This window comes from Colius striatus, chromosome 8, assembly GCF_028858725.1.
Source record: "Colius striatus isolate bColStr4 chromosome 8, bColStr4.1.hap1, whole genome shotgun sequence".
Lineage (NCBI taxonomy): Eukaryota > Metazoa > Chordata > Aves > Coliiformes > Coliidae > Colius > Colius striatus.
The window spans coordinates 8,405,475-8,520,235 of NC_084766.1; the positions used below are offsets into that span (position 1 = coordinate 8,405,475).

At 38.4% G+C, this 114,761-nt stretch overlaps 2 protein-coding genes across 4 annotated transcripts; one reads left to right on the forward strand and one right to left on the reverse strand.

Annotated features, from left to right (window-relative positions):
* The first annotated feature begins 3,743 nt into the window (after window positions 1-3,743).
* MMRN2 (multimerin 2) lies at window positions 3,744-25,855 on the forward strand. Of its 2 annotated transcripts, XM_010204786.2 has the most exons (7): window positions 3,744-4,275; window positions 15,166-15,288; window positions 16,472-16,578; window positions 18,074-18,142; window positions 19,073-19,246; window positions 20,077-21,984; window positions 23,001-25,855. In XM_010204786.2, the coding sequence occupies exons 1-7, from the start codon at window positions 3,992-3,994 to the stop codon at window positions 23,387-23,389; spliced, it is 3,054 nt and encodes a 1,017-aa protein (XP_010203088.2). In that variant the 5' UTR covers window positions 3,744-3,991; the 3' UTR covers window positions 23,390-25,855. The 2 variants fall into 2 exon arrangements, with proteins under 2 accessions (XP_010203088.2, XP_061857207.1); XM_062001223.1 differs by lacking the exon at window positions 19,073-19,246.
* Window positions 25,856-30,645: 4,790 nt separating this feature from the next.
* Window positions 30,646-111,055, reverse strand: BMPR1A (bone morphogenetic protein receptor type 1A). 2 transcript variants are annotated; one of them, XM_062001231.1, is made up of 13 exons: window positions 110,911-111,055; window positions 72,564-72,685; window positions 52,786-52,993; window positions 43,017-43,179; window positions 41,038-41,140; window positions 39,470-39,569; window positions 38,274-38,373; window positions 37,260-37,404; window positions 36,364-36,556; window positions 35,722-36,019; window positions 34,842-35,017; window positions 33,953-34,083; window positions 30,646-32,926 (listed from the first exon to the last, which is right to left on the reverse strand). In XM_062001231.1, the coding sequence occupies exons 3-13, from the start codon at window positions 52,850-52,852 to the stop codon at window positions 32,801-32,803; spliced, it is 1,602 nt and encodes a 533-aa protein (XP_061857215.1). In that variant the 5' UTR covers window positions 52,853-52,993; window positions 72,564-72,685; window positions 110,911-111,055; the 3' UTR covers window positions 30,646-32,800. The 2 variants fall into 2 exon arrangements, with proteins under 2 accessions (XP_061857215.1, XP_061857216.1); XM_062001232.1 differs by lacking the exon at window positions 72,564-72,685.
* Window positions 111,056-114,761: the final 3,706 nt, after the last annotated feature.

The window sequence follows — 114,761 nt, forward strand, 5'->3', positions numbered from 1 at the left end:
CCAGTAGAGTGCTGACAGTACAGTGGTCTTTCAGGACTGATCTCTGCTGATAGCTCAATAGCTTTTGAGCAAGCGAACAAAAATATAGTCAACAAGAATTCATCTTCTTGCTCTGAAGGACAGATCACTGCCTGGCCCAGCAGCCCTCCTGACACTCCTCTCCCCATGCTCCCCTTCCCTTGAGCTGCTGCACACCCACGTGAGTGCATCAGCAGCAGGCAGGGAATGAGACAGCATTTTCCAGATCTAAAACCCAATGCCTAATGAGAAGTTATGCCCTTGCTGCACAGCTGTCAACAAAACCGTCCTATTCATCTTCCCAGACGTCAAATCCTATCAGTTATTTGGTCTGCTTCAAAGACTTGGAGCTGGGATGCATGAATCTAAAGCAACACATACTTATTAAAATAATTCCATCTTTTCTTGGCTTTTTAAACAGTTTTCCAAGGCTTTTTTTTTTTTTTCCTTTTAAATACACAGATTCTGAATTTAAGTCTGTAATTAAGTGCATTATGGAGCAGACAGTGAATCTGGGAACATGCAAAAGAAACAAACAAACAAGAAATCTGAATCTAATAATTGAAAATTTAACTTCTAAGGGCTCTTTCTCCAGAGAGAGATTGCCTGGAACAGCCAGACTGTTTGCTTTCCAAGTATGTACAAGCCATCTATCAAGGATATTGTTTGGCACTGTTTACTGTGTGGTCACCCACCTCCTGCCCAGCTGAAGCTGCTCTGACTCTGAACAAACAGCAAGGGGCCAAGATGAGATTTTACATCTTATGCTTCTTATCCAGAAGACGATGTTGGTATTTGACAACTTGATTATGGAATTGCAAACAAGGCATTGAATTCCTGAGGCAGACAACATTGGTGGGGGTTAAGAGCTGTGTTTAATGGTTGTAATTACCAGACAAGGCAAAAGTACTCCTGACAGTTATCTGACAAATCTAGTGTAAGTGGTAATATCAGCTCTTTCAAGACTAGTTTGAAGTCTGAAGACTAGTTTCAATAGTTTGAAGAAGTATTTCTCAGAAATACTTAGGGAGAAAGTATTTTAATAAATAAGGGCACAGGGAAAAAAAGCCACTAATGACTGCAGAGCAAGGGTGGAGGAACAATACCTGTCACTTGTCAAATTTAGTTGCCAAAATAAAGAGTGAATGGGCTGGGGTTTTAGCTAGGTTTTCTGAGAACCGCTAGAAACTTCTGAGAAGTATCATAGCAGCTCCAAACATCTCCGCACAGCTATTATCACATCACCTACTGATAGGGTTTCAAGTATGCTTTTGGAGTACTACCTATTTCTAAACCATTTCCTGACCTATGTTTGAGTTTATCTCACCCATTTCTTCCATTCTGGCAGTGGCACCCATCTCCAGAGGGTACACCAAACCTAAATTAGGAGACTGAAAAGTGCACAGGTATTTCATGACGTTAGCTGGTGCACAGTTGCTTTTCTGATCCAGAAGGTGCCTAGGAGAGATTGACTTCAGAAAGCAATGAGGAAATTGTTACAGCAAATAGCCTTGTATGTCTGCTTTCTCTGGTTCCATGCTGACCAAAAAAAGAAGGCAAAATGGTGGTGTATCTTGTTGCTAAATAGGAACACTCCCCATGGTTACTCCTCTCCAGATGTTAAAGCCCAAAAATTTACAGCTCAATCTGCTATTAAATGTTATGAATCAGCAGTATAACCTGAATATGTTACTCAGACACCCCAAAATAGTTATTACACAGAAACTTTAGCTAGTGTTGAGTAAGGAAGGTCCTTTGATTAAGTCATTCCTTCCATGTGTTCATGACAGCATCTTACGTTGCGCCCATCACAAGGAAAGAGATACCAGTCCCTGTTGTGCTCAATATTTTAACATCTTTCATAACTGCTACCAAAAAGTCATGCTAAATTATTAACTTGCAAATGGCTGAGCAATCTGTGCCTCCCAATTGCTGCACTCACAGGCAGCATCGTTACACAGGCACAGAGAATGGGTTCTTGCACCTGAAGGGGCAGCAGATGTTCCGAGCCAGGAAGACGGCAGAGAAACATTGTCCCACCCCTTGGGAGGTATCACATGTATGAAGAAAAAAGACTTTATATATGAGTTAAGACAACAGTGGAAAGGTATATATTGCAAGACAAGTCCAAAGAGTTTGGAAGCAGATCACAAGTGGGACAACTTCAACATCTGGAGCACACAATCACTTTTCTGCAAGCCATGATCACACAGCAGTTCAGGTTACAAGCCTGTTGTTTGTTTTGTCTCATGTTTGTTTCAGTTCCTTCTCCATAATGGGTCTCATTAAGTACACAAACATAATGCTTAGGTCATATCCAGCTACTTGTAAGACAGGCACACTTGTATGTGAGACACAGCACATAAAATATTCACACTTTAACATATATTCTAGCAGGATGCACACAATTCTGAAATCAGAGCAGCAGGAAGGAACAGAGGGAAGTTCCTTATTTCTTTCAGTCTTCAGTCCAGAACCTGTGATTTCATCTCCCTAGAGAAGTGACAACAAGAGCAAGGAACAGCTTTTTTCCTTAAAACTATCACAACCTCTACCTTGCCCCACAGGCCATGTCAATCCCAGGTCAACAAGGCTACTTCTGCATTTTTCTAGGTTCTTTCATGAGAGGGATAATCAGGAGAAAGGTGCTGACCCAACCAGTGACAAAGTGATGCAAACTCACAGCCTTAATAACAAGGCCTTCCAAAATCCTAGAGAGATTTTATCCTCTTTTTTTTTTTTTCTTTCCCCAGCTGGCATTGAAATGACTCCAGGAAAGCTCTACATTTAATGCTGTGCAGGACGTACCCAACTTTGGGCTGCGCATCTCATCATTCAAACAGACAGGATCTAGCTTTCCTGCACCAGCATTCCTACCTGTTTTGTCAGTGCAGCATCATCCTCCCTCATTTTATTCTTAAAGATACCACTGTGATCATCCGATAAGACTGAGAAATGTTTATGATAGAAACAAAACTAAAAGCAGCAGCAGCATTGAGTAAAGCAAAACCAGTGAGAAAGCCACATCCAACCTCCATAGCCTTTTTTAATTTGTTACTAGGATGTGGTGACGGAGGCAGCTCTTTATGAAGGCTCTTGGCAAGTGGGGTGTTTTGGTAACACTAATTAAAAATACACCAAAAAATTAAGCATGACATCCAGAGAGGACAATCCAAACAGAAATTCTTAAAAGTGGTCAATAATCCTGACCTCTCTGAAGGACTACTTCATGGAAATCTTCCCTTCATAGAATCATAGAATGGTAGGGGTTGGAAGGGACCTTTAGAGATCATCTAGTCCAATGGGAACAGAGTATGATTCACAAAGTTACTTTGCAAAGGCCACGTGAAAATGGCTGTCTGTAAGCTCTTTGCTTTGCACTTACTCTGCATCCCTTAATGCCAATAATTTGTCGTACACATCATGAATATTCTGCTGCTAAGGGCCAGGGTATTTCAGCCTTTAAACTGTAGAATTAAAATGATGTGCAGACACTGGAGCAAACAGGTCTGTGACATTTTCTGGCACTATAATGAGAGTCTGTTACAGCACTCAATATTTTCTTTCCTTTCTTTTCTCTTCCTTTTCTTTAAGCTAACATCCTTTTCCTGTGCCTGAGGGAGAAGGCAGTTGATAAAAGCCAAGTTCCTGTTCACAGATAAGTTTAGACGGCGGGCAAGCTCAGAAGTTCCTTGAATAAGCTATATTCCTACCACCTTTTTTTCCCCCCCCTCTGTCAGAGACGACTGAGCCCCACACAGGAACCAGACTCACATTGTTCACCAGCCACGGACGTTTCCACAGTAGCTGGGAGGGTCGAAAGCTTTTTCCGCTCTTTGTTTCAATTTTTTTTTCCTTCCTTCTTCCAACTTTCCAGTTAAAGAATATTGTCAGGGCATTCCTGAATTAAAGCAGGCTGAGCTTCAGAGAAGAGAACAAGAGACAGGTGTAACCGGGTGGGAAAAAACCCACAATGCTAGTGAAGCTTTTACTCATCTGTAATACAATAGGATTGGCAAAGCTGGTCACACACTCAGACCATCGTGGAGATGATGAGGGTTTGGTGCGCGGCCCAAAGCCACACGTTGATGAGACCTCTGCGTACCCACAGAGGACTCCTCTGGCACACAGGCGAGAAGGTTATTGGGAGCTGGAAGGACTCCGGGAGGATACTCAAGGTTATCCTTCAAGTGTAATCTCCCCACATCAGGAAGAGAGAGAGGATTTTGAAGCTGCGAGCCCAGAGTCCCGAAATGGGTAAGTACCCCAATGTCCGTGTCTCATGTAATGATAGTGCGATCTTGTCTGATACCTCTATATCTTGTTGACAAAGGACCATTTCCCACAGAAATTTCTCATTCAAATATATTAGATTTTAGGGATCAATTCATATCCACACAGGAGTGGTTTAAATGTTGTAGCTATAGAAACAGAAAGCTGAATTGCTTGTGGAGGATGAAGCAGAATGCTGGAGCAGAATGGGGCTAGGGATCTGGACACACCTGGCAGATGTGAAGCCTTCCACTTCTGCTGCAGCACCATAAAAAAAATCTCTGATATTTCTGGCAAAGCAGAACAACTAGAGGAAATTAATTTGCTGCCTTTTTCTCATCACAAACCCATGTAGATTATTTTTGCTGATGATGGCAACCTTTGCCCATCATCAAGGTGTGCCTGGCTGTAGGCTTGGGCCTTGGAAGTGGAAAGAGAACAGCAGAATGTTAGCAAAACAAAAATAGCCAGGAGTAAATATAACAAAGTAAGGAATAATAAATAAGCATGTAAATGACTACAAATTCACCTCCCTCTAAAGGTTTTCATGACAGTGAGATGCTTCTCACGGTAATTTACAGCAGAAAAGCAGCCACCTTGAGTAGAAAAGGCATGTACTGCACTAGAAAGGTTTCCAAACACTATGCCTTTTTGTAAGTTTTACAGGGCACGTAAGTAGGTCTCTAAATGTTTAAAATAGATGAAAACCAAGTAGGACAGTGAATGAATCTTTTATAGCCCTGATGGATGGGTGCTGTAGAGCCCTGTTTGGGAGAGCTGAAACAGCAGCACAGGGAGTGCTGTCCACACACAGCTTGGTGCTTTAGGATGCCCTGGTATTTTTCCCTTTAAATGCTCTTGAGGAGATGAAAAAAAGGGGAGCTTGGAAGAGACTATAAAACCTTGCTCATGACCTGTTTCTTTCATGCAATCTAAAGTATGCAACCTTGTTTCTAACCTCATCTATGTGTAAAATTACGGCCTTCCTTCTGCATGTACCATGGTGAATGTATTAAAACCCTCTTGTCCTTCATACTACATCTTCCCAGAAATCTGTACCTACCACCATTAACATCAAGTCATCTTCAAAAGCCTGTAAGCATTGCTTTCCACTGTCCTGATGGGTAGTGTTTGATAATGACATGCACTGTTAATTCACCGACTCCTGGTTAATGCATTTCAGACATTGCCAGAGGAAGGAAAACAAAGCCTAAATGGTACTCTGGACTTCCACATTATATTGCAAGGTGGTAATCATTTGATTGCTGGTTCAAATGTCAAAAGCATTCTGAAAACTCTTAAGTAGTATGAAAATTCAACAGTGTAAAAAGGTGCAAGATGCTGCAATATACTATCCTAACAGGGGTTTCTTCCTTTGCTATCTAACTTTGTTCAGCATCAGCTATTATTCATTATAATTTCCTGCCAAGAAGTGAAAGGCTTCTTCCTTTTATGGAGATGGTGACATAGTAAGTCAAATCATAACATTCTTCCCAATTATAAAGCTATGTTGATGACTACAGGCAATCAAAATCTAGCCTGGCAGTAGCTTAAAGGTAGAGCTATCACAAGCCCAGGAAGCTGGTACATCTATGAAAGAAATTCAAAACTTTTAGAGGAATTATGTCCAAAAGTGAGGGGAGACAGTGCAAATAAGAAGAGTCAGCACACCTCCCCTTGTAACTGCACTCCAAATTCTAAAATACATTGCAAATGGTTGAAGCAATGTATCTCCAGAGCCTGAAGTCCTCAGGTGCGTGTCATGCTCATGGCGGGAGTACCCTGCCATGCAGACAAGAAGTCATCGTGAATCTGGTATTTTCCAGCTGTGTGACATGTATCCTGGAAAAAACATTGAGTAGCTGGGCTTACATTTCTGAAGGGGAGAGCAAGAAGAAAAGCACTAGGAATTAATCAGGAATTAAGAAAGACTGGGAGATAAAGACATGTCATAAGAAAAGCCTGGGGTGGTGGGAAATAGTTTTCTACCAAAACTGCGTCTCACTTCTAGTTTGCTTTCAAAATAAGAAAATACTGTGTTTCAAAACTAGGAAACAAAACACACAAACAAAATCTATGGTAACCTTGTCTCTGACATGAAGTTTTGACTCTAATCACTTTCTAATAAAAGTTATGTGGTTTATTCCAACTTACTGCTATTTTCCCTATGTATCAGGAATAGTGGTTGTTATAAAATATTCATAGATATAAAAATATAGGATTCTTTTTCTCATTGCAGTTATTTGAATAACTGAAACCACCAGGAGTAATTATGTGGAGTAATTAATGTCCAAGGTAATTAGTCAAACAGAATCCTCTGGTTTCTTTCATAAAGTGAAATGAGATACCAGTCAAATGCTTGGATATGTTGTTATACTAATGAATTACTCTCTGAATAACAAGATTATTCTGATAAGAGTTTTAAGATAAGAAAATAAGTAAGAAGTCACTGGTTTTTAGGTGACAATTTTAAAAAGAGGTATGTGTGGGTCACTCATAGCTTCTTTGTCATGGGCTTATCCATGGCCACATGCTCTGAGGTGCTCCAGCATGAAGCATCAATGGCTGTGCATGAGGTCAAGGCATACCTGCTGCAGCATGGACTTTTCCACAGCCACAGATGCTTCGAGGTGTACCTTTTCCAGTGTGGATTTATGCTTGGGCCACGATCCCTTCAGCAGCATACCTGCTGGAGCACAGATAATCATGGCTGCAGATGCTTTGAGATCTACCTGCTGTGGTGGGGGCTTATCCATGGCCATGGACACTTTGGGGCATCCTGCTCCCAGTAGACTCATCCACAAGTCACAGACTCTTTCACTCAAGTTCACATCACAGAAACAGCAGGGATGCCCTGGCCATCTGGCAGCCCAGGCACACAGCCATAGCTATTATCAAAATGTTCCCAGGCAGAGCAGAGTAAGATGAGAAGCAGTGCAACAGCACAGCAGGCAGCAAAAACAAAAAGTACCCAGTAATGAGCACTAGACTCTAATATACAGTAAGGGAAGCACAGAAGCCTGCCAATTAATATCTAAACAGCAATAACAGCTATTAATTCAATCTATATCAGCATCCCCAGGAAAGCTTGACTCCAGCAGCTTAATGGGGACTTGGGAAAGAAATGCCATCACTACAGACATCCGTCCCCCTGCCTCCTTCCCTCAGCTGGATATGCTGAGAATGATGTCATATGGTCTGTGATATCCCCTGGGTCAGCTGAGATCAGCTGTCCCGGTTGTGTCAACTCACAACTTCTTGTGCCCCCCAGACTATTTGCTGGCAGGGCAGGGTGAGAAGCAGAAAAGGCCTTGACTCTGTGCAAGCCTGCTCAGCAATTACCAAAACACCCCTGTGTTATCAACATGTTTCCAGTACAAATCTAAAACATAGTCCCATGCTAGCTACTATGAAGAAAACTATTCCAGATAAAATCAGCAGAAGCATCTAAAAGGTGCAATGCCATCATATGCCAGCTTTGATAGCAAAGCCCAAAGCTGCTTGTACCCTCAGTTGGCCTGATCTGTCATATAACACTGTAAACCAGATCACTTCAGATTATTTTTAACCTGGAACGCTTAGGAGAAAAAGTAGAGGCTATTTTTAACTTTCCCCCTTAGTAATCACACTGACAGAGTTGGTCCCCAAAAGGATGGCTCATCCAGTAAGGGAGAAATGGAGAGTGATGATGATATGGGAAGGAGGAGAGCAACCAAAGCTGCTTTCCCTGTCTATGACAAAGTCTCACAGAACTTCTCTGTCTTTCCAAAAGTGTAATCACTGCCAAGTTGTCCTTGTTTTGGATTTGCCCTGAAGTTGGGTAGGTGGTTTAGTTTTCCTTCTTCCTCTTTAATCCACAAACACACACTCAGACTGCTGCCATCTATTGGGATTTTTCTTACAATTAATGTCTGCAAAAAACAGAAAAAACCTCACCCTGAACTGTAAATAGGAAAGGCAAGAAAATTACCATAAGTAAATCCTTAATTGTATTGACATATTTTGAGGTCTGGACACCTGATTCTGTGAAGTCACGCTTGGTTAGAAGAAGACTTCTTGATGTCAACCAAGTGGGTTTTTATCTCACTGAAACACACGCCTCTTTCTCTTTAATTTGGCACAGAGACAGCCATAAAGATCTCTTGGTGATTGCCCAGGGTGTCACTATACAGAACACCTATCCTCTGAAGTGTAGACAAGCAGAGAAAACCCAAGTCAATCTTAATCTAAGGAAAACCAGAAAAATGCTCACTCATCTCTGTCCACTTTTACAGGAAAACATCCATTGATTTAATTAAGACCAGTTTCACACTGACTCATCTATTTCTTCACATCTAGATAGACAGGGGCTTTCTTAAGAAGCTTATGGGATACTGAAATTTCCCAACAAAGGGACATAGAACATAAAATAAAACAAGTTTGGAAATGTGGCTAAATGTGATCTGCAGCCCCTGACATCCTGCAAACTAGTGGGATGGCCATAAAATTCTCAACAATAGTTTTCACAGTGCCAAATTCATTAACAGCAGCAATGGCTTCCAATCAAAGTTAGGTACTTGGCTCCTTTCAGGACTTTAGGAAATTGTCTGATATTTGGCTCTTGTTGAGCTGCAAGTGGAATGGATCTATCAGCATGTTTGACGTAACAGACACAGCTTCACGTGATACAGGAGTTACTGAACTCTGTGTCCAAAGGGTTGTTTTATCTCACAGGCTCATTAGTGTAAGTTGCCACAATTCATTCTCTCAGCAGATAGTGAAGGATCTCATTTCAGGATAGTCACACTACCATCATCAGTACTATTTCCACATGGATCCAGCACCTTCCTATTTTGTGTAGGTGAATACCCCTTGAACGGATGGCCAACCTTGAACAAAATTACACCCATGCTCAAACATGACCATCCATGTCTATGACCAGGACAGACCTTGGTGCACACTGCTTGCACCCTGAGCACACACCCTTTAGGAAGCTTGCCTCCCTGAGCATTGTTGACTCGCTGGCATCAGCCCAGCTGATGTGGCCAGCTCAAGTGGCCACTGGCTGAGATTCCTGCTTCAAGACAAGGTCTGGCAAAGAAGTGAGTGTGTCACGCTAGGAGTAAACTTTAGTCACCAAAAGATGTAACCCAAGAGCAAGCTGCTCTCTGAATAGGCTGTATATCGTCTATTCTGGTGAGGATAACATAAATGAGGTTATAGTTGTGGATGCTCTGTGAAGAGGAAAAACCTCTTGCATTTATTTCTCTGAAGTAACTTACATAACTTATAAAAGATGGATTTGGCTCAAAACTAACTCCCAGCCAAGCCTGCTTTCTCCTGAGCTCCTGCTCCCAGTGAAGCTCCAGGTTCAGGACCGGATTTGCTCAGAAAGCCAAAGCCTCATTCTTTTTTTCTGCTTCAACTGCTGTAAATCAGGAATCATTCTGTACAAGTCAACAGAAGATTGCTTATTTAAATTCAAGAACAGTTCTTTATAGTCATCCTGTAGCAGTTTAAGTAGCCATAATTGCTTAACTGGTGCCTTTTGCACTGTACAGAAAAGGAAAGTGTTATGAAAAGTAACAGACACAGGAATGGCTGGACAGAGTTTTCAAACTAATTATAGAAATTGGCTTCCTTGAGAATAGAAATCTGGGGAAACTGATATAAAGGGTAACTCAGTTGTACTAGTACAGCCAAAGGAATAACAGAAGTTATGGAAAAACAATGTCCTGAAACTTTTGTTCAGGCAAAAATTCCACTGACCTAGGAAGTGTCTAAAATTATGCATTGCAGTACCAATCATGAGAACAACAAAACAGGTAAGTATGTGGCTCAGCTGAGGGGCACTACTCCCACTCATTACCATGATGCAATTGTTGCTGTAGCAGCACATGAAAAAAAGTGACTCCCCATATTCATCTGAACAGAGTGACAAGTACTGCAGACCAGCCATCTCACTTCATCTTCTGGTTCTGTGGGTTCTGTTTTGTTTGCTATAATATAAGGTGGGTCAGCCCAATCCTAGATTCAGAGATACAACAGTCTGCAATTTGCTGTGCTTCAGTAAAAGCAGATTATCCAACATAAGAGAAAAAAAAAGTTAAGATCAGGTTTTAGGTTAAAGACCTTAAAGGTTTAAATAAAAGTAGCTTGAGCTAGCCTAAATTTGCTGAAACTTATTTAAACACAGAATATCATGTACTTAACCTCAGACTGAAGAATACACTCAAAATAAGGCAAATGTGGATAGATGCATGTGAAGACTGTATTCAATAAGCAGATTAGAACAAAGACTACAAAAAAAATCCACCTAGTCTAGCAAAGAAAATTATTCTGATACTTTTTTCCTGGCTTAAAAAAATTAGACAGTTTGCTTGGAATGTAAAACAGGAAAGGCAACTGAACAAATGAAACATCTGTAGCTCTGAATTTGCCAGGGTTCCCTCAAGTGTTGCACTAACTTGCAGTATTGTGATAAACTTTAGCATTCACCAAGCTGGAGAGAAAGCTCTCTTGCTCTCTTCACATGAGCAACTTCTTTCTGCTCCTCTCAATCCTTGGCAGCAGAAGCCTGAATCAAAAGCAAACTGTACTAAAGAGAATAAAAGCAGAGGGTGTTAAGTTGGTTATATATTCAGTGAATGAAGCGACACAATTACAAAGAGGGGAAAAAAACACAGAACACCACAAAGCTGCTGTGTTCCAGAAACCAGCTGAATAAAGAAAGTGTTTTTGGTGAAAAAGCAGAGCTCTTTGAAACTTCATAGCCTGATTCAGAATCCACTGGTGCCAGCAGAACTCCTGCTCACCTCACTGAACTTTAGATCAAGCCATTCTCAGTCTTCAAATTGTTCCACTTAACATTAAAGAATGGCATATTCTCCCTCAAGGTTAATACAGTTAAGGAGTATTTTTAGGTACAGATAAAGTTTCCTTAAAGGAAGCATTTGACAAGATGTACAAAAACCACTGTAATAAAAGTTTCATCTTTAGGCACATGTATCTATATTGTAACTTATTACTGATGGAAAAGATAGGCCTCATTTCCTTATTTGAGGAAAGAATACATTTATACCTTCGTGGAACCTGAAACCACCACAAGTTTTTGTGATTAAAACCAAAACATGAATGATATTATGTCACCTCTCAGCTCCACAAATAAGCTTTTCAAATCAAGTGCAGGACCTGTAAGCTGACACTGAAGAGCAACAGACATAAAGAAATGTGACCTTCATTAAAGGCAGTTTTTATTGAGAGTCTACCAAGCTCTCCTTTCTTCATGCTATTCACTCTGCATAATGCTAACAATTGTCAATAACTGGGATAAGCCATTGATTCCATTTCTGATGCAACATAACCCCTCTCTACGTGTGGGAAGCCCACCAGCTGCCTCCAACGCATTAGAGGTTTTGAAAAGGAATCCTTATATTCTCTATTAAATGCGTGTGCACATTTACATGTGCAATACAGCAAAAGTACTCACAGTCACATGATGCCACATTCCTGCTCACATACGTGTTGACACATGTAAACATTTGGTTTAGATTTGTATGGCTTACATGAACTTGTTTGGGAGCTGTGCATGGTGAGAAAAACAAATCACCCAAGATGATGGATGATTCAGGACGAGTGGATTGTTTTCATTTGGAAAGAACAAAACAGTCAAGCCAAAGAATCTTATTTTAAAAGGTCTCCACATTGAATGCAGACTCCTGCCTGGATGTGGAAAGCATCCCATGAGCAGACCCAAGACACTGCACCTAGCAACGATGGCAGTGAGCTCCAGCGGCACACTGCCTGGTCACTTTATTTTTATCTCCCCTCCAAGAATGCAGAAAGGATTTGAGGGGGAAAAGCCACTCCCAGCTATAGCTTGCTGGGCATGTGAGAGCCTTTGTTTCAGTTTCTTAAACCAACCACTGAAAAACAATGCAGTCTCATAAAGCCTGCTGGACTTAGGCACACCTCAGAGGCAGAACTCAGCCAGGACACGTGTGTTGGACTGATGGCTTTAACTGAATCACCCAGTGACACAAGCAGAGGGTTTGACTCTTGAAGAGTAATGACTTAACAAAAACTTGACTATTTGTCTTCTGGTTCAGTACCATAGGATACAAGATTCCCATTGACAACAGGCACAAAAAGTCTCCCACTCATTTGCCAAGGCCTTAAAACTACAGCTCATCGTAACATCTGTTTTGGCTTGAAATCACAACAAAGGCTTCAGCAGCCTGCTGTCCTATTCAGTGTTCCCAACAGCGCTGCAGGCTCTGCCCAATTCCTGCTCTTGCTTCTAAGAGATGAAGAGTTTTGCTTGCATAAATGTTTGCTGAAATAGCAATCATATTTTCCTTAAGAAACGGGAGAAAAAAGGCTATGTCCCAGCAAGCCTGGTGAACTGTTCCAAGCTAGCCCAGGCTGTTTGTCCTTTCCTTCTGATGTTTCCAGCTTCCTTGCCGCTTCCTCCACTTCTCCTGGCTACTCAGCTGCTGTGGCCACAGCTTCTGCTTTTGTGTGGGACTCAGTTCCCCATTGTTTTTGCAGCTTTCTCAGAGGGGCAAACTTTTCCCATATAAGCTGATGATCAGAGCTCTTTACTTCCTGTGTTCCCATTTTAAAACACACTGCCTAAAGTTCTTTGTAAGACACAGCATTCTCTTCCCCTCACAACACTGCATTGTAACGCAAGCTCTGACAACCTCATGGAGTGCAAAACCCTTCTGATGTCCCCAAATACATCAACTGACAGGATCAGTACTGTGTAAGGTTTGATATCACTTTTGTTCTGAGAAACTAGTGTTGATTTCTTTTATGTAAGGAATTCAATAATATACATAAAAGCATAAAAGTTCTAAATCTTCTCCAGGCTTTGTTTCAGTAGATACCCTGTACATACTGACACCAGCAAGCTCATCAGATTTACTCTTTCACATTCAAACTTTACAGTGACAAATTTTGGAGTACTACCTTACCAGCAACAGTATCACAAAGAACAATGTTAAAAAGCCCCATGCCATAATGACCAGTTCTTGCCACCACTAATATACCTGTCACATGGACAAGTACCATAACAGAGAAGCTCAGTTTCTGAGATTCAAGTGGTCTTCAACCAGGACAGCTAATTTCATGACAATTAGAGAGTTGTTTCCTCTGCAGTTGCTTTACCATGAGGGAGTGATAAGGGCCTCAAACCCCTTTTGCAACTGATTTCATGTCAATCTTCCCACCTGGAAAATGGGACCGTGATTTAAACTGCGGAGATGGGTGTTTTGGTTCAGAATAGTGAACAGCTCCAACCCACTGAGCATCAAAGGATGTTTGGAGGAGCCACAAGTTCTGCTGCAAAGGGAACAGCTGAATTTCATGGATTACTGAGGAAGATGGAACCCTTTGTATCCTGACTGATGACGAGGTGGCATGGGCTGTGGAAGGTCACTGCTTCAGAGCCTACCATAGAGGCAGAGCTGCCAGAGATGGTGTGTTGCTGTAACCACCTCATCCCCTCAAAAGAATCCATCTTTATTTGAAGAGTGGAAACAAATCCAGTCCTTGCTTCTTTTTCCCAGAACAGGAACCAGCCAGGTTAAGCTGTGTTAACCTGGCAGCCTGATTGGATCCATCTACATGGAAACTTTGTAAAGTTAAGATGCATTAGCTGTAACAGTGAGGGTAGTACCTATTTTCTCATTTCTCTCTCCCCTGCTCAACCCAATCTTTTCCTTAAGGAAAATAACTAGCACATTTTAACAGTAGTATGTTGAGTTGTATTCACAACTTCCTAAAGGCCCTGTGTGCATACAGGTTTAGAAATAACCATTGTAGGTGCTCTCAGGCAGGACATGTTGTCAAACTTGTGTGAAACACAAAGCCTCAGATTGTCTTTAAGAGAGGTCATCTATAAAATAGAATCGCTGGTTCAGTGACTCCTCCTCTGTAGGATTTGTAGCCAGAGTTAAACAGCGAGAGAGCAGGGATTCTGTCTCACTAGAGCTTCTTTGTCCACGCAAAGCTGTTGCATCCCGTCTCTACTCTACAGAATGGTAGACTCCCTTGGTCTTTAATTGGTGAACTTCTGTAAATACACTATCTGAAATAATGTGATGAACACATTCATAGTTTATCAACAGTAACTGCAATTACTAATTCATAAGATGTCAATAATAAGGTGTGTCTTTCTTTGTTTTCATTTCCCACTACAATTACTACCCCTGACTTTTGATCTTGGATTTTAACCATCAAACTTTGCCCCACTTTCATGTCTTGACTTCAAACTATTGAAAAGGAGGAGGCTCACCTGCACTCTAGGGTTTATAGATACTTATATAATTCTTACTTTGAAAACATCAGACTAGTAAAAAACTAATGTTGTGAAAAATTATTTCAAAGCTAGTCTAATTAATAAAGCCCAATCAGTTACTATATTATCTTAGAGAAGTAATACTTAGGAAGACACTGATGATTAACAGTTTATATTGGATTAAGTTTTGAGAAGCAGTCTGCCTCAATGTGAGTCAGTCATCAGGCATCTGAAATGGCAACGTGCCGAGAAAGGCAATTCCACATTTAAAGTGACATTAACCTGCAGGTTACCATGGGCTGGAAACTTCTCCTGCTAAATGAAAGGACTGGAAATGGAACTAATGCATCAAAGTTCAGAAAATCAACACTTTTTGTAACAAACTCAGATAAGCATCCCAAATGAAAACAAATGAACTGGGAGTGGAGGGAGAAGCTAGCAAATGTTTTCCGCTTTCCTCATCGCTCAGCTGGGATAATACTAAAGAATAATATAGAAAGCCTTTCTGCATTTCACTCTTTCCTGGCACTGTCACAAGTAAAGACATAAAAAGTCCTACTTCAAATTCCTTTCCTATGTCTTTCTTCCACTAGGAACTGGTGTTCCTTCATGCAGTCCCGACTGGTAACATACATAGAAGCCTGCATGAAGGAGAAGTACATTGTCAACTCCCAGCAACCCTGTCTAAATGGAGCACCAGACTGCCAGAAGATCATGTAAGTATCCTAAGTAAAATCACCAAAGAAACAGAATTGTCTCTAAATGATAAAAGTATTTAATGACACATTTTAAAAAGAATTAAAGCATCCACTCAGTTTAATATTGAAGTGATGGTGATCAGGCATTTAAGCAACCTGGGAGAACAATTGCTTTTTCACAACATCAAGTATGGGACCACAAGGTGATGAACTGATTTTACAGGTCTTCCCAGATGTTTCCTCAGAAGAAAACCAAGGCCATACCTTTTCCATGATTTTCAGGTAATAATACACATGAATAGCTTAAAAAAATCTCTGCCTGTGGCCATCAGTGGGACCATTTACATAGCAGGAGTTAGAGATATGCCATGGCCTAAGTACTTACTCTTCTTTCAGAAGGACTGGCTGCTCAAAGAGTACTGGTGAAAGCCAACAGTGTACCATAAGGCACCAGGGCTGACACATTTTTAAAGCTGGGAGACATTGACTCACAACATACTTTTAAGAGGAATAATATTCAATACTCAGCTATATATTTTCACATCTAGGTAGTTGATTGCAAAAATGCTTTTGCTTTTTGTTAATAAAATTAATTTCTCTCTGAATAAAGAGAAGTTTCAGGATTAGTTCTGGTGGAGTTTTTAACAAACTTGTAGCTTCCTTGGTACCAGTGACGTTTTGAAATATTTGTTTAAAAACAAAACTGTCTCTACAACTCATCAGAATATTACAGAAGTTCAAGCTCAGTCCAAACTTGATTGCAAAGGACTCCATTACGATAAATATTACAATTGTGTTTCTGATAGTTACATAAATTTGCTATCTGTAATCTTTCTCAGACTTGTGTCAGATCAGTGCCAATATGTCTGGAAAAAACTCTCTACTGAACAACAATAAAGCATGAGGCAGACCACTGGAGCCCAGCTCACCAAATATTCTGTCTGCATGAGAGAATGTGCACATGCCTTGTGTTGCAGACACTAACCCTGAATCCTGCTTTGTGTAAGGGAAAGAAAATGTTGTGGACAGCCTAAATGTTTTGCTAAGCAGCAATAATACAGTTTATGAAAAATGTCTTCACTGCATTCTGCATTAGTCACCTAGGACATGCTTGGCATCACACTGTTGCTAGTCAATGAATTTACCCTGAGTGACACCAGCTAATAACTTGCAATCTAATGCCCAGACTCTTACTCCCCAGGTATAGGACAGCTCTGAAACCAGTCTATCAAGTGAAACAGAAGGTTTTGAAGTCTTTGCAGTGGAAATGCTGCCCTGGATTTATTGGCAAGGACTGTGAACAGCATGGTAAGGAAAGCTGGAGAGTAAGTATGAGAATTAATGATTAAATGCCAGTCATGGTGAGAAGAAATAACTTTGCCTATTTGTTTTCCCTTTCTTTGAGAATCGATGCCTTGTTTATTTTGGTCTGGTGTGCCCCAAATCACTGATATCTTGAAACAAAGAGTAGTTGTAAATAGTAGGTAACAGTATTAGCTACTTATTCTTCTGTTAGGAGCATCTTTATAACCTTCACTCATAGACAAAGGTGTTCATTTGCCAGGGGGCTTGTCAGATGTATGAGCCCATCTAGGAATGCCTAATTCCAGGTAGAAACCGATGGCATCAGAAAGCAACGCTAGTATATGACATACCACTACAGTAAAGTTTAGAGGATGAACTCTTTTGGCTGAGGAAATCACAATGTATCTAAGCTCAAACAAAACAGACAGCATTCACTCTCCAGCTTGCACTGCTGCCTTCTCTCTGCTTTCCCTGGCTGCACTGATACTGGCTCTCCTAGGAGTGGGTAGAAACTCTACCTACAACATAAGAACAGAGCCCAGGCTTCTATGGAAGGTCTAGTAGTAGCCTTTACATACAATGAATGACTACAACTCTTTGTATTGTTGAATAACAATGTGTACAGCTGCTAAGTTAAAAGACATGGAAGACAGTATGGTTTACAACTGGAGTGCTTCATGGTATTGACAAGGATAGCAAATCATGCTCCAAAAGCAGAAAAATAATTACAACAACACTTAATCCTCTCTAGTATTTAAGGCAACTTTAACAACTTAATCCTCTCTAGTAATTAAGGAAACTGTAACAAAAAAAGGGAAACATCTGTGTGAAAGTTTTGACAGAATCTGTGTCTAACTCACCTAGAGACTCCACAGACAAAATAGGAGTGCCTGTTTTTATCTCCAGGTTTAGCTTGTCTTCACACATAGCTTTTATTCATAGATTTACTTCTAGGTGATGTCCCAACCTGACGTTCATTTATAATGTTGGAAAGCTATTAGCAAATACAGTGCTTCCAGTGCTTAGTTTCTCCTTCATTACACTCATTGTCTAAAACCAGCTGCTCCATATTTATCTTCTCATCTGTACAGCATTACTCACTGTAGCTGGTGCAACCAGAATGCTCAGACAACTGTGGAACAAGGAAGAGGAATGTGGAGATCTTTTGACAGGACTTCCTTCCCCCTAGAAACCCAAACCCCAACATCTATGTCCCACAGACTTATTTCTTAGGAGCAGTAACTCAGCATGAGTTAAAAACATGCACTCTGCTGCAGAGTATAATTATTTATACAGTGTTCTGTGCCAGTGGTATACTGCAGGCGAAATCAATTCTCCAGACATCATAGGGATGTTCTTTCCCTAAGAAACCTGTAAGACAGAAGCCTCTCTCCACATCAGTTAAACTACATATGAAATTGTCCTGCGTTGCCTTGCTAAACCATAGTAGTTTCTGCATCTAAAACATTTTCTCAGATGTATTGCATCTCAATTGCAGATCCAAATTTTATTCTCGTGCCAGGAAATCAAACTGAAGGACGGGAAGAAGAGGAGTTCTCAAACCACAGTATGTGCTTACGTTATTTTGCTTGCCATTCTTTAACCTCTCAGTCACTGATCAGAAAAAAGTATGGACTTTTTCTAGCCACAATTTTAACATGATAAGCTGTGGACAATCTCTCTAGTGAAAGCATTATTTGGGAAAGCTTTTACACAACTGCATTTGCTGGCATAAATGAGCGCTTTTGTTATAGCACTACATGAATGCTCTAGACAAAGCATTCACAAGTTTCAAAGTTGTATGCTGGCTGTCATCAGCAATGCCAAGTGAGAATGCCAGCTGGTATCAGCTGCTACAGAGCATTATTTTCAGTGACATGGACGTTTAACCCCTTGGTCTGCTGGATTCACAAGAAAGCACATCAGGTTCAGAAGTTTACCAGAAAAACAAGTTATTCAAAACATTACTTTATAGCAGCTATCCAGTAGCTCTGTGACTGTTAGTATGAGGTACCATAGATTTGTATTATATTTACAGAATAACATCACTTTAAATGCTCCTCAGTGAGAGTCAACTATGACATTTACAACCTATGCTTCCAATTCATTAGTGAAATATCTCAATTGCTCTTTCATCCTCCTTTATTCTGGGTTCTTAAACCTTGCTATTCCTTTCAGTCAAATGCTTGAAAAAGGGTTATTATTCCAGAAGACTTTTATGGCATGGAGAGATTTTAAATGAAGAGCATTTTACTGCCATCATGGCTAGCATTGCTGAAGTTCTCCTGTTAATATTGAAATCAATCAGATTTTCATTACCACTATTTGTAAAGAAACCATGAGTTAAGGTGCTATAAATCAACACCCTTCCCTAAATGTCAGTGCAAAATTCTCTGACCAAAATGTACACACAGGTGAACAGAGGTCTTGCAGGAATACCTGTTGCCTGGTTGGTGCACTCCGTTGCATGACTTTGTTTTTTCAATCTTGTGATTAGTGCCAACATCAGTGGATGCAAGAGAAATGTTGGAAGTCATTCAAAATCATGAGGCTTTACTGGATGATCTTCAAAGTGATATTCATCAAGCAGTCAGCAACTTAGGTGACTTACAGAGAATATTTGAAAACAACGGTACGAGCATGGTGTTAGAAGTGAACCAGAGCAATTCAGGTGAGAGGTGTGCTGCAGAATTATCAGCCTGGCAACAGGTCCTGGAAATTAATCGTGAAGATCAGAAAGCAAGCTTAAAACCACCCTGATTTTCCTTGGTCTGCTCATTGCTTCTAAAGACAGAAAAAAAAGGGTGCAATCCCAGTTCAAATGAATGAACCAAATTCAAGAGCAACTTCAAGTAGAAAATGAGATGAAAGGCAAATTGCTTTGTACTTTCTCTGGAATTTCAGAATAAAGAGGCTTACACTTAAAATTTGTTAGCTTACTATTCTGCTTCTGTGACTTCTCTTCCATGAGGATGCAGAGCTTAGATTTGTGTTTTGGATTTTTATCACACTCATGCTATATTCTCTGGTGTGCAGAATATCAGACTGGTGTACATAAACTGTAACATTCAACCCTTGTCTGCAACACTATTCCTACCAAATACAGGAGTGGGGAAAGAAATGAGTAACCACATTTGACCTAGTCATGTGAGCCACTGGCTCACAGAAACACTACTGTCTTCAAGGATCTTCAAGACAATCAATCAAGCCCTAGTATAATTCACATCTATTTTTATGACTTAAATGGAGCAGTCAATACATATCTAAGTTACTGTCTGTGGACTCAAAGATGCAATGTGCTTCACAGTAATTTTGACTTAAAACTAGGCTATTATTGCAATTGTCAAAATGTATAATGTTGGGTCAGATTTTGGGGAGTAAGATGTCAGTTACTATAGAAAAATACATACTCGAGTTACTCTGGCTAGATTAAGATGTGTTCCAAAAGTACAATTTAAATTGAATTACATGTTTGTTTGGGGGTTTTTTCTGTGTTAACAGATCTACAGGAAAGGCTTCTGCAGCAAGTTTTGTTTCCCCATGTGGAGAATTTTCTAAAGAAACATTTTAACCCAATGTGGGCAAGCTTCAACAGAAGCTTACAGAACCTCTCGAGCATGGTAAGAAACCTGTCCTATGATGTGGAAGCCAACAAGAAAAGCATAGAAAGATTCCAAGAGAGCACTGTGCCCAAGAAAGAATTCCAGGAGCTGGGAACAAAGTTTGAATCAAAAGTCCAAGAAAATGTAATGAAAGTTGATCAGGTAAAAAGAGATATAGAGAACCAACTGCAAATGCAGCAGGCTAATATTCACTATAATCTCACCATGGTCAAGGCAGACACTGACACAAAGCTCAAGAAGTTTCATAAGATACAGCAGTCTCACTTCTTAGCTTTCAACAACAGCATAACAAACATGAAACAAGAGCAAAACAATCTTGAAAGGAAATTTGAGACTTTGAAAAAAAATTTAACAGAACTGCCATCACACCGTGGTCCCAAAGATGAAAATAGCCAGTTAACCCTCAGACAGGTGAATGACGTTCTGGCAGGGCACGCAAAGCAGCTGAAAGAACTCTACATGGAGTCGGATGTGGCCTTTCAGAATATTGCAGTTTTAGAGAGGTGGTTTAAAGAGTTGAAAAAAAATATCTCAAAGCATAGCCCAGAAGACCTTACAATAACTTTAATGGAGAAATCTCTTATTATGGAAGAAAACAAAGCAGCAATGGAACAGCAGATAGCAGAGCTCAACTACACACTCTCAAGTCTTCGGGAAAACTATTCCGATCTGTTGAGGTACATGGAGGAATGTAATTGCCAGGGAGTAACTTCCGATATTGATGTACTGGAGGAAGATTTAAAGAATACCACTTATTCTCTTGAAGGCAACCAATCAAACTTAAAGGATATGAAGCATTTAGAGTCAGTTTTTAGAGAGCTCTTGAGGACTGAAATTGAAGAGCTCTCCTCAGCTTTTCCATCTATCCATCAGTCCCTTAATCTCCGTCAAGAAGAAAACAGACAACTTCAATCACAAGTTCTGGCTTTTTCAGAAGACATAGGCTTCTTGAAGAAGAAAGATGAAGAAATTCACCGACACATCAAGTATCTCAACAGTTCTTTTGGCTCTCTTTTGGAAGATGCCATGCGGCATGAAGCAGCACTAGAGGCTTTACTGGGAGAAGAATTTATGGAAGTCTTGTTTGAGGAAGATCCTACTATCCTAATATCATCGGTATCTCAGATGCAAGAATCTCTCAGACATCTCTCAGATAAACTCCAAGAACAAAATGTAACTTTAGAATCTCTTATAAGGAGATTTCATCTTTTGGAGAGAGGTCAACAGAATAATCACAATGCTCATAGATCTAAACACTCCAAAGAAGAAACACAAACATCCTCTACTTTAGATGAAGGCAGTAGTCAACATAGCACTGTAGAACACATGGAGCCTAACTATGAGGCTGCCAAAGATGACTCCTTGGATAGCTCAGCTTATAACGATATCATGACTCTGAAGAATGATATCAAACACCTGAGCCAGGCAATCAAGAGGCATGAATCCAGAAGTAACATGAATCTCTGCTGCAATCATACAATAGGAAATGCAATTGAGCCACTCAATATTTCTGTGGAAATTGTCTCAGCAGATCTAGCAACCATCACGCAGAAGCTAGAGGAACATCTGCTGATATTTAAAAAGCTATTTGGAAGCAATGAAGAATTAGTTGCCTCAAATGTAAGCCTGGATGTTACAAAGATTCAGTCAATGCTGACCAGAAAAGTGAGAAGGCAAGAGAAAGGTCAAGACAAGCAAAGAGATAAGAAAAAGCCCGGGAAGCACAGAGAAAACATGCAAATTATCAGTGGAAGAAATACAGTGCAGACAGAACTTTTGGAAAAAGGTGGGTTCTTTCTTTTACTTGCTCATGTAGAGGTCTAGCTTCTTTCTGGGCCTTGCTGTAAGTTACATATGCACAGCATGTTAGTTTTCATACCTGTCAGATATCTTGTGTGATGCTGGAGGAAGAAATTCTGACATTATTTACATCTTCTCCTTCCATCAAAATAAGCAGTTTAAATAAGAATCAATTTGATACACTGCTGCACTTGGCTCAAGGCCAATGAAATTACACTCATTATAGCTGCTGGGAAATTGGCCTTGAACTAATTCAACTTTAGATGTTTAGAACACGGATTTTGTTTGCAGATGCTCATGTAATGGCAGTTTTCTCTTTTGAAGCACATAGGTGGGGTCTTCCTGGCCATGCCACTTTTTCCTCCATTATTTGAGTCTGGAAGGAGTATATTCACAAAGCACTGAATCCTTCCTAACAAGAACACAAGAATTAAATAAACTGCTATAATTTGCATAAGTGGAACAAAAAGGACTGACCAGAGAGTGCACTCTCTTATGGCTAAGCTTCAGAGACAAATTTTCTCCTTATACTTCAATAAGGCCATCCAGTTCCCTTTCCTTGTAAACACATGGCCATAAGCACCTTGTAATTAACAACCATCACAACTTTAGCACCGGCCTTTATAACTGTAGCCTTTGTTATGGACACATAGAGTAAAAATCAGCCCCTGAAGGCATCTGTGCTGCAACACTGAACTAAAGATTAAGGATGGAGTAAGCAGAGAATGTATTTCAAACTAAACTGTTTTTAGGAGAGCAAAAAAGTGTTGCCCTTTTCCTCTCTGAGTGATCTCAACCTGATACATTTCCAGGACTAGTGGTTCAGATGTTTCCAGGGAATCAATAGATCTAACCCCAGACACATACCCATTTCAAGCATTTAGCTCTACAAAGAGCATGCAGAAATCAGGCCTGGCAGGGCTTCACTCTGTCTCCCACCCTGATAATCCTGGAGACAGAAGAGCGCTCACTGCTAAAACCCTGTTCCTTTTTCATTTTCAGACTCACCAGTGGCATTCCACGTGGGATTCTCAGAAGGAAAGGAGAAAGGGAAAACTCTGAAGTTTAATGAAACTTACCTCAATTACGGAAACAGCTACTTCCCTGAACATGGCTACTTCAAATCACCGCATAAAGGTGTCTACCTGTTTGTCATCTCTGTGGAATTCAATTCAGGACCAGCATTAGGACAACTCTCCTTTAGCCGTGGGTACAAAAGAACTCTCTCAAGTAGTCAGAGGAAAACGACAAATGGAAATACCATGACTACTTTTGCTATGGCAGAAATGGAGAAGGGGGAGAAAGTATGCTTTGAATTGCTACAGGGCTCTGTAGTGAAACGGAGTCCACCTGGGACAACAATGGCTGGATTCCTAATATTTAAAACTTGAATACTGACATTTTGTTTTGCTGATACCTTTCCATAGATGCAATGGACCGATCCACTAGTGCTTCATCTGTGATGTATTCAACCTTACAGCATGTGTTTAAACATAGCACTACCCTAGTCTTCATGCTTCTTTTCTGAAGTGTTTGGCTTTTGATTAGTTGCTTATGAGCAGCAATGGGGTTTTCTTTCAAGTGATAATGGTGTGGACTCCAAATGTATCAGCACAGACACTCCCAAATCCTTTCAACTGTGACAATTGCACCTAATTAGAAAAAATGTTTTGTGTGACTTTTTTACTTAAAACACACAAAAATCCTCCTTTTCCCAGGCAAGAGAGTATCCTCCCCTGACAAATATCTGGCAAGAAAAAGATTTTAGGAAGGACTTTGTGTATCCACTCTTGTATTTTGTGAATTGCAGTTTAAAACCAAGCCAAGCCAATTTTACCTTTTAGATCTCTGTGGACCATAGGCAATCACAAAAAATCTCTGCAACTCACTCCAGTTCAATGCTTCAGTCTGTGCACAACGTGAACACGAGAAGATATTGATCAAACCCAGTAAGATGCATCCTCTGCTAGTATTTGTAAGCGAGGATCTTAGAAATGGCCCAATCTTTTTGCTTCCAGGCCTGTGTTGTATTTCAACTACAGTGCAAAAATTTAATGGTGATATAATATTAAGAATTACATCTACATTTAGACATCAGGACATGTCAACAATACTAAAAAAAATACTGGTGAAAATGCCGTTTATTTCTAAAGATAATCCTGAAGAATATAACTATTTCAGCCCAGAATTTAGTATTTAGTAAGTAGTTCAAAATCAAGCAAGTAAGCAAATAAGACCAACTGTAAAAAGATAAGCTCATTGATTCGCTGTCAGTGTTGATTGTAAAATAACGTTATAATCAAAATGAACTGAAGAAGTTTCAATCTGTGGAGATTTTTAGAATTTAAAAAAAATGTCAAGATGACCATGTCTGGTCATGCCCTAAACTTTTCTCTGTCACAGAAAATATCTCAAAGGCTTTAACTTTAAAGAAATGCAATGACTGTGGTATTTTTCCTTGTCTATCCTAATGTCTTACAAAACAATATTAAACCAATTAAATTTGCCAAAATGAAATGCATTCAGAAATTCCCAGTATTTCTGATGAAAGAGGTAAATTCTTGTTATGTGTTTTATGTCTTTTTAACATAGCATTTTCTAACAGAAACCTATTGTGCTTTTAAAAGGTTTTCTCCCCATCTACTTGTATTCCAAGCAACACTGAACTAGAAAATTACTATTTAGCCATATCTGTACCAATACACATTGCACTTAAGACAACAGTCTGACAGGTAGACAATATACAACTTTTAAAATAAAAACTACAAAGCAGTTACATCTACTGACTTGCTGAGAAAACTGCTGTTACTGCATCCTGAAAAATTCAACAAGATGAACTATGATAAGGGATCTCTCATCTACTCCTAGCCAACACTGACTTTCACATGAGATTAATGGGTCATGTCTCCCCATTTATCAAGCACAGACACATCTTGCACTGCTCTGTGGTTGGCAGCACAAAGTGCCCACAGTGCTCAGTGTCATCTTCTGTCCCACATACATTGCTCAAGTATCAGGTGACAGGAAGAGAAGAAAAATTTGCAGAGGTGAAACATCAAAAACGAAGAAAAGCATAAAATTGTAAGATTGGGTTCTTTCAGTACAAAACTACTATACTGGGCTGACCCAGAATGATTCACCTCTGGACCCTACAACTATGAGCTTTTGTGGTGGCAGAGTGACAAGCCAAGTATGCTGCCTAGGTCAGGGCAGCTCAAGTAACACACCATCTTCAGTGTACATCAATTCTGCAGTTACTAGCTAAGCTCCACAATTAAATACAGCCAGGAGACACATACATAATTCAAAACATTTTGTTTTTAAAGCTTTGACAGAATGCTTCAACTAGAACCAAAATCATGTTGCTACTTGGAAAAGGACATGGTAGGTAGTAAATAGGACAGCACTTCATCCAGACAGGACTTTAGAAGGTTTGGTATCCTTGTGCTTACCAGTTACTTTTGTTGAAAAATAAGCCAGGCAGGTTCAGAGATCTTCAACTCCAGAGTGAACACAAGGTTAATACAAAGATGTTTTCATATTTGTATTCCTCAAATATGTGCTTAAGGTAGCCACCTGCATACACAAAGACAACATACTTGACTTGAAGACTCTTCTTTTCAGGCTATGAGACAAAAATTAACAAGATATAATGGGTTAAAACATTCTATTGTCTGTATAAGCCCAAGAGCATGACTTCCTTCTCAAGTAACAAGATGATTAAACTACCAGGTTGTAGTTGTGCCTTTTTAAAAAATGGATACATGAGCTTTTTAATAACTTGTATCTAAACTCCCACTCAAATACAAGCAAACTATTTGACTACTGGCATAAATGTCTTTCATAGCCCTCACAAACATTTGTTTTGTTTTTTTGTGGGGTGGGTTTTTTTGAGGAGGGTGGGTGGAGAGTATATTTCAATTATTTGTGTTGGGTTTTTTTTGTAAGAGTAATACAGTCACATCACCATGACCTGCATTTTCAGGCTACAAACTAGAGAAAATCATTTTAATGAAGAGACAGCAAACTACAGATTAGGACCTAGAGGAAGGAAAAAAACTGCAACAAAACCAGCAAGAGGACAAGGATGATTCATTATTTAAAACATACTATTAGTTGTCCAAGAACAAACATAATAAACTGAAGCTGATCACAGGTGTTAGGAAGAGAGCTGTCTGCAAGAACAGACAAGTTGCTTTAGTTTCTGTCACAGCAGACCTACTCAGACAGGCATGCCTGATGGCAGTTTCACACAAGAACCAATAGACAGCAGCATGTATTCTCACTCCAAGACACAGATCTATGTATCATCCATTGGAGTCTCATATTTTTTTTTTTTTTAAAAAAAAGCTCCCAAATTCTCTCAGTACTTCCCAAAAATCTCCCAGAGAACACTACCAATAGTCCAGGTTTCTGGATTTCCAGATCAAACCTCTAAGCTTTATAAAGAGATTTTTAAAAGCCATGCATCTTAATGGCCTCATTTAATTATTTTCTCACTGAAAATTGTGCTGCTTTATGAATGTCAGTACCTTACAGTACTTTGCATTTTAAAATTCAAGTCTCCTAATAGTTTTTCCTTTTCCATTACTAGGATGATCTCCTCACTTTACTCAAAATGCAAATACCCATTTGCACATATACAATATTGCTTCTATAGATCCATCAGTGCCTGAATTCTGTAGCCAGATTCATTTGAACTCATTTCAGATACCCACATCAAGTCAGTCTCTGAAGTCCATGGTGGTAACCCTTCATAAACAAGATTTGTGAGCTCATCAACCCAGAGTAGTGGTCCTCTCATGACTCAGATTCACAGCTGGTACTGACTTCCTACATTAACATCAATGAGAAAGACTAAAGTGGTGTTTTGGGGAGGCGAAAATAAAAGCTGAAAAAAGGATTAATGATGTTAATGGAACTAAGTCTGATCTTTTTTGAAACTAGTGATACTTCTGCAATTTATTCAAAAGCTTCTGATTTAATTCACCAATTACTCAGTATGCTTTTGAGTCTGCACACAAAATATACACGTGGGGTTTTTAGATGTGTCACTGGACACAGCCATTTGAGTTCCTAGATGTCGATGCAAGCTCATCACTAAAACATTTTTATATAGAAGTAAGAAATAATAATACGTAAGTAACATTTTGATAGCTATTATTAGCAGGCAGTGGAACTTATTTTCACTTATCACCCCCCTCAAGCATCTTAAAAATATTTTCCTATCTTTAGGATATAGCCCCATCCTGTGGTCATTTCAAGAAGTAACATTAGGAGACAGAAAAGTGCTTACCAAAAGAAAGACTGGTTTACAGAAGTTTAAGTTTTCCACAGTATTTTCATTATGTTCTTCTGCAATGCTAATATAAGGAATCTCAGTTTTCAATGCAATCATGCTCAGTGTAATAAGTGAAGACATTCCACAAACTATACAATAGCCAAAACCCTAAAAAAAACTTTACTTTGCCAGGATACTTTGTGCAGTAATAACTTCCTGGTATTACAGAACTTGTATTTATCTATATTACCTCTATAATCTACTGTTAACAGATTATATGCTCAGATACCAAAATTTTCTAGCTACTGTAAAAAACTACCTTTAAAGTTTATTCCCGATCAAAGGTAAAAAGAGAACAGAAATGGATCTTACTTCTTCCTGCTTGCAAACTAAAAATGAACTCCACAGAGAAAAGAAATTCTGAGACTTTATAGAATTTTATACTCACAGATGAGATATTCCCTTGGCTGGTCTTCATTTGCCTGAATCATAAAAAAACGTGAATTTTGCAGGCTATACAGAAACATCTGCCTAATTTCGTGCCTAGCAGCATACACGTATATTAGGTGAAATATCTTAATTTAGATACCACTACAACAAAAATATGCTGTATACAGAGGGAACAAAAGCCAATTACAGAATCCTTTGTCTCTTTATTTTTCTCTTTTTACTCGATGATCTTGAGGCCAATTTATATGAATAAACCCAACATTTTGTGAACTTGCATTTTTTCAAATAAAAGAATTATTCAATTTTTACTTGCTTCTGGGATAAAAACCAGGAGAAGGAATCACTGGGTTTACTGTTGTGACCAAATTTACTCCAAGGAATACAGAGCTTGAACTTAGAGCATCAAATAATTCTGAACACCATTTATGTTAATGTGATTATTAACAACTTATTCAAAGACTGTGAAGGGAAAGAAACCCCAAACCCATAAACCAGGTACTAAAAAGGTGGGAATTATTTAGTTATGGTAATAGGATTAGGATTTCCAAGTCATTACATTTTTAAGGCAAATCTTACAAGTAACAAAACACATTACTAATGTGTACTAAAATAAGGTTATTTACTTAAAAATGATACATTGGACATAATCTGTGTACAGAACAAGCAATTCATGGTAAACTCAATAAGGCACCTTCTAAAGCAGATGCTGTACAAAATACATTAGTGTGTTACATTTTTGAAGGAGTATTCTATGTTTCTGGCATATAACACACACAAGAGTGTGACCATTTGTCTTGTTCCACTCTTCTTTCATATTTTATTTACATCTTCTCTAGGTTAACTACAATGTTATTTATTCTTCTTGTATACAATATAATACATTTCATTTGGGGCATGGCGTGTCAGAGCACAAACGTCACTACATGGTGTGGGCTTCTATATTTGCACTCAACAGTAAAATATTATGAAGCAACAATTACATGAGATTGGTTCAAAAATTAGAAGTAATGTGCACTCCGCTTCTGCTATACCAACCAAGGCTAATACACCATGGCTTCATAAAGCACTGCATAGTGCAATACTGCCAGATACTTTTAGACATCACGCCTATTTGGAATAAAGATTGGGTGCAGGACAAAGACTTTTGACATCAGAGGCACTGTCAGAGAATGAGGAAACGCTAAATCATTTTAAACTTTGACAGAAGATGAGCATATAACTTCCCTTTAAAAACATTCACAATAGCGAAAGACTGTTCTTTAACTTAATACCTTTCCTTTTGAAACACTTTAGACTGTTAAAATACAGTCTGTAAAGACAGATTAAATGCTTCTAAATGATTTGTTTTATAAACACATTCAAATAGTCATTTAGATCGAGAGTCAAAATTTGATTGTAGACTCCAATGGAGGCAACTTAAAATATGAATTTTTGATTTTATTCAATACTTCAAAATAGATTAAGAAAAGAATTGGGCAAAAGTAAGGGATATTCGTAAAACTGTCAGTTCCTAGACTAAAACTCGGGGAAAATTCCAAATTTTACTCCATGTCATAAACTCCAAATGTAAGCCTTCAGTTTTCTACAGGAATATCATGTTTCTCATGGAATTTACAAGTCAGCGAGGAACACAAAATCTCTCCTTCCAGTTGCTGTAACAATAAAAATTATATAAGTGACTCAGATTGTTTTTCACCTAACTGAAATCCCAGTGAAATCCCATGGAGCAGGTTAAACACAAAAACAACTTTCCATATGTGAGTGTTTAAGAACTTTAAAGTTACAGTCTTGATACTCCTCAAGGCATTTTGCACATTTTCTATTTTCAAATATAAAAAAAAGAAACTATATTTGCCAGATTTGAGGCATATTTTTTGGATAGCAAATACTTAGAATTTTGACCAACAAAATCAGATTCATCAAATTCCAACAGAAGAATCCTGTTACCCTCCCTGACCTTACAGGCTTTTGAACTCAACAGTACTGCATAAAGCGAAAACTTAGCTTTAGAGTCTGCACTAAGTATGCTTAATTGCATAAAAACTAATGGGCTAGCTTTGACCTAGCCACATGACTGTTACAGTATCAGTATAGGCATACAAAGTTCAAATAGTCAATGACTTTGAATGAAATTTAGATACGTGTTCAAGTGCTTTAAGCAGTTAGATCCTGTAGTGATAACATTTTTGGGAATCTCAGGGAAACAAGGAATGCTGAAGACCCAGTAGCTTCTGTTCAGGACAATGAAAATTGCAAATCCATGACATGTTTGTGTATGAACCTAATAACTGAAGGGTTGAAAAATTAAGGTTAAGCTTAAGGAGAAAAGACTTTTTTCCTCTCAAAGAGATCAACTTTGCAGATGTCAGCTCTGTGTAAAAAAATAAAGGTGTAAATAACTCAGGTCTTAAGATGTATACCAAAGACCACCATCCTATTGCCTTGTAAATGCCTAAACAATGGAGAAGACTGAATTACAAATTACCAAAAGTCACACTTGTAGCAAGGCTTCCTGAAGACTTGGGCAAAATGAATTAAAAAACTTATTGATAAAAATCCTAGAGGAAAAAAAAAAGAAAAAAAGCTTATCCCTTACTTTTTTAGGCTCACACCAAATATTTTTCAACTATCCATGCAAAAATTCTGTGCAAAGACGTGATTAACTATTTCCAGCTCACCATGGATTTCTTGGCAATGGACGGAGAAATACCTTTTTTTAAAAAGCCCTTTATCACGAGGATTGTGGCACAATATCATATATCTCTTGCTGTTTTCAAATAAGTTAAAACCATAGTTGACACACTTATGAACTTCTCAGCCAGAATACATATTAATACTTAAAGGCATTACTGAACAAAAGTAATGACTTTATTAAAAAAAAAAACAACCAAAAAGAAATGTCCCTCAAAATAGCTAAATTTTCTATAAAATATGTAGAATTGTTAAATAAAGTCTGTACATCACAATAGAAAATAAAAATACTGCAATCTTTTACCTGACCATTTACATTAAGTGAACTACAGAATTAAAACAAAAAACCCCCACATTAGAAGGTTGTAATTTTTCACAAGTGACATTAGTTCTGCATTACATTGTTTCCTATCAGTTGTATTTTCAAGGGAAACTGAAACGTATATGAAAACAATCTCCATGTACATATTTTAAGACAACAAATCATTTGGCATAAATCAATCTGAAGTTTTAACATTTTTAATCAATTATAATATTATTCCTAACATTTTTTCTTCAAATCTCAACTATGGCATGTGTGTTTGTGCATGTATGTAACTGGACACATGTACCTAGGACTAGGTGGTTTGGTTTTTTCTTTACTAAAGCACAAAACACAGCATATAAATAACTTCCCTTTTTAAAGTTATCTTGAATAAGATTTACAGTACAAAGTTATAGGCACTTAAATTATCAAATAGGTTCAATGGTTCCAATACTGTCTGTTCATTTTTCAGATGATTCATGCATTTCAAACTTCAACTTGAGTTATGGTACAATTTTCTAACTTCAAAGTAGAAGTGCCAAAGGACTTATAAATCAATAATCCTGCCTTACAGTAAGTAACCTCATGGAGGGGTTCTGGCTTTTAACCCACTTGTCTGGATTGGTGAAGAAAAGGAGGGAATCAGAGTCTCCTGTGCATGTCAGTTGGCGCAATGACAATGAACTTTTTGATTGTGTTGATCTTATCTTCATGAGCTATCTTTCAATGCCATTCCTCTCAAACGTTCTTATTTAGAACTTAAAACACTCACTGATTTATCTTTTCTTAAATCTTGAATTTTCTAACTGTACCCTAAGTGGCTCACAGATGTGGCCTCCTGTGTTTAGACCAGGACAACCCAGTTCAAAATCTTCTGCATGTTGTGGATCTTACCTTCAACAGTTCACACATTTTGTTCTCCTGATCTTGACCTTTACTGTGTTTTCTAATCTGCTGAGTGCCAGGCCTGTGCTTCCTGTCTTCCCTCTTTTTTGTCTGTAAATTAGATTTGCTCTCAAGCCTTTCAGAACTTTTCTTGTGCCTAGTTTTGTCAAATGATGAAAAAGCATGCTCCTATAGCTGTCTTGATTCCCTCCTGTATAGAAAAAAGTCCAGAGCATGACAGGCACCTACCAGTGAGTTCCAATAAGGCAGAAGGACATAACACATCATCTATGGTCCTTCTGTTAAGATGGCAAGTATTCTACAGCAAAAACACTGGCTGCATGTGGCATTGTGAAAAATAAGACAAACTTCACAGGCATCAAATTACAGAGCCCACTAGATTTTAAGTGAGATGACCAAAGCAGTCTGTACCCCCAGAGACTATGTCAAGCTGTTTACAGACTTAAGTTGACATTCCTTAATTTACCAATGGTTCACATTTTTGTAGTTCTTGTGACCAAGACAAGAATAGAAACAAAATTTAACCGGACATTCCAGAAGATAATTTAATGGCAAAGAGTAAATCTCTGATTGTAGAGTCAGAAAATGTATGGAGCCCTGACCATAAAACTTTGTTCATTTAAATGGTTTCTTACCTATTCCAAATGACAGCGAAATAATCCTGGCACACACATAAAGGCATAAAGAGCTGTTAAACTGAGTAGCATCACAAACAGATTCATAACCTACAGGCTATTTCACAAAAATGGTATGGATTGACTAGGTTTCATCAGGTAGAAGGCAAAAAAAAAAAAAAAGCTTATATTCTCCATCTCTGTTGAATCCATATAGCTTGTTAGGCTTTCACAGAAAGCACCATAATCTGAACATTCAATTCAGTACCCAGAGTTTTACTGGAGACTCACTAAGTATGACTGAAGTCTCAATGCAGCTCAAACAAAACCAAAATGTGTATTTTATCAAGGCTGTCCATATACGTAGCATGTAGTGTACAGAGGCTCTCAGTATCACAGTCTATGAAGTACTGAAAGATTTGATTAGCAGCCTGTAGAAGTGTGCTGAGAAAATATCCTGAATCTCAGTTATTTCCTCCTTCCACATAGGTCTCACCCACGTTCGAGTGAAACGATCGAAGAGTCCAGCTTTGCTCTCCAATGTCAATTTACTACATCAAATCTTTACGTCTTGTGATTCCACCATCTTGGCAAGTGTCTTCTTGATCCTCAAGGCAGTGAGCCTCGAGGCAGGATTATGAGCCCAGCACTCAGACATTAATTTCAATATTGCTCTTAAACACTGTAAAACAAAAAAAAACAAAGGTACAGTATTTTAACAACTGAAAGAGCTGAGGTGTATAATTCTGGTTTGCTGCCAAGCCCAAGTTATAACTCTCAAGTCCAAGTGTGCAACTTCTACATCTTCTGCAAAATTGCTGATAGAGAACGATTATAAACACATCTTTTAAAAAAATCCCAACATACATGTCCCAATCCTTCTTTATCCTCCCTTTCACTGCTTAGTAGCTAGAACTAACTGAAGTGTTTTTCAGTTTCACAGAGATCTATTACCATTACAACTCAAAAACAGTGGTAAAAAAATAGTAGCAAGAAGCAGAAAAATCTCAATATATATAGGGCAGAAAAACTGTAGAGAACTGTTTTGCTGAAAATAAAATTGTTACAAAAGCTCTTATAGCAGCCAAAAGCCAATACAGTGAAAAATGGGAATTCCTAAAAGAAATCGAGCATTTGGCGAAGAAATGGTGTGACATCTCTAGCTTGCTGTGTGAAACAGTTACAACTTATTGTCTGTATTTAAGCTGTGGCCCTTTAAAATCACATTTAAATTTACTATTTTGGTTATATCATGGTTTGCCCTGAAATGTACCAGTAAAAAAAGCGAAAACAAAAAAGGTGGGGGGGAAATTACTTCATGTTCCATGAAATACTTTGTGCCATAAACCAAGATGCTGTATCCATAAAAACTAATAAAAATGATTTAAAACTCATTTCAGTTTGAGCTCCAAAATATTGTAGCTCTGAAAAATATTCCTCTGAGGTCAAAGAAGACCTCAGAGCACTCTTCATAGACTTGAGTATCTTCCCCTGAGAACCCTAAAGAGACACATAAAAATTACAGTATTTTAAATCCTATATTTGCAATAGATTTCAAACATATCTTTCTCCTTTTATTGCTGTGAGGTTTTCCAAATATCAGAATATCTGAATGCAGTCCCTGTTTTACAATATTTAAATATTTAACTAAAATATCCTTTCATATTAATGAACAAACTGAATTGATTTTTCCTGTCAGCATACTCACTTCATCACTGTTCCATCTATTCGATACTACTGGGCGTAGGCGTTTGACACACACCACTTCTCTCATGTCCTCATAGGATGGATCATTTGGCACCATGTCATAATATGGCAACTGATACTCTTCAACAATACCTGGAGAGAATTATGAAAGATCAAGAGCCATTAAAAAAAAAAAAAAAAAAAAAAAGATCTACACATCCAATCTCAGATTTCCTTAGCCAGGAGCAGAAATTAACTCAATTTTGTGCCAAAGCAAACCCACCACATTGTTTTCCTGTGATAAAAATCTGAACGTTTCACTACAACAATCAGATATTTACTATAAAAGCTCCAATATTATGAATATTAAGTTTAATAGCTACAATAACTCCTTGCAATCCCTTTGATAACCAATGTAGAATTTGACATGTAATTCACTACATGCTACAAGAAACGGGAAAAAGCATAAGATGGAAGAGGAGAATATGAATAAAGGTCTATAAGTTTACAAAAGAAGAATGAAAGAAAAGGAAGGATGACTCACAAAAAATGTTTAAGGAGAAAACTGAGTGAAACCAGAAATGTAAATATAACAAAAAAATAACATAGAGGATCAAGTACATTTTTTTAAGTTTCAGTAGTAGTAGAGGGTTGAAATCATTTGCATCCCACTACTTCTCCCAAACCAGGCACTCTGCTTTTTGAGCAAGAAAACTGCCTGATATCTTGAATTTTAACAATCAAAAAGGTTTATAGTTCAATGATTTTCAAGCCGTACTCTGGACAGACTGTTTACTGCTTTTAAAGAAGGCAAGCCTGTTGATACAGCAGGCTTGTTCTGTTATTTCCTAGAGAAATACTGAGTGAGACAAGGGCCTGGTAGATTTTATAGAGAATATTTGAAAGTTTACCTCCTGTGACGCAGCGCCGAGCCATTTCCCAAATGATCAGTCCAAAACTGTAGATGTCAGCCATGATGTATGGCTGGAAATGGTTTTTGTTCAGGCTTTCATCTAGAACCTCTGGGGCCATGTAACGTTTTGTTCCCACTCTAGTATTCAAGGGAACATCAACTTCGTTTGTGTCACTGTATGAAGACATAAGGAAGTCAGTGAATTGTGGACCACTGCAGACATGGTATGAAATCCTGTGTGATGCAACCACTACACTGCAAAGCTCTCGTTTACAAAAATTCCTTCTTTCATCTCCCTCTCAATACTACACTTAAAATATATTGTACCTCCCTGAAAAAGATCATCTAGAAAAATGATAGTGAACATGCAAGTTGACTGTTTGCTGCTTCTGCAAGACGTTGGAAATACGTATGAAAACACTGAATTAAAAACCACTACAAAGATGAGTATACTTGGTAACAACTCAGAAAACTATTTCCAAAGGCTTCTGCTTTCTTTCATGCACTACTGTAGCAGAAGAGTTATCAGGCAGCATTGAACTTAAAAGTATTCAACAATACTTCTTCAATTAGATTTCAACTCCCTTTACACTGTTTATAATGAAACTACATGATAGCAATTGCTATGAAAGGCTAGTTTTGAATAACAGATGAATCTCTTCTTCCTTTTCTCTACAAAACTACTTTTAATTTTCCACAGGAAGAGTCCCTCATTGTTTTCTTAACAATCTATTCTCATCTTGATGCTTACCAGCATGCAAAGGAAGCAGTATTTTAACCTCAAAACTGAAAATATGTGAATGCATGCAACAAATTCATTCCATCTTCCTTTAAAGTTGGGTACCTGGTGCATTAAAAAAAAGGATTTGTTCATCTACCTGTTAAACTTGACTGCAAGACCCAAATCAGCAATGCAGCAGGTTCCATTTTTCTTTATCAGAATGTTTTTACTCTTCAGGTCCCTGTGTGCAATCGCAGGCTTGCCCTGTGTCCCATAAATTTCCGTGTGTAAATGGCACAGACCACATGCAGCAGAATACGCCAGTTTGAGGAGAGCCCTGTTGTCTAGCGTAGTGCATTTCAGAAAGTCATACAATGATCCATTTTCATGATAATCTGTAATCAAGTAAAGCTGTGTCCAGGAGCCAGTGCCTTTAATATCTGCAGCTATGAAACCTATGAAATACAAAGTTCCATTTTATTGGTACATAAATTTTTAATGCAACAGATTTAGTAAGAATTCCTAAAGCTATATTATCTTGGATTGTATCAAGAGATGCCAGTTCCCCTTAGATACACATGAGATTACCATTCCAGCCTTCCAGCAAAGAGACTGCAGACATGTTTCCAACGAAGAGAAGCAAGAGTCCACCTTCCAGCATTTTATTAGCACACATCACTTGACACCCATCTGGTTATTCCATACAAGCTGCCATACATGCCCCCTCAAAGGTGCCCACTAACAACTCCTCCTTCACCCTCAAGTCCTCCAGCAGCCATACAATGTATTAGTTCCTTACCAAGGATGTTTTCATGACGCATTAAAACAGTTTGGTAAATCTCAGTTTCTCGGAACCAACTGGCTTCTTCTGTGGTGAAAAACACTTTCACTGCGACTTTTTCACCCCTCCATTTCCCCATCCACACTTCACCATATCGTCCTTTTCCAACTTGCCTCACCATCTGAATTTGTTTGGCAATAGTACGCTGAACCTAGGAAAGAAAATGAAACAAAAAAATGGAAGGAGGAGGAACGAAACACAGATATCAAGCTGATTCTCAAGCTTGGACTGCTTTAAATTTTGATCCCATTGTAAAATCTGCTCTGTATTATTTTCCACTGTTCCAATTTCCAACCCATTACTGTACAACAAACTCAAAAAGATTAAATAAGCTCAACTTATTATTTAATTCAGTTACACTCTCTTGCATACTGTTTGGCTTTATTTTAGAAATACTTCCAGTCATCTGTGTATCCCTCACTAATTTTTATGCAGCTACTACACAGGATGGTGAATTGAAAGTTATTAAACAACTGTCAGCCAATGAAAAGTAAATCTATTTTACTGGACAGTAAGGAAAAAATATCTTTGAGTTTGTTTAATTCAATACTTGTGTTATCCATTCATTACATGTTTATCTTAATGTCTGTAGGCTGCATTTTTTCTGAAAAATGTTGCTGATGCCAGCAGATTTCCTAAAAATTGAGCTAATTTTGCACTTCATTTCAGTTAATTATGTGAAGGTGAGCTTTTGTATATGTTTAGTTTTTATTGTATCTTTCACAGTAATTGCATATAAAATAATTAACATGCTGTATGGATAAACTGCTTTGTTCTAGGATTCAGGTGAAAACTGAACTTGGTATTCGATGGAGAGAAGTTCAGTAAAGAAAAAACCTTAGTTTATGATTTACCAACAACGGTAGTCCTGATCCACTCCCAGAACTCTGTGACTGGTCAATAAGGTCTTTTAATGACTCCCCAGCTGGAATAAATGCCTCATCTTGTTCCAGGTCACGATTATAACAGTGCCTCTTTGACATAGACTTACAATAATGCCTGCAACAGTAACAAACAAAAACACTCTTCAAAATATGTAGTAAACTGAGCTAGGGAAGATGCTATTTAAATGTACAAGTTTTCTTAAAAGGAAAAAAGAATCAGATTTGACAGTACCATTTTTGTCATAAATATAACAAGTATTTTTGTAAGAAGTTGTTCTAACGCATATAGAGGCATGTCAGTTTATACTACAAGTGAGGGAGAAAATCAGAATTTTTAATACTCGGCTCACAGCCAGTGTAAACAGCATGAAACCACTAGTTTTGGTTTAAACTAAAAGACCGAACCTTGAACCATAGGAGATGAAGCTGACAACACACATTTCTGCTGGAACGGCTAGAACAGTCATCACCTTCTCTACAGGGCTGAAGCTGACAGAAGCACGCACAGCCTCTTAAGCTGTACCTGCATGAAATGCTACAGTTCAGTTGGTCAATTATTTAGTTTTGAAAAAATTGCAGAAAGGAAAAGTTATAAAACACATCTCTGTTGCTTTAGGTTTGCAAAAGCACTTTACAAAGGTAAATCTCTCAAAAGAGACTGACAATCCAAACCCATAAAAAGCTTTAAGACATTTTACTGGATGCTACAGCATCAAAGTTATGTATAGCTTAGAGATCTGTAAACATTTTGTAGCCAGAGAAAAAGACCAAATTAGCTTATATTCTATGCTGTGAACATCTCATGTTATATATCAATGCAAAGCGCTATAAACAGAAACACAACATTAAATTACAACAGTTTCAATCTATTTTTGTCAGATATAAATATGATAAACTGACTAAATTTACAAAGCATCTATTCTGTTTACAATCATGTGGGAAATTTAAAATGTTGCCAAGAAAGCAAGAAAGCGTTTTCCTTACTTGTAACAAAAGCAGCTAAATAAGATGATCATGACAATTATGCAGACTGCCATAGAAATCAACACTGCCATCCAACGAATGCTGCCATCAAAAAGTCCATCTATTGAGGAAAAGGAAAACCAAAAGGGAAAGTTTCCAAAGTCTATTAATGAAACATCTATTGTAAACAGTTTAGTTAGGTATATTTTCATACACTGTGTATACAAATGCGCACAGACTGAAACACGGGAGCTTTTGTCTGAACATCAGGAAATAGTTCTTTACTGTGAGAGTGATCCAAGTATTGACACAGGTTGCTCAAGGAGATATTGAGAAGGTGTCTGGACATGGTCTCATGTAAGCTTGAACAGGGAGGTTAGACCAGATGATCTCTAGAGGTTCTGTCCAGTCCTCAGCCAGACTGTGACTGACACAGGATGTGAAGCATCTTGCAAAATGTCAGAGAGGAGCAAGACAACTGATATACGTATCAGTTCAACCAAAATTACATACAATTTATAGTGTTTAAATATCAAAGTAACTATCTACACCAGAAAAGCACAGATAACTGTATTTGGATGACCAAAAAAAAAAGTATTTAACTTGAGATTTTGGAGTTTTTGTCTTTGGTTGACTCTTGTTAGGTTGTTCTAATAACAGACACGAAGGATTTACAGCAATACGATTCTGAGAAGGAACAGTTAAATCAGTGTGACTTGTCTACCAATGAATGAGTAAATGCATGGAAATCTAAACTATTTTCACTAGGAACAACAGAAAGAAGAGAATTAATTTACAGTATTTACAGTAGTTTACAGTTAATGTCAGAAAACTTTTTTTGAGAGATATTTGTCATGGCAAAAGCACAGCAGAGGACAAGAAAAACATTTTTAAAAGAAAATGGAATAGACTGTGGAAACAGGATAAAAACACATCAAAAGATCACTTGCAGATAAAGATATGAGAAACTGAGTAAGAGAATAAAAATAACAGAAAAATGAGTGATTGATGGAGGAAGATTAGTATGGAGGTGAAGAAAAGAAAAAACAGCAGCATGAAGTGCAGTACAGAGTTTCATATCCAAGTTACTTCAAAGCAAAACCAGATCTGTGCAATACTGTAATTACATTTGCTCCTTATTTTCATCAGTTGATGAAGAACAACAGAATTCACAAAGCATTTACTAGTAGCAGTTTGAACACCTTGGAGCTGTTTACCTGTACTATCAAGTGGTGGTAATGTCGGTTGTAAATCCTGATTGCAGAAATCAGTCCTACAGCACTCAATTGTTCGACGTAATTGTGCTTTAGGTGAGTCCTGTTGAAGGAGAATTGAACAAACATTCAGATTTTGAAGTGATCAACTAGGACCAGGACAGGTGATAGTATAGATAAAATACAGCACAGACAAAAGATTAAGCTATTTTCACTAGAAAAACCAGTTCAGGCTCTCCATTTAATGTATGAGACAACTTCACAGTGACAGGCAGGCATCACTTAATGTCTTTGACGTTTATGTTCCAAGTTCACTTTTTTTTTAACCTTTCATGGAACTTTCTTTCACTTGGTGCACAGAAATAGATGGTTCCTACTTAATTTACTATTTCTTACATTGCAAAATTTTTAAGCTTGGTCAAAAGCAGTTAATTGTATGTTAAATAAATATTTTTCTTGAGACAAAACCAACCAATTCCTTTATAGAAGTTTTTCTCTTGCACTGTTTGCTTCAAAAACATCTTCAGAACACCATATAAATGACAGAGGAGCACAGAAATTAATCTGAAAGTAAGACACTAATATAAATGCAACAATTTAAGGAGCTCATGATGACACCTCAGGTCTGATATGCAGTAACCCTAAACATTCACAGCTATAGCTGAAGCTAATAGTGTTTACAAAAAGCAGTGCTACATATATAGAAACTCAAGTCCTAGAGATTTAGAATTGAGTACTCAAAACAGTGAAAGTATTTTTGGAGCAAGGGAACAACCTAGCCAATGATTACCTACGAAAACTTATTTCAATGTAAGCTATGTTACAAAAGAAAAAGCAAAATCCAGACTTCCAAGGCAATATCCATTTGCCCACATAGCGCTTTATCTTTATTTTCTAAACCAATCTTTGCTTTATTAACTTTCTCAGTTCCAACTTTTTGAACACACGAAAAGTTCCAGAGGCAGCAGTCTGCTTAATTATACTCCTTTAAATCAAAAGCAAGTTACTGTCATGAAATTAACAGCACATAACTCTTCTAGAAAGGAAAAAGATGTTACATGTCGGACAAGGAAAACACACACGTTTGATGAACTGTGTGTATGCTTTCACGAAATTTTCAAGGAGTTCTGTGTAATCTGTCGAGACAACTCTTTATGATTATGCTTTTCTGTCAAATGAAGAGAAAAAACCTAATAAATTGCAAACGAAAACAATCAAGAAATTCTGCATTAAAATATAAACTACTCAGATTAATTAGGCTGACTGAAAAAAGCAGCTGACAGAAGTAGAAGGTTGATGTCCTCTCTTCATTTTGCCAGTGTCTCACAGACACTTGCACAGAACTCCAGCAAGCCAGGATTCTATCCCAAGCTTTGGTCAAACACCATTAAGTGTCCCTCCTGTCACTACTCAACCATGACTGTTCAGACCCATTCTCCTCAGTGGTAAATGGCAACATGCAAAATTCTGATTACATTTATCAACTACAAGATTTAAATTGCTTATGAAATTTCCCTACATAATCTCCACAGAGTTCTTAAATTTTAACGATATCTTGTTTTTTTTTTTACCTTGCACTGAAAGTCTGAACCTTCATACTTCATGCAGCCAGAAGCAAGTGTGGGTTCTCCATGTTCGTCTTCCTCAATGATAGCAAAGCAATGCCCATTAGTTCTGGAATAAACATATCACTTGTGCTTAACCAGATAGTTTGTCATTTAATATGTAGCATCAGTTGACCACAAATCCAATAACAATACTAGAATAGCAACATCTAGAAAATTTCTTCTTTAACACAGTGGTTACCATAGAGTTTGAGAACAAAAGATCCTCACAGTATTTTCCAATAGAACACTGCAGGAGTGCTTTCTGCTGAATATTCTCTCCTCTGCTCCCTCATACATGCACCACACACTCCATCCCTCTCCAAGACTGCTTGTATCCAACCACATACCTTGTATGTACCATATATCCTAGCACATAGCTGTTCAGAAACAACTGAGGGAGTGAGAAAGGGGAGATCTAACTAAAAAATTGCAATTTTACTAAGTTAAAAAACCCCCCAACACATGTTTGTTCTTGAAACTGCAATGATAAACTCAAATAGAAGTCCCAGTACGTGAAAGGTAGTTACTTCTATGTCAAAAGCTCAGTTATGCTTTTCCCACAGGAGCTCTCCCAAATATTTGGCCTTTAGAGCAAACCAACTAAACAAACCCCCATATCTGTTTTTGAAATTGTCACTAACAAATTACACACATTCTTTGAAAAAATGGCACTTCAACGCTCCATTATTCAAATGCTTTGATTTCTGTACTACATTAAAATGTCAACAATACTTTTAAGGAACCTCAAACCAACTCATAAGGTAGCTCTGCCTTTCCATACCTAAAAAATTAAGATTTTCTTAAGTAAATAACAATTCATTAATTCTCTCAATGCAGATACTAAAAAAAGTCAAATAAAACCATACTTTTGTTTGCTTCTTTTTTAATTTAAATGACTCAAAGCAATGCAGGTTTAGGAAGCATAATGCCATAAAATACCCTGCACATGAACACAATGTTTATATGTTATTAACTCCTGAACCGCTTTAGTATCAGAATAAAGACCTATACAGCTATTAGTAATCTTTTCCCTCTGAACTAGGGCTATACTGACTGCACACACTAGAGGGCGATAAAAAGCAAAAAATACATTCTGAAGGACTTGAAAGACAAATGCTGCATCATAAGAAAACTGGTTTTATGTGCAAAAACTATGCCTGTAAAATACTATCTGTAATTACATTATAAAAGACAGTAGTTTCTCCCCCCTCCTTGGGTTGAACAAAAACTGTTTTGTCTGCCTAGTAGTAGCTTTACAGAGCTTTATGTGTTAAAAGTGAAGACTCAGATTACAGCAGCAAGTAACGTGTTTTCTATTATGTATTTTTATATCCATTCTTCAGGCAGAAAATAGAAGGGCCTTAACAAGCACATTTCACAACATGAAAAAAACATCTTAAGCAAGCACATAATCAGGTCATGAGTCTGTCTGGATTCTTATGCCTACCAAAGTTACAACTAACTTTCCTGTCCTTGTATATCCACAGGCTTTTCTTTTTTTCCCCACTGCCTTTCCTTCGTATCTACAGTTAACAAACCAGTAACAAAAAGAATTTTCTCAGTTAATGGCTATGTTGCTAACATTACCTTTTGACTACTAGGTGAAGAAATACTGAACTAAGCAGATGATCATGTCAGGAACTTTAGATTTAGATCATTTAATATTCAGCCAGCTAGAAAATGCTACAGCTTACTTAGTCCTTCAAAGCAATTGCTGAGGGCAAAATGAGCAGTCACAAACGGTTCTAAGGTATGGTGAACGCAGACAGACAACCGTGGGCTCTAGTGATCAGGTCTCCACAGAACCAGTGAGCTTCTAATCAGTTACGGTCTAATCACCTGAGAAAATCTCAGTCAGCACTCCAGAGACTAGAGTTTGCTATTTCATGAGAAAAGATGAGCCTCTTTTGAAAAGCCTCTTCCACCCTGTATGAAATACTTACATGCATGTGTTATTAATAGCATCATCTGGACAATGTCCCGAGCAGTAGCACTTAAGAAAAGGTAGAGTATCCTCTGGAGCGAGAGTTACTCCATTTGCTTGTTTCTTTTGGTCAGGATTTGTCTTCATTCCTGTGCCATGGCGCATGCTGTCTAGATTTTGACCTGGACATTAGGGGAAAAAAAATCCCAAACCACTAAAATATTTTTGTTTATCTCTGAAAATTGTTCAACAGGTAAAACATGACAACAGAATAATTATGTTAACAAGTAATTGAACTATATAGAACAAAAGAATCTCCTTTTCCAAGATCATGGCAGAAATTTGAGTTAATCATTTTATGTTAGAAATACTTGTCTCAGTTTATTAACAGCAGATCTTCCAACAATAATCCATATAAACAGAAAGAGGATATTTTCCCTTTTTGAGGTGTGGCAGGAGTGTTGTAACTGGGATGAATTTTCTGAAGGAAGTCTTTCTCGTTCATATATTTAGAAAACCAAAATGCTGACCACCTGATCACCACAGCAGTATCATTTCATGCATGACTGAATGTACTTAATACACAATTTCCTTATTTACTGATCTGAAGTCATTTTTTTTATGGATTCACAGTCTCATAGAAAAGTGGTAATAACTCTAAAATCTTTTGGGCTTTTTGATCTCCGTATGCATTAGTACTTCAAAAGAGAGCTAAAGTAAATCCTGTTTGCAAATTAAATTCTGGTAAACGACATGAACATCCACACAAATGAGCTTTCACAGCATAAAAATAGGGCTAAATTATGTTCCAACTAGCCTTCAATTTCTTAACAGTAGGAGAATCGAGGATCATTTCTTCTAGTTCACGTTATTAAAGCACTTTTCTGAATTTAGGTATTCAGAAAGAAAAGTCCATCTGTTTTTTTCTTAATGAAGAATATCCAGAAAAATACTGAAGAACATCATTTGGAATATGCTTTGTGATGTCTACATGAGATGACAACATCTTCATCCATTTCACACATAAATTTTACCAAAAGAAAATCTCTTTCTGACCATCACCTAACATTATTCTTGCCTCTAAATCCTCAAGGTGTGAGACAAATAAACCTAGAAAGTTGGGAACAGACTGCCACCTGTACTGACACAATTTACAGTGAGGGTCTGTGGGAGACATCAACATAAAAGAGAACAGTCAGTTAGGACTGATAAAAGCTTTTGTAAATTCAGTCATAGTGAAAAATGTGGAGATATCTCAATCCCTCTCAAAAAGGCTTTGGCCACAACAAAAATTGCAATGTATCCAAGTTTTCTTTTTTTTAAAAAAACCAACCAGCTTTGTCCAGGAAGCTTGCCCTTTTAACAGATTCTTGTGCCTTAGCTGAAATGAGAACATTACTCTCATGTTGAATCTTGCCTGAAAGATGTGAAAGCTAAAACCCTGGGCACATACCATCCTCTGTATCACTCTGTTGTAACATCTACTACATCACTCAGTCAAATGTATGATTTTGAATTTGTGAAATCTGATCTTACTGTTCTGAAAAAAAGCACTTTCAGATTTCCTTCTCTGATTAAAACAGCACACACAATGCACTGTCCCAATTCAGCAATTTCCCCTCAGAGTAATGAAAGTGCCTTTTTCAGATAAAACTAAGAGTGTATCACAGAATCAAAGTACTGATTAGGTTGGAAAAGACCTTTAAGATCATTGAGTCCAACCGTTAATCCAGCACTGCCACATCCACCACTAAACCACAGCACTACATCTACAAGACTTTTAAATACCTTCAGGGATGGTGACTCAGCCACTTCCCTGGGCAGCCTGTGTCAGTGCTTGACAATCCTTTTGGTGAAAAAAATTTTCCTAATATATGCTAAGACAGTACAGCACCATTTACATAAACCCTCAAATCACTTAGCCATGTTTTATTTGAAATGCAGTTTTCAAACAGTACTTCAGCAGTGCTCAAGTTAAATATTCACACTATGTGCAGACTGTTAACAAGAAAGTCCAGTGCTAGAATAACAGAGTTTATCTGTACAACAGGTATTTTCATTTAACCAGGAGGAACTTTGCAAGTATGAAATAGCAGCTCCCTCATCTGTCTTCTCTGTGTTTCTATGGATTTCTTTCCAGCATAAACTAAAAGCTCACTTTATTACTGTGCACACAGATGATACACAATATTCTGTATTCACATTTAAGAGATTCTTACCTGCTCAGGGAAAAGGTAATTCTACTTGGTATATAAAAGAAAAGCCACTGCATGTACAAATATCATCTTTACTTCTAATTTTGTTGAACTACAAGTATATTTCTCCTAATCTTATAAAAACTCCTTTATCTCCAGGCACATTTCACATGTTAAAAATCTGAATACTTTGTCTCACAGTCACTCATCCATCTTCATACTCTGAAGAATGAAGTATTTTTTCAATTCATTAGAAGAGAAATCAAGCAATCCTTAGGGAATAACTCTCCTAGCTCAGAAGAGAACATTTTTATGTGGGTCTGGGATCTTTTAATGCAGTGTTATTCTTTGTAAACACTGAAGCATGACTACAGGTATATCAACCCTTTATACTAAAAGTGGGATGAAATATACTTTTCCTCTTATCATAATGGATTGCATAACAAGATTTATGAAGAGTATATACCAAATAAAATCCAGATTTGGTAACTACTTTCAAAGAACGACCATCTTTGTCTTTTATACCATTTATATAGGCAAAGATGTTTACTCAAGGTAAAAAGGGATTACAATTTCATTATCTCTGTAATATGAAAGAGAAACAATACTCCATGTTAAGTTTGTATATGGACTGCACAAAGAAGGGGGGCAATCACTTCACTCTTGCATTTTTACTTTTGAAGATCATAGAGAGAACTTTTCTTGAACAAGACTTTAGTTGAGTCTCCAGGGAAGGAAAGGAAGATGTTGAGACTGTTCAGGATCACTTCAGAAGAAAGCTTTTTAATAGCTCATACTATCCCTAACTGTGTCCTTTAGTGCAGTACTACAATTCATCCTCAGTATTTCAGGAAAAGTTAGTGTATATCTGAGAGATGCTAGGTAAGGGGAAGTTGAATGTGGAAAATGATTTGGGTTCCATTCACCTGAGACTTTACAAAAGGCAGATCAGGATCCAAATGGAGTCACGGGATTTTTGTTGCTGGTTTTCCCTGGTTAATAGATACCGGGGTAATTGAACAAGAGTGAATGCAGGATATACTTAAATGACTTCTTGCTTTAGGAACCACCTGACCTTCTTGCATCAGTGCTCTCATCTCCTAACCTGAGAGTTTCACCTCTCAAAAATTCACACTGCTTTATCTTCCTTTTGGGAGCAGGACAGAGAAAGGGAGGATCACTACTGCTTGATGATGTAATTAATGGCTTCTTTTCCATGACACGTGCAGTTGTCAGCTCTGCAGTGCAGCTAAGAAACACACAAGTCTAATATAACCTTCAAAGGTAATGACTGCTATACATTAATACACACAGATTCAAAAGGAAACAGTTTACCAGAGATTTCAGTAGGCACAGCAAAGCTTCGTTCTCCATTATTTCCTACCCTCTATCTGCAAACTGCACTGAGGTGGTGGGGCAAAATAAAAGACATTAGCAACAAAGGAACTGTCACACACTGGAGGATGTTTTCAAGATGCTGGACCAGTTTCAGCCTGTTTGTCCTGCTTTGAGAATGATGGCACCTTTAGATATACAAGCTACTCTATATCATGTATTTAAAACATTCAGTGAAATATCAGTGATGGTGAGCTGGTATGTTCTCCCCTTCTCAGGCAACCACAGTGTAAGACAGTAAAGAGAAACAAGCTAATGGGATTTATGTTATGGGACTGTGTTATGAGCCACAAAAAACTGAGCTAACTTGGTTGCAGCTCAGTGCCAGGATATATATTTAATTTCACTAAATCTTCTGATCTAAGAAAAGATTTATGTGACCTATAGAAAAAACAGCTCTGTTAAGAAATGTAGACAGAGTGTAGTAAGCGAAAAACAAATATAAAGGCCAAATTGTGCCTATAACTTCTTACTTAACTATATCCCCTCGACCTTCACAAAGTTGCAGCGCTAAAACTAGCAGCCTACAGCACTCAAGTTGTTCAACAGCTTTCTGAATTAATAGAAGACATTCCACATAAGAACATTTTATTCCAAAGTACATTATCCTTAAAAGGGGTTTATCGTAGCAGAGCTACAGCACTACCAGCATTTCTTTGCAGCTATTCTGATCCAAACTTGTAAACCACTATAAATTCAATATTTAAAGACAAAGAATATTTGTCTGAGGACCACTGTCACCTGTCTTCCTGCTGGTGCTAAAGCTGTTTATTGGTGCAAGCGGTTGCTCAAGGCCTAATTACACTGGGCTTTTTTCATAAAAGATGAAAGTTGTACCAAAGCTTTCATGTTAGATATGCCTTCCTTATGAAAAAGGCATATCTTGAAATTTTAATTTGGTAGTGTTAGAAATTATTTTTTCTTGCTCTAGGATGCAGATACTGCAAAATCATCCATGCCAACAAGGACATTCTGCCTTGCTGTCTATCACAAGCTTTCATAACGATTTCCACGTACTGTTACATGAAATAAACCTTGGTACAACTGATGAAGCTTGAGTAAAAGTACTAGTACTTTTTCTTAAAATTAAAATAATTTAAAATAATTAAAAATAATTTTTATGAGTGCAAAGAAAAGATCTTAAATGCTTCTACGAGCTCTGTGTCTTGACATTCTAACCGTAATTATTCTTTACAGCTCTTTTTCATATATCAAGGCCGTGATCTCCAAAGACCAGGTGTGTTAAAGGTAGTTCTACCTGGCAGAACTGGTTCTGAAAAATCACAGCATGTTCCCAGACTACTTGTTTAAAATCTCTCCTGACTATCCTTCAGTTATGCTATCCCAGGAAACACAACACTGTTCGACATAGACAGGCAGCCCTTGTGACCTGACCTTCAGTAATCTCGAACTTCTGCTCCCACTTGCCTTCTCCAAAAAGCCACTTCTGAAAGAAGACTAGCCTTTGCTCTTATGTATTCAATACACAAGCCAGTGACAAGATTTTAGGCGTATTTTACTTAAAACCAAGAAGTATACTGCATTCTTATTTATATTAAATGGATTATTAAAGAAGTTATTGAAAATATTAATTATAATAAAAGAATGTATAGTCTTTTAATAATCCACTAAAATAACTTTAATCAGACAAATATTCGACAATACATCTTAGCTGCCTGTGTTTAAAGACAGATGCAGCCATTAATTGGGGAAATTACTGGTAAACAGAACTACACTGTCCCTAAGCAATGAATCAGCTTGACAACTCTAAGTTCCTTCTGAAGGTTTTAGAAGAATTTGTTTATTTCTGACTATTTGGTAACTATTTCCCCTGAAATTCAGAATGTGCATAGAAGTAAAACAAAAAAAGTAATACCACTTTCTGAATCAAATTTGGGATAAAAGTAAGCATGAGAGTGAAATCAAATCTCAAGACTTCTTCAGTTCACAGTGACAAATTCATAATTCCATTTTAACATTTCTTAGTAACACTAATTATTTTAAGATCTAACTTTTAAAAAACCTTTCTTCATATTATTGAAGGCTATAAAGACCTTTTTAGTTAACTGACTCACAAGAATCAAAATACTGGTCTTCTGCAGTGTCTCTGAAGAACCACAGATATTACATCGTACAGCAAACTGGCAATAACAAAGTACAAATTTTACAAGAATGTGTTTAAGTAAGTTCGTTCTTTAGCTAGTCCAGCACATACATTCATTAGTTATGCTCATCAGTGCATTATAAAAACAAAGAACTCCACTCAGAAGTAGTTCTCTGAAGGAAAAATCTGCACTAGTGGTAAGACTGAAGCATATTTACTTCAGTCCTCAACTGCAGCTGAAAATGACAACCTCTTGCCTTAGATGAGAAAACATAGGTGGATAAAGATGCAGAGCAAGTACTAGGTATAAAGATATTGCAAAGGTCTTCCACAGTAAGAAAGGGAACACAAACATGTTTTTTCCTGAACAAGTTACTATTAAACCTAGCCATCTGCTACTCAGGCTTCTTTGTGATAATTTTTGAATGTAAGTGAAGAAGTCCCACAAGCTAAACACAAGATAAAATCTGAAGGGTAACCCCTGCGTCCCCCTGCTCCGCGGTACGGACCTGAGAAACAGCAGGTGTTCATCAACAGCGTCATGGAATCAACTCTGTGTTTTCTGCAGTTGTTTTAAGAATATTTCTGGTAATGGCATAAGAAAAATTCCACATAATTGGTTTTTAAAGTTACCTATTAAAGAATTTGATGTGTGTATACATACATGCATGTACACAGACACACTTGCCATTAGCACATTCAGGTCTTGGTAAGTCCCGAAATTCCCGTCATTTTGAAGAAGCCTCCAAAACAAGTGAAGGAGCAAACCATTAAGCTGGATGCCCGATACTGGAAGTATACATGCTGGGTGTTTCTACTTTTCCCTCCTCTTTCTGTAAACCACAGGAATTCCCTTCAGTTCTCCACAATGTCTTCTCCACCTTTATTGGTTTCTTTATGATGCATTTTTGTAACATCCTGTATATATTTTCCTCTTTGAAACTACTTTTTTCACTTTCAATTTCCTCTTTCCTACAAAAATTTCAAACACTTGATGAGTATCAACTTTATTCCTTCGTCCGCACCAAGCACAACTCCTCCATGAATCAAGGGACAAGCAGAGAGACTTGACTGTTTTTCTACTCACTACCCCTATAAACCAAGCACATTTCAGACATTTGAAAACCAACCCTTGGGAAACTTTCATCAAAGCATCAACAATTCAGCAAGCTCAACCTTCCTATGGCTTTCAGAATTTGCGCAATAGTGATTTATAACTCTGAAACATTCCTTAGAAAAGGCAATTTCTTCTTTATAAGCTGAAAAAATGCAGTCTTTTAACTTAGTTATATTATTTCTTATAATTTCTTTATTAAAGCATTACTAATAAATATGAAAAGAGGAAATGGAAAGAGTTAATGTAATTTAAGTCACTGTAAGACCTGTATATTTCTATTATTATTTCTATCTGTATCTAGAGAGAAAAAAATTTGTTCCTTCAGTTGCTATTGCCTTTGAGTAAAATGCTGAATATTGGCTAATGAAAAGAGGTAACCATGACTTCAGTTTAAAAGAACAAAGCATATCATTCTCAGTCTCTTCAAGGGGAGTTGCTGTTATCCTTTACAAGAAGTAGCAAAATTGTTGGCATACTAGAAGAACAAACTCCACTGCAAAATACTATGCCCAACAGTATTCCAGAGTAGAAAAAAAATCTCTAAAAGTCATCTGGTAACACCACCTGGTCAAAGCAAGACCAACTTAAACCAGGTTTTTCGGAGTCATTCTGGTAAACTGACTATCTCAAAGGATGGAAGTTGCACCATCTCTTCTCCAGGCAGCCTGTTATAGTGCTTTACCACATTCACAATTAAAATTGCTTTCACAATTTCTCCCCAAAATTTCCCTTATTGTGATTTGTGCTGATTACCAACTTAATTACCTAACAGCTATCTGTACTATAAACTCGAACTACACCCAAACTAGGCTACTTCTGTTTAAATAACTGAGTTGTTTCTTGACAATTAAAAATTGTATGTCCACAACAGGAAGAGGAACTGATCTTGACAATTTTTCTCTCCCAACTTAGCTAAGGTAAACAAGACGGAAGCATCCCGAATTTCTGCTTTCAACCTTGAAATATTTGCTGCAATGGCAAAGCTTCAAACTAAGACCCATGTTCTTCCTCACTCCTACAATATGCGTGTGCATACATACACACACACACACACACGTAGTGAAACAAGCCAAACATGAGCTTTTAAAACATGTACCTAGACGTTAGGAGACACTATTCCAAGATTAAATCACTCAAATAACTTGGCAGTTATAAATGACCAGTTTTGAAAGAAAAGTGTTCACAATTCTGCAGGGTGTACCCAATGATACAGAAGCTCTCAGTGCACTTGTGCTAGTCTCCTGGACTGAACTGCACAGGAAACTCAAAAGGAAGAATATCAGTTTTAAATCCAGAGACAACTTCTCTTCCATATAAGCTTAGCTCTGAATGTACGTGTGGGATGGTACTTGAAAAAGCTTAAAGATGATCCTCCTTGCACTGAGGCACCATTCATTTAATTTGGGTCTTAGCGTGGTTGACAGCTCACCTATCTTCAGTGTCATTTATATTTACTGCTTAATAAAGTTTTGAGTTATGTTTAAGGGTACAGTCTTGTGCTCTGCCTAAGTGCTTCCCCCCACCCACGTTAGAAGCTGCAGCAGTTCCCAAATACACCTTGGCACTTGGTCACAAGAGGTTAAATACCAATACATGGGAAGTGGCAGGATCAAGTGGCTTGGAAGGGGCAGGCCTATTACAAATTTGATGCAAGTCTGCCCTTGAAATCAACTGTCAAGCTATATATCAAGCACAGTCTTGACAGACAGTTCTGCTAAATCCTTTAATCTAATACTGTAGGTACACACCAGAAACAGAACATAACGATTGTCATTTTAGTATTTACCAGGCTTGTCTTCTTCCCATTTTAACGGTTTCATTGAATTGTTAATGTTGAAAGTAAATAGCTTAAAGAGTATCTCAAAATAAAACCAAGCACTAATTGGTAGTTGATGTAAGTAAGGAAAGACAATATCAAACCCTTTTCATTCAAATATAAAAATGGCAGTACCAAATTAGTCTTATCTATTTCCCTCAAAAGACAGGGAAAGCTCTGTGTACTCAACTCACATGCATGAGAGGTGCACAGCTGGGAGAACAAGAAATCTTACACACAGTGCATGCATATGCTTGATGTACACTACTGACAATGTCCCAAACACAAGAATGCAATACTATGACTAGCTAAGATACAACTCTGCTATTCTGACACTCCTCTGAATTACAAGCAATTTCAGAATTGGATCTGTCAAGTACAGTTGCTAATAAGGAGTACGGAAATAATAATAAAATGGATTTTCCCACAAACTGGTTAGAATCTTTATACTTAGGTATCAATTTCTGATAGAGTATCAGAACAGTCACGTTGGTTGGTTTCTAATTCTTTTTAATTCAACCCAGTTTGATAGAAGAGCTAAGTCCTAACGATAACTGGACTTTCAGAAGTTTTTGATAACTGATGGCTGGAAAGACTACAGACATTCCAACAGTGTCTTCACTAACTGAAAACCAGGCTATTGTGAACATCCCAGAGTCTCACCTCTGCCCATTGAGTAGGCATTACAAGTTTATTTACATTAGTTACCCCACACTATCTCTTGGCTGCTGAGAGCATTAAAAGTCATGAGGAACTGCACACTGCAACTTCTTCAGTAAGCCAAGTTTAAAGGGATGAAAGCTGCATATATAGAGGAAAAACTCAAAAAGTCTAACCTTCAATTGTGCTGCTCATGTGACTTGCTTCACAGTGTACTATGCATTTCTGATATTGTCTCTATTTAAGTATTTGCTAAACTAGACCTAAGCTATAATCTATACTACAACATATGATTACTAAGAATGTCCTTTTTAGGCAAGTGTCTGTATGGCATCTAAGGCAGACAAGCTACCTGCCTGCAAAATAATAAACACAACCCAAATCAATCAACCAACACCAAAACCCCCATATAAACCCCCCAAAACCTGACCCAACCACTGCAATACACAAAATCCATTTGCAGATGAAAAGCAGAAATTTATTTCAACTAGTATTATTTACCTTGAACATGGAGAATGATAAGCAGATAGGCTCCAAGCAATCGCTCATAAACTCTCAAACGAGTCATTGTTCACTTTTAATCCCTTCTGTGCAAAGCAACTGGCCCTTCTGCTTGACAAATGTTAAGCTTAGTCTGTTCGGTGAAGCTCAATACAAGATTTGGTGTTTGACTGCAAAGATGCTTTTGTAACTTTTCCAACTTCGTTTCCTGAAAGACAGTAAAACAAAGGGTTAATTTTCCATTACACTGATCATAACCAAAAGACTACAAGAAAACATTACAAAATGCATATGTTTGTTAAGATTAGTAACTGAAAAATTTAGCCATATTCAGTAGCTAAATGAATAGCAGGGTTCTTCTGAAATACACATTTTTGGTAAGAACTCACAGAAAAGTTTTACATTGTTTCAAAAATATTAGATCTGTTACCTCACTAGACACAGCCATACACTTTAGACTCACACACAGTTGCAATAGGTGGTATTCAACAGATTAACATACAAAAGAAAAATATGTTTGGTAACTATTTTCTTTACAGAACTTAACATTTATATCTAGTATTTCTCTTAAAAATGAAACTTAGTGGTGACCCCCATAGTACTGTGGGAAAAGCACATCACCATGTTGAGAGACTAGTTGAAAAATCCTTGAAGAGAGTTTTATTGCAGTAAAAACTCAGCCTCTCTGATGGATAAAAGCTGAATGTGTACTATAGACTAGTTAAGTTACCTAATTTACTTAAAATGTTTGTTTTGTCTTCTAGAATAGTACTAAGCCTTTAAAAAATTAAAAAGGCATAATATCATTGCACATATGAATGAAGAAACTAATTTCTCATTTACATCATATTTCAGTCCCTCTTCCTGTAGACTAGTAAATTATATAGTAAATTTCTGGAAAGAAAAAGTTAGCTCAATTCACAACACTAGTCATTATTTATTATTAATCTCTGTTAACTCCAACTGGAAATCCTGATATCTTTCTGGATTTCCAACTTCCAATCTCTCCTGAAAATGACCCTACTATATGCACATTTGTTCCAAAAACAAACTATAATTCTGCTCATTCAGAGGATGAGCACACAGCTAAGACAGCGAAATTGGAAAATAAGTTACTCTTTCAGATAGCAGTACTTGTGGTCACGTACTTAACGAACTCTCTACAGTGACTCACAAGGAAAGCATAATTGGGCCTCAAAGGACTGAAAAGCAGTTCGAACACCTAAACAGTTAATCACAACAAAAGCAACGTTGCACAAAGATGAACAGAGGACTGATTTTGCCTTTCCTCGGCCTCTTGTTTCAGCGGGCTTGACCCCCTTGACCTCTGTCAGACTGGCACTGCTCATGAATGCCAAGACTGGTGTTTGCACAAGGATGAGCTGCAATTACTGTTGGTCGCTGCTTCCACCATCAATAACTCAATCTGGCTGTCGGTAAGACCCAAGAACATTTCATTTTAATTAGTGCTTTGGAGGCATTTAACATGGAGGCAAATTAGCGGCTGAGCCAGGAGGTGTCCGTCACTTCCAATTCTGGCAGGCTGGGGCAGGCCACCTGACCTCTGGCCTACTTTTCACACGTTTCTGACTTCTCCCTAATGAAGCACAAAAGCACTTCAAGCACCCCCTCTCCAGAGGAAGCTGGGGCAAGCTCGAGGCCAGGCACCTTCCAGCCACAGGCCATTCTCCTCAAAGGCCACCATGGCCTCGGTGTTTGCCACCCTTATGGCCAGGTTACAGCAGGACAGGGTCAGAATGACATGCTTAGTGCAGACGTCCTAAAAGCACTAGTAACTGCAAAAGAGACTTCCTGGTGAGGCAGAGGTAAAAGCAGTATGCTAACAAAAAGAATCACTCTTTTTAGTGCTTCCATCATAAGAAACAGGACCAATTCTGGCAGCTGACAGAGAACGTCCTTCTAGCTAGAAAAACATCAGGCCAGCAATATAAGGCTGTACCTATTATTGTTTTATACTGTGTTTCAACTGCAATGAACTTCAATCCTCAATAAAACATGTGGAAGACAAAACCTGCCTACAGCACCCATGTAGTAAAAACAACAAAGGCCTTATTTACAGTATTTATTTTTGCAGTCAATGAAAAAATAAAACCCCACTATAAGTCTGTTTAAAGTATATTTAAAAACCATTTCTGTCTGCTCCAAGCAGGTTTCAAGCCCTATATGTTCTTACTCTTCCACATTTCAAGAGTAGGGGTGTTTTAAAGTTTCAAAAAACTGTCAGTCTTGCTCTCCAATAAGGTAAAGGAATATATTGGCACATAACTTAACATGCAACATGTATTCACCACTGTGCTACACAGTATGTTACCAAAAAATCCAGAAGAAATGGGGGAAAAAGGAACATTTTAATGTAATTCACTCCTAATTTCACGAGACAATCTAGTTTTCAAAAATGTTGTCCAGTTCTATTTGAGTATATAATATTCTCCACTTAGAACCACTATTTTGGACCTGAATCCTCCTTTCATTAATATTTCACATTTCACAGATACATATGTATTAACATGTAAATATGTATAAAAATGTATACAAAAACATGTCATAAAATTATACTGAAAATAAGTTATAATTCCTCATTTAAAAATCCTTCTAATTTGAGAATGCTTATCAGTTTACCTCAAAAATGGAAAGCAAAACCAAACAGGGCTGTCAGCTCCCTCCTCTTCCCTCAAAAAGCACATATGACACCCTAATGCTACTACTTGAGTAACAGTTGTTGTTACTGTCAGTGTCAGGTTTGTCCTTAGCCAGGAAAGCCCTGCATCTGACCACAATATGTGGGCAGACGAGCCCTGGTAAGCCTTGCTGCATCCACTTCCCTACTGGGAATGTTTCAGTGTTGGGCAGGTGAGCTTAAGGCACTAATGAAAACCTAGTGGTTTACAAAAAAACATCCCTACATGCACTGTGTGAACTGCAGTGTGGACACATCCTATTCAACTGCCCACACTCCAGAAGCAACAAAGCCATGTCAAAAACCTTATGTGGATGGGCTGAGGCAGTTTTTTCAGTCATCACAGTAAAATTCATTGGAACTTTCCTGTCACAGCTATCAGAAAAGATCTGAGGCTTTTCTTACTCATCTTTTGAACTGTTAATCCTTTGTCTTATTTAAGTTTCTAAACTAAACAATCAGTTCTCTAATAGTCTATGTTGCTTTCTGGAAGGAACAGAAACTAAACACATTTCGTTCTTAAAATCACCTGACACTCCAATGTAGCTAGGTAGATTAACAGCTTAAAAAACCCTAAAAAACAGCCTAGTTGTTCCAGTGCTTCTAACAAGTGCCAAGTGCCAAAAATGTCGTAGATATGACCTTTGTATGAGAATATCTTTCAATACAAATAAAATAAGCCACAACAACCAAAACCACATTTGTCAAAACTGAAGAGCCTGCAGTGACACTTTTTCTGAGCTGTTTCTGGAACTTCTCAAAACCTTGCCTGATAGTGTAGAATGACATAAGTAAATGATTACCTGAAATGTGTTAAAGCACCAATTAACAGCTGGAATACTACTCTGTCAGCAGAGTGATGCTGAAGAAATTCAAACCAATACAACAGTTGATTTCAGAATCCTCAATCTCTTTTTCCCCCCCCATTGTGGCGTTGAAATATACAACTATAATCCATTACAAGGTAATTTATTCAGCAATCATATTGCCCAATTTGTCCAGTATCCTTCCTAAAAATAGTTCATTGAAGAAAATGCTTTTGTTATTAAGACTGTATTCCTGTTTCTGAACTGGAATTCATCTGTGAATTCATGGCACTGTCACAGGCAGTCTAGCTCTACACTCTGCTGGACTCTTGACAAATTTTGCACGTTTCAGCTTCATGTATTTAATGTGGTCAAAAATAACTCTGAAAGCAGGGAATTCAGTGGTAATTATTCTTTAGATGTGGCTTTGTAATATTTTTAACAGCATGATCCTGAAAATAAATGGAGGTACACTGTTCCAAATTGGGATAGTGAATAAAGAATGACAGTGCTCAAAAAAACAAAGACAGTATTGTAAAAAGAGGATAACGTGAAAAAAAGAAATGTCAATCTCTGACTTCACAAGAACTAGAACATTAAAACCATTTCACTACATGTTCTAAAACACGTGTTAACAGTTCATACAATACAAAGTTAATCTAGTTGCCAATGCAAAACTGAAAAATTTTAAACATTTTTCCTGTGTGTAATGAAAGCAAGAAGTGACTTATGTAACTAAGTAGACTACCTCATTCTTGTGTACAGTTTTGAACACAACTTTGAGGTGGAACAGAATGCCAGAGATAAACTGGACCATGAGTGTGAATCAGTATGCAACAATAACTTTTCTATGAGAGCTTTAAAAAAAAATGATTTGGTGTCACAAATGAAAATTATTAATTTTGCCAAAGAATAGAAGGTCTGTAAGAACAGAAAATAATTCACTACGGAGCAGACGACAAGTAGTTTCAAGAACATAAATTACTAGTGTAGTTCAAATGACATTCAAAGACCTTGATTTTTTAATCAGCTTGATTTAACAATACTTACCCTTGTCATTAATGAACTAAGCACAAAAAGTAAAAGTGATAAACCTTGACAGATCAATTGAAGAAGTGAAGTAACAGAAATGGAACGAAAGCACGAAGCTATACATACTAGAAACTCTGAAGAATTCCTATTTCACACAGAGCTCATACATGGGAGACAGATCCAAGGACTCAGGTACATCAACCAATTCCAGAACAGATATATATATATATATATGGGAGAAAGACACAAACACAACTAGGCTTTCTTAGGGAAATTTCCCAGGGGAAACTGTAAAACATGAACAGTACAGAGACATGACTAATAAATGCAACATATGCCTAGAAAGACTGATAATACTATCTGGAGAATAGGAAAGTCCTATGAATGGAGATGAAAAGAAAAACATTTAACACAGTGAAACTTGGCAGGAAAACTGTTACCTCTTTGGAAGCGTAACATAGGAATAAATAAAAGGAAAGACAGATAGCTATTCAATCTGAAGAAAATTAGTGGTTCAATAACAACTAAGTATGGATTAGCCATTAAAATTTATTTAGATAAGAAATTAGAAGACAATTCTTAACCACTGGTGAGGAGGTTCTAGGGCAGATTTTCAAATTAAACAGAGACCAAAAACTTAATTAGTCTTTCATTTACAAAGCACACCATTTCAAGTAGCTGTAGGTGACAGGACGGGAGCAGACTCTGACCCAGGACAGCCCTTACAACTCTATTCTGTTATTCATAACACCAAAAGAGCTATAGTTAACTTTATCTTATTATTCAAACTCAACTAGTCAAATTCAACCAATTCCATAAGAAGAAGAAAGTTTAAATAAAAGGCTGAGATTCTGATATATGTAGTTCTGTCAAATATTTGTACACATCTACTTTTTAACTGTATCTATTATTTTATTGCAAGGCATGCCTACACAAATTGTAGGAAAGTGGGAAACAGTCAAATTAGCTATGCTAAGTTAAAAACACAGGTAAAGCCACCATCAAGAAATCTATGAAGAAATCACGCAGCTGATGGAGAACACTGCTAGCTAGTGCAAGCTAACTGGTTACACTGCCATCAACAAGACCTACTTCAAATAAGGGCTTGCTTGTTTTGGCACTAATCTGTGCAAGTTCTACTCAACTATGGATTGTATTAGAATTATTGTTTGAAAGGCATTTATAACTCCATGTTTACAACACAAGTACTGCACCAGTGGGTTTGTGCATTCAAAAAGCATAACCCCTAACAACTGCTTTCTACAGCAAGAGAATTCAGAGTCTTAGAGAAGGACTTATTATTTTTAAGCAGCTGGAAGAAAAGTCACCAAAATTCACCTTGGACACTAACAGAAATCTTAAAGGAAAATTTCACACTGCTGCAAATATCACATACGTGTACGTTACTGTAGAATTTAGAAGCTAAACTACTGAATTATTATATATCTATCTGTTTCATAAACAAAGTTGTTAACCATGAAGAAATTAAAGCCTAGCTGCTTTTCACCATGCCCAGCACAATTAAGTAATTGGGGACGCCATTCATTGGACTCTTGAATGCCCATCTTACTGTTACTCTGGAAACCAATTAACTGCTACAAAGTTTCTGCCATTAAATTAACAGTAATGGAATTCAGTAAAGGTATTTTCCCAGTGCCATCAGACAGGAAGACATATCTTTGTTGCAAACATGATACATTCTCTTATTTGAGCACATTCAAATATGATTTTGCTACATGATTTTTATTACTCTTGACCCACTCCCCCTCTTTTAATTCCACCACTTTGGTGATTAGCTGGCTTAGAGTTTTTGCCCTTAAGGTATTGGCAAATAACCAGCCATGCTCCTTTTACCATAAGCTGACATTGACTTCTGCTATTCTACCTGGAAGCTATCATTCTTAAATGTTTTTATTATCTATTTATAATTTTTGTTAGTTCCTTGCTGTCATATCAGTCAATGTGAACGATGAGAAAAGTTTCTGCATGTGAAACATTCCATTTCCAAACCTAACGAATCCTAACTGTGAATGTAACTCAAACCTTTCAAATATAAAAAAAAAAAAAACTTAAAGCCTTTCATTCACTAAAGAGCAAGATAAAAAGTCATTTAAAAATATTAGATAAAACACTGTGGTATGCTACACCATCTACAAAACCTATCATATATTTTGGCTCTGAATTAGTTTTTATACAGACAATATATGTAAGGCTTAGGAAGGGTAACAGATGGGCCTCCATCCTGAATATATATTTGCCCAAATATATATGTTTGAATACATTTTGCCCATCCTGAACATATACTTTTTGAAAGTGAACAATGGACCCTTAAGTCAGGACTAGTGCCTTTAAAAGTAGAAATACTTTCATAGGAAGGGTTTCTAAACTTTCAGCACTATAAAGAAGATAAATTAATGTTTTCACAATCTTATGGTAATTTTTTGTAATTTAAGGACAATTGCTCATTAATCTATGTCAAAAAAATCCCCAAACCAAAAACTGACAGCATAAGCTTTATTATACTTAGATCCCATGGTCTTTGCTTGTTTCTGTTACATTTTTAACCTTTGTCCGATCTAGAAAAAGAAATTTGAAACTACTTTTTGTCTCTAAAGTGAAGGTGATTATTATGCAAATTTTGGGGCTCAGGAAGAGTTCTCCAGAAACTGAAAGGGTTTTTTTTTGGTGGTTATAGAGTAATTTTTCACTTCATAGTGCCCAAGTAAAACAGTCTGTCTTTTCCTGGTTTCTGAATTTAATCAATAACAAAGGCATGCTACACAAACCGATGCTTTTTTCCCCAATGTCCCTGACATAGGTTTCTCCTCCAAGGGAAGGAACAAGGTACTGAAAACCTGAAGTCCCCCAATGCCATCCTTAGGCCAGTCTGCAGCTCCAGCTTCCGGCACACTTTCCTATCTGAACACTTTGCCCACATGAGGGTAGTGTAAGCTAATTTCTGAGTAGGGGTATGTTGCTAAAAATCTACATCTCAAACGCAGAACATTGTTTAGAAAAAGTGGTTACTATTTTAAAGACATCACTTGAATTTCAATTTTGGTACATAAAAGAAAACAGTAGCAACCAAGCTAAGAATTATGTTGGGGTTTTGGGGTGATCGGGTTGTTTCAACAGGAAAAACGGACTGCAACTACTTCTCTCCCCTTCCACTCACTTCCACCCTTAATTCTTGTTTTCTAGGTAGTAAGGTTTTTCCAAGTCTTATGGCTGGCTGCCAGCTCCATAAAGTATGCCGGAGCTCTCCCCTCGGCTCGGCCCCTCCCCTGAGCAGCCCTAGGCGCCCGGCCTGACATGCTTTGCAAGGCGCGCTAGACTGCAGAGCAGACTTTCTGGCTCCACTTCCATTGTTTGCACGGCTGCTTTGCTCCTTATCCAGAGTGTGGATTAGCATAAGAATACCGTCTTCCCCCTTCTGCAAGCCAGTCCCCTCCAGAAGACCTCTACCCCTTAAGAATAAACGAGGAGTTGGGTTTCCTTTCTTTCTTTTCCTTCAGATTTTCTCTTTAAATCCCCTTTGCCTATTCAAGACTTGTAAAAACCAATAGAACAAATATAATGATAACCAAGCTAGGCTGACAAGGCTCAGAAATACCCGATTGCATAGATTAATAATTACCAAGGTCAAAGGAGTCAACTTGATAATGCTATTCACGGGGCCTTCACTCCTCACACTGACCCTGGGGTGTGATTTTACTTATCAAAGGATTTACTTTCCTAACAGAACAGAGAATAAATAAGTTCTAGGAAAGTGTAATACAAAGAAGACCTTAAACTCTTTTTCTTTTTATTCTTTTTTATTGACTCCTGGAAGATGGAGTTTCAAATTATTGAAGACAGAAAGCATTACATACTAACACAACCCCAGCAAAAATACAAACAAACCCTCTCCAAACTGCAACACCTTAAACATGGGAATCACTGCTGCCTACTTATTTAACTGCAAATCCTTTCCCTCTGGTACCTAAAACACTATGGTGTCCCTTATAAGACAAGTGATGTGTGTTGCAGCATTAAAAAAGGCTAACAGAAGAGCATTTCACAAGAAGCAAACTGCTTGCCCTCAAAAAGCTTAAAACTGTCAACATGGACCTATGTTTTTGTTCTGCTACTCATAACTGCCATCCAAATCAATTAATACATCGTTTTGTGAACAAGATAAAAATACACTTGCTAATGTTACTTCATCAGTAAGCCACATTATTTTTAAATCGCCAAATTCAGCACTCCTCCTTGCAGCGGGCAAGAGAAAAGCTTTCTTTAGCAGTATTTGCTCAATACATACAAACATCAGAAACAAGACTGGCAAGTTCAACATCATCGTGATTTCCCAACACAAAATGCTTGCTTGGCAAGGTAAGCCTTAAACCTCATTTTCCTCACCTGTTTGCCATGCCCAGAGAAGCACCCTACTCAGCTGATAGGAGAAACTCTTGGTCTAGCTGTTCTCACAAATTCCTCTAAATAACACAGATGTTCTCAAAGGAATCATCTCCGTCAGTCTTCCAATGAGGCCATTTAATAGCTGTATAAGCTAAATAAATGTAGTAGATGCTGCTGGTTTACACACCTCTAAGATATGGATATGGTAGTGGAAAATTATTCTTTAAAGGCTCTTATTACGGAAACAAAATTTTAGATATGTACTTTGCAAATTACATTTAACAAGTTTGCTCTTCATGTTAGTTATATTGCCCTTCTAGCTTTAAATTGCTGCAATGTGCCCTTTCAGCTTATATAAACTTCTCATATTTCTTTTGAATTATATGAACAGTCAGCTAACAGTTCTTCTGTCATCTCTGAGCCTCTACACTCATCCTAGAAACTCATGTTGGGGTATTTTTATGAGGTTACAAGCTCTATACACAAAACGTGAGGAGGTTACCACCTCCATAGCAAGGGCAAGACAAGTGGGTAAGTATTGTTGGTGGTAAGTCTAGCATAGCCTAAACTGGAATCAGTGGCAGTTTAAATTAATATGCTGCACTCTAAAGAGCTGTGGCTGACAAGCTGGCACTCACTTGATACTGCACAGAGGTGCTGACCTCCAGCAAAAGAACAAGGTGGACAGCTGGGAGTAGTCACCTCACAAGCTCTCAGTAGTAACTCCCAAAGCTTGCAAGGAGAACAAGTAGGGTTACATACAGGTTAACCTACATATAAGTAGGTTAAAAAAACTTCATAATCAACTCTGAACTTTCTGCAAATTTTGCTGAGATGAAAATACATTTTAATGCAAACCAAAATTAAACTCTTAAGTGCACTTTAGATTCACTTGGTTAAGTAACTACAGAAACATGGCATGCACATGCAAACTACTCCTCTTAAGTTTAAACAATGTACTTTCATCAAATATAGCTTCAAAGATATATCAAAAATCAAATGCAGTAATCTTTTGATAAGCAGACAAAGATGGAGTTCAAAGGTAATATTTATACTTCAACAACTACAGTTCCCTATTTCCCTGCACTCAAGTGCTAAAGCAATATTGTTAATTTTCACACAAATTCAAAACCAAACACATACAGAAGTAGCATGACTAGAATGCTCAATGAGATTAAATATTTAAATTTAGAGTTTTGCATTTTTATTGGTGGTATCTCTACCATTAGTATTCAAACAACTACACCTCTTCTTTTCTTAGAGCAAAAGGCTAAGAAAAAACATTAAGAAATAAGTTTTTCAACTACTGTTGCACAGTAGAGATAAGAATCACAAAACATCAACATGTTCAGTAGCAGTTTGTTTGGGTTAGTTTTAAATTAAATGAAACTTCACATTCAGCTAATAAAAATACTTTTCTCTGTAAGAAAGCAACTGCACTAAGACCAACAGAAATTATGATGGTACAGAGATTATACTATATATTCCTTCTCCTATCAATTTCACTAGCCTTCTTACTTTTTATCTTTGAACCTCATGTTGTATGACTTAAACTGGCCATGCTCAGCATTACAGGAATCATTTGGACACTACTTTTTATTGCAAACATTTCTTCCCTTCCCCCATCATCCTTAAACTTGAAGGTATCTCTTCTGATGTCTCAACAGTTCCTTAAGCTAAAAATCTTAAAAGTAAGTTTATCTGCCTCCTAATTGACTTTAGCAACTCAGTTATTCCCCAATTATTCAGGATCCCATTCTTACAACCATCTCATTCTGTCTTGTCTTACGTTACTTCTTTCGCAGCCGTTACTGCATCTAGAAGTAATTTATTCCTTCCACATCTTCACTATCAAAACCTTTCTTTTACGATTCTTCAGCCTACACTAATCACTTCCAATAGAAGAGAATTAAGGCTGATTCAAATTAAATCTGTGAAGGAAATTTTGAGGGTTACAGGAAAACCACAGATTCCATGATGGGAAGAAATTTGTGTTGCAAGCTGAAGAAAAGAACTAAATATATTTGGCAGCAAGGCAAAAGTCATCATCATTATTGAACCTTCTTTATCAAATGCCATAGAGTATCCTGTAAGGATCAATCCCCTGTCACATCCTGAGCATTTTTTTTTCCATTTCCCTCTCTTTCTTCGAGATTTTTCACACATTTGAGTTGAGAGCTGTACTGACACAATACCAGTAGATTAAATACTGCAGTATGAACACAAGGAGCTCCTCTACTCAAGGAGCAGATTGGTCCATTGTTCCTGTGCCCTGACCTCAAAAGCTGCCAGAGGAAGTGTACAAGGCAAGACCATAAACTGCAGAAAATCATTAGGATGCTCTTTTTTCAGACACCTCACTTCATTTATTTCCTCTACTGCAAAAAGTATTCATATCACCAATAGCTACATAGGGTTCTACTCACTATCAATGTATCCATCCCTTTAAATCCATTTCTAATGTTGGCCTCTATAATAGTTTGCAATAACTGAACACCATCATGTAGCTCTGCCTTGCATTAGAAATGGATACATTAACACTGCTAACGCTTTCAAAAACTTTCTTGAATAGCAATGAATTGGTGGTCACATGCTTCATTCAAATTCCACTTCTACAAGAAAACTGTACAAGTTCTTTCATGAGCCTTAGAAGCACTTTGCTATTTATGTTCCCCAGGACCGTGTGAGACACAATAACGTATTTTTCTTTATCTACTCTATCTGAAGCGACATTTTGATACACTTCATATTCTGGCACTGAGAACTAGTACAGCAGACTGTAGCCAATATACTTCTCTCAGATCACAAATCTGTAAGTGCATTACATGCCCAGTTACAAATGCTCCCCTTGTAGTAACAGCAGCTTAAATCTTTAAGCATTTCTATGTAAATATGCATGACTATTTAAAAAAAAAATCCATTTTCAATTGTGAGATCTTTCCTCTTCCTTTAGTTACAACAGGCCTCACATAATTAGCTTTTGCTTTTGAGAGGAGTGAATGGTCAAAAAAACAAGTATCTGCCACTGAAATGAACGTTTTAGTTTCCTGAGGCATTCACTTCAGCTTATCAATTTACTAGCTGTAAAATTCTCAGGTGCCTTACAAGACCAAGGAATTAGGAGACATACTTGCTTTCAAGTACACAGTACATTTCATTCAGTAAAATCTGATTGAACCCACCTTACGTACAACAGCAAGAGTAGCACTGTGACAGGCTCAAGACTTCTAAAAGAGCTTTTCAGGCGCTTTTAAAATTTTTCTTCTCCGTTATGTGAATTGAGACTGTATGTGCACCTAAGGACTGGGCTACTGCTCAGGCTCTGGCAGAGGAAGCGGAAAGGTACCATCTCCTCAAGTATGGAGACAGTAAGAACAACAGAACTGTTGATACTAATTTTATCAGTTTGATAAAGAATTATTTTTTTTTAATTAAGAAGTGTAGACTTGCAAATTCCATGACAATTTAAAGCTTAGAGAAGTTCAGGACACCTGTATAAACATCCCTCTTCTCATACACTGCCATCTCAAACACTTCAGGGAATCCCTTCTGCAAAGGCAGACCCCTCATCACTTTCATTCCATTGAAAGCCTAAAACTAAACTGTTTCTGTAAAAAAATTTCACATACTTTACCTGATCATAGAAACAGTATTTTTTTTTTTTTAAGTCAGCAAATTGAGGCAACATGCCTGAACAACAACAAACATTTTAGATCTTGGAAGAAGAATAAAATGCGTTTGAAGAATGGTCAAGTGTAGCCATTTTGAGACCCGTCTCCACATCTTCACTGTGGAAATTCTAACGGCTGGGGCTACTGACCCCTCTAGCATTCCCTAACAGACTCAAATTTTCTATCACTAACTATGATCACCTGCAAAGATTTAAAAGCTAGCCCCCTCTATATCAAAACATGGAAGAATCAGTGCTCAGAAACTTCCTCATTGCTGTAAGTAAGCCACTGCCATCCAGGAAATTCATGCTAAAAAACCAGGAACATGAAGCTGTTTGTATATATTTGTATGTATTCAGAAGTTTGTACATAACAAGCACAAATGCAGGGACAGGCACAATTTTTTTTTCCAGACAACTTACACATTTGATCATCTACATGAATATTCTTTTTTAATACTATTAAATGCTATTCAGGACAAATTTTGACTGAGAGGCAAGAACTTGGAGGACTATAGAAACCAAACACTTAGTCCTAAATATGTTGTCTTCCTGATTTGTGCATTCACAGAGTTGCAGAAGATAGAGACATCCATTTCATTACCTTTATGCACGCAATGCAGGTGCTAACGAGAACGACTAGGCTCATGAGAAGAGATGGGTAATGCCGTAATTCTACCAGGTCTGTTTATTAAGATGATACATTCTTTCACAGCTTTCTAGATGCAGGTATGGCATCATGTTTCTAAAACTTCACAGTAACGTCTACTTCTTCATTTCTTATCTATCGTAATGTTTTAATATTTTACAGTTATCTGCCTTACTACTAAAGACCTGTCTAAAGAAAATATTTGACCACAGCTCAATCCTACCCAATAGTTACACTAAAGAAAATACTTGACTACAGCTCATCCTACCCAAGTTACATGTTCCTTATGCTAAATTAACACTAAATAGCTCAAGTAGCTTTCCCACAACACTCTTAGTTCATTGGTCAAACTGTAAAATTCCTTCATTTTCCCCCAAGTTGTCTTATCTTGCCTATTTTCCTGTTAATTTGCTCTTAAGATCATTAGTAAATCCAACTAAAATATTACTACTTTTTGGCATTTAGCTGCCTCATCTGGTTTTTTTTGCCCCTAATTTTATCAGGACATTATTATTTTGTTTTCTTACTCATTTTCCAAGCAATTTCTGTTTGTTCCTAACTATAGCTATCAAACTAACTAGCAGCCTAAGCCTTTAAATGGTGCATACACCTCAAGAATTTGTGCACTTGTACCTAGCAGCAGAATCAGTGTTTTACATCTGTTCTTTCCTATACAGAAAAGCAAACAAGTCCAATATTTGGATAATAGAAAGAACTATCGCCATTATCTCATCAAGTCAGTTCACAACAAAGTATACAGGAAAAAAAAATACATTGGGGTTTTTTTTGAGCAAACAGATTTCCTTGTTTTCCAATAATGGCATAATACTTTCATTAAGTCTAATATGACTAACCAACTTATAATTATTTACTTCCTAATTCTTTAGATTATTTTTCACCATAGGTACTTTAACAAAGAAAAAATTCAGAACAGAACATTTAAAAGATTCAAATTGTCACTTAAGAACCTGAAATTCCTGTATACTGTGTTGTAAATGCAAAGCAGATGTATTTTAAGGACATGATAAAATTATGCATTCTTTACTTTAACTTGGTTATGGTTATATTTTTTAAAAGGTTATTACATATCTGTATTAGAAAAAAGAAAATTATCAAGTTTATATCACACTGTTTTTTACTGAAGATTACAGATATTACACAAGGACCTTTATCTAAACAAATCTTAGATTTTTAGTAAGATAACAGGGAGCTGTTTATTATTTCAAGATATATTTTAACTGGACCCCTAGATTTATTTCCAAGCAATTCCACATTAACTACAATACATTATATATATTTCACCTAACATTTCAGGAAACTTATCATAGCATGATAACCTTGGAACCTCTGGAGAAGGACATTCTTGCCCAGGAGAACTGTAACTGACTTCTTGAGAGTACTCCAAAATAGTACCACCAGATAGAAATGTTTATCTGCTTGATTTTGCCTGATGAAAAAAAAGGCAATTCTTGAAATGAGAACAAAAACAATCCCTGTAATAATCTTTAGTAAATAACCACATTTTACCATTATTCATCTAAACACTAAGTCAACAAACAAGCAAAACCAAAAATCTGGTATGTTTTTAATTACATATCCATGTTGCAATAATCTGATTGCAAAGTACATTCCTATCAATACAAACATCTTCAGACCATACTGTAAATGCATTTCCTGTATACTTTTTTCACCATAAGCTCTTGAACTAGTTCTTTATCCTACCCCATAAAATTCCCATCCTTAGATAGAGAAATAAAATGCAAAATTTAGTCTCTTCTTACTACGTAGGGACTTGCCCAGATTTCTCTGAGATGTGTTACCCACTACACTTTCAACATGAGCTTCTGAGCTGGACAGAGACAATATATATAAAAGTAAAATGAAGGGATTTTTTGGACAGCTTAACTCAACCTTCCTGAACTTGACAGTCTTGGACTAGCAATAGAGAAAGCTTTTGTTTATGCTGTCTGAGATTTGAGATGGTCAAACCACTGATACAACCTGGGCCCAGATAGGCCAAATAGAACTAAGGAAGCACCAGTCAGTGTCTACTGAGTCAAAGGACCAGCAAAACGTGTGACAGCATGCTGCATAACAGAGCAGCTCTGGTGTGGAATCACTGGCACTTCCTGTTTTGATCAACAGATTTAAAAGATGACATAGACTTCTGGTTACTCCACTCCTGGAAAATGCTTTGAGCACACTGACCTGCATTTCCCATTTGTGGTTTGAGCCTGCAGTGTCTCAGCCTGTGTGTTACAGAATTAACTCCTAGCAAATAGTTTGTCACCAAGAAAATTCAGTGGCAGTTAATTCAACCTTAAAGAATAATTGCTTCCTAACTGAACGGAGAAGATCTTACATAATATTCATGGTTAATTAAAAAAAACCCATTCCAGGTCACCATTGGTCTGGGAGGAGACAGAAAGGTGACAATTCTACAGACACAAGCAGCTGAGATCTACAAAGTTATTCCTAAAATGTAAACTAAAGTTATTGGTTGAGTAGTTAGTTGTACATTAGATGTCTTCTACCTCCTCCTAGTTGATGCCTTGCTGCAGGCAAGTAAATTAAGGAAATATGTTACATTTTAATGGAGGGAGGAGGGAGTCACCCGAGTCCAGTTTTCAGTACCCCAAAGAAAACTAAGTAAACATATAACCAAAATCTTTATGTTAGAGACACAACACGATACAGGAGACCAGCTGCAGAGGTAGTTAAGCAGGCATAACCATAATAATTAGGTGCAATATATTAAGCTGTATTTCTCCAGTTATACACTAGAAATGCTAAAGACTTCCACAAATTCACAGTTGTGATTTAAAGATATTTACCCTACTAACCAAGATGTCATAAAATTTTACACAATTCTCAAAAAATACAGAACTAGCAAAAGTACAATAAAGGCCTTATTGTATCACAGAGAAATGCCTTATTGAAGAGAGCTTAAACTTCTCGAGTACTAAGATATATGACACTTTCATTGAATCTTAACATGCAGGAGATAACCAGAGAAATTTAATCACAACTTCTCTTTAACAAAGTAAAAAATTATTACACAGCAGTTCTAGATGCAAACAAAATGCACCTTTTTATATAACAAATAATTAAAACTAAAGCACTCACTTTCACAGGGTTTTGTGGGTGTCAAAATCATAAACAGGCTCAAAAAATACACCTGAAAGGAGGTGAGGCTATGAAGTACTCATCTCTCACTCAGGAAGTACATAAAATGTCTGATCAACACCTGGGACCATGTACTCTGTCCACTTCCAGTATTTAAAGCTCTCTCCTCTTTTGCCCTCAGCAACCTTATTTTTTGCATTTGTCCCCTTGCATTGAAATTCAAGTGTAAAGGTATGAAAACAGAAGATAGAAAATACACAGAAACAGCAATGATTAGCAACAGGGCTTATTTTTATTTGGTTCTTATCAGTTCTCCTTGCCATTTGTGTGCTTGTTGATTTACAATCCCATAATCCTTCGTAAAAACAAAACAGGTTGTATCAAGATAGGGAAATTCTGTGGTGGAATGATGTTGCCATTTTATTTTTTGACAGATGAGCTATTTACATACACAGAAAGCATAACAGCTCACCCCTTCCTCAATTGTTGCTAATTATATTATTATTTTAAAAGAAAGGAACAAAGGTAACATGCAGGTGGCTGGGGGCAGAGTGAGGGTGCTGGGTTTGGTTTTCCCTATTCAAAATAATATTGCAATTGCTTTAAAAAAAAAAAGTTCAAACTGTAAATTGCTTTTCAAAATATATTGCAATATACTCAAAAGAATATTGCATTCAGAGTTTTAACCCAACTGTATTTGCTTGTGCCCTGTCACTTGACCCCAGAAAGCTTTTGTGCTGCCACATCAGCAAAACAGTAAGTATCAGCCAAAAAAGCCCCTTTCTCTTTCCCTCTGTGTGACAGAAGAGTATCCCCCATTTTCCAGTTCACTTCCATTCAGGATAGCACCTGAAAGGTACTGAAGAGGGAAATACAGATGGTATACAGGGGACTGGAACATCTTTCTTACGAAGAAAGGCTGTGGGATTTGGGGCTGTTCAGCCTGGAGAAGAGGAGACTGAGGGGGGAACCTCATTAATACTTGCAAGTATTTAAAACGTCTATGTCAAGGGGACACAAGAGGCAACCAGTGATAGGACTTGGCATCATGGACAAAAGCTGGAACGCAAACATTTCCACTTAAATGTCAGGAAAAATGTCTCTACTGTTCAGGTAAGGAAGCCCTGGTACAGGCTGCCCAGGGAGGGTGTGGAGTCTCCTTCCCTGGCGGTTTTCAAAACTCACCTGGACACGATCTAAGTGGACCTGCTTTAGCACGGGGTTGGACCAGATGATCTCCAGAGGTCCCTTCCAACTCCTACCATTCTGTAATTCTGATTCTGTGTGTATCTCAAAGACATTCTAATTAGCATTTGCTGGTACTCTTTATTCAGAGAGGTCACCAATACATGGGGTCTCTAAGCACTACTCTTCCCTCAAATCTCTCTTATATGAAAGGATTGAGATTTTTGATTAATAAACTTTACAGCATGGCTTCTCTAAACACTGCTTTAGCTCTAAATGCTTTGGGATTATTGATAAGAGGGCAGAACTGCCCTATGATGATCCATTCTCTAATCCTATAGAAGCCCGAGATTCACCCAAATGCAGACTATCCTTTCACTTCTAGCATATCCATAGCTTTTCCAAAGAGCAGATGTAGATCTAGTACATGACAGACCATCTAGGTTAATAAAGCTATTTAATGTTACAAATAGCTCTTAAAGTACACAGTCTTCTATTTGTACGCACAGACATTTAATATCAATTTTGAAATCTGCTTGTAATTACAAAGCCTGAGAATATAAATTGTTCTCTTTGGTAGACAAAAGAGCTATCTTTCAAAACAACTGCCGCATCTGCAGAGTCCTCTATTGATAAATAAGTTGAGAACAGATATTTGCTGTTCAGTTGTCTCTCTCACTGGAGAAGAAATAATCTGCTCCCCTCTTCCAGGAGAAAATTTGTGCAGGGGTTTGTGTCAGTGCAAAGTCTGTAATTTTCAGCACTGACTCCAGCTCCTTTACTTTTGTGTAGTACGCAAGCATGTCAAATCTATGCCAGCTATTGCTTTATTTGCAAGATGTGAAGTACAACTAGCCTTCGAATTATCCAATATCTTTTTTAGGAACATGGAACTGAATGAGAGGAAATAATCCTTGTCCGTCTTCTTGTCTTTTCAGGCATAAAATAACCTGAGTAAAACAGGAAGCTGAAAGACGCAAACATACCTCATCAAGACATACATTCAGCATGTAGACCAGATGACAATCTTCCTCACCTGAAACACTGTGAATTAGCTACCAATTTTGCACTTGTCAACACGAGTTCCAACTTCATAGCTTTGTGAAGCTTTGCTAATGGTATGCAGAAACACACAGGTTTTGAGCAGTAAGTCAGCTAAATATAAAATGAGTCTGTTGAACTCAATGCTCATCTTCCCTTTGAAGCTGCTTCTCTAAAGTCTGATCTCCAAAAGAGGATACTCTCCCTATCAGTCAATTGCATGACTGTTAAGATTTTGTTGCTGGTGTCCATAAATAAAAAGCACACTCCTGTTTAAGTGAAGTTTCTGTTTTCTTGAAAAGGTCAAAATCTAAAAGATAACGATCTGAAACCCAAACTGCATTTGAAAATTAGCAGACACCAACTAGTGAAACGTGCTAGTGTAAGTCTCTGCAGCTTGTCCCACTTGCTACAGTTCTATCCAAATGGGTAAAGTGTCAAGGGCCAACAGCATCACAGCTGAATAACCACTGTATGTCAGCACTGCCCCTGCTTCAGTTAAGCAAAACCAGAACAGTGAGAAGGTAGAGATGCAGGAGGGCCAGTGCTCACTACCTTCTTTAAACAGATTTCACATTTCAGTAAAGAACTTGTAAATAAGTAAAAAATATGACAGTTCAGGATTATTCTATTTAGTGTCAGTTACATAAAGGAAATCAAAGGCAGCAAACTATGAACCAAAACCCCCATCATTCATAATCAATCATAGGAATGCCTTTAAGATATCAAGGCAATGGAATTTAGTATGAAAAAAATCCATAACATTTTATTAACAGCAGTAATAATAAAAACCAGCATAATAACATTTTGTACCAATCAAACACTGACAGAAGACAAGATTCCCAACAGACATGACACTTAATTGGGTTACCAGTTCTTCGCTTCAACTGAAGCAAAATAACCATGACCAGACAGATTGTACCAAATAACATTTGTCTGAAATGGTAACTTTTTTCCAATGTATCTTTCTGTAACAGATGTCTACGTAGTTGATGCTGTTTGTCATGTTTTCCTAACTGAAACATGGACTGAAAGTAGATCAAACTGCTGTTTCAGGATTGTATTAAAGACTGTCACTAGCATAAAAAAGGAGGCTTACATATTTGTATAAGATATGATGACTGCTCTCCTGAAATACTTGAAATTAAATTTTACCTGCATTAATCTTACCTAAGAATCAGAGAACAGAATCAAACTGTATTGTACTTCAAGCTTCCTCCAGACTCTTTTCATCTGTACTTCCACTTCATTAGTTCAAAGGTGATATTATGGAAATGCATATTTTTATTAATCTGTAAAACAGAAAGATAATTTGACTTCAGAGATATCCAAAGAAATTGCATTGACAGTTTGCAGTACATAATGTGAATGGCACATTGCAGACATCGGTATCTGGAATTACAGAAACCGTCTGCTCTTGTGAGGTGGTCTTGGCTAGAAAAAACTTCTTAAGACTCTTGCATTTCTAGTATATTTGTAAAATACTAACAGTAAAACACATCTAAAATTAATTTTATTTAGAATATATCATTAAATTATTTATGGTGATGTCATGGAATAAGGGTGCTAAAAGTCTCTGCAGATAGTTTTCCTCCAAAGATAAGTCTTTCCAATCTCTCCACTAACGCGTGGTTTCACCTGATCTCTACTGGCCAGGTTTGTAAGCCGCCAAACACAGGGTATGTCTATTTATTTATTTATTTTAAAACAGCCAGCAGACTAGAGGAAGGACATTGTTGGTAACACCAATAGAAAAAAACAAACAAACAATGCACAAGTCACTCTATATTAAAACACCAGAGAATCTGTTAGACTGTAGCTCTGCAACAAAAATCCACTCGTGTCATCTCATTAGTTCCAGTGCACAAGGAACTGTAGTATACTGAGAAATAATCAATAGTTTTATTGTAGCTGCACACGGATTACTCCTGGGAAGAAAAAAACAAGCCAAGAATTTGTAAAAAAGCACTGGCAATAGGGTAGCTTTGATTTTTTGTTTGTGTTTTTGAACTGGCATATACTCAAGCATCAGGGTAAAGCACAGCACAGGCTCTTACTTGGCACTCTAACAATTGTGAGCAAGCCTAACTCATGTCAGGTCCCAAGGTTTTCAAATGCAGTGTGGATAGCCAACTTGGCATTACTGGCTGTTACTACTTCTACTGCAATATGAGCATATGCCACCTAATGCCAAGTCCTCCCATTTTCTCAGTATTGCAGTTTTCAAATGTTTCTATCTCCAAAGCTTTCAAAAGGATCATACAAGAATTTTACCATTTAGAACTCCCAGTCTTAGGACTGCAAACATAACCTTGAAAGGAATACAAAGGCTCAAACACCAATAACCCAGCCATACTGTAAAAAAATCCTTCAAATAATCGTAAAAATTGATGACTTCTTTTTGAATGCCAAGGTCAACCGTACTGGGAATAGGGATGGACAAACCATGTGTCTGCATGAGGAAGAGTTTCAGCATCCACTTTCCTTCTCTTTTCCTTTCTGAGTACCATAAAGACCTTTACCATCACAAGAAGGTCAGAATACTTCTGTCCTCATGTCAATTTATAAGCACTGCTCCTCACATACTGTGGTTTAATAGTCTTGGTAATAAATAATAAATTTGTGCAAAATGGTAACCTGAAACCATCCTGACTATCCAATGGCACCAGTTCTTAAAGACAACTGTCTCCACTGAGCAGACAGGCTGACACTTGACAGTTATTTCTTCCATGGTAAAATTGAAAAAAACATTCCTGCCATGCAAAAGTGTTTGTGGAGACTGTGTTTACTATTTAAAGCAAGCTTGTAAAGAATCTGAAAAATATATCCTTCTTCTCTCTATAATCAAGAAATCTGAGTTCACCCTCTGCTGGAGTCCAAAAGAAACAACTAAGTAGTTGTGCTTTCTGTTTTTATACCACCACCAATCCTCCTGTATCTACTATCTGATTTATACAAAGACCACTCTATTATTTAACAAGGCAGCTTTACAAGAGTAAAGACATTTTGCAGCAAGCTGCTGTTTTTTATTTGCTTTGTTTTAAAAATTATGTCCTCTTGATAGCTTTTCCAAACTCCCAAATTGATGTCATTCTTAGTAACCACTAATTTCTGTAAGCACTCAGTGCATTTCCCGCTCCCACTTTCATTTATCAGGTATCCAAGTTCTCTTACCAAGCAAAATCATTTTAGTGAACTTCCTGATCTGCATGACTCTAGGTATATCTACACTAGCATTTTAATTCAAATCAGGACTGCAATTTTGAAGTCAATCTCCCAAACGCATTTTCCTTGCTTTGCTCTACATTGCAAAGCAGTTTCCAAGCACATGAACCATATTTCTTTTGAATAAAACTCGATCACAGAATGAGTTTCAGGTGTTCATTGTACACACTCTGACCACTCACAGGAATTCAGCCACAGAATCAGATGAAGACCAGATTGAAATAAAACCTTCACAACCTGTATGGCGTGGATGCCAGATTCTCAGCACCTGACAGACCTGATCCTATTACACCACTGCTTGGTAACGAGGACACTGCCTCTTTTATGAGTTACTGACTTTTTGTGTCAGTTCCAAATCCTTCTCTTTTTTAAAAGGGCAACTACAAAACCTCTGCCAGAGATGGGACTGAATTTAATGGTAATTATTAATTTATGTGAGTGACCTCACTGTTGCTATTTCTTCCATTTCTTCATCAGCATGAGATGCTACGTAAGAATGCACTTAATTTTATAAAAATCCATTGACTTCAATATTTATTTTATACAGTTATGCAAAATGATTAATTGTTAATTAGTTTTTCAAAATGTTTAGTGTCATTCTTGATGGCATCTTCCAGAGAAGTGCTATCAAGAACACTAAAAAACTTGAATAAGTTATTTGTACAACTCCACCTTGTCTTTATTAGAACTTGGTCTACTAGAACGACTAGAAGAAGCACAAACAAATTCAGAAGTATAAAGTCTCCACAGCACTTGTGTCTAGTTACATTGGGAATTCTTCAAAATCTTAAGACTAAATCTGTGATCTTCATATGCTACCAACTCACAAATATCAATATCCAATCTGGGAAAAGAAAAATCTGCATTACATTAAGAGAAAAATTACCAAGTTAAATGAGATAATTGTAATTTTTCTGCAATTGTCTGGTCTCGGGGAACAGTCAGAATATAGTAGATGAGCGGATTTAAACCTCACTCTCTGTGTGGGAGGGGAAAGGGCTATCCTGCTAGCACACGGCAGAGAGCAGGAACCAACAGCCATGAGCAGGACAAACAGGAGGGACTTGCAGTAACAAAGCTTGAGTCAGACTGACTCACCTCAAGGAGAAAACTGTACTCAGGCTGTGGATTCCTTTTTCTTGTCTTCCCACTTATCTCCAGATCCTGTTTCCCTTCTCATTAGCTCCAGTTCCTCCAGCTCTAGGGCCACATCCAACTCATTCCCTCATCTGTCTCCTCTTTGAAGCAAAACACTTCCCTGGCACCGTGCTCTGTTCCTCCAGTTCATTCCGTCCACCGTCTCACCAGTTTTCAGATCAGTTACTGCATTTACCTTAAATTACCTCCGTGAAGCACTTTGTGACTTGTTATAGTTGAGGAAATACACCAAAATCTGTAAAATGTCCTTTATTTTGGTGTGGGAAGTAACTTTCAGTCCTTCAGTGTGAATCGGAGATTTTCGAGCAGAGGAAGAGACCAGAGACAGAAGAAGGATGTTCTTGATGTGGCTATAAACATCCAGTACCCTGACAAGTCTATAGCTGAATAAATATCCCAGCTTTTAGCACAGAAAGAGGCAGGGAATGTTGGCACATGTGATATCTGCAATTGCAGGAAGACAGGGTGCTCAGAAGGGCTTTAAATTAACTGAAATTTCAATTTAAAATAAACATTGACTTAGCACAGCTTTTTGAAACAGAAGGGTGCAAATGGCAAACCTTTATGCCTTTGCATATCTCTACCTCGGCAACACATTTAAAATGCAAAATTATATGTATCTAAGGAACATAAGTTTGGAAAGTAACTTCAATTAAAGTAATGTTAATAATTCAATTGCAATTAAGTACATGATCATATAAGGATGGATTGTACAGACTACTGATTAAACACTTCTCCATTCACTACAGGTTCCACTTAATTCTTTCCTGCTTTTCTACTTCCTCCAGCCACCAGTGCTTCACTTCTGCAGGGTTAGTTGGTCAGTTTATCACACCCTTACCCCTTACTTTAATAAATTTAAACAGAACTTGTTTTAAAGTGCCTATAAATTCAGATTCTGTTGCAGACATGGGCTAGGGTGGCAACAAACAGTTAAATCAGGAATAAAAAACCTAGGACAATAACCGCTAGCATCTGATTTGGGGTAGGAGTAAAGGGGAGAAGGGGAAAAGTAGGTGGTGCTAACTACATGGTTGTGTGCAGTGTGGGGAGTTCACGGCCAGCTGATGGCTCTGTTAACCATAGGTGGGAGAGGTTTCAAAAACAGAATTATTCATTTTCAAGTAAGCTACAGTCCTAAACAAAAGGCTCTTTGTTAGAAATTTATGCATAAGAAAAATACACTGCAGGCCCAGATGGCAGCCTAGAAGATGCAGCAGTTAGCAGTCTCATGACTGCCACTAGAAAATTATCCATCATTGCTGTAAGCTAGAAAGAGTTTGAAAGAGTGTGTATGCTGCTTTTAGAAGTCTACTATAGCTCTCAAATTTGAGTGGAATTTTAAAAGAAAAGCAGCCATGCCAAATTTCCAAATCCTATTTCTTAAGGAATACACATTAACATGTGAGAAAAACTCCACAGCATGCTGAGAAAAGAAAACCTCATCGCACCTGTGGCGTATCTGGGGGCTTGGTGGTTTTATTCGTGTAACAGTGAAGGTAAATGAGCAAGAGTATCTCGTTGAACAAACAGCCCCTCCAAATTCAATGGGACTGCTAAATGAAATTAAATGAACTGGCTGGACAAGTATATTGCTTTCCAGCCTCTGGACACCAAGCTCTTCTGGCAGCAAGATGGGAAATAAGAGCCTAAAATATGGCTCAAGCACATTTACCCAATCCTGGGGGGAAGCTAGTTCAAAATAGTTCTAAATCACTTAGAGTAAAAATACACCTACATGAAAGCTATTTTTTAAAATTAAATTTTATGCCTGCATTGCCTTGAGTCTTAATAAACAATCACCAAGCTACTCTTGCAAGGTATTAAACATACAAGGAAAAATAGAATATTCCAGCACTTCATGTCATCCTGTTTTTTATATCCGTATTACAGTGCTTTGTCCTTCCTAAGTATCTGGCCAAGCCTCTCAAATTTATTTGAGGATATCACCAATCTTTCCAGCACTTACAGGTTGTTCTTGGAAAGCCTGGATTCTGTTGTGTTTATTGATTACTACATGGAAGAAAAAAATCCACTTTAATCGTTTGTGGAGAGGTTTACAGAACTTCAAAACTACTGCTTTGGTGCAGTTTGATGAAAACAAGATATCACATATAAATAATACAAATTTAAAACATCAACTGGTCAAGTTCTGTAGTAATCTAACCTGGCATGGTTGCTGGTGAAGGCAAGCAGATTAATGAGTACTGCTGCCTCTAATGCAAAATTTCTTCATTGACTATTCACTTCTAGTATGACAGACAACACAGGACAAATCTGTACCATTTAAAAAGATCACATAACTGCCTTTCTTCAAGTTAGTTCTCTCTCTTCTTAGGAAAATAGTATTTTCCATCAGAGGCATGCAGCTTTCATCTTACACCAGTAGAAGTTTTATTTATTTCCTGCACAGATACTCCTCCAGGTCCTTAATGAACTATTCAGGAGGTACCAGAGGACTCTTGACGTGTCACAACACTTGGTCCCTTTACATAGGCAGACAGGGTCTTAACCCTAGAACAAGCTGAGCTTTTTCTTCTAAGACTTTACAACCATACAAGCTCACACAGATAGAAGACGTCCTGGACAGCTAATATACGAAGAACTGACACTGTTTCAAAGCTAAACACTCTCACTGCCCTTGGTACATAATGCTGTTTCTATCATCTCAGTTTCCAGCTGAGATAGGACAAAATGTTCTACACAATCAAGCTCCTAAAAAATCATTGGCCTAGGGCATATCTAGAAGTATTAGATACAAATTCCTGAGCAAAGCAGGACTGTGCCGTACCTGACAGGATGCATTTTGCAGAATGACATGAATCTGCATAAGTCACAATGCACTGCACTCTCTACAGCACCTAGTGACACAAGGAATTCATTACTGAGACCATGAGAATCCAGAGATAAACTTCTGTAGACTCATAATGAAAGTCTGCCTCAGCTTTTACTTTGTCCTGGCAGCTGTAATTTCCTATAATAGAAAGAGTTTAAGCTTCCTGATTTCTTAGATGATGTCTTGAATGTTTTCTTTCAGCATATATCATCTGGAGTCATCTGAAGACAGTGAAGCCGCAGTATTCCTCTCAGTCATCTTAAATATCCTTCATCCAATGAGCCAGCAGAAGCTGAAAAGTCAACTGACTTTGGGGCTAAAAATGAATCAGACAACAGCTCACTGTTAAAACAAAAGCAGTTATATAGTAGGCCACTCTCAAAGGGAATCCCATCAGCCTCCAGCACTGGTGACAGTTCATTCAGTATGGAGGGGTCAAGTCAGAATTTGACCTGCCAAGCTTTGTCAAAAAACACGTCCAAAACTGGGCTAAAGCCTTTGCTGTGCAACTCCTTTCATCATATCCCACAGCTCTCCAAGCATCCAAAACAGTTCTCTAACTGCTTTCTATGAGAGATCTAAAACTCAAACTTCAACTTTGGAGAAACCCAATCCAAAGCTCCTCCCCCCATCCACAATCTGAACTTTCTCTCAGCATACTGAAAACAGACTAGCCCCACGGTTAGTAGTCTTCTGCTACATTTGACATCCCTGAAAACACAAGGCTAGTTGTGATACCATGGATTTCAGAAGCCTTCCAGAGTTGCAAAAATATATCAAAACGCACCTATGCTCTATGCTGTTTAGCCAGCAGACCAGTTTCACAGTTCAAACTTCCCAGCATGCTTCAGATGCTTGCTGGGCTCTACTCACCACCTGGTCAATAGGCTGCCTTGTGTGGATGGAAGCAACAATAAAATCTGATCACTTGGCATACAGTCCCAGAGGCGCACATTCTTATCATAATACTGATCCTGGGAACACTGCCCAGACTTTCATTTCTCCCTGACAAAAGAGCCAATGAAATCTAGCTTCTGCCTGTGCAGCAGGACATATTAGACCACATTTTGATAGGTGATCCTCTTCTCCCTCCCCCTAGGATTCCTGTAAAAGGTCAAGTATTTCTTCAGTTTGTCTTTTACAGAGCAATTTGGAAAGAAACATTTTCAGGAACTGATTTCAAAGGAGAATAAAATTCCATGGTCTTAAGCACTCTCATCCCATAGATACCCTGAAGACCCCAAAACTGCACTAATATTCTGTCACATTGACTTACACATCTGCGTGGTTTCTTTACTTTTTAAATTGAACCACAGCTATGCAGAACAGTATTAAAAATAACTTGTTGGGTTGGTAACTTCTAACAAAGAACACAGGTGACCGGAACGAGAATGGGAATGAGAAATCCTTTCCAAGCAGTTCGCTGCCTTAAGCAAACTAGTAAGTCAGAGCCATCACCTCAACAGCTCTGAACACATGGAAGCATGACAGCATCTTTAAGGCAATCGAGAGACACCCCAGACACACCACCCCACCATCTCCTATATGGTTAAAGGCCTTGAACATGAGCAGACTTACCACATACATACGTTTTCCCCACAGCAAATGACACAGATTACACTCTAATATTCAAGAGAGTAAAATAATACTTCTGGGAGAACCAATGTAACAGATGTGCTGGAGCTACAAAAATTAATACTTTTCATTCAGACAGGAGAATACAAACATATCTAGATAGTTTTGGCAGCTTAAACAGACTTGAAGTACTGAAAGTCCTTACAATTAACATTCTTCTAAAAATCATAAAAACACTTCTTTATTAGCTGAAAAGTGTTCCTCCCCCAAAGCAAAATAAACACCTGTACCTGGCATAACTGGATCTTTCACAGCAGAAAAACCTCAAAGTATAAATGTTTTCCCCTATTGGATCTGACACCAAAAACAGTTGAAGGTCAGTCATCATGCATTTGAGTTGTCAGTGATGAGAACTATTTAAAAATATGGAAAGTTTAAGGTCCAGAAGTCAGTAGTTGGCACAGAATCGAACATTTAGGTTTTTCCCCTGGAGCTATAAAAATGCACATATTCCATTAAACGTCCTGTACCAAAACCAAAATCCTACTGGCATTAGTGGCACAAAAGCACAGAATTCTTGCCTCACTTCATTAAATCCAAGTTCTGCTGAAAAACATAAGCCTTAAAATTTGCATTTGTTTCCACGACTGTAAAGTAAAATGAATCAGTCAGCTATCATTACATTTTAAAATTGTCTGTGACTACAAAAACAAACAAACTACATTTAGATGAAATTCATGAAGTGTGTATCATACAAAGAACATTGAGAAGATGATTCATATTTACATACTAAACCCTACATTTTGGCTCTTATTGATGCCATCCCTAGTGATAAAAAAATCCCACAATGCATAATTTCTTTAATCAACACTAGAATTTTATTAAAACATATTAAAAAGTGTTTTCCTTTAGAATAATTATGACTTATCAATACTGCTTTGGGAAAAACTGACTACATAAGTATGCTGAAATAAGAAGCAGATAAGATGGCTTAGAATGTTGCAAGAGATCCATGCATCCTTTGGAGATTTCAGTTGTTGACAATCATATGTGTGTAAATTTTGATTCCCAGTAGGCCCATCCATATGCCCCAGAACACATCTCATTTCTGTGAAATCGTGATAGGATGTTTAGAGAATTTTCAGCCCTCCAAAAAAAACTGTTCAGATGAGACAACCAAGCACAAAAGCCTTTTGCAGACAATAGCTTTTAGCTAAAAATAGAAGACATTGTATCCAGTTTCCTGTTCTCTGTAAACTAAATTTACAATAGTGTATAGCAATACAAAACATCAGACATGTAAAAATATGTCAAATAATTCTAGACAACTTCAGAACTCATTTGGTCCAAGTGTAGTATCTAAGATTTAGGTATTTCCATGGTCTATATATTAGATCATTTTGGAAAAAAAATCAGAACGTCACAATCCAATACTGTTCAAACACACAATGTTCTACATGGCTATCTAAAAGGATGTTCTGGCTTTCTGCAATTAACTGATATTACAGAAAAAAACAGAAGTCTTTGGTAACGAAGATACAGAATTAAAAGTTGTACCACTGAATTATGAAAAATGTAGCAAGAAGCCACTTCTGGATATTACACCTTGGTAGCATTTCACTGCATCTGATCTCAAATGGACTGAACATTCCTTCATCTGTTTGAGAAAACAGGATCATACTCTTCCTGATACCATAAAACTCTTTGTTATTATTCCTATCCCCAGAAAACATAAGTTGTGGGGGTTTTTTTAAAGACATTTTACATTAAAAAAAAAAAAAAAAGATAAAAACAACTCAAAAGAAAGCTATAATTATGGAATCCGAAGTCTTTGATTAAAAGTCTGCACTAAGGATTTATTCTTGTGCATTTGCTCCCTGAAATTTATTTCAGGATAAAAAAAATAAAGTGAACTAGAAGAAAAATATCAAGTAATAAAACTAACTGGATACTGCTGAAGTTAGGACCACAAAAGTTATGACCATAAAAACAATTTCCATCCTTATTACTTGCATGATGATAGAGGACTCAATTTGCAAGTCTAAACTCCAGCTACCATGGCCTCAACGTCTGCTGCAGCTGAGATGAACAGGTTCAGCTAAGGCAATGCCGCATCACAGAAGTAGTAATATCCATGGGTAATTCAGTGTAGAGAGTAAGCTGCTCAAAAATCTTCAGCTGTTTCAGCTATTAAGTTTAACAATTATACATTCAGAATACTGGAATGTTAACTGCATGTAGTACTTTGGCCAACAAATCATGGGTGCTTTCAATTTGACCTAAGATTTCTAACAATAGATGTCTTTAAAAAAAAAAATAAGCACACACATAATAGACCTAAACAAAAAACAAGGCACACACAATCATAGGGCATGAAAACTCAACGTAAATTTCCTGACCATGTTCTATATAGTTACCTATATATCTCATCTGGCCTCTTGCATCTCTTACTAATTTATATATTCAGAAGTAACAGTGCAGAATTTCACAGTTCATCCGATCTTAGATTCTCTTCTCCAAATGCACAGGACTACTGGTGCTCTCATTAAGGATCTGACAGAAAACTAAGCTTTCTCTCTCTTCTCCACCCCCCCCCCCCCCTTTTTTTTTTTTTTTTAGAAAACCCACAATGACAAAAACAGTGGTGAATACTGGTGACAGGCCACTTAGAACAATATATATCTTTTCTGGTTAACTGTCTGGAGACAGGTTCATTTTATATAGCAGAACTTCATTCTATGAATACGACAAAAAATATGGGCTGCATCCTGACAGAAAAATGCCTAAATTCAATCCTAAATCCACCTTTCTTCTGCCAGGAAGCACCAGAAGTGTGCTATCACCAAAGGTAGAAAGAATCCATCTGCTTAAGCCTGCTGAGAATTCCAATGTGCTTGGTATTCTGCAGGTACCTTGAACCACTCTGACAATGCTGACAAATGCCAATAAACCTGACAGACGTTTTCTTTCAGACACATTTAAATATCTTAATAAAGAAGTTAAAGCATCATCCTATAAGTTGTGGATGAATAGCACATTCCAAGACAGACCTGGCAAGTACAAGCGATCATTCACTGCTGCACTTAACAAGACGTGACATGTCATTTTATAGATGAGCACAAAGCCTACAGAAGACGGGGCAAGAGGGAGAAAACAAGCATCAATTGGTTTTTAGCCAATTAAGCATATTTGAGGTGGGAGAAGACTCCTGACCACACAGTTTCATACATGCTTTATAGCAACATATGCTCCAAATGAGAAGTTATTTTATTCTTGGGAGGTAGAGAAAATAGGTTACACTTCACTGTCTGTGTTCCAGAATGGTAAAATGAATAATATAAAAGCTTTTCCACCAACATTCAGAGAGATCATCAGGGAAATTTGTACATTTGTGATATTTATATTGTTCAATAACATTTTTGAAAATGTTGTGTTTTTTTTAGTTCTGGAAAGTTTTGTCCTGATGCAAGAAACTTAAGATACTTGACATTGTTGCTTTAATGTGACTTCTAACAACAAAAAAAACCCACAAGGGAGAAAAAAAACCCCAAACCCTCTGACACTAGCAGCTTTTTCTATTTAGTGAAGGCACACGAGCCAACAGCTGACATTTGAATCTCATCTAAATTCAAACAGGAAATTCACTTAAAAGAGTTATCAATTATAGATTGATTAACCCATGACTGCAGTGGATTCTCCACTGCTCAAGGCACACTGGATATATTACAGTTAAGTGCATTTATGGCACACTGGGGTAGGCACTTATGTGGGTTTCCTTTTGCCTCGAAGTCACTGAACAGATAACAATTTCCAGTAAAATTCCTCAAACCTGAAAACACCACACATACCTCTGGTTCAGACTAACCAAGCAGAGCTCCTCGTGTATGGGATCACTTTGAATTTAGTGGACACAAAGTTCCATTGCATGGAGCATGGATCATCACAGGAAGACCTTTTATCTTTCCAGCATTGTCCCATTTGTTGCTAGCTCGAAATACTTAAAACTTTTGAAAAACCCACAGCAAACAAAAATACCTTGGGGAAAATAAAATATGGAAGTAGAGGTATTTCAGATGTATATATTATTGTATGCTGCAATACATATTTTTTTAACAAAAAGCTAAAATATACTTTACAGTTAAATTATTAACTAACTAATTGCTGTTCCATTATTATTTACTGGGATAGTCTAAAGAAAGGAAAATAGAACATCTTTGAGTGTTCCCTTAGCTTCAGTATTTCATTTCCTACTCAAAGAAATGAATAAAATTCTTACTTTAACTGAGAAAAAAAATGTGAAAAGGAGTTCAAATACAGAGGTAACCTCTGTCCTCTCTATGCTGAGAATCATCTGGATTCTATTAAATTGTCAAGCAAGTACCAGGGTTAATAGAAAGATAAATAAAAGAACCAGCAAAATGGTTAACATTGGTAGCTTCTTTACAGGCAAAAGCTCTGTATGACTCTCAGATGATTTAATGCTTCAAATGTATGCCACCTATTTTATATATCTACTGAGGCAAAACTGCAGCTAAATACTGTTACCTGCAGCTGCCTTCTCCTAAAAAACTTATAAAACTATTTATAAAATAGCAATCAGTACTGTGAAACTTTGGGGAAGGCAACAAAGAGCTCCATATGTTGTTGTCAACATGATCTTGATTCTTATGTTTCTGCATTTTAATACTCAATAATGCAGAATACAGAATATGCATACAACTACTCAAAAGATTCAGGGAGAAAAGGGCACAACTGCAAGTGAGTACCTCCTGGGCTCTAAAAAGTTTCATCTAGGTGTACGCTCAAGTGACAAACTTGTACAGGACTTAAAAATCTCACCAAGAAGAACATTCTTCAGAATACTTTCATCCACAGGTAGGCCCTTCCAGCATAACATCATTCCCACCAAATCAGAAAGCCACTGAATTTCCTTACTCCTTGCAGAAACAAATTTCAGCCTTCTCATGACTTACTGGAACTTCAGCATTCCTGGTTTGACAAAAATGCAAGACATTTGTGAGCGCTGAGAGATTTCAACACTGGATCGTTTCCAAGACTATTCATTGAAAATAGAAAAGAAACCCAGTTCAGGGTAGCAGCTTCCTTATTCAGGTGAAGAAAGATGAAAGGCTGTCTGAGAGCAATTTGAAAATAGACAAGAGAAAAAAAGTCAGTTTTTCCCCGAAGTGTTTAATAAGAGATATATTTTACCTCTGTTCTTTTTACAGCAAGGTATGTCAGTTAAAACTTCTACATGTATAACACACAATTATACAAGATTATAAAAGGGAGATATATTTATACACTATCATGACCACTGTTGCTTGTTCAAATCTGAAATGCAATTATTGGAAGGAACAATTGAAGGAAAAGTGTACAGGTTACAGATTTAAAATTTGAAAGATTATACATCTTACCAAGCCAAGGAGGAACAAGTTTGATATTCTAACATCTTCACAACATAAAAACATAAAGAGATCCTATTTCTGGAGCTCCCCCTTCCTTATAAACCACAGAATGTTAGGAAGGATGAAATAACCTTTCACCTTTTTATAAGTAGCTTTGAAAATGACTAACATTGACAAAGAATGACACAGCCATGCAGCAGCAGGCCCTGTTTATAGGAGTATCTTTCATATTGCCCTCAGAAGAGGACAGTTTCCCTCACTATTAGCCCTACTACCAACTCAACCCAGGGTCAGAACCAGGTTACATTCTTGGGACTGCATTAACAGTGCAAAAGAAAAGTATGTACCTCAGATACATCCCTGCATTAAGTGATTTATTGAAGTACACCATGACTGCCAGTCTGGAAACAGCTTTCGAGCACATAAAGAAGATTAGAAAGTCTGACTTGGTTCTGGTTGGCTCTAGAATAGTCACAAGTTAAAACAATAAAAAAGTGAGCAGAAGTGCGTATGTTTAAGCAGAAGTTCTGCTGAATAGAAGCAGTACTCTCGCACATTCCTTTTCACATTGGTATATTCTCAAAACTAAAATAGAACAAATATTTGAGTATATTTAAACAGAACCACACAATGACTCAATAACACGCTTACAGCTCTTCATATTTAAAAAGAAAACAGAACTAGAAAGATATAAGCAATGCAACTATATCTTGATCAAAGAAGCATGCAATCATATTCTGGCAGGCACTAGAGCAGATGTTTGCCATTAGAGTAAAATAAGCATCTCCATAATCTAACTCATCCTTATTTAGAAATAAAAAGAATATCTGGGGTAAGAAGAACAACAAAAAAAGGCAGCTTGAAGTTAGAGGAAACCCATGAAAGGGTAAATTGTAATATACTTTGCCTATGTACGTATGTCTGTAAGTCAGGTGAGAACCAGGAATTTTCAAGTTCTTTAAAATACAGGATGTCTATCTCAAACTAGAATGTTAAATGATAATTCAATGATCTGATTAATTGAGCTTTAAACTGCCAAACCACCAAAACCTCTTGTAGATCAGACTACATGGGACCAGGCCTTTCCTAAAGTTGGAGAAGGGAGCGGTGAACACCCAGAGGAAAAAAACAAACTCCTAGTAGTATCCTTGAGCAGAACTGATAGGACTAGGTAAGAGGAGATTGAGGTGGGTTCTCATTAATATTTACAAACATCTAAAGGGTGGATGGCAGGAAGCTGGGACATCCCTTTTTTCTGTTGTATCTAGTGACAGGACAAAGGGTAATGGGATGAAGCTGGAACACAAAAAGTTCCATTTAAATGTAAGAAAAAAATATTTTACTATTCAGGTGAGGGAGCCCTGGCACAGGCTGCCCACGGAGGGTGTGGAGGTTCCTTCTCTGGAGGTCTTCAAAACCCACCTGGATGAGTTCATGGGTGATCTGATCTAGGTGGACCCGCTTTAGCAGGGAGGTTGGACTATATGATCTCTAGAGGTCCCTTCAAACCCCTGTCATTCTATGATTCTATGACTGATAACTCTTGCTGAGGCATAAAACGGTCTCAGGTTATTTTGTGTTTCCTAAGCCAACTCGGGGGGGTGGGGGGCACAATACATATTTTTCAAGATACAGCTCAAAATCTTAAAGATTTAGGTATCAAAAAAACCCATCTGACGGATGAAGAGCTTGGAGGCTTGCCTTGTCTACATGCTTACTCAGGGGTGAGGTTTATCTCTTTGTAAACAGAACCTTATGTGCTGCTGTTTGTACGACAACAGGATCAGTTTCTCTAAGCACAGTCCAGCAAACTGGTTTGGGAAAGGTGGGATTTTTTTGGGCTGTTTGAGGGTATGTGTTTTCTTTCACTAAATGAGACCTGCTTATAGTTCCTACATGTTAAAAGTAGGAAAATATTTATAAGTTATCTCAAGAGGAACATTCTTAGATACTGGAAAATAGCAGCAGTTCAGATACCTAATTCTTATCATACTACTTGTAACCTGATCCTAGAGTTGACAAACTGAAAAGCAGCTTCAGAACCCTAAAACCTGCCCCTGGAGGGAAAAAAGGGGGAAAAAACCCCACAAACAGCCTGATCGTTTGAAAACTGCATTACAAAAATGCTTTTAAAAGATACCGAAATGTTATGCCAAATACAGGAAAAACACAAGCAGAATGATGCAATACTGCTCTCCAAGTTGATAGATGAGACTTTTAAAGACATACTAATAGAAGAACAAAGAACAAGATCTCACCCTCTATAACTTCAAAGGTTATAACAAGGAAAAGTTTATCAGCAAGGTATAAAAAGGTGTCTTGAATAATTGAATAACTGAAAATATTTATACTTTGAATGGGATGAAGAGGAGGGAGAGTGTTTAAGATAATGAAAGAGGTAAGGGAAAGACATAGAGAGAGAACAGCTTTATTTTAGCTACTGCTCCTCTCTAGACAGAAGTTAAAACACTCCAGATTTCAATTTAGCCACACAGCAGGGGAAGTGCTTGCCTCAAATCTCCTCAGCCCTGACACACTGGTTCAAGTGCACCAACTCTATATAGAGCAGCATCTGAAAAAGCAAATTCATAGAATCATTAAGAGTTGGAAAAGACGTTTAAGATCATCAAGTCCAACCAGTCACCTCACACTGCCAAGCCCCTCATCAAACCATATCCCTCGGCATTTCAGAGAGGTCTCTTTTGAATATCCCTAGGTTTGGTGATTCCACCATCTCCCTGGGCAGCCCGTTCCAATGCTTCATAACCCTTTCAGTGAAAAAGTTCTTCCTCATGTCCAATCTAAACCTCCCCTGGCACAACCTGAACCCATTTCCTTGTGTTCTGTCACTCGTTTCTAGAGATAAGAGGTCAACCCCCATCTCACTACAACTCCAGGTAATTGTAGAGAGTGATCATGTCTCCTCTCAGTCTCCTCTAGGCTAAACATCCCCAGCTTCCTCTGCTGCTCTTCATCAGACTTGTTCTCTTGACCCTCCACCAGCTTCGTTGCCCATCTCTGGACATGGTTCAGCACCTCAGTGTCCTTGAAGTGAGGAGACCAGAACTGAAGGGTTCTTGTGTTTAAGATGCAGCCTCACCAGCACAGAGTACAAGGAGACAATCACCTCCTTGGTCCTGCTGGTCACAATATTTTTGATACAGGCCAAGATGCCATTGGCCTTCTTGGTCACCTGGGCACACGTTCAGCTGGCTGTTAATCAATATCCCCAGGTCATTTTGCGCAAGATACATCTCAAGCCACTCTGTCCCAAGCCTGTAGCATTGCATGGAGTTGTTCTGGGCCAAGTGCAGAACTTAGCACTGGGCCTTGTTGAACCTCATGCAATTGGCCTCAGCCCATCGCTCCAGTTTGTCCCTCTCAAGAGCCTTCCTAACCTCACGTAGGTCTACACACCTGCCTGGCTTGGTGTCATCTGCAAATTCACTTAGGGTGCACTCAATCCCCTCATCCAGATCATTGATAAAGATGTCAAACAAAACAAGCCCCAGCACTGAGCCCTGGGGAATACCACTGGTGACCGGCTGCCAGCTGGATTCTCCACTCACTCTGGGCCTGGCCATCTAGCCAGTTTTCCCACATATCACAGAGTAGGTCCATCCAAGCCATGGGCAGTTTCTCCATGAGGGTGCTGTGGGAGAACGTATCAAAGGCCTTACTGAAGTCCAAGAAGACCACATCCACAGCCTTTCGCTCATCCACTAAGTGGGTCACCTTGTCATAGAAAGAGATGAGATTGGTCAAACAGGACCTGCCCTTCATAAAGCCATGTTGGCTGTGCCTGAACCCTTGGTTATCCTTCCTGTATGTGCCTCCGGATGGCTTAACTTTCCCCGGCACCAAGGTCAAGCTGACACGCCTGTAGTTCCCAGGATCCTCCTTCCATCTTTTCTTTTAGATGGGTGTCACATTAGCCATTCTCCAGTCCTCTGGGACCTCCCTGGTAAGCCAGGCCTGCTGGTAGATGATGTAGAGTGGCTTGGCGAGCACTTCTGTCAGCACCTTGGATGTATTCCGTCTGGCACCGTTGACTTGTGTGTGTCGAGCTGAAGCAGCAGGTCACACACCATTTCCTCTTGCACTAAGGCAGCTTCAGTCTGTCCTCCATCCCTCTCTTCCAGCTCTGGTGGAAGAGTGCCCAGAAAATAGCTGTTTTTTGGATTTAAGACTGAGGCAAAGAAGGCATGAAGTACCTCAGTCTTTTTCTCATCCTTGCTCACTCGGTTTCCCCCTTCATCCACTAAAAGGGGAAGATTCCCTTTAGGCCTCCTTTTGATGCTAATATATTTGTAATGATAATATATTTGTCTACTGAATATTAAGTAACAACATAGAGCTTTTCTGTTAATGCACAGTAACAGTAGATTATTTTCTACAGGTCTTTCAGCACTGGATTTTTATTTTTTTAAATCTACATTTCAAAAAAATTTTAATTTTAGACTTTGACAATTCTTACACTCTTTACATGTGGTCATGAACATTACAAGTTCTCACAGTTTAAGCTCTAACTTTAGATATAAAGTAATTTGATGAGCTACAAGGCATTTTCTTTGCTTAAAAGCATGACAGGATACAACACTGAACAAACAGAAGAGCTCATTTAATACTTTATACTGTTCTGATATTATGTTTTTAGGACAAATAATTGCATGAAATGCCAATTGCACAGCACCACCAGGAAATACAGCTACCACTGTAAAGCAGATAAAGAGCTTTCCAAGCAACTGTCAGCAACAGTGAAACTAAAATAGTTTATGGAGACTCTAGGAGCTACTGAAATCATGATGTCTGCTACTGCAGTACTAAGAAACACCACATAACAATTATGACAGGAAGTTGCCTATAATCTAGTCTTATCTTTATTACATTTATCTCATTATCTTTATTTTATCCTCCTTAAAAAGGCTTCCTTTGATGCTACTAAAAATAATCAAAAAAGTCACTTTTCATGTGAGAAGGTTTTCAAATAAAGCTGCTACAAGAACTATATGAAGGGATGAACAATTTTCACTTCTTTGATTAGCTAATCCTCTGCAGCAGCACCTCTACTTTCTGAAAGTAATACTATTGAAATTGATCACTCAAATTTAAATAACACACACACAAAAAAGAAGAAAACTAAAACACAAGGAAGAAAGTCCAAAACTCCAAGGAGCTCCAAGGACATGGACTGTTTTTAAAGTGCGAGTTAATGCAAGAGGAAAACATAACAACAAAAAAAACACATCACCTCATGAAAAAATAGTTGTGTTTTCTTTGATAAAACTGTAGCCATATTTGAGAAAACTTCCCAGTTCACAGATACATTCTATTCCTTGTTGATGTTGCAATAAATTTTAATTAAAAGCAGCAGGAAAAAAGTAAACATCAAGTGTATAGCTGTAATAAAAGCCAAGGGAAATACTAAATGCTTGTATTTCCACCTTCTGTTGATGTTTGTGGGGAGGGGGAAAGGTTATAGAAAAGAAGTTATGTTTGCAAAATGGCTATTAATGCACAATGGAAACAAATAAAGGAACAAGGTGACAAACTTTTTAGCAGTGCCCACTGTGGCAGGACAAAGGGTAATGGTTTTAAATTAAAGAGGGTGAATTCGGACTGTATATAAAGAAAAAAAATTTTACCGTGAGGGCAGTGAGACACTGGAACAGGTTTCCCAGAGAAGTAGTAGATGCCCTATCCCTGGAAACATTCAAGGTCAGGTTGGAGGGGCTCTGAGCAACTTGATCTAGTTGAAGATGTCCCAGAGTATTGCAGGGGTTGGACTAGATGACCTTTAAAGGTCCCTTCCAACCCAAACTATTCTATGAATATTCTGGTTTCGGGCCTAAGTTACATCTTACAAGTAAACATGACTTGCAAGCTAACACTAGTCCTTTGAAGTTATCTTCATACATTTATATACACGCAGAATAGAAACTGTCATTTTGAAACTGGCACCATTGAAAGAAATACTAACAAGTGGATAGGCTAACACATCTTAATGCCAGTACACAGTTGATACTTGGAAAATATACAAAGAACAGGTGAAAAAATTCTTGCCTTTCATATTTGGGGAATTTTCTCTAGTTTAGTAACTTGTCTTAGGGTTTCTGGTCCTCCACCAAGTTCTAACATAGCTTCTTTAACAATTTTATTTTAAAAGACTTTTTAAAATAGAGGACTCTGTGGAGTTGAGTTATAACATTCACAATTGATAACAAAGACAAGAAAAATCCATCTGGAAAATGAATGTAATTACTTACCTGTGCAAGACTTGCAAATAGTCAGAACACCAATTCAAAACCTTTCAGAGTTTATTACATATTGTTATGGAAATTACACCATTGTCCTTTCTTGAATTTTGAAACTCAATGTGCATAAATTTAGGCTGGAAAAAATGTACTGTCAGTTTTTATTATATCTATATAAAGACAATTGCTTACAGGTCAACAGTTCCACCTATAGCCATTTTGAATCCTACCTCAAAAAAGGAAGAAAACTACTTCTGGTTCTCCTAAAAGGCACCCTTCTAAGTCCTACAAACAGAATTTTAACATTTGCAGAAAAATCATGGGACTCACAATAAGTACATTAAGAGTTATTCCTTCCTGGCAAATTTTTTCTCATGTTTGTGAACCACTGTCAAATCTAACACTGACAGAAGAAACACTTCAGAACTTCAGCGTTTTTTAAAGTCTTTCCATTGTTTCAAATACGCTCTTAGAAGCAAACAATGTTTAACATTCATCGTATCATGTTCTCATTCACAGGTCACAAACACCCCTAATTTACAAAAAATGTAAGCAGTAAATGCTGCAGCATGATACTTGGTACAGTTAACTTCTGCTAGTACAATTGCTAAGATTTCAAATGAAATAGAAGCCCAAATCTATTTGGACAACTAAGTGATCAGACTAAAAAAAAAAGCAACTAGGCATCCACCCAATATCTCCCACTGACAAAATATTCAGATTGAAATTTCCAGATTGCCTGTAGCACTGAACCATTTTGCAGCCCTCCTGCCTCAGTTCTCTGTATAGACAGACTTAAATCAGAGAATAGAAGACTACCACAAATGGAGGATAAACAGAAAAAATAGCCTGTGTAGTATTCATGCCCTAGTCTAGACCTTTAGAAAGCTAGAACTCAGGACATCTGAAATACACAAACTTTAGTTAGAAGTAGCTAATTTTAGAATTGAAACAACAAGAAGAACAAAAATTAGTGAAGTCCCCTTCTGAAGAAAAATATACTAGAAATGCCCACCAATCTAACCCTTTAATAAAAAGGCCATCACTCAATGCCAAGTCTATTAGCTGAGTTCTTCCCTCAACTGTGAAACACAAGGAAGATGGTAGTGCACTTGCAAGATATCCAGTCAAGTTACAGTTTCCATTTTCACAAATCTGATACACAATACAAATCATATGTAACCACTCTAACCAGGTAAACTAACATGGCTGGTGTTAAACAAGGTCAAGCAACTTCTGCTCCTGTCCTCCATTCACTAACTCAGTTGCATGAAATGGTGTCAATTAAAAATGACCAAACAACCTGTTAGACTGGGTTACAAATCAGATGAGACACAAACTGAAGACAAGGTGACCACTTGACACCAATTAGAAACCCCACACATCTAAGTTGCAGCTGGATGAAACCACCAACTCACAGAGGCTGGAAGAGACCTATACAAGTAGCTTTAGTCCAGTCTCCAGTTCAACAAAATTCGAAGCTATGTTAAGTTGCTCAGGACTTTGTCCAGTAATATTCTGAATACATCCAAGAGTGGCAGTTCTGCAGTCTCTCTCAGCAACATGCCTCAGTACCTCACTATTCTATTGTTTTTCTTTTCAAATCCAAGAAGAAATCACCTTGCTTTAACTTGCAACCACTAATTTATTGTCCTTTCAATACACACTACTGGGAAGACTTTAAGCCACATTTTCTCTAAAACACCCATTTACTAAGTAGCTGAAGACAACAAACAGATCATTCCTCAGACTTCTGCAGGCTGAACAAACACACCTGGCACCTGGCAGCCCCTCTTCTGCAGACCATGCCATTGCATCAGTCTCTCTCTCTTGTGCTGGAGGACCTAGGTCTGAAAGGCCAAGTTTGCAGCCTGACAGTGATGATTTCTGTAACACAGTGAGCAAAACCAAAAGGTTTAGTCTTGATCCCACTATTCTGCCCCCAGCTGCACACCAGAGCTAGTAATCCATGAAACCAATGCATGAGGTTTCTCAAACAACTGAAGAGATGGGTTTGGTGTTGGGGTTTTCATGTTTTGTTGGTTTGGGTTTGTTTTTGATAGATTGGATTTCTGATAGATCAGCACAACAAAATTACTTAACCTGGTCACCATAATTGCTAGATGGAAGAAGTGAGTGAACAGAAGAAGTGAGAGATACAGAATGAATCACTCACTATCTTACTGCCCTGTCAGATAGATCAACTATTTGAGAGTTTTAAAGCAAAAGCAACACTAGAAACATCTAGCATATACTCCATCTGCAAGGTTGTTAGCTCAGCTACCAGGTTATTTTAGTGCCAAAATAATTTTGTTGCTTGCCATGGCAGATTAAGGGAAGTGTTGCTATGAAGATCTATGCAAACATTTTGCAAGGTAAGTGTGTGTGGGCGGAAGCAACATAATTCAGATATGTTCGTTGCTAACTTAGAGTGACTGCAGCAGCTACACTCTACTTCAACTAAGGCAGAAGTTGAGTATTGGTGATACAATTTTACCCAGAGCTCTGCATCTATTAATTTACCCTGGACCACAGCACAGGGGCTTCATCAAAGTTAAGAGTGCTTGAAGTTTTTGAACTGGCACAAGTAAATACATTATTTATGTATTTATAATCCTTTCCTCACTTCTAGGCATTATATGCACTGAGCTTAGAAATGATGGAACTATCTGAACTGTGCTAAACCCCATTACACGTGTACACACAGGAACACAGAAACCAAAAGGTTTTGGAGGCTTTGTTTTGAGATTTTGGCAGGTTTTTGGTTTTTTTTTTTTTGGTCTGGGTTTTTTTTCTTGGTTGTTTTTTGTTGGTTTTGTTTTTTTTTAAAAAACTTCGTATCAGTTACCTTTATCTATATATATATTCTATAGATACACTGAGTCTTTTTCCATTTTTGCTTTTAAGGTCGAATTTTATTGACCATAAGGTAATGTAAATCTTCCCCAAAAGTTTATGTTTGGATTTTTAAACTTGTGGAGCGGACAGTAACCAATTGACACTAGATTTCTCATGTTCAGGCTGAGGAGAAGCAAAATTCCCCAACCTGTACCAGAGATGCCTCTGCTGGGAGAGGTACAATACTCCTTGCAGTGAAACAGGAAAAAAAATAAAAAATCAGTTTGATCCCTTTGGTTTTGGGGAGGTCAGGGATAAAGCTGTAACACCTCTTTCAAAGAATTTTCATCAGAACAAGATACTCTCTGTGATTGCCTCATGCTAACTAAAACAACTGCAGAATTTTGACACAGGACTCCCCATTTTAGTGGGTGACTGCTTTTTATTTGTGGGAGGAGGTAGGGGAATAAAAGGAAGTCCTTTGACAAGAAAACTGCATTGCTAACCACAACCAGGATCATTTTACCTCTTGCAACAAAGAGGTTATATGTCATGAAGAAAAATTCCATGATCTAACAGCTTCATGGTTTGTTTCTGGATTTTTTTTAACAAATAATACAAGTCTACCTAGTTGCTAGAGAATGTATTTCTGCAGTCGATTTGCTTTGATTTCACAGCAATTGCTATACAGTATTCATCATTTAGGCTTCAATAAATATGGTATCTCATGCCCTTGATAAGTCTTCTGTGAAGAAAGCTGTACTTAGCCCTTGAAGGAAATCTAGTTTCTCTCTTTTTTTGTGACATAATACAGAAGGTAGAGAAAGAAGTCAACAGCTATGGACACCTAACTGACAGAATGATTTACAATCTCCATTAGAAGTGGTGGGGGACACAACAAAACCCACAACACGGTCAGAATTTCAAATTAAGATTTCTTCCTTAGTTCCTTTACCAGAAAATATTTATGTAGACTGAGAACAGCACACAAGACCCGTGTTAATGACCTGAAAGGACGAATACATAAAAACTTACGTTGTATTTCTGCACTGTAACAACTACAATAAATATTTCACAGAGCATTCTGTTCCAAAGTCAACTTGAAACTTTAAATACAAACCCAATTCTATTATAAAAAGCCTTAATGATACTCTCCTGCAGGTTTTTTTGGTTTTTTTTTTTTTAATGGTGAAGGCTTTAAAAAGTGTGTACTAAGTACACAACCATTGTTCTGCCAAGGAACAACTGAGTGTTGCTGCAATGCAAACATTAAATGGAAATTATACAATTCTTAAAACACATTACTTCAAACTGCTGTTTTGTATCCATGGAAAGTGATGGGAAAACAAGCAAAACAGACAAACATATGTCTCCATGAAAAGTAAATATTTACCTAGGATTTACATAATACTGTAAATATAGGTAGCAACTTGAAAAAATGGTAAGTCAATAAATGCATCACATAATTAACTTCCTAGCTCTCAAAGAAATGTTTCAAGCACAATAATCTGTTTTCAGAACATCTTTATAAACACTGCCACGACTAAGAAAAATTCAACAGGGCCACAAGGATTTCTAATATATAAAAATACCTCAAATTAAGTTCTTTCCTAAGCAGTTCTTATGCTCACTTGGAGCCAACCCATCTCCCCCACCCCGAAATCCTCGGGAAGTGAAAAACTGTAGATGAGATGGCATTTCCCACACCTAGAATGCCTGCAGCGCTAAGAAGGGCCCCAAAACGCTGCGGCCGGGCAGAGAGGCCGAGGACGAGAGGCGGGCTCCCTGTCCGCGGCCCCTTCACAGAGCACCGCCCCGGGCCTGGCCTGGCGCGGCCGAGCCAGGCAGCGGTAGGGCCGGCGGGGACGGGCCGGGGAGGGGCCGGGCCCGGCGCAGCGGCGGCGCTGGAATGCGGAGCCGGTAACCCGATCTTCTCCCGCCCCACAGCATTTACAAACTCATTTAACCTCTTAAAATGGCATCTCGGCGCTGCCGAGCAGCGAACAGAACTGCGGGCGTCCTCGCCTGAAATAGGAAAGAAAACCGTTTCTTTTGTTTCACGTTTCTTCCCTGAGTCAGGCGGCAGAGCCGCACACGCCGCTGTCAGTTACCCGGGATGCCGACGGCCCCCGCCGCAGCGGCCTGGGTCGGCAGCCCGCCCCGGAGCGACTGCTGCCTCGGAAGACAGCAAGGTCTCATTGTTGACTTCATCTCTACCCTGACTCACATTCACCTCACTTTCACTAACCATAGAAACGGACAGATCTTACTCAGAAGCAAGAAATTAGTAAGAATACGGAACAGCTTTTTCTCATCTCAAAAGCGCTGCATCCCAGAACCAAAAAGATTCTTGTACACCAGGACAGACAGAATTTCCTTCAGAACACCACTTCATAAACTCACACGGGACAACTTCGTCATGAATTTGCTTAATTTTCTAAACTATATACACGTTTTCTCTAAAAGGTAGTAATTCTGTAGCATGCAAAAACAGGCTGTTGCAATGCAAACTAAGAATTTTGCTGTAAACAAAATAGCCAAGATTTTTACCATTCTGAACATACTGAAATTACTAAGATACCACTATCCTACTAGGTAGGAGAGAAAGATGTGGGAAAATAAGTTATCAATCATTCTAGTAATTAGCACAGTGTAAAAGGAGAGAAAGAATAACCTGAAAAACATTTTCCAGCAGTAGCCATTTTAGTCATTAAACACACAACCAAATGTTACTCTATCAGGAACAGAAAAAGGCCTTCAAGGTGTCTCAGGTGGGTGGGTGCAAGTCTTTAGGGGATCGAGGACCTCACAGTGGCCTTCTCTTGTAGCATTTCAGTAGGAGGTGGGCTTTACTTTTCAGCCTAATATGACACTGCAAAGCACTGGTAAGAGTGACAATGCTGCAACTCCACCATTAAAAGACTTTTGGCCAGTGTACACCCTCTCTGTGGAATCACTGTTCATTGTAAAAAACATCTCATCCACAACAAAGGCTGACAGAAACTCTTAATTGTCATCAAGTTTTGGGCCTAGATTTCTAAATGTATTCAAGAAGTCAAAAACAGAAACTCAAAGCTGAGCAATCTTTAGATATAGGTTCCTTCACTCATACAGTTTCTCCTGTGTTGGTGCTCAACTACAAAACAGGAACACATTCAAAATCTTAACAGTTGCTGAGCTGAAACTGTTTTCATGCTAAACCTCTAGAATCTAGTGAGGAATGCCAAACATCACTATGATGAGAGCTTCCAAAAGACTTCAAACATCGGGGGAAAGACTCATCAACAACAGAGTAGGCAGGATAATTAAAATTATCACCCTTATCAATACAGTAACACATTTTTTAAAACCCCACTATGAACATTTCTTCATCTTGGTTACTGCAGCACTAACAGCTGGCAGCAAAGGCAGCTGGCAAAGTAAATGCAGGGTTGGCTATTTTGTTGTGTATCAGAACAAAAATCTTAATGCCTTTGTTACTTACAGAATCTAAGCACTCTATAAACATAAATGTTTTTATTTACTGCAAATACTGACTTACATTTGCAAGACCTCTTGTTATTTTACAGAGGGCAAAATATAGTGATTTGGTTTGTACGCATCTGTATGATATGTTTTATCTTTCAGAGTATGCAGAATTTTAAAGCTTTCAAAGCTTTCCCCAAAGAAACCTCTTATCTGTTACTCATCTACAGAATGTATTTCTGTATCATTTATTTCCAATTTATAATTTGTATTGGATAACCAAAATTCAAAGTAGGATCACAATTTCTATCCGACACTATTCTCTGTTATACTCAGCATTTCTCTATTAACCTCATGGTAACAAAAAATGCCCCAAATATTCAAACAAATTGTCAGTTATTTTTCTTTTTAAATGTACTTAATAACACTTACTCAGTTGGAATAAAAAGTATTTAAATTGCTGGTTAGAAGTGGAAAAGCAAGTATGCTTCCACATTAAAAGTGAAGCTCAAAATACCATAACATCATTACCTGACAGCTATTAAATAGCTTGCAAGAAGTTGTTAGTGTTGATTCTCTTTCAGAAGGCCTATATAACAGTTCCACCCTTAGCATCCTCCCTGTAGTTGTACTTTGTTGTGTCTTTAACAAACTTTCCCTCACTCCCATAGGTCGTGTTTTGGTCTCAAAACCTATTATTAGGATATTTCACACAAGCATTATACATAAAGAAAATTAAGACAGACCTAAAAATACAAAATAATCCCAAAGGCTTCAACAGGGTTCAACCTCACTGCATTAAAAACAAAAGAATGTATCCATATTTTACTGGGGATTCTTTGCTAATGCACCGTTGTTCAAAAGAGTAAAGAGAAAATACAACTGATGTTTTGTAAGGACATTCACAAACATCCCTAGCACTTCAGCACAAGTTTTGTGCCAGCAAGGATTAGAACTAGTCGATGAGGGGGGAGAAAAACACCACCACCAAACCAAAACTGAACAAAAAAGCCAACAACCCTGAAGTCACCTGTCAATGGAAATTAATTGCAACAAACAAAAAGTGGTGTCATACAATTTTAATGTTTTCACAATCACAGCCTTCTTTGAAAGCTACAGAGCACGTAACATATCACAGAGAAATACATACACAGTGGAAAAATGATTATCTGTAGAAGAGATGCAAAACAGATTACATAAAGTACTGTTAAAAATGAGTATTGAAATGGAAAATATCCTCTAACTTCTTTTAATTTAACTACTCCTAAGTGTACGAGCAATGCAGAGTCCAACAGGTGCCATTCTAAGCAAACTATCCTTTTGAACACACTTCATTTAATACGAGAAATGGGACTGTGAACACTACTTTTTTAGCAAGTGTCATTTTACACACGACCAACACAATCATGCACAAGCAGTCCCACTGAGCTGTAACAGATCTCTAGCCAAATGAAACTATGCCTATGTGTTACTGCTTTCAAGAGCACAAAACCAATCTTCTGAAAGATGTATCAAGATTACTGTTTTAAACAAGGTTGGTTTAAAGTATACTTTCAGAAAGTTGCTTTCTAAAAAATGCAACAGTACTGGAAATTTGTGTGCATGAGGATAAAAATATTTCCTAGTGTACCTTTAAAAGAACTATTTCTGGATAATAATGCTTCCCAATGAAAAGAAAATTCAGTGCAAAAGAGTAGCATTTGGTAAATCCAGCATTTTAAAAAACAAGTAAATTTGCAGTATGCAGTTTGTACAGTCTGTTTTCTATTACAGTATAACAGGTTCTGTGGGTGGAGGAGTGTGGACCGAATACGTACTGATACATAAACATGTGGCTGCATCGGTATTCCTCTGACCTTGTCAGACATTTCAACACTGTATTTTTAGATTATTCTCTCATACCAAGCACACTATTAAGATGGCATTTAATTCTATTATGTCTGTTATTGAAAAGCTAGTCTTCTACTCCAACTACAGTAGTTCATTGAAAAATAGATTTTAAAAGACTGTATTTAATTCTCATCTATATTTCCCCATTCATAGCCATGAGCCCTCTTCACACAATACACAGAAAGGATCATTCCCACTTCACTTGCTAGATGCTGTATCACCTCCTTTTCACTAACCTTGTAATACTCCTTAGATTTGGGACTAGCATACAGGTTGTTATAGCTGTACCTGCTATATAAAGATTTTACTGTCTCTTCTCTCTATTCTATTAAAGACTATGTTACATGAGGAAACCAGAAGAAAAAAGGGTTAGCTGAATTAATCCCTTCTGCCCTGGCAGCGATGCCAAACACACACCTATTTCTGGTTCTTATACCTCAAGTGCTTCTTTCATCTCAAATTTTCCCCTTCATTCAGGTAGGGGGGTGGGGGGGTAAGTCATCACACATCAAACAAATTGCACTATGAGCAACAGACCTAGGAAGGCCTGATTTTCTACAGATTTGTGTTCAATTTTGGTCTATATCTTCTCCCTATATCCTGTATGACTTCACTTTCCTTGTCCTTTGCAATATACCCATTTACCCATTGACAAGCATACTCCTCTAACCACAGTTCTCTCTCTCCCTCCCACGTCCTCTGGTGCCAAACAACGTCTCACTAGCTGGACAGTATGTGCACATTGACTTCTCCCTTATCAAGTGTAACAAGTTTACTGAACACTTCTGATTGTAACATCCTTCACCTCTGAGAACATTAACACAGCTCAAGACCTTTGAAACTGAAACTGTGTGACATGTACTCCATAATCTCAGCAGACATCTAATCTTCAAGCCTGCTGATACATGCAGCTTGTCTTTGAAGTTTCAGGTATTAGGAATTCGCCAAAATCCAAAACATTACATACTACATCAGAAACACTTAACAAAACTACAAAACAAAGGAAGCAACTGCAAAAGCAGAAGAGCAAAGAGAAAAAAGAAGATATGAAAGCAAACCTGCTCAACTCATTTTTTGCTTTGGAGATGGGGGGGATATACTCCATACACAGTAAGAAGTTACACGGGCTTACTATTATTCAAACTACAGAAAAAAAAGGTTCCAAAACAGCTAACACTCTTGAATGGTACCCTTACGCACAAGCACATTACACTACAGCTAAGCTCCATCTGGAAGGAGCACTCTCGTTCTGTACACCAACATTGGAACTTGGTCTGCCCCCAAAACTGCAGTTAGGCAGGCATGAAGTGAAGTCTTTTGAGAAAAATAAACAAAAAAAAAAGGTAATCAGCTTTCAGACAGTTTAAATTCCCACAGCATCAGAGGAGTGGCAGTCAGTGCTGCTGTAAAGGAAAAGGCCAGGCAGGACACACAGAAGTGGCATTAACAGGGAGTAGAACTGGCCTGTCGAGTGTACCCAGCTGCTAGGCTTGCTTATCTGTAGAACTGAACAGCCCTCTTAATCTGCTAGTTAGTTATTCATCAAGCGTATTTTCATTGCAGACATCAATGGAAGTCTACCTGGCTGCCCTGCTCCAGTCCTTAGGAAACTACACTATCAGTTTTTCCACAATAAGCAAAATAAAATACCTGAACAGAAACTGTTTGAGATAATGTAGACACTAAAAACTTGTTACTTTATGTTTGATGGCAATATCATGAAACCAAACTCAATGATGTGTCAATGAAGGCAGCTAGAAGCCAGTGCAATATTAAAAAAAAAGCTGTAGGCGTTGCAGACACTAGTGAATGTAACAGCAGAGGAGCTGACGTGCCTGGGTGTGTGTGGGTATGATAAAAGGCATGCGAATTAGCCTACTGCACTGTAGCTGGTGTCTAGCCAAGCGGAGCCCTCGGTGACACTGCATGCTATTACAGCAGCTGGGAAAGAAGGAAGAACAGAGTTCTCCCTTGCTCCTTGCAGGATTCTGTGTAGTTCCTGACTGGACACTGTGCTATTGCCATCAATGGACACATCCTTCAACAAATCTGCATGATCATAAATCTGCACTGTACTTTCATCCCTAGCCACACATTCTGGCAGCAACTCTTCAAATAAAGTATTCACTGTAAGGAAGGAAAGAAACTCTATGTTTTACTGCACTTGTAACCTGTCCTTCCCTTACACTATGTAGAAAAAAAATGGTGAAAAAAACCATCCCCCATCAGTTTCTTAATTTCACTTAATTTGGTAGATTACCATCACAATTTCCCTCATCACCCTTTGCCTGACTCTTGAAGCTCAAGTTTATTTGGTACCACAACCATTTGTACCGCTGAGAGAAGAAAGAAAACAAACTTAACAAAAAAATTACCTGCTAGTTTTAATGAGATTGTTGAAATTGTTTTACCAGAACTGTATAATATGCATGTCCATATATAAATGTGTCCAGCTGCATGATCACATTTTTAAAAAACCTTATAATTGCTCTATAGATGCTGCTTCAAAATTGGTATATCTAAGACTGCACTTCAGAAGGAAGTGGTGCCCCTCCTCTCCCCTTACTTCTCTTCCCTTACTCATGGTGAACTGCAACTACTGAACACCCAAAGGTTTTTTTAGGGTTAGTTTTCAGCCAGATGAGCAAACAAATCCAACCTTCCACCTGGCCATAGTTACATAAATACAAAAATGATAGTGGAAACACACAGTCAAAGGGAAAAAAGAAGAGAGGGAGTGCATTTGTTAAACGTGGAAACAGATAGGTGCCATCTAAAGTTGGGAGCTTCACAGTGAAGAGCTGTTTGGAAAACTATCCAAGATCTCCACAAGTGTTAATACCTAATTTAGAGCCCATTACTGTTTTTCCTCTGTCTGAATTAAATTACATTGCACTTACTGTATCTCATCTGATATTTTATCACCCAGGCATTCACAGTACTGCTACAGCCGGTTTAGAACAGCTGTATCAGCTACAAGTTTCACCACCTCACTGTCCACTCCCCTTTCCACACTACTTCCAAACACACAGAACACAACAGGCCTTGTCACTTGCTTCCACCAAGGTTGTTTGCACCTGTCTGCAGCAGGGGTACCTGCCAGTTTCTTTCTTGGAGCCCCGAGCTGGCCAGATGTGTCTCCCACACAGTGTTTAGTGCCAAGCTCAAGGACATCATTACCTTCCTCAACTCGTCCACAACACTCTCCCTAATATTGCCCAGGAGGGTGCTGGCCTTCTTTACTGCAAAGGCCCACCTGCCCAGTATTACCCTCTACATCCTTTTCTACAAAGCTGCTTTCCAGGCAGGCAGTCAGTCAGTCCCCAGCCTGTATCCCTAGGTGCGGAATTTCCTTTGCATTTCCTTTGATTGAGCTTCATGATGTTCCTCTCTGCTCACTTCTCCAGTCCATCCAGGTCCCCTCTGAGCAACTGTACAATCACTTGGCTTATCAAACACTTCTCCCAGTCTGGATCACCTACAAACTTGACAGGGGTGTGCTCCGTCCCGTCATTCGGGTACTTATGAAGATGCTGCACCATAGGGCAAACCACCATTGACCTCTGTGGCACAGTGGCTAGTGAACAGTCTCCATCTGGGCTTCATATCGCCAATCACAATTCTTTGAATCTAGTAGCTGATCCAGTTTTCAATCTATGTCACTGTCCATTTATCTAATCTGCACTTTCATCAGTTGTGGATGGTCCATCCACACTACCCACTACCTGAGCCCATTCACTGCCCTACCCCAAACACTATCTCTGCTCTTTCAAATCCTCAGGAGGCCCTACCACCTAAAATTAAATCAGCAGAAATTAAGAGAAACTCATAAAGAACCAGCAAGAAAGAAAAGAATAGAATTCCAGTGCAGCAAACCACCATACGCACCCCAGATGCTTAAGGACAAGGAAGGAAATTCTTACATCAGCTCAGCAGCTCTTCTCTCCACCTCTATTCCCCACTCTGATCCAGGTTCCTAAGACTATTACTGAAAGTATTACAAAGAGATGTAAATATTATACAACGGCATTTGAAACTTTTTCTCAAAGTTGACTAATGCCATTTCTGCAGCAGAACCTCTGGCTAAGGAATGCACAGCTGCCGAGCAGATGTATAATTTCAGCATTTAGATTCCATTATTTCAAGGGTGATTTTTTTTTTTTACTAGATGTTTTCAGATTTTCTATTTCCATCTGGTTTTTGACCTCCCTCAGTTTAGATCCCTCCTTTTTGTTTTAGTTCATTATGCCAAAATAATTTTCTAAATTAGAAACATCTCCACATTTAAAAACTTGTGAATTTGAAGAGAGGTGGGGGAGTGAAGCAGGGCCGGGGCAGAACAAAAACAGACAGTTCAACAGAGGCTTGAGTTTGAATAAAAACGGTCCTGTCTGGGTCGGGTTTTATTTCACAGTTGCTGGTTTAATCCAAATTGGCAAGTCTCTAACTGCATTCCTTCCATGAAATTTTAAGAGCAGGAAACTGAAGAATATCAGCTATATGGGAATGTTCCTACACTTCACCAGAGCCCTCTGTCCTAACTTCTGAGTAAGACAACATTCCAGAGTTTCGTTTTAAAGTTGTATTCAATTAATTGTAGTTGTAAACTTAAAAAAATTAACTAAGCACATACAAAAAGAGCTTTACAAATCATATAAAGATTAGTGCAAACCAGTATCACTGATTGTCAATTCAATTCAGTAAACAATGGATTAATGCAAAAGTAGTTAAAAAAGTTAAATGGAGTTTGCACGGCTCAAAATTATTTCTGTTTATCTAACCAAAGTAGAAGATTAGGGCACACAATACTGTGTCTTAAATTTTAGTCAACACTTTCAGTCTTAAAGAAGAATTATCACTAGTAGGATCAGTGGTTCAGCTCAGCAAATGTGACAGACTGGCTGCAAAACCTATTGAATTTTCATTTTAATTTTAAGCTCACAATAATAACCGAGTTGTAAACCAGTAAATACAGAAAAATAGAAAAATATACCAATATATCTAAGAACCCTCACTTTTTAGTTCTGTGAAATTGCTTGCTTTGTCTCCAAGACAGAAGCTACTAAAACCAATTTTTAAAAAATACTTTAAAGGAATACAAATAACATTTCCAATAAAACTTCCTATATCCTCTATTATCTGGGGATTTTTTATTACTGCTAAAATCCTTTCAATCATCTCAAGAGAAGACAGTCCATAAAGAATGGCTGCACCCCATTTAGCTAGCAGCACCTTCCTGTGCCCTGTCCCACTCCTGTCACGTAATTGTCAGTTGTCCAAAGCAGTATCTGACAACTGCAAGGCCTGTGTCTTGGTCCACCTCGAGAAGAGTGTGAATGCCTGAACCCAAGGCATTCTGTAAAATACTAATTTCCAGGAAGAAAGACACACAGAAAAGAGGAGCATGTTCTACACAGCTTTTTGGTTTTCTCATTCACATTTTCAGTTACTGAGGTTCACTCGTCTTCCAACTCATTCTCATAAGAGAACTCTCCAAGTTCTTTCATATCCAAGCATAGGGGACAAGGAGGTGATGTAGTATTTCCTAATTCTAGTATCCATTCTTCCTGTTGAATGACTCCTCACAACTTATATTCATGTTTCTTTTTCAAACTCTCTATACCCCTGCAAAAGAGAAAATTTTATCTGAGCTTATTCACCATTTCTATATTCCTGAAATTCCAACGCTGAGCACATAATGTACTCACTCATTCAACAAATCTTTCATGATCAGAATCTTAATTCTTGGAAGAAGTGAAATGTCTGATGACTTCAGTCCTCCAGAAGTCATTTGGATTCCACCTACTGATTTCCAGTCAAGTTTGGGATTAGGCTCTCACAGAGAAAGTGTGAAGGCCTAGAAACTTTATTAATTTTTTTCATTTTTGTCAATAATTAACACTATAAAGACAAGAGAAATGCAAATTTAGATCATTTCAACAGTTGTAGCAGTGAAAAGAAAATCACTTCCATGAACCAGGTCTTTATCCTGGTATGTATCTTAGACTTTCTTTGATATTTTCATGACTTATCCCTGCTACATATGCTTGTATTTTCATCAGTCAAAACACAACAAGATTGACAGATTTCTCTTTACAATAGCAAATGAGGGAATACAGACACAAAGGAGTGCTAGTTGCTTCCACGTTTTATGCCAATAAATTTGACTGATGCAATTATCTGAGGAGACACTAAGAAAATTCAAGTTACTTCAAATTTTTGTAGAAAGCATTGTTATAACATATGATGCAAATTAAGCTACAGTACCACAGAGATGAGTTAGCAATACCGACTTTTCTCCTTTTAATGTACAGACAACTCATCACTTACTAAAATTGCCATTTAAACCTACTACATTGTCTACTATAGTACTATGCCTGCATTTTGGGACATTCTATTTTGGAAACAAAAATGAGCATCACAGCATTCAGTAAGTCATATGTTGCAGGTATGTACCCTATGAACAGATTTTGTCTTATCAAAACCTTTTAAAACATTTAAATAAAGTTCATACCTTTCATGCTACTCTGAACACTTTTTCACCCCATGAACACAACCACCAGTGAATTTGGCACAGGCAGCAGACTCAGCTGCTGAACCTTATGAAGAACTCCTGCTTTCACTGTAACAATACATGTCACTGTAGAATTTCTGAGGTAGTAACATACTGGAGCAATGTGTTACCAACTTCACTGTTGCTTCTCCTTTCACTGTGCATACACAATCTATGAACATTATCACAATCATCAACCAGAGATGATTTTCCTACTTGAATACTTACTCTGATTTTTACTAACCAGACCATCGTGAAACAGTAAACCTAACTGAAACATCCCAAATTCAAATTAAATGGGAAGGCAACTACAAAACATCCATTAGAAAAAGGACAGGAAATAAAACTATCTAGATTATAAATCTGAAACAGAATGATCATATTTTTCATACTGTTTATGTACAGCTGAAACAACAGTGTCATAACCTGAAACTCATGCATCTTATCACTACCACAATATGAACAAAGCTCTTCGTCTTCTCAATATATTAAATATATGAAAATCTAAAATGCGTCAGTGTCATAAACCTACTACAATGAATTTCAAAATATATACTGAAGATATGTCAAAGACTAGTAGAATAGTTGTTTGCTTTTGCGGGAAGGTGGGCACAAAATACACCTAATAGGCTCGGCAAACACATGCAGTGAGGTGCTCAGAAGCTAATTCACAATGAAGACCATGCTGGCAAGTTGGCCGTTCGTCCCCTAGTCGATTGCCTGGTTAGTGGTGCATCAGTTATTTGTTTGTATCAAACTAAGTATCTTGAGCATTACATACTCAAGAGGACAAAGTCCTGAACAGATGTTTCTAGGCTGAATTGTTCACAAAATGACTATTCCATGTATCTTCTCTGTAAGAACACTCAGAACCTGAAATGTTTTTCTGTACAATGAAGACAAATGAGGTGACTATTTCAACTTTTTTTCCCAATTTCAAAGATCACCATACTATTTCTGTATTTAGAGGACACAATATAGCTGGTTAAACCTTACATTTGCTTTCAGCTTAAAATATTTTTCAGAACAAGTAAAACTACTTTATTCCTGAGAATAATAAACCCTTAGATTTCACAACAGCTTTTAAAAGGCTGCAAGAAAACCAGGCAGAAAAATTTTATGCTTCCCCTTTAAAGCACTAGTCATCATGGAAGGCAGAGAAGACATCATCAGGACCAAGCATCATCAGCATGAGTGTGGTGGGGCAGCTGCAGAGTTCTGTAGATCTTGTCCAAGAAAGGGACAATTGGAACCACTAAATCAGCAGCAGTGAAAGGAAAAGTTTGCTGGCAGACACCAAGTACATGCATTCTGCACCCACCTCCCAAGTCCTACATTTTGGGAATATTATCAGCTGAAACAAGGAAGTATTCCATCTGTACCCACGTAAAACTGAGGTGATAGATCTTTAAATTATTGCGTTCCTTCTGTCATTTATTTACAGATTACAGAAGAGTAAGTGATGAGAATCCCAGGCACCAAATATATGCCTCTTTTTCTGAAGAGTAAAGAAATATCAGACTCCTTCCCAGATATCCAGATAGAAAGGACCGATCTTCAAACTGATGCTTGACATAAGCAAGGGAGAAACATACACATTCATAGCACATTGCCTGCCATATACTGTCTGGTCTCATTCACCCCTCCACGCTTTTCAAGCAATTTACGAAAAAAAGTCACTGCGGCTCCATGTGTCAGACCTTTAGATGCTCTTGGAAAGAGATACTGTCCTTATCATAAAAGTTACCAGCCACGATGGTGAATAAAAAAGAAAAGGAGGGGTGTTATTTTTCTTTGAGTTGTTTGCTTTTAAGCACTTGGGAGAAGGCACCGAGTTTGTTTCTCTTGGAAGACCTGGCTATATCAAAGCTGCTGCAAGCATTAATATCTGTTGTTTGATCCCTTCTGTGAAAGAGGTGTAGCCAGATGCCCTATCTGCATGTTTGTGCCCCACTATGCTTTGGAAAGATTTTTTAGATTTTTTTAGTTACACTGACTGCCTCAATTTAGGAGAGATTCCATTAATTTGAGTTATTTAGTATCACTGTTTTCAAAACACTTTTTTTCTTTAGAAATATTATTATAGCCAGTATGAACTGCTTGCCTTTCAGGACTCTGGGAAGTAGAACACAGAGCTATCTATTGCTTCTTCAAAATCCTTTTCTCTTTGCAATGCAATACTCCATGACATTTCATACAACAGTAACGCTTATCTATGGCAAACATGTCCATTTTGAAAGAAGTTAGCCAGTGCTGTTTACTGCACATCTGAACAAGCACCATATTCAATCCTGAACATGATCAAAATTTTGTTAGCCCTGACTCGGAGCAGTTCAATAAACATGTCACAACTACTATAAAGAATAAGGTTAATTACTTTGGTTACATCAGTTACACTTTAGATCCTAAATTCCAGAAAAAAATCATATGTATCCATGTCTCATTTACACCCTCTACCATATTCACTATTTTTAATTCTCATAACAAAACACACAGTTCTCTTTGCCAGGATTTGCAGGGCAGTATCAAAACCATTAGGCTTTGAGTCCCATATGCTGACTTTAAGAAACTCTACGCTCTAGATAAATACTGTTTCAGCAAACACCTATTTGATCAGTGAATTCCAAGTAAGCTGCTATTTGAGGCTTGCAATTTACCAATAGCTTCCTTGTCTAATTTAACAGGCACCGGACCAGATCACATCCATATGTCTTTTTCAAATCTGAGTTACTTCACAATTTAAAAAGGAAAAAAAAAGATTGAGATCCAGCCACTTATACTGTCCCTGGAGCAGAGCAGCCAGCAGGACATACCAAGGACTGGCAGCTGAATCTTGCAGCTGTGCAAGAAGATCCTCCACAAAATTTCAGACTAGAACTCAAAGCCTACTAGGTTGTATGTCTGTACATTAATATATACAAAATACACAGACAATCATATAACAAATGAAACACGGCGAATAACCTCAGTTACAAACAGAACAAAAGTACTAGAACAAAGGACCAACACACTGCCAAGAAGGACTTCATCCAGACTGGTACAAATGCCACAACATGGGGTATTTCTAGCTATGGACTGGACAAAGTATCTGCACATAAATAGTTCTCCTGTTAACTTCTTTATTCCAGAACTAAATTCTACTACACACCAGGCAACTTTTTCAATCCATCTGAATCTTCCTGTCTACAGAAGGAGATTCTCTCCTTACTCCTACAAATAACAGGCCTGGACGCTAACTTGATAAAGGAGCTCAAAAATAATCACTTGTCCACAGAGAACAAAAATATAAATCAGAACCACAATCAACTTATGCTGGGAAGAATCATCATGCAACTTTCGACACAAAGTGACAGGCCACTGCTGCATGGAAATAACCACAACTTACTACCATTCCGTGCTGCTGAACTCACCCTTAATTTTGCCAAAATCAGAGAGTGGCTGATTAAGAGTGGTAAAGAGTCACTGATGTTTTTAAATCCTCTAAGAGAGCGTTTGTAATCAGTTACAAAAACATTGTACATAACTGGTGCTCGACAGTAAAATCTTCTACTGTCAGGGAACCTGCAAAGATTAGGATTTAATTTTTTATTTCACATCGGTAAATGGCAGCAGATCTGGAAAGCCGGCGCGAAGCTTTGTTTAAAGCTCGCACAAAAAGACGACGAAGCACCTTGTTCCGCGCACCCTTCTCACGACCAGCGCTGCCGCTCACTCCGGCTGGGGCTGCTCGGCACCGAGCCCTGGATTACAACACTGGGGCGCAGACGCGGAGGAGCGAGGGGGGGGAGCGCACGGCGAGAGAACACAACGAGGGCTCCAGGCGGCCCCCCGCGCTAGCGCCGTGCCGCCGGCCCCCGTGCCCACGCAGGAAACCGCCGGCCCCGAGGAGCCCCTGCGCCGGCGCGGCGGCCACCCAGTCTCCCGTGGGCCGCGGCCCGACCCTCGCCAGCGGCCCCGGGTCAGGCCGGGCTAGGGAGGGCGGCGGGAGCTCCCAATCCCCCGGAGGAGAAGGGCAGGGCGGGAGAACCGCCGCCAGACGGGGAAGCCGCAGCGGCGCCCGCGTTCGACGGTGCTACCCGCGGCCAGGCCACGGAGAGTGAGTCCCGCGAGCGGGAGGGGGCGCAGAACCCGTCGGAAAAAGGACGCCCGACGACGGGGAGAGGCAGCGCCGAGGAGCGCCTCGCGCCCCCCGGCCGGGCGAGGGAGGGGCGCGGCGGCGCAGCGCGGCGCTGCCCGGGGCGCCCCGACGCTCCTCGGACACACACACGCACGGCCGGGGCCTTCGCGGCCCGGCCCGGCGCGACCCCGCACTCACCGGCGGTGGGGGCTCCTCATCGTCCGCGGCGGGAGAGAAGGCGAAGGGGGACGGGGCCCGCTCCCCGCCGCACTCCGCGGGCCGTTCCCAGGGCCCCGACGGCTCCGGTGAGACGGGGGCGAAGGCGGGTGCGTGTCGGGCGGGGGAGGGCGAGGGCGGGACGGCCCGGGCTCGGCGCAGGCTCTGTCCCGGCAGGCGCTCCCGGCGCGGCGCGGCGCAGCCCGTCCCTGCGGCGGGCGGGCGGGGCGGGGCGGGAAGGAGCCGGATTCCAATCACTGCAGCCGGCGGCTCCGGCCGCGCGCACGGCGGGGGCTGAGGGGGCGGCGGGAGCGCGCGCAGCAGCCGCGGCCGCCGGCGGACGTCGTCGCGCGGCCCGCCTCGCCCCGCGGCGCGCGACAGCCCCCTCAAGGGTGCCGGGCGCGCGACCCCTCGCGGCCGGGAGCGCGCGGCCGCCGTTGCGCGGGGGCGAACCGTTAGCGCCCCTCAGAGCGGCGGGGCGCGGCCCCCCGGCGGCCCTCGCCTCCACCAGTCTGCCCTCAACACGTGCTGTGGGCAGGAGGGCTGGCGGGGCGTTCCGGGAAAGAGTTGGCCGGGAGGAACTAGCCGGGCCTGCTTTTCTTCCCCTCGTAGTCGCTCCTCGGGCGGGAGCGCAGGCCGCAGCCAGTCGCCGCCTGAGCGAGCTTGTCGCTGGGCTCCCTGCCCTGCTCAGGCACCCGCCCCCATCCCCGCGGCCTGACGGTATCTCGTCCCGCCGCCGAGAAGGGTTTTCCCAGTGAAGAGGCTGGGATTGATCCTTGAGGAATGGTGGGAGGGTGAAAAATGGCTAAGGAGGTGTCATGAAGGCAACCCTGGTCAAGAAGAGGGATTGAGACTTGAGAAGCAGCCAGGGCTGGGTATGACTACAGAGCCAGGAAGCTCCATCCAGATGCTGGTGGAGTTGGCGCCATGGAAAATGGACGAGCTGCCAGGATTCACAGAGTAGGTGGATTGGGGGATTACCGTAGCAGCTTTGATGTGAATTAAAGGGGGCCTGTGTGTGAGCTGGAGTGGGCAATGAGCAGGCAATAGCAGCAGCAGTATAGGGAAAAATCAGGGCCTCAAATGGGCCTTTCAGCTTTTGGAAAAATAGTTATGAAAAGCGCAGTGGTGTATGAGGGATGGAATTCCATTCCAATGGACAGAATTGTTTGCTTTTTTCCAGTTTCCTCTCAAATAAATAAGCCCCGTTAGATTGAAATGCATTAAAACTTATGAAGTGAGCTTCTTTGCTTACTGATAAGGTTGCTGAAGACCATAGTTTGCATTGTGTTTCCAAGCAATTTGTCTGTCTGCAAATGAGATCTCCCAGAAGCAGTGCTGAAGGAACTTCAATGGGATTATGTCATATGACAAGGACAGCATGCAGTTCCCACTTGGGCTGCTGGTTTTAATGCTTTGCTCCATAAAGTGGCAGCAGTTGTGTTGATGTGGTCTTGGTTATCCTACATCAATCACATAGCCATCTATGGGGGAAAATGAAGATCATGAAAACCTACTCAGTTTCCCTTTGCTGCAGACCAAACCACCCTTTAGGCCTTCAGGACACACCAGCAATTGCTGGTGTCAAGATGCCTGCCCAGATAAACTGTTTCTAGAGAATAACCAATTGGGAAGCGATCTCACTTATCGGTGCCTAATAGCCACATGTGCATATATTGTGGGGAACACAAGCTTGCTTGTTTTGTTGATCTCTCCACAGTCTAGCTCCATTTTTGCATGCTAGTATCAGACAGGACTTGTAAATGTTGTGTACTCCACTGCAAAGTTGCCACTTCTGAATCTGAGTGCACTGGCTCTGTGATACCGTTCACATGCGTTATGTCTACAGATTGTTAGGTGGGTGCTTAGCTTGGGTACTAAGATATATAGCAAAACAAAACAGAAAGTAAAATTTCAAACCTATCAACTTCCCAGACTCCTTTAAAATGTAGGGGGTTAAAGGCACACCTAGTAAGTGTAGGTGGCCAGATACTGTGGTGATACAGGTCTTGTCTTACTAGGGTTAGAGAAATTTTTTTCCAATGACCATCATCCAGAAAAATTTGTCAGTGTCCAAAACAAAGACGGCCTGCAAGAAAGACAAAATCACAGCTTTCGTGCCAAGCAATACAGAACTTTATGCTTACGTTTATAATTTCAAAGGAAAATATGAGTCTGCTGTTCTTCCACTCTGTCTACTATCAGATTGTAGCAACAGAATAGACACTCAATATGGAAGAAGAATGCAACATGCGTGTGTGTGCTCCCAACCAGAACAAAACGTCTCTTTAAGTAATAATCTGTGTGGCAATAGAGTCCTGTGCTTTTCAAATGTTGGATATGGATTTAAATCCACTGTGCATGAATTTAGCAAAAGCCACTAGCCTTGACGTTTATCCGATCCCTAGTGTGATATGGATCAACTATTTTTGCCCAACTCCCCGTGAGTAAATTTATATGTCGCAGAAATTGTCATCTCAGCTAGTACTTTTCAAGGTGCTTGTGCATTGGAGATTCCACAAGTGATAGCCCCTATACAGATACAGAAATAATGTTGCTGAGGATGAAGTTTGCATTGCTGTGGCCAATATGCCTGCTCTCTCCATAAATAAGCACTGTGTAAATACTTGTCTTAATCACAGAATAAACTCAGTGAAAGTACACATTATAACAATAATAGGGCTGCAGGAGACAGAACTGAATCTTGATCTAAAATGATGAACCGTAACAACCTTAAAAAGTATTTAGGTGATGATGGATATCTGATGAAACACTGCATGGAAAGTACTGGTGTCTTTCAAAACAGTGCAGTACTTACAATATGTTTCCAATTTCATAGAGATATAAACCATCATTTTGAAACATACGGATTTACAACAAAGGTATGAAAACAATGTGAGTAGATTAAAATTCCTTATTTACAATCCTAGAGTGGTCTGTGTGTGAGAAGGGGATTGCTGGCCAGTCCTGACATTGAGAGGTTTGACTTGATGATGGAAGAGTTTTCTTTCTGCGCTGCCTGAAGAACACAATTGTACTTCCCCAAAGTAACTGAATATTTAACCTAGGATTTTTACTATTATTCTTAGTGAACTAAACCATGAAGAATCAAACCTAATTTGTTCTGTTTTAAATAGGCAGAGACACCTATTTAAACCAGACAATGAAGACTTTAAATGACACTCAGAAAGATACAGAGTTCCACTGAGTTATCATCAATAGATGTCTCATGCAATGAAGATTTTAGGAATTTGCAAAAACTTGGACACATCAGGTTTTGGTAATGTGAAGTATTTATTTTGTTAATTGAGCAACACTCAATCCACTGTGGTCTGAAAATAAAGATATATTTATTCGATGTTTGGCCAGGATGGCATGTGGAAGGCCATCAATGAAATATAGAAAAAGCAATTCAAGACTGTCATGATTAAGAGAGCTGTTACTTAAAAAAAAAAGTAAAATTAAATCATGAATTGGAGAGTCTTCCAGCTGCTTTCTTTGTAATTTCCTCTCCAGGAATTTCTTATTAGTTCTTGGAATCACTGCACGTCTTAAATATCAAAAGATCTTTAAGAACAAAGAGGTATATATAGGGAGAAGGTCATCCATGTGATAGGACTTGATCTTTGTAGATCTTCCTCCCTTCAGTCTCTGCAATTAATGTGTCTTAAATCTGTGGTCCAAATACAGTTTAGAAAACTGTTTGCAATTAGATGAGTTACTGTTACTGTTACCAAAATAAATATTTCATGTCACATATTAAAAGAATATTGCCCTTCAGCCAGTAACACAACTTTTTCGCTTAAAATGATGTAAATTTGGCCTTTTTTCCA

Excerpts from the sequence above, each read along its gene's own strand:
- MMRN2 (XM_010204786.2), top strand. The coding sequence starts at position 3,992 with ATGCTAGTGAAGCTTTTACTCATCTGTAATACAATAGGATTGGCAAAG. Across the intron at positions 4,276-15,165 it reads AGCCCAGAGTCCCGAAATGG|GAACTGGTGTTCCTTCATGC; the intron begins GTAAGTACCCCA and ends TTCTTCCACTAG. Across the intron at positions 18,143-19,072 it reads AGAGGAGTTCTCAAACCACA|TGCCAACATCAGTGGATGCA; the intron begins GTATGTGCTTAC and ends TCTTGTGATTAG.
- BMPR1A (XM_062001232.1), bottom strand. The coding sequence starts at position 52,852 with ATGACTCGTTTGAGAGTTTATGAGCGATTGCTTGGAGCCTATCTGCTT. Across the intron at positions 38,374-39,469 it reads ACCACCACTTGATAGTACAG|ATGGACTTTTTGATGGCAGC; the intron begins GTAAACAGCTCC and ends TTTCCTCAATAG. Across the intron at positions 32,927-33,952 it reads ATAGATGGAACAGTGATGAA|TGTTTAAGAGCAATATTGAA; the intron begins GTGAGTATGCTG and ends TTTGTTTTACAG.